This window comes from Seriola dumerili, unplaced genomic scaffold, assembly GCF_002260705.1.
Source record: "Seriola dumerili isolate Sdu_G_001 unplaced genomic scaffold, Sdu_1.0 BDQW01000242.1, whole genome shotgun sequence".
Classification (NCBI taxonomy): Eukaryota; Metazoa; Chordata; class Actinopteri; order Carangiformes; family Carangidae; genus Seriola; species Seriola dumerili.
This window is the reverse complement of record NW_019174497.1, coordinates 8,540,607-8,684,785: the sequence shown is the minus strand read 5'-3', so window position 1 is coordinate 8,684,785 and position 144,179 is coordinate 8,540,607. Positions and strand designations below refer to the sequence as shown.

At 40.3% G+C, this 144,179-nt stretch overlaps 6 protein-coding genes across 10 annotated transcripts; 3 read left to right on the top strand and 3 right to left on the bottom strand.

Annotated features, from left to right (window-relative positions):
- Positions 1-21,589: 21,589 nt before the first annotated feature.
- LOC111229670 (thyrotropin-releasing hormone receptor-like) lies at positions 21,590-38,463 on the bottom strand. The gene is made up of 5 exons (XM_022756090.1): positions 37,976-38,463; positions 35,539-35,671; positions 34,872-35,023; positions 33,261-33,384; positions 21,590-22,239 (listed from the first exon to the last, which is right to left on the bottom strand). The coding sequence occupies exons 1-5, from the start codon at positions 38,356-38,358 to the stop codon at positions 21,658-21,660; spliced, it is 1,374 nt and encodes a 457-aa protein (XP_022611811.1). The 5' UTR covers positions 38,359-38,463; the 3' UTR covers positions 21,590-21,657.
- An 11,626-nt stretch (positions 38,464-50,089) lies between these two features.
- zc3h18 (zinc finger CCCH-type containing 18) lies at positions 50,090-103,307 on the top strand. 5 transcript variants are annotated; one of them, XM_022756148.1, is made up of 20 exons: positions 50,090-50,220; positions 51,276-52,231; positions 58,386-58,470; positions 63,245-63,393; positions 63,634-63,729; positions 64,318-64,460; positions 65,197-65,226; positions 65,794-65,908; positions 66,921-67,192; positions 83,553-83,732; positions 84,942-85,067; positions 87,647-87,739; positions 87,905-88,183; positions 94,183-94,299; positions 96,013-96,021; positions 96,159-96,364; positions 96,532-96,746; positions 97,272-97,368; positions 100,305-100,401; positions 102,074-103,307. In XM_022756148.1, the coding sequence occupies exons 2-20, from the start codon at positions 51,287-51,289 to the stop codon at positions 102,300-102,302; spliced, it is 3,483 nt and encodes a 1,160-aa protein (XP_022611869.1). In that variant the 5' UTR covers positions 50,090-50,220; positions 51,276-51,286; the 3' UTR covers positions 102,303-103,307. The 5 variants fall into 5 exon arrangements, with proteins under 5 accessions (XP_022611869.1, XP_022611868.1, XP_022611867.1 ...); XM_022756147.1 differs by having other exon boundaries at positions 83,550-83,732; positions 97,275-97,368; XM_022756146.1 differs by having other exon boundaries at positions 83,550-83,732.
- An 8,256-nt stretch (positions 103,308-111,563) lies between these two features.
- LOC111229858 (interleukin-17F-like) lies at positions 111,564-115,210 on the top strand. Its single transcript, XM_022756344.1, has 3 exons — positions 111,564-111,724; positions 111,813-112,048; positions 114,363-115,210. Exons 1-3 carry the CDS (start codon positions 111,710-111,712, stop codon positions 114,607-114,609), a joined length of 498 nt encoding a protein of 165 aa, XP_022612065.1. The 5' UTR covers positions 111,564-111,709; the 3' UTR covers positions 114,610-115,210.
- Positions 115,211-116,634: 1,424 nt separating this feature from the next.
- Positions 116,635-125,902, bottom strand: utp4 (UTP4, small subunit processome component). The gene is made up of 17 exons (XM_022756330.1): positions 125,811-125,902; positions 125,459-125,622; positions 124,862-125,050; positions 124,632-124,716; positions 124,360-124,449; positions 123,962-124,173; positions 123,710-123,881; positions 122,564-122,655; positions 122,231-122,327; positions 121,984-122,048; positions 121,123-121,245; positions 120,859-121,015; positions 118,883-118,989; positions 118,677-118,772; positions 117,489-117,674; positions 117,096-117,206; positions 116,635-116,922 (listed from the first exon to the last, which is right to left on the bottom strand). The coding sequence occupies exons 2-17, from the start codon at positions 125,615-125,617 to the stop codon at positions 116,806-116,808; spliced, it is 2,058 nt and encodes a 685-aa protein (XP_022612051.1). The 5' UTR covers positions 125,618-125,622; positions 125,811-125,902; the 3' UTR covers positions 116,635-116,805.
- A 58-nt stretch (positions 125,903-125,960) lies between these two features.
- Positions 125,961-128,354, top strand: chtf8 (chromosome transmission fidelity factor 8). Its single transcript, XM_022756331.1, has 3 exons — positions 125,961-126,136; positions 126,870-126,993; positions 127,820-128,354. The coding sequence occupies exons 1-3, from the start codon at positions 126,117-126,119 to the stop codon at positions 128,093-128,095; spliced, it is 420 nt and encodes a 139-aa protein (XP_022612052.1). The 5' UTR covers positions 125,961-126,116; the 3' UTR covers positions 128,096-128,354.
- Positions 128,355-135,553: 7,199 nt separating this feature from the next.
- Positions 135,554-139,734, bottom strand: has3 (hyaluronan synthase 3). Its single transcript, XM_022756297.1, has 4 exons — positions 139,641-139,734; positions 138,983-139,533; positions 136,697-136,798; positions 135,554-136,593 (listed from the first exon to the last, which is right to left on the bottom strand). The coding sequence occupies exons 1-4, from the start codon at positions 139,732-139,734 to the stop codon at positions 135,664-135,666; spliced, it is 1,677 nt and encodes a 558-aa protein (XP_022612018.1). The 3' UTR covers positions 135,554-135,663.
- Between the last annotated feature and the right edge of the window lie 4,445 nt (positions 139,735-144,179).

Here is a 144,179-nt window from a genome sequence, read left to right as displayed (position 1 = left end):
GGCCTCATTGACAACACAAGAAGACTGGACAAGCTGGTCATAAAAGCTGGGTCTGTGCCCTGGCAGGAGTCTGGATTCAGTCAGGACTGTTGTGGAGAGATGCATGCAATGTAAGATGCAGAGAAGTGTAGACAATACCAACCACCCTCTCCACAACATCTGGACAATTGAATTTCCCCAAGGGGATGAAAAGTATCTATCTATCTATCTATCTATCTATCTATCTATCTATCTATCTATCTATCTATCTATCTATCATCACAATTGGATGTTATTAGCTCTCAGTGACATCACAATTGAATGTTGTAAGTAATTTTGACATCAATATTAAATGTGGTGAGTATATTTGTGCTGCTCCTTAAAGAGAGCTGTTTCAATGTTTGCCGTGTTGTTTGTTCAAGTAGACTTACTGTAGTTTCTCCTCACTGTAAAAGTCGATTCTGACATCAGTGTTGGATGTGGTAAATCCACTGTTACATCACAATTTTATTTTGGCAATTTTTTTTGACATCCCTGCTGTAATTGGTCAATCCTCTGTGATATCACAATTGGATGTAGTAAATTAATTTTGACATCACTATTGAATGTGTCGAGTATATTGTTACACCAATGTTGGATGTGGTCAGTCCTGTTTAACTACAGTTAGATACAGGACAGAATTGTTTTCTTTATTCATTGTCATGCAGGACAGGAAGGAACTACAGTCGACTAATCAGCCGCTCCCCTGCTATAGAAACATAGTAATTTTAGTTGTCAGAGCACAATGTGTCCAACGACAGCTTCACTTTTGCAGATGTGACAACCTTTTTTCAGTCTCTGTGGCCCAGTACAAGTCAGACACAGCACCCCTGGCATATGGTGTCCCACAGGGTTCTGTTCTGTGTCCTATGCTATTTTCACTTTATCTGCTGCCTCTAAGACGGATTATTAGCTGTTATAGTGGCATCTCCTACCACTTTTGTGCTGATGATATCCAGCTGTAGTGCTCCTTTAAACCTTATGAGAGAAATCAATTGTTCATCTTAAATGAATGTTTAAATGCCATAAAGACTTGGATGACTGACAACTGCCTTCAGCTAAATGGTAATGAGACAGAAGCCATTATAATTGGTCTGGAAAATGTAGCATTAAATATCCAGCAACATATGGGGTTGTTGAGTGGTTGTGTTCACCACAACCCCTAGAATTGTAGGTGTCAGTTTTGACCTGTCTCTGTCACCTGATAATCATTTGAACCATCTTACACGCTCATGTTTTTTCCATTTGAGGAACATCGCAAAACTAAGATCTGTGGAGACCATGGATGAGATGGAGATGATTATTCATGCTTTTATTTCTATTCATTTAGATATTGTAATGCTCTTTTTACCTGTCTGAACCAAACTTCTTTGAACCGCCTCCAAATTATCCACAATTCAGCTGCCTGGCTTTTAACCAGAAATAACAAGAGAACACACATCACACCAATTTCATCCTCTCTCCACTGGCTCCCCATCAAATTCAGCATCCATTTTAAAATACTGGTGCTCACCTTTAGAGCCTTGCATGGTCAAACACCCCAATACATTACTGACATCCTCGTCCCTTACTCAAAAACAGGGCTCTCGGGTCTACTGAGCAAAAATTACTGGCCCCCTGAACCTGCTATAAGACACCAAGGAGACTGTGCTGTTCAAGCCGTGGCACCCAAATTATAGAATGCTCTCCCCCTATTGCTGTGATCCATATACTCTTGTGATGTCTTCATGAACCAGCTGAAAACATTTTTATTCAGACAGGCTTTTGGTCAGTCTGTCTGAATGCATTTTTTTATCTAAAATTTTTACTTACTTATTTACTTACTTAAAAATCTGACACTTAAGGGTTCAATTCAGTCTCTGTCTAAAGGTCAGTTACGATAAATAAAATCTTACAGAATTTGATATATGTGACATACATCCCTCAGCACTGTATATAGGCTACACAGCCTATAGACTACAGTGAACAGTATAATCGAGGGTGAATTTCCCTCAGAGAAACATCAGAACAATGAAAAGTCCCCAACACTGATTATACAAATAACAGACAAATAACAGGTTTATTAAATGAAGATGGGATTAGCGTATCTCCATATAAGACTAGGATAAGGTCAAATTTTAAATCATGAATATTATGCTAATCTCGTTGTCTAACTATCCTCTGGGAATGATGATGAGTGATGAGCACTAAACGTAATTATAACATCACACAGATTATACAACAATATCAAACTGGTAAACCCATCTATAAATGCTAGATATACAAGGAAATTATAGAGATAATGTCTCAATCAACAGACCTTTTGAAATCATCACTGGTTCCACAGAGTCTAGTGTGTATATCCAATAGACTTCTCTAATATCTCCTCCTCTGTGAGACATTTTCACATGTTAAGTAGCTGTAACACATGAAGTATCTTCTGATTCATGGTTAACCTTCATATAGTGATGTAACAGCTTAACAGGTAACAGCTTAGTCTTCCTTCTTATGCCTGCCTCATGTTCTGCAATGCCTAACTTCAAAGTTCTTTTTGTTTGTCTACATAAACTCTGCCACATAGACATCAGTGCACATACATGACATTAGTGATATTGCAATTTCTGAAGCTATTATTTAAAATTTTTCTTACCAGCTCTAGGGTGAAAGAAGACTTTTCTGTTACTTGTGTCATCACATTGTACACTGTTACCACATTTATAATCGTCCAGAGGTAAATCAGGAAGTCAGGTGATCTGGGGTTTAGGGGGCAACATACACCCTACTACACCCTCCCTCTGACAGAGTGTTACCGTCACACACTAAGGGGGAGGGTATAAATACACCAGCATTGGGACCCAGCTCTGGGACACCCTCACCTTTCTCAGATGGAAACAGGAAATTTGTTGTTATCCAAAATATTTCAGGACATTGTAATTAAATCAATGTTTATCTGAAAGATAATCTTATACACTGCATTGACAAAGATGTAGGTGTCTGGGCAATGACACAGCACTCATTACATTCATGGCATAGTTAGCTTGTGAAAGGACAATTATTAATTGAATGAATAAGAACTCCAACCCATGCTTCTTTTTTGTTGAACATTTTTTTGTTTGCCATCTTAATCTGATTATATCGTCATCTGTCCTTTTTTCCCATAGTTCCTGAAATTATACAACACAGACATCATCATCATCAAAGTCAAGCAAAAATAAAACACATGTAGGCTACTGTTTTTTTCTGGCACGAAAATATCTCACCACGCAGAACTCACATTAGTAGCTATGTGGTATTTCATCCGTGCGGTTTGTGAGCCTGCATCAACGCAGGCTCAGTGTTGGAGGGCTTTATAACCCACTCACACTTAAGGATAATTGGTTTCGAATGACACTTAATGTGGCGGACCCTCCACATGAATGTGCAAACAGAGCGAGAGTGGGCAGGGAGGTGGGGGGGGGTTGTAGGGGCATTGGTGTGTTGGTCTTTTAGAACTAAAAAGTGGAGGCTGAGTCATAAAGTCTTGTAGTTTGCTTGTGGATTATAGGCCATGGAGAACATGAAGGATACAGGCTCACTTTAGGAGCTAATGGAGTCTCTCTTTGTGTTTAAAGCCTTTCACAAATGCTGCATAAATATGTCTCTCTTTATAACCTCTGATCTAGATCTTTGGCTTCGTTCATAATAACTATAACAATAACTGAATTTACATCTGATCAACGATATCAACGATATGTTGTGTTTCACTAGTTTCTAGTTTATATGTTTCATCTTTGTATATAGTGTAAGGACGCTATAGGTCAGATATGTACAGTAAATACAGCAGTGCAGGGCAAATATATACAGTATGGACAGTGTGTAAATCTGCTGTGTGTGTGTGTGTGTGTGTGTGTGTGTGTGTGTGTGTGCAGTATACGGTAGTGGTAAGTGAGTGGGAGCCAGCAGCCAGTGAGGCAGAGGCAGCTCTAATGCAGGAGACGGTCACAGAGCAAATGTCTGGAGAAAGGTGTGAGTGAGGAGGTCGGGGGTGGAGGGGGGGAAAGAAAAGTTCAGTCATTGTGGAGACGGGGGAGAAGGTGGGGGGGGGGGGGGGGGGGGTCTTATCGCTGTGATGCAGAGTTGAGCAAACTGACAGCTGATGGGAAAAAGCTGTTCCTGAGCCTGTTAGTCTCAGAACAGAGAGTCCTGTAGCGTCTCCCAGAGGGGAGGAGGACAATGCTGCAGACACCTCTTGCACAGGACAGCCTCAATGGAGGGAAGTTGGGGGGTTTGGGGGAAGTTTTCACCACCCTCTGCAGAGCTTTTGGGTCTGAGACAGAGCAGTTGCTGTAACCCACTGAGATGCAGCGGGTGAGAAACTGTGGTGAGACAAGTCTAGTCTAGGTGATAAATGGGAACACAGTGGCAGAATTACCAGAAAGAAAGCTTCTCTATGACACATGGCAATGTTGTGTTACACACATTATGTCACAAAGAAGCTCCGATCTTCTGAGGCTGTATTCTAATGTTCCGCCTTACTTATCTAAACATCTAAGCTCGTTTTCAGCTCACTCTGCTTGTGCGTTACAGGTGCATGTATGTTGTGTTCCCACCTATGTAGGCTCATATTAGCCACTGTCTTGATAATGCACCATGAAAATAACTGAAATACTAAGACCAGGTTTCTGTTGGTCAATCTTGCAATGACTTCTGTACATTTAAAAGTTACACATCTTAAGTGAGCAGCAGGAAGGCCGTCTAACTGCAGAGCTACATATTAATAGCATCAATGTTTATCTCTGATCCTCTGTGGCTTTATCCTCTAAGCCCTGTCTGCAAGCCAGTGATAGCACAGGGAGAGCAGAAATCAGGGACACTTCTCACACACATTTCTTTCCTCCTTCTGCTACCGCTGCTCTCCTGATGTTCAGATTGCTGCTCTCCTGATGTTCAGATTGGGTGGCTCTCATCTGCTCGGTAGTCGGCTGGCTGGTTGCTTGGTAATCTACAGCAGGTGATGGCAGGGCTCGCTTTTTTTCTGGAGATTTGTTTGGTTTGCTCACAAAACGGGGACGACCCCCGACTGTCACGACCATCACATCTTTTGATGGGAGCAGACAAAGGGGGCAAGAGGCGAGGAAGAGGAGAAATGATTTGTCTTTCTCTGGGGTTTGAAAGGGCTTTTTAAGACTGTTGAAAAATGCCCCCACTGTGATCAGCTGCTCCACCTCAGTAGCACCAAGTATAGCCCCTGTTGAGAACGTAATGTGGTGCTGTACGTCTCAAAGCAGTGCTGCATGTGGTGGGTGGTGTTAAGGTTCATCACTGTGCCTATCGCTGTGATAAGTGGCTTTCTGACTTTGATGGAAACAGTTACAATCAATCAAAGCAAAACGTAGTGAGAGATCCTGGTGTTGCTGTGCTGGGTGGGAAATTTTTTGGTTTGAAATCTGTCTTTCAAATTGCTCTATGCAATTTCATGTGGCTTCATATGGCAGAGGGACAACGCCAGATCTACCTTCCAGGAACAGACTTTTATTAGAGGCGGGTCTCTATGTCTAACCGTTGCTTTGATGTGTAGAATTCAGTCAGTCCACCACTTTGGTCCAGAAATATCTCAACAACTATCTGATGGACTAAAATGATTTGTTTTACAGATACAATTTTTACACTACTGCTGAAACATAGAAGCTTAACCCGATAAACAACCAGGAAGTTGAACGACAGCTGTTAATAAGTAAGTGTTCAAAAGCATATGTATTGTCTTTGTAAATTGAATATTCATGTTCTTCCAGGAGAGGAGGAATTTATCCTGCCACACACACAGCAGCGCGCAGTGTTCGCACTCCTGTACCATATATGATGCATATGAATTGTGCATGAATGATGCCACCACCTGTAATGTTGGAGAACCATTCGAGAAAGCGCTGAGTGTTAATCATTCATCTTCACACTGCATGTCTTATCTATAATACAGAACCTCCAGCTCCACTGTTCCACATGACGTGTGTCTCCTCGTCTTTTATTTGTGTCAACAGTGGGTGGTGTTTACCCCACATTATTTATGAGCTGAAGCACTCACTCAGGGATCAAGGTGTGAATACTGTACGTACAGTCGGCCTGTTCTCAGCTCTGATAGACTTGATATTATGACTGATACGATTTCATTATTCATAATTATAATGTTAGATTTTTCCATTTTTAAATTATTAATCTGATTCAACAAAAGTATCTTATACCATGTTATTATTCTTACACATTATTATCATTACTGACTCAATTTCTGTTTGTGAGTTGGTCGTGGAGGGACGTGTGATGGGATCCATGTGAAGATTCAAGTGATGCTTGAGGAGGTCATGAACCCAATAACAACTGTAGTAACAACTTTATTGTGAGACCAACACATTGTGGTCTTTTCAGAGAAGAAGAAGAGAGAAGAAAGAACATTTAATAGGATATGTATGAAAGGAAAACATATCAAAATAAAACATACATAGAACAGTATACACATACACATACAGTACACGCCAGAGGAGTTTGGTTTATAATCATGTGGTTTCCTTGATTCCATAGTTAGAAGACATACATTTCGTTCCACTGTTATGCGGATGACAGTCAAATGTATGTACCCCTGAAGCAGAAAGATGTGTACTCTGTCAGATCGTTACTGGAGTGTCTTAACGACATCAAAGCGTGGATGGCATTACGTTTTTTTTAATTTTAGTGACAAGAAAACTGAAGTAATGTTGTTTGGATCCGGTGTTACTCGTGACACACCTCCTGTCAACCTGGGTTCTTTGGCACCTTATTTCTGTCAAGGCAGGACTTTGAAAAAGGTGATACATGCCTTTATTACGACTCATTTGGACTGCTGCATTGCTCTCTATGTTGGGGTTAGCCAGGCTTCCCTCTCATGGTTCAAAATGCTGCTGCTCGCCTATAATTGGAGCACGCAAGCGAGAGCATATTTCCCCCCATTCTAGCCGCCCTCCATTGGCTCCCTGTGTGCTTTAGCATCAATTTCAAAATTCTTCTGTTTGCCTATAAATCTCTAAATGGTCTTGTTCCATCCTATCATTCTCTGACCTGCTTCAACCTTATGTGCCTTTGCGGCCTCTCAGGTCTGCTGATCAGCTGCTCTTAATGGCCCAGAAAACCAGGTTGAAACTCAGAGGGGATCGGGCATTTGCAGCTTTGGCTCCCAAACTCTGGAACAAGTTGCCTTCACATGTTAGGCCTCTTCACTGCCTGTTTTTAAATCTCTTCTTAAAACGCTGGATAACTGTTGTTGTTTTTACACATGTTTTATGTCTTTTTTGTATTTTATTGTTATTGCACAGCATTTGGTCAACATTGTTGTTTTTTAAAAAAAAAAGTGCTTTATAAATAAAATTGGATTGGATTGGATTTAATGTGAGGTACTCCAGCTGTTGTATAGAAGAGGGGTGGTTTTTTTTTTACCCACAATGTTCCTCTTCACATGACATACAGTGGGTCTACTTTGAAAATGCTTTCTAAAGTTCTATACTGTCATTGCAAGTGTCTTAAAAATGTAAGAGCTATACAAAATAAAACAAAAAGAGAAATAGCAGTGAGATACTTTTGTTATGCCCCAGTCTAGGGGGGCCTAGGACACAACATGAACCGGCCCCATCCTCCCCAAGTCCCAAGCAGCCACAACAAAGATCAGTTGAAATATAAGGAAAATGATTTATTTACATAAATTTCTTATGAACATATATAACATCAAGATTGAGTTTAGGCTTCAGGGTGGACTAAGGCCAACTTAATAAACATAATCTCCCTGTCTGGAAACAAACAATTAACCTAACCCGAGGAAAACAAATAACAACCAACTTACCTCCCTAACTAAATAAACAAGAAAAAACCAGAGAAACAAAACTGGCAGCCCACCCTTACTACTCAAGTAAAACAATGAACTACACCAAAACAGAATTCTGCAACGAGGTGGCCAGTTGGGAGAAGAGGAGAATGAGGTCTCAGCCGGTGGCCATCTTGGCTCTTTATATACCACCGGATCGGGGATGCAACCAATTACCAATCAGGACGCAGAGCCCTCCCACCAATGACGGCACGGCTGCGGCACACACCTATTTGCATACAAATAAAAAAAACAGAACACAGGGCACACACACACATACACAACAGAGCACCCACAACAATATGACCGCGGTCATAACACTTTTTTTTTAAAAGCACATAAATAAGGGATATGGAAATATTTTAGAACTTATAAACACTGTTATAAAAAGTCATACCTCCCGGAAATAAACCTTTAAGAAAAATCTCTCTCTTTTCCCTGAGTAAACTGACGTTATACCTCTTTGGACTTCTGTAGCCTACCTATATAAAAAATAAAGATGAAAAGTTTGTGATGTTTCATTTCACTGAAATGTCTTCCAACAGATCTAGTTACATGATTCCTCTTGATTGAGCTCTTACGTTCTGTGATACACTCTTTAACCACCGCCACTTCTCTCCAGTCTTCACCAGTTATTCAGTCTACCATGTCGTATCCATGTCAAGGCCGATCACCTCATAGTCTCGTAGTTCTTTGTAGTGTTTGTTTGTAGCAGTAGAGTTTCCCTGTGCTTCAGGTTTAGTGATTCCTGCCACATCCAGATCCATCTGGACCGGAACCGGCTCGGCACCTCGACTCCAACCACACTGACCAGCCAGCCCCATATTCAACCCCATCCTCTTGCCTGCCCTGCTCCACCCAATCAACCCTGCCCCACATCGCCTCTCTACCGTCAAGATCCTGGTGATAACAAACTCAAACGAATCTGTGTCTGCAATTTGGCTTCAAACTACTCTTATAACACCTTTGGTTCTTTCAAATGATATGGTGGTTTAAAGATGTGGGATTTCAGGAGCAGCAGTCTATGTGGGTTTTACACTTAAAATTGCCTTGAGAAGGTTGATTTGTGTCACGGCTCTTTGTCAGTCAGATCAAGTCAGTCCTCTTTGTAATGTCCTTCTCTCTCTCTTCTACTTTTGTTGCTGGGGTTTTGACCTGTTCAGACTTTTTTCCCCTGGAAGTTGATGATGTTTTGCCAGAAATTCCTATTCTGCTTCTGACCATGTGATGTTTAAAGATGTGTATATCTCAATAGAATAGAATCAGCTATTTAATCCTCAAATATAAAAGGTATAAACCACACTGCAAATGAAAATGAAAATGTTGTTTAGGTATTATTATTAGAAACATGTACTTAAAGTATCAAAACTTGAAATACATTATATTAATGGATTATTGTCACTAAAGCTTATAGGACGAACCTGACGACAACTAAAACCTACAAAGACTGGACGATCATGAAGATGGTTTCCACTGTGTAGCAGATTGTTTACTCTCTGACGGTCAGGAAACAGCATGGACCTTAAGACTAAGTATTTACAGCAGCTTCAGAAACTATCCACGACCCCGTCACTTTCTGCACATTTCATTGTATTGTAGATTTTATTTTTAATGGATAAAATTGTAATTTTTGTGCATTGGTCTACACGCAATATCCCATAATGATAAAGTTGGGTCCCATCATTCACACTGCAGGTCAGGGCAAAAACCAAGCAATCAAGTCCAAGGAGCTCTCTGTAGACCTCTGCAATGAAATTATGATGAGATATAGATCAGAACAAGAGTATGAAACCATTTCCCAGAAGTGACCTAACTGTGACATGGAAGAAGTTTGGATCAAACAGGGATCTGTCCTGTTACTGTTGCTTAGCAAAACTAAGTAACCAGACGAGTTGGTCCTTTGCTGAGAACCTGCTGGAAGGACGTCCATCTCAATAGCTCTACATCAGTCAGGCCTTTATGGTGGAGATAGAAGCCACTTGGAGTAAAATACATATGACAGCCTGGTTGGAGTTTGCCAAACAGCATTTAAAAGTCTGAGAGCAGGAGGAAAAAATATTCTCTGGTCAGATGAGACAAAAATTTAACTCCAAGCACTATGTCTGACATAGACCAGGCACTGCTCATCACCTGGATAACACCATCCCTACAGTGAGCATGGTGGTGGCAGCATCCTGCTGTGGAGGTGCTTCTCAGCAGCAGAGACAGGGAGACTGAGGTGACGGTTCACCTTTCAGCACGACAGTAACCTGAAGTACACAGCAAAGACAAAGCTGCAGTGGCTTTGGGGAAAGTTTCTGACTGTCCTTGAGAGTCCCAGTCAAAGCCCAGACTTAAACCCGATATAACATCTGTAGCGGGACCTGAAGAAGGCCGTTTACTGACACTTCTCATCCAGTCTGACCCCTCCAGCAAAGAGCAGAACATCTCTCCACAGGTTTGTGTGAGACTGGTATTACCCACGCCCAGGAGGATCAACTCTGTCATCAGAAATAAAGGCAGACATACAACATGTCTAATCTCACTAATGAAGGTTGTGCTGACTTTTGTCTTTTTTTTATAGCTAATGTGAATCTTTTTTTTATAGTTTAATTAGTCAAACATTTCTGTTTTTCAGATTAATTGGCTTCATTCTTCTCGGGCTTTGGCTAAAAACAAATAAGTGTATTAAAAGCAGGATTTGTAATTACTTCACATTTTAGTGATATTGGCTCGAGGTGGTGTCATCCAGGTGCTCAGTGTAATGTCAGTCAGGATGTTCTTCTTGTGTCAAATGATATTCAGACCTGAACATGAAACATGTTGTGCTGTCTGGGGCCCGTCTATGTCCTGGGTGTGTTGAACAGCTTTTGTGTGTGTGACATTGTTGTGTTTGAGGAAGAGGGTGCTTTGGTTTGGTCTGATGAAGGGGTTTGGGCTCTGACTGTGAACACATTGACAGAGAAGGGGTTCATGATCATAGGTCATATATGTGAGCAGTAAGTGAACCCTCCCACAGAGTCTCCTCCTACCTGACTGTTGACAGTGTTCAGACTGAGGCTTCTGCAGAGGTGTAAGAGCTCCTCCCCATTTCTGTCAATCTCTCTCTCTCTCTCGCTCAGGATGTACCATCTCAGTTACAGTGTGGATTGCAGTCTGGAGAGACGGGGTTTTCAGCCATGGCGAGAAGATAGACCGATAGCGACAATTGAGTTCCTTAGAGTAGGGCTAACAAACACACACACACACACACATTTGACACACAAACACAGAATTCATCTATTCCTTATCACAATCTCGCCTGTCACCCCACAGCATTTTATTTATATCTTTTTCTCTCTCTGTGCTTTTCAGTGGTGCCTTTGATGGCCTATCTCTCAGTCCAGAGGACAGAAACAGCCGTCACCACCAATGAAACCAGGAAGTCATTTTTAACACTGAGTTGTTTGTGTGGTGACCATGAAGCTCAACTGGCATCACAGTCAAGCCATCTTTTATTGTGAGAGTGATGTTTAAGACCATGGTCAGGCATCACCATCAGACAAATAACCCCCAATAGAAGTAGAAGTCAGTTACATATCTACTGGGCTTTTACTTGAGACAGTGAGTCTGGTCTTCTTTCTGTCCCAGACTTTGGTCCAGAGTGAGACAACTACTAAGCTACTGATAATTGTGATATTTAGTAACGATGTTAATGGTCCATCAAGTTGAAACTATATTGAGTAATTCCAGCAATGATGCCACAGTGGAAAGAACACATCCAATAGTGATGTCCGAGAGGACAGAAAAAATCCACTTGTGATGTTAAAAAGGACTGACTACATCCAACACTGATGTAACAATATACTCGCCACATCCAATTGTGATGTCACAGTATACTGACATAATGTTTGGTTTGGTTGTATTTTTATTTTGCACCATACAACACCACCTTTTCATACATCCACTCACTGACATTACTTAATTACTAACTACCCATTTCATACATTTAATGAATATGTTTGGCTTTCTCTTCTGTAAGTAAATATGATTTATTCTTCATTTGTATTTCCCTCCGCTTGTCATGGCCTAAGAGCCGGGTCGTGATACTTGTCACAATACGCTGAGAATTGATTGTGATGTCATAGACAACTGACTAATTCCAGCAGTGATGTTACAATGGAGTGACCATGTACAATTGTGATGTCACAATATGCTGACAAAATCTAATTGTGATGTCACAGATGACTGACTAATTCCAGCAGTGATATCACAGTGGACTAAACACATCCCATTGCGATCGACCAAATATAACTGTGATATCATAATGGACTTCCCACATTCAATTGTGATGTAACAATCAACTGAACAAATTTAACTGTCATATTGAAAAGGACTGACCACATCCAACAGAGATGTCCCAATATATTCACTGCATTCAATACTGACAAAATGTATTTGTGATCTCATAGAGGACTGGCCCATTCCAACAGTGATGTCACAGTGGACTGAACACAACCAATTGTTACATCAGAGACTGTGACATCACAAAATAGATGTAGTCAAAGGACTGGCCAAATATAATTGTGATGTCAAAATGGATTTGCCACATTCAAGTGTGATGTCACAATATACTGACAAGATCTAACTGTGATGCCACAATATACTGAAGAAATCCAATTTCAGTTTCAAAAATGGACTGACTAATTCCAGTAGTGACATCATAAAGGACTGAATACATCCAATTGTGATGTCAAAATTAATTTACTACATCTAACTGTGATGTCACAATGGACTGACAAACTGTAATTGTGATCTCACAGAGGACCGAGAAATTCCAGTAGTGATGTCAAAATGGACTGAACACATCTAATTGTGATGTCAGAGAGTAACTACATCCATTTGTGATGTTACAAAGGACAGACCACATCCAACTGTGGTGTTAATAAGAACTGACCACATCCACCTTGGATGCTATACTCACCACATCCAGTTGTGATGTCACAGGTAACCTTCAACTGAGATGTCCAAAAGGACTGACCACATCCAATTGTGATTGGCTACATCCACACTAATGCGTTTTTATTTTAAAACAGTGCAGTTTTTAAAAAACAACAATCTCCATCCATTTGACTGTTTTAGCTCTGTATCAGAAATAATGAAAACGCATGACACATGAGCATTAATGTACAGTGGGCATGCGTGTGCTGAAAGTAGTACGAATGAGAAACAGCAAAGAGAGTTGTAGCATTAAACTGCAGGATTTAACTGCTTTAACAGCCACTAGCAAAGACAACAAGGTTAGCAACACTTGTAATTTCTTGTTGCATTCACCACTGGTAGTCTTGACTGATAATACCCAATCAGGAGGTGAACGAGATTGTCTCCGTAATCGTTTCCAAAAGTCTCCTTTTCCGCCCGTGCAGACTACAGCTCGACTCCAGAGATTTCAGCGGTTCTTTCTGAAGCAGGGTCAGTATTGTCTCTGTCTCTGTTTAGGGACTTGACAGTAGTGTGGATGCCAGACGTAAACCTAGCAAAAGTGATTTATTTTAAAACCAGAACATATTAGTGTGGATGTAGCATCATATGGTAATGGAGTGATTGCCATGAAATTACTCAAGCACATTCGAACTCCCAAGAGGATAATCCTTTTTGATTTTAATGACCTAATGTGTTGTCACTTTTACCATGTCCCTAATACGATGACCACTGTCACAATTTAACATTGGGCTGGACCCAAATACAGCCAACACACGGGAGTGAGTGCAAAACTGTTTAATTAGCAAAATAACTTACAAATCAGGTGAAAACTCAAAATCAAAAATACAGTCAAACAGGATACAACAGGGGAACACAACAGGAAGCCGAAGCACTAGGTGATACAGGGGAACTTGAACAGAAGCAGAGGCCGAGGTAACACGAGGGACTCAAACTGCTAACACAGGGAACAATAACATGTAGCACTGGTGACATGGACAGACAAACTGACCAAGACAAACGGAAGGACAGAGACTAAATAGACACAAGGGATGCAAGGGTGATTGAACACAGGTGAAACACATCAGGATGGGGCAGACAATCAACAAGGAGGGAAACAGGACAAAGACAGGGAGTACAAACATCAAGAGACACACAAGGAAACAAACTACAAAATAAAAAAGGAAATGGCAAATGTCCAAACAAAATCTCAAACATAAAGTGTCCGCCATGGCAAATCATGACAGACCACTGCTCCACTGGCACACTTCAGCTACAGAATATGCGTGGGTGTGAATGTCAGATGTAGTTCTGTACACTAGAGCACAGACCAGAGCATCTGTCCCAAATTCAGAGCATATTGACACCAAACACGGGCAATGAATGACCCTCTTCACCTGGTTACATTTTCTTATGCTAATTTGTCCTTGTTGCTAATTCCAAAGGTCTAATCTAAATTGTAAATCCCATCACCACCTTGTTGAAAAACAAAAAGTTTGCTAGTAATTTACATGAATACTTAAAACATACTCTAATGAGGCAGCATGGCCTCAATAATTAACATGCAGAATAATTTTACATCTATCACACACTTCTTTTCTTCTTTTTACCCTAATATTGTGTTCAGAGACAACATGAGGGGTTACAGCAGAACAATAAGAGGAGAGGACAGTGTAGGGGAGACTGGGGATGGTTGCAACAAAGTCTTATTTCACTAATCAGAAACATGCTGGAGTGATGACACTCATACTGCACATGCTCAGTTAGACCCTGCTCCCACCAGGAAGACAAAAGACACATTTGACATCTGCTGCTGCATTGATTGAAAAAAAAAATGTTTTGAATGTATGAAAGTATTTTTATTCATGAGCTGTGTTTTTGTCAAACTGCCATGGCCTTTTGCGTGAATTCATGAAAACTTAGTTTGAATCATTGTTTTGTTGACTTCTAAGTGACATGGTTATTATGTGTCAAGGTCAGTGTGTCTAGAGCATGATGTTCTGTCATGGCTGATAGGGTGGGGGACTGTTGCAACAAGTTGTAACTGTTCCCAAACTAAGCAGCCAAATCAAAACAGACCACACAACAGTATTTTTCAACATTTCTACTTCACAATAGCCAATATACACGGCTATTTCAGTCCCACAGCACAACAGATATGAACAATAATTGCTCATTTTAACGCATAAGAGAACATCAACAAGTTTGTTTTTTTTTTCATTTTGGTCATCCCTCTCATGGCAATAAGCAATAAAATGGATAAATTGTGCCTATTTTGACTCAAGATAGGCCTCTGTTCTATGTAAAACAAAAGTCATCAACTGCTCTTTGATAAATATTATTAATACATAAGTAAGTAAAACTTTATTTATAGAGCACATTTCGAAACCTGGGATACAAATAATACTATAATATGATTCTATAAATAAATAATAATATAATATTATTGTAAAACAATACATGTTTTCACAGGACTGTGCTTATAGAGAAAGAAAATCAAAAGTTAATTTGTGGAATTTCATGAATCTGTGTTGCAACAGTCCCCAGGGTTGGGGTCAGTTGCAATGTCTGAATTGTTCCATTCCATCTTTAAATTGTATGGGTAATTAGCAGTTTAATAGTTTGGTTGGTCTTGTCCAGATAGTCCAAATAATAGAGAAATGAAAAAAGTGTTGAAACTGTCCCCAGTCTCCCCTGGTCTATATCAACGAATGTGATCTATGTGTTCAGATTTACATCCAAGTCATCAAGACTTGAAGAAAACAAACAACTGCAAACACAGAGCAGCCACTCCACATCTGGATTCTGTGACAAATTTGAAGATCATGCAAGCTTCTGAAAAACACATATGATGCCAGCAAGGAGTAAAATGTAAATGTGTAGAAATCAAATAAATGTGTTTTCTTACATACATTAAAGGGAAATGATGACAACAGTTCTGAACACATACTCAAACAAACCAATGGGAACAGGATGGACATCCAGTTTGCAGCATCTCTCTCTCAAATTAAATCGAAGGCAACTGGACTTGTATTTGTCTGTGGAAGACGTTTCGCCTCTTATCCAAGCGGCTTCATCAGTTCTTATGTATTGGTCTCTCTAGTCCGCACTAGTCTGACGTCAGACTACTACTACTGATGAAGCCGCTTGGATAAGAGGCGAAACGTCTTCCACAGACAAATACAAGTCCAGTTGCCTTCGATTTAATTTGAGAGAGAGATAACTATGACCTGGACGAATGAGAACATTCACAGTCAGTTTGCAGCATGTACACGTTTGACAAAGGTGATGAAAAAATCAAAGCCATGTTGACAGCTCAAGACTCGAATATTAAACTTCAGATTTCCAGGTATTAACATATAAATACCACTAAAATGTGGAACTTCAAATATTCATAATGCTGCTGTGACCCAACAAGTGGGAGAAAAATTATGTACAGTATATGTGTATCTACAGGGCTGATAAATAAACAGAGAGAGAATAAAGAAGAGGAAGAAAATAGCTCTCTAATATTTTGTTTTTGAAGTGTGCAACTGCTGCGCAAAATTATGAATAAAACATTCACATTCAAATTCAGCATTTTATTGCCACATCATGCGGCGTGACACTTGCTAGAATAATTATAACAAAATACATAATGTTCAAAACAAAAAACAAGTATCTCAGCAATGCAAAACACGAAGCGGGACAGTAACACAGAGGGTGCAGACGGTCATGTTTCTGCTCCAATACACATGGAGCAGCCACACACTTCTTTTCACCAGGAGAAAGCAGCAGCAGCAGCAGAGATCCCACCTCGTTCTGACAAACCAGCAAGAACTGCTAGAGCAGAGACTAAGCCGTGAGTTCTGTTTCTTCTGTGGGTCAACTCTTCTCATTCAGGTCCCATACACTGTGTGTTGTGAATCAACTTCACAAAAGTCGTAAACTCTCTTTCAGCAGGTGCTTCATCTGAAATACAACCAAGGAGGTGTGCCATGTTTTCAATGCAGCCAAATAAACCTTCTCACTGTGGCTGCTCCTTGATCAGGATGCCTCCAGGACGCTTTCCTTTGGAGGTATTCAGGGCGCAAAACTGGAGAGGTATATTTCTCACCTGGCCTGGGAATGCTTCGGGATTATGGAATACATTGCTGGGGAGAGGAACATCTGGACTACTTTGCTTGACCTGCTGCCATCCTAACCCTGGACAAGCAGCTATAGATATATACATAAATAATATCAAAACCTGGGTTTGATTTTGTGAAAAACATACAGTAAGGATGATCACATTAAGCATGTTTTCATATCATTAATTTCATGACTTTTTTTAATTACTATACTCAGAGAATCAGCAGACTGCTGCCTGATACACTAAGTACATAAACTCAGATCATCTTGTGAATTATGCTGTATCACAAGTGACAGTAGTGCTACTAGTAGTAACAGTTACACGCACAGCAGTGTGCCACTAGAATGAACAGCCTGTACAAAAACAGTTGTGACTGAGAGGTTCTTCAACAAATGCTTTTTTATTGACTTAAGAAAGCCACTACACTGTGCATGCATGAAACCACAGACCAGAGAACATGGCACATTTCATCGAACAATCAAACATCATCTTTCTGCAACAAAACAGATAAACACTTTTAAAATCCATTACATTTGAAAATTTGTGATTACTGCACATTTAATTCACAACAAACCAGCAGCTCTCCAGGGCTTAACAGTGACAGAATTAGATACACACACACACACACACACACTCACACATGCACACACACAGACTGGCATGTCCAGGGGTAGTTCTGTGATACTACTATCAGCCAATCCACACACTGCAATTAACCAAAAAGAAAACATATATTACACATTCGAAGTCATTTCAAAGTGCATAGTACAGAAGTATGTGGGTGAGTCACTGTTAACATGGTAGAATAATTAAATATTCTGCAGTAGCCACTGGGGACTTTATAAACCATAAAGAACATTTCACTTGGCTTTACTTGAATTACATTTTTTTTTTTATGTGAACCCTTCTGATAGCTAACTCACACACACACACACATATACAGTGTACATCAAAATAGTGAAAGAAAGATTTTACACCAATTTAACTGTCAACCATAATACATGTTACAAAGAAAATGTGCTTTTTAACTTAGAACATTATAATTAATTCATCACCACATGACATGCTCCACCATCATATAGCAAACAGCTGAAAAAGAACATTTAAACCATAGTACATTAATCATAGGCATGACACAAAGTTCTACAAAAGGAATGATGGGAAAAAGATGTTTGTAGATAAAGAGTTTGTCATCAAGGAGACAGCCAAAGCAATTCCACCTTAACAATCTATCATCACTTCAGGATGATGATACAGTTTTGTAAGACAAGAAAGCAGCTACTGTCCTTGTGTGAACTTTAGAGATGCACTAAGCGATGTATCAACTGATTATGTGTAATGGGAAAAGAGGTTTCTAGTAGTGATGGATTGACATCTTTCCCCTAAATTCTATAGAGAGTTTTTGGCGTATTTTGATTATTTTGGTTAACAAACCACAAACTCTCTTTCATCATCTGCCGGTTCCAGCAGGATAACTCTGAAAAAACCCACTCTTCACTACCAGCCCAGCACCAAACAAGACAAAAACAGTTAGCAACTAGATGCTTAACTTATTGGAGCATTTAGCAGCTAAAGAAATGTATGTAATACAGTATAATATATAATATGTCATTGTTGTGTTTACAGCTTTATAGCCCCAAAAATCATTTAAAGCAGCTTTAAATTTCAGCACAGCTAACATGCATGTATGTATTTAGGTAGCATGTTTTGAAAAAGCAAAAATATCCTGTAAATAAAGTAAACTTTTGGGAGCATAAAAACACAAATACATTTTGAGGTCTAATTATGCCAACAAGCATCCAGCAGGATAAGTTGTAGGCATGCAGTGTTTTTCAGAAATCCCAGAAAAAATAAACAAGTAAAAACAATCTAATCACTATCAGTAACTTAAATATCAATTACAGCACTGTGCATCATCACTTATAGTAACTATAACAAAAGAGGAAGGAACAAAAACAAGAAAATGTCGGCCACATTTGCATGCAGTTTGTTCTGTAAAGTTAGACTCTTGACACACTGCCAACTAGATAACATTAATGCATCCTCATACTGACTGGGTCTTATGGGAAAAACTATTTACACTCACTTTCTCACATTAAAGATAAAGCCAGGAATCTAATACCACTCAACACAGTGTATAAAATGGACATCTGTGCTAACATGCTAAGGTGTTAGCACGGTGGAGCCAAGACCCGGCTGCGACTCATGACGACTGGTGTCAGTGTTTTCATCAGTTAAAGGGTATGCTGACTTATGGGACAAGTTTATGGAGGCAATTAACTGCCAAAAAGATTTGAATCTATAACTGACTAAATACATCACTGTAAAATGTATAAATATAATACCACTGAATTATATATAAAAAATATAATAACACTGGAATATGGAAAACTCAAGTGCCAAATATGGTAATGCTGGATAGAACCAACATTTTTCAAGTTTTTTTTATTTTATTTTTTTATTTTGCATAACTTTAAAATGTCTCTTGAAATAAAAAATATTTCAGTGTTGTAAATTCAAAGGTATTTTCAACATTAAGAACAAACACAATTAGATATTTGATTTATTATTATAGGATTCAAATCTTTATAGTCAATTTTTGCTTCCATACAAGTTCCCCAAAACCTAGTGTACTCCTGCACAAAATACTGGTTTGATATATCAATGTACATCAATATATCAGTGTACTGGTCACACAGAACATACTGTATGTCCAGAACATGTTTAGCATACCTTAGCACAAATAGTGGAGGCAGAGAGATTTGCTCCAATATCAATCATATCAAAAACTGTCATTTTATACGTTTTTTTTTAAATAACATGTACAGAAATGTATGTATAAACAAACAGAAGTAGAAACATGCTACTGGATCCACAGAGATTAAATTAATATTCATCTTCTCCTTTGAACCAGGGTAAGCCAGAACCAACAATGCATGCACGGCTGCAACAACAATCATTTTTAATGTACAGTTTACTTCATGGCAGTATAAGCCATGAAATTAACTTGAGCTGTGGATTTCATCCCTGCCAAATGACTGCTAATGAGTTCTCTCACAGCTAGCTAAACAGAGAAGAGCACATTAATGGAAATGTCAGAAAAATTCACTGTTATAAACTGTACAGTATTTTACTCTTAACACACTGAACACTCTCATGTTGTCTTGTCGGTAAGAACAAGGGGTGACTGTATGGATAACCATCTCACAACAAGATGTCTTTGGTATGTTTATAAGCTGATGGGTCTCTCGTAGTACAATTACATTCCTGGCCAATGTAATGTCAATATTTTCTAAATACATTTAATGTTTTACCATTCTGACAACGATACAGTTCATAGTGAAACAGCTAATACTTTTTTTAGTCTGAAAATATCAAGCAAAAGTTTACAGATCCCAGGTTCAATCATATAAAGGAGCAAACAAACAGGAAAACACCATTCCGTCTCCATGACCTCCACACCATTAAAGCCGACTAGCTGCGTGTCAACAGGAGGTTGCCAGGTTAAATCAGCAGCGACGCCTTGGACTGTTTATGAGACTATGTACAGGATTGTGAAAACATGATCGGTGTGTACTACTAAATAATGACTCTGATTACTGATGTTTTTGGTATTAATGATATTAAACATGACGATAAGACTGATGTAATGGTTATAGTGATGATGATAATGATGATAAACCCCACCCTTGCCATACAGACTATTGGCAGAAGTTAGAATTTACAGATGTCTCCTAAACAACTCAAGTGCAGACTTTCGGTAGACACTACAATTTGCAGATGTTCCCTCAACGCCTCACATTCAGGCAATGGATAGACACTAACTACAGCACACATCATCAGGGGCCCACTTAGGGCGCTGTTGGGGCAACAGCAATGCAGTGTATAGGAGCTTTAAGGGAGTTTATAGTTGTCATTGTAAAATGTGCCTATATGAGGGGTTCCCTTTTCCACTTGGGGGGCCTCAGGCATTTGCCTAGTTTGCCTCTCCTGACGGTGAGCCTCTGATCATTCCCGTTCTCTCTGATCACTGTATATTGTAGATTTTCAAATGAAAGATAAATGTGAAAATATACAGGGTACAATATAATCCCCCTGTCTGGCCTTTAACACTGTTGAGTGAAACACAAAATCTTCTACAATGAATTATATTGACTTTTTGCTCATGTTTGAGTCTGTGCTTGTTATTGTACTAGAGAAAAAGAAAGTGCTTCTTAAAGCTGTTGTTACTCAGTTGACTGTATATGACTATATTAACTCATTAATTCAAAAGATCTCTTCCTTTTTATACACAAAAGTGTGTTATATCAATTTTCAGTGGAAGTCAATGGAGATATTGGATAGGGTAAATTAAAATTGCGTCATATGCCATCTTCTATAAAGCAATTTATTCAATATTTATCCTTAATTTCATAACTGACCTTCACTTGGTTACAGGTGAAACAAATTCTAGGAATTCATTATGGTTTTTTTGAACGGTAAACATAATGCACACACTATAAACACTTTCAAATGAAACATGTGCAGCCTCTCTTTTGTGGCCAAAGAAATAAAGTTTCCATACCACAGTGTGAATAATACCACTTACTCTTCATCTTTCATCTACTTGTGACCTCAGTGGTCACGGCAGAATCTAACACCTCTGAATCAGGAAATAAACGAAGGTCACAGGTTTCTTCTCTCTTTTCATTCTCTGCTTGAGTAATCCACATCTGTTGTGTGACCAAACAGCTCCTCATTGTTATTATTTTATTCACATTTTTTCCTGTTTTCCGTTTATTGTATGTGTGCCTGCAAATTTTACTGTGGTATTATTTGAGGAAGGTCGATCCAAGTCCTCATCAGCAGTTGCCAGCGTCTCAGCTGGATCCACACCAAAGCTGAAGGTAGCTAAACTGATGTCAGTGGGATGGTCGGCTTTCTTGCCGTTGACTATCTCCTGATGGCTGCTCCCATTCTGCTTTGTAGACGGATCAGTGGCAGTGTTCAGGATGGTCCTCCTTACATTCTCATTGGTTCCGTTGCTGTTGGCCTGGGAGGTCCGGGGGTCTCGCACGGTGCTGAAGCCGCTCTGGATCGTTGACAGTGTTCTCTGATGTGCCTCTTGCCGCTGGCAGCGGTAAAGGCCGCGAAACGCACAGCGGAACTTCTGAGACATGGCGTTGTATATGACAGGGTTTATGGCGCTGTTGGCATAGATGCATGTCCGACAAAACAGGAGGAACCAGGCGTCCAGATAAGGAGTGGACACGAACGAGTTAATCAAAACTAAAGTCCGGTAGGGCATCCACAGTAGAGCGAACAGGATCACCACGACTGCCAGCATCTTCGTCACCTGTGGGGAAGAGACACAGTCATTCAAATGTTGCTGAATTTTCCCTGGGGATAAATAAAGTCTCTATCTATCTATCTATCTATCTATCTATCTATCTATCTATCTATCTAAGTGGGAAGGGGCCCACGGTGCTGTTACCACTTGCAATCTCCATAGTCAAAGATTTTCAACCTCCACATTGGCTACACAGGCTTTGAACAGTAATTTTAATATTGACTTAATCAAACAGCTTCCTGACATGTAGCAAGAAAAGGGAACCAGGTAGTTTTCAGGAAATGCTGCACCAGACTAAGATGCTGGTGAGTAGGTGATGAAGAGGACGTTAATGTTGTTTCTCTTCTTCTTGGTTACATGCGAGCCATGTGATAAGATAAAATTCTTAATGTGAGTATCTTTTGATCATTTATGGAAAGAAAGTCTCCAAAACAGATTCACAGAACACAGACCTGATACAGTAACAACACGTTAGCAAACAACTGCATATTACCAAAGACACTGAGCAGGATAAACTCTCCAATAGTCACTCTCCTTGGTCAGTGGTTCTCAAACTTTTTCACATCAGTGACCCATAAACTGACATAAATTAGACCACAGACCCCCATCTGATGAGATTTTCGCTTTTAGATGTTTTATTACAGAAGGTGTTTGAAACCCATGAACAAAGCCGCACATTCTGTCATTGTGTTACTTATGGATTGAATTATATTGAAAATAAATGATTCCCCTGATTGCTGGGAATCCCCAGGAATCCCCTCAAGGACCCCCACTCTGAAAACCACTGCTTTAGGTTATGCTTTGGTCCACACCTGTGATCCATCCACAGAGACACAGTGCTAGCACGGCTAAAAGGTGTAACGATGTAAGAGAGGAACTCAAAAGCATACTGATAACTTTACTTTGTTAAAGACACTGTAGGTCTGTAGTCGGCAATGTGAAGTCAGATGTATCGAAGAATTGAAGAGAGCCAACACAGGCAGGCGGTGGTCAAAGGCAGTAGAAGGTCGCACCAGGTCACTGCACAAGCAGGCAGGACAGAAAGCTACAAGGTGAATTGAGCATCTGGAAAGGAGCTTACTGACTGATGTGGTGAGACTAACTGGTCGTGAGGAGCAGCGGTCACCATGACAAAGCTTTATATAGCTGAAGAACTGGGTGTGAATTCTCTCCTGGTTTGGCACTGCAAGTTTCACTCGTAGTTTACATGAAATATGTAGCTGCAAAAAACCTTGCAGATACAGTTTTACTAATCATTGTCAATCAAGTGTGTGAATATTTCTCAAAATTAAGACCAGGATTCCCATGTTTACTGTCATCTCCTCTGCTCCCAGCTATTTTTGGTCTTGGTTTAAGTGAAGAGAATAGACATGCTACATGTGGTTTCCAGAGCCCTTTGCAAATCACCGAGAGCAACCCAGCAGCTTTCACACGAAATGCAACGGTACAATGTATAATATAATGTATCAGAAAACAATTTCAAATATAGTGAAGAAGACTTAACAGCGATGGTCTTATGTGTTCATGATAATGTAATTATGATTTACTGATGTGAAAATCTCAGCCTTTGTAATTACATTAATTGGTGAAAACAAATTAATGATAAGCTGGGGTTTCGAAACAGCTTTGAAAATCACATTGATATTCATCCACAACAATCAACGCACCGTGCAGGAAAGCAAGTAGCTGAACGTTTGTGCCAAATCTCCACAGCCCCGTGCAACATGAGCTGATGCATGGATATAATTTCCCTGATTAGCTCTGATTGCTTCATGATTATTTGAATCATCATCAACACATCGGATGTTGCGTTAGAAATCACCAAAGAGACTGTGTGTGTGTGTGTGTGTATATGTGTGTGTGTGTGTGTGTGTGTGTGTGTGTGTGTGTGTGTGTGTGTGTGTGTGTGTGTTCATTTGACACCAATAAATAAGGTGTGTGCCCGAGTGCATGTTAATGGGGGTTAACTGAGGCTTCTTAGCTAAATGACTTAATTGATTAAGATCTGTCCTTTATTAGTCCCACAGTGAGAAAATTTGCAATTAGAGAGCAAATTTCACAAAGGTAAAGCACAGGTGCAAAGTAAAACCACACAAAGTCATCAATATTTTATTACTATTGCTGTGCCTGTCAGCCTGTCTGTGGCACATGCAGTTAAAAATGATGAACAGCAGCACTGGTTAATTGTTAGTAATTGTAATGGGTCTGTGATTTCAGACGATGGCGGAGCTTGTCAGTCATTTTCTGTTGCTGGCAGATTTTATCTCTGGTTTACCTTTTAGTGTTTCTAGCTCAATCGTTTTAAAATAAGAAGCCTGGAAATTCTCAGAAATATGAACTCGATGGCTACATGTATAATATTGTGGCAAAAGACTGAGGCTAAAGTTGTATGTGTCAGTCTCATCTCACAATCTGATAATCCATACTTACGGTGTTACTTTTGTCTGTGGAAACTACAACCAAAAACTCCTATTAATCAAAACTATTACAAAGAGCTACATGCGAAATGCAAATAAAGTGATTTGCATCTAAAAATCACTACTTATATTGTCTGTCTTTTGGTTTGCATTTCTTATTACCAGCCGCCACAGAGGCCATGGACTTGGTATGGTTTTCACCTGGTGTGTGTGTGTCTTCATGGCAAAATGTGGGACACCTACTGTAGCAGGACCTACCACAGAGGCAGGTGTTTATATGTCTGTCTGTCTGTGGACAGATTTGTCAACATGAAAGCGTCACCACTGTGCAAGATACAGACATGAAACCTTACAGGTGTGTAGTTGAGATCAAAGTGAAGACTGAGTTCAAAGAGCATGTGGTCTGAGCAAGGACTCCTGAAGTGGGGGGGGGTAGGAAGTAGGGAAGGCGCCATCACTGTATCCCAGATTCAATCATTCTCATCCACTCAAACATATTGGATAAAACTAGAGACTAGCTTGTGATGGGATCACAGCAGCTGCAATGCCCGTCAACATGTTGATATTCAGTAGTCATTACTACATTATTACATGAGCAATAAAAGACAAACTGAGAAACACAAAGAAAAAATGAGATGCAAATGAAAAACTGTCTCACAAACCAAAAACAAAAACTCCTCCAACCTGAACAACCACACAGATCATTTTTTCAACCCTCTGATACGACCCAGAAATAACGCCCCCCCCACGGTGGCAGGTGTACCAGACCTCAGTTGTCACGGTTAATAAACACTCAGTCTGTACCAAGAGTGGTGCACCTGCCTTCGCCGACACAGTTACTGAAATAACGGTCATGGGCGAGGTTAGGTATGGGAAAAGATTGTGATTTGGGTTAAAATAAGTACCTCAACTTTAGACAGTTTGTGTTGTCATGGTTACAACACAAACTGCTGGATTCACATGCCGCTCTCCTGTGTCATATTCATCCATCCACCACAATCTCCTCCTGGCGTGGACTTTGTCTCTCCTCATACTACGTCACCGCACTTTTCCCTTTGCTCCTGTCATAATTATTACGACCAATAAATGTTGCCTAGCAACAAAATGTAACCATGGGTCATAATAAGCTGTTGCACAGATGATCTAACAGTCTCACCAAAAATGTTCGCTGGTTTCAATTCCACATCTCTTTGTGTTTTAATTAAAAGATAAAAGTAACCCCATGCAACAGCTCTTTTCTTGAATTGAAAGTGAACAATACAAGACATGGATTTTCACTTTCAACATTCTAAAAGAAAATGGGGACAGCTTCACTGTGCTGTGACACCTCTGCTGAAGCGTGGCTGCCTGTCGCTCAGCTGCCCCTGTTTTCCACAGCACAGCAGAAAAAAAAAATTGAAAATAAAGTCTGGCAGGTTGATACTAGGTATCATGCACATGCCTCCTCTCAGCAGAATGCTGTTTGAGATAAGGGTTTGTGTCCATGCCTTAAGCTGTGAGCCGCTGACAGCAAGCTCAGCAGGTAGATTAAAAAAAAAAGTTAAATCTGTGCACAACAAAGCGTTTAATTGAACACAAACGAGGCGGGGAGGAGAGCTTTCTAATTATCTCTGCACTGCGATAATGAAACAGAAAGTATCAGGGTGACATTCTGAATATGCATATTATGGCTGTATTATGTGGTGGCAGGATACTTGACTCCAGCATTACAAACAGAAATGTGTCTTTTGTTGGTTTTTTTGTGCTTTTTTCTTTTTGCCAATAACAGCTTCCTCCCACACTACAACGTCCCTGAATCCTCTGCCCACTGTGCTAAAGAATTAGCATTTAGCCTCTGATGCTATTGACTCGCCTGGGGCAACAATGACCAAGCTTCCCTCTTCCTCACCATGCACTTGAGGAGATCACAGACATGAAGAAACTCTCAGAGATTAAAACTATACAGTAATCTCACACCACACTGTATTAATCTCCAATCATAAAAGTGCCATTCTTTGGCATACACAAGTTTATCAAACTGCTATCAGATTAAGTTGGCCTATCAAATGATGAATGAAATAGCATGAAGTGCCTATTGAAGAACTGAGAGAGTGAAATCATCTGCAGTATTAAACACACTTCAATGTAAATCCCAAATCACATTATGCAAATCTTTTGCTCCTAGATGGGGCCCCTTGAACACATGAGATTACGATCTTCTCTCTGCTCTCGCATTGAGGGTTCAGTCTCACAGTGTTCATGCAGAGACACACACACAGTGACACAGAAAATGCTAAAGCTTGTAGGTCTGCATGAGAAACACTCAAGATCTATTAAAAACCTCCTCCAATGAAAATCCAATTTATAACCTTGTTAATATCCATATGACGTTTTCATATCATACAGGACATGTGGTGACTGAGTGTTTCCACCTTGAACTGCAGTGAACCAATGACAGTCTCATAAACACAGATTCAGACAGCCAGGGTTTCATATGTCACAAACATAAGGAACCAATCCTGTCAACTTGTGGGGACGGGGGGCGGGGCTACATAAATCTTAAACCTTGTCAGTAAAGAGAGAGAGAGAGGGTTAGCATTAGCACAACCACTAACACTGTGTCAGCCACTGCCAGTTACAAGCTAACAAACAACATAAACAAATAAAAGATGCTAACTGCGCTAACCGTTCTGATCCGTCTGCTAGTCTCTGGTTCTGGTCTCAACAGACTCCTCAACTGAGTCTGGGTCTGACTGAGGCTCAAACATGTGGCTGAGTCTCTCTGATGTTTCCTCCTCTAACCATCTTGATACTCTCTGCTCTTTCACCTGTCCACCTGGAGCAAGCAGGTGGTGGGCGGGGCACAAGGCCTGACCTAGAATCTCTCAATGAGGAAGTAAACGTAGATTTGCTTCCAGCCCCAGTTTTGCAATTTTTTTTTCACTTTTTATGTGGAAAAACATGTTAAACAAAGTAAAGTATTTTACATAGTTCAAAACATGTCTGGAGAGGAAGTTTAAATGATTATTGTCTGTTATTTGAACAACCTCTGTTGCTGACCTCTAGAAACTGTAGACACAATTCAACATCCAGCGGTCCATAAGTAAAATGCCCATTCATTTTCAACACAGACATTGTTATAGATGACTAGCAGTTAAAACAATAGCTTTGATGGGCATAAAATGCTCCCATCTTATTCATAATTACAAAAATGAGCAACTGTGTTACAAAATATTTGGCTCTTGTAAGCCTATTAAAAAATCTTAAAGCTGCACAAATTATTTTTGTATTAACAATGGAAAAAATGAGTAAATGTGTGAATGGAGAACTACTGATGTAGTTCCCTTCAGGTATACAGAAAGTTTTAACTTCACTCAGCTTACTGTTTTAGTTTTAAAACCTCAACAATGATGTGACCTGAAGCTGATAAAAGCAGTGAGAAATTCAGAGTCATCTTAATATGTTTGTATCGAAAAGACAATTGTAATTTTTCAATTCACCCAGTTAGCAGAAGAAAAGCGTTTGTGTGTGTGTGTGTGTGTGTGTGTGTGTGTGTGGAATGGTAGCAACTGTTTTCGGTGTGGGGAAGAGGGGAAACCGCAGCAGTGTGGGGTTGAAGATTATTTGATTGAAGTTGGTGGGACACCAGAAACCAAGAAAATCCGACATTGCAGTGCAGGGTCTTTTATAGGGAAAGGTTGGGAAACAGATCCAGAGAAGCCTCTGACCAACGCACAGACATGCTCGCCCTCCCGTGGCAGCGTCAGTGTTCAAATCCGGTCTGGGCCCGTTGTCCCTGGTGATTGGAGGCCACATGCCTAATTGTCTTGCTTTTGCGACAATTTCCTAAATACACATCATTTGTTACTAAGTAACTACTACAATGAATAAACATCTGATATCCTGATGTCCATGAGACCAAACATCACAGATTTATATAAAGGTGTAGATATTGGTTTAATATAAATATAGAACTTGCCCATTTAATCAATAATAAAAGTTATAGAAATGGTATTGTAGCTTTTTAAGAGCAAAGATGTTTCTGTATTTGGAGAAGAGTAGAGGAGAGAGGTAATCAGGAGGAGGGGTGGTTTGAAACCTCCAGGAGGAAGCGCCCCTCGGCTGCGTGTCTGTTGAGTTATGTGTTCAGTCACATATTATGGGACAGTTCCAACATTGGTCTAACAGTGATGTTGGATTCCTTTGCTTTTGGTCCCATTTTGAAGAATACAGTTCGCCACTCTTCTGTATGAAGTTGCATGTAGATTAAAGGAATAGTTCCAGAGGTGAAACGGCGGTCAGCGCAGGGCAGCAGCTCCCCTGCTGCTGGAGGAGGCTGTGTAATGTCAAACATGGCCATTCAGGGTCATTAGCAGACGCTGGTTAATCCGATCCCATCTCCTGCCTCCTCCAAGGGGCCTTAATTGTCTTGAACGTACGCACCAGGTCCTGTTTGATGTCTGGTCCGAGCAGCCAATCGTCTCGTGACTGATTTACAGCTGTGGTAAAGAAAATAATCCCTGATGACTGACATGGGGGTTTAACCTTCCGGCTGTAGCATGGAAGACACCACACCTCAGGCATATCTGAATGTAACTCTGATGTTCAGACCAGTTACATTCACTCTTGTATATGTAACAAAGTTGTGTTTTTGTGTACTTGTATTTTTTACAATCACTCATTTCACTCTTACTGAAGTATTTTTCTTTGCTATATTTAAAGTCAAAATCATTACTGGGTAAAAACAAAAGTCACATGATTAAGTTATGATGAACCGTGTGAGAGGTCTGCACCGCCTTTCTGCTGTTTCTGATGATCCCTGAAGAGACTGCAGCTCATCCAGCTCAGTGTTTATATTTCACAGTGAGAATGAACAAGCAAAGAAGGTGGATGTAGAGCAGGTTGTGGACTCACAGACTCACACGGTGACGTTCAGTGTGTGCGAAAATGACTGATGGTTGTAACTCACTGTACTGAGGAGAGCATCCACAACTACTGTGTTGCCTATGGCAACGTAGCGTTTTATTTCTGTCAGCTGCAGCTGCCGTGGAGTTTATGTTGTTTATTCATCTCCACCTTTTCTGCTGCTTTATTCTGCTGTTATTTCTATAGGAAGTAGCAGCTGTTTGATTTATGTAGCTTCATATTGCTACATGGACACCCACTGTGGTGTTGTAATTATCAGTTGTATGCACAGGCTGCAAAGTGCCTGACTGGGATTTATTGGTTGCTTTTGTGTGGGTCTCACCTGGGAACAGCGGATATGTATTGAAATAGCATTGCATATACACCTGGTAGCATAAAGATGTTCTTTAATTGAAGTGTTTTAAACATCATTATCACCATGTAATATTTGTTACTCCTCCCCTGCCTCCTTTTAAAAATGTAAGCTACATTCAATGTTCAGCTACGGGTTGATTTAGGTTGTGTGGTATGTTTGATTCATTGTTATTGTGTATAAGTGTATAACTTAAGTATTAAGTGTATTGATGTGTATGTTCAGGACACAGTGCTGAATGTCACTGATTATTCTGAGTCAATTTCTTGCTAAGCTCCGGCCTTTGCAAAGTTTTTTGATTTATGGAGGCCATGTTTTTTGACCGATCTTGCCCATTTAATAGAATTGTTTATCTCAGGCTCACAAGACTATAAATTAAATTTAGTGTCAATTGAGTCAGAATCCAAAAAGTCTATGTCACATTACTGTTTTTCACATTATACAAGTTCCAAAAATCCATCATGGTGATGTTTATTGTCAAAGAGCCTTTTTTGTAGAATTCATTGAGATGTATATTTGTGCCAAATTTCAAGTCATATAGACTCATGATGTGAGGGTTGGTCGGCCTTTCATAGTTTTTACTTCTTTGGCTGCTAATTATAGCGCCACCATCAGGCTGATTGGAATTCTTGGAATTTCTTGTGAAGGGTTAGCATTTGCACATACTTTCTAGTTATGGTGTCAAGTTTCATATCTCTACTTTGCTCCAGCTCACAACTGAGAAACAGCATAAGATGGCAGATATTGATGAAAACACCACACCAACATTCATCAATCAATATGCCAATATGCAGATTTTGGTTAATACTTGTGCCCAGAGCATGGGCACCAACACTGGTGGAGTTCTGTCCACCAGTATTTTCAGGTACACGTTTTTGGTATTTGTGGCGCCCCCTATGGGCCAGGCTAAAAATATTCCCAAACAGAGACTGAACTTATTTACCAAGATTTATGATGATTGAATGGTTAATGAATTATGGACAACTTCCTGCTAAGTCCCACCATTTACAAATCTAATTGATTGATGGTGGCCATGTTTTTTTGACGGATTTTGCGTATTTATAACAGAATTACACCAAATTTGGCATTGATAGTAAAAAAACATGAAGAAAGCCAAAGATTTCAGAAGGAATGTTTTTCAGCCTGACGTTTTGGCTTCCAAGTCGATACTATAACCACTCAAAAGGTAGAAATACAATTGCAAACTCATATCACAAAAAACATTACAGCGGATGAAGTATGTGACCACTTTTTTTTTCTATCTGTACATTTGGCCTTTCTAATGTCCTGTTGAAATATCACCATGTTCCTGCAGGACAGGAAAGTGGTCACCTCTCTGTATTTAAAATTACACAGGACAGAAATATTACCATGTGGGGAAGTAATGGCTGGTTTTAATTAACAAATTAACTGGTGCAATACTAGTGATCAACAAATCACAAATCATCAATGAGTAATTTAAGGTTGGTTATTTTGTGCCATGAAGTAGTTAAAATCATACATATTTCCCCTTTAACTTACTGGGCTTGCCGCTGCCTCAGAGGGAGACATGTAAGACTATTTCACCACTGGGGGAAATGTTGGTTTTGTGAGACGTCTCTCAACAAACACAGGGGTGGAGATGCAGAGATTCTGAGATTCAAGAGTGAGGAAAGATTTTCTGTGGCTGTTATCCAAAAAGGGTAAAGTGGTTGTCAGCCACAGACAGCATGCAAGGAATTATCTGTAGTGTTAATGGTGCATCATGACCATCGTGTTGGTTGGTCTCACTGAATAACATGTGCTTGGTGTATGGGTTTTGCATGGAATGAATTGCAGATTCCTGTTCACAAAAAAATCCTTGTAGACAACAGCTCATTGGAACCATTTGAAATCGTCAAATGTATTCTGCCACTTCTATAACCTAGTCAGTGACATAAAACTAAAGTAATTATAGACTTACATGTTTCCCCCCTCAGTGTTTAATTAAATCTATTTATTTAACAGACTAAAGGTCCAGGTAGAAAACATTGTATGCCCATGTCACCAGAACAGAGGGATACACGATACACTGAGGATGCCGATGTGAAGTTACAAAAATTGTTGGACACAGCTCCACGACTCCACACTCAGACAGGGAGTTCCATCCGACAAGCACTTCATTTGAAACATACTGAGGAACTTGGGGGTCGGTAGCAAAGCTTAAAGTGATCGTTTGAGTTATTTGACGTGAGGTTGCGGGAGGTACTTGTGAGGTGTTAAGGAAAACTAACGTACTAATGTACGCACAAGTGCACCTACGCTTAGCTCTGTCGGACTCGAACAGCTTAATCTGCAGAGTAATACATTGTGCGCTGTAGGTGCGGCAGTTCAGCATTGAGAGAATGTAGTTCCAAAGGAGAAGGCTGTTTGACGGCAGATAAAGAGGTGAAAATATTCAAAATGAAGCACACACTCCAACTGATATTAGCATTTTTTTTCTGTGGGTATTTTTTAAGTGGCTAAAACATATTTTTTTGTAGATGGCCCCCTCCAAAGCAGCTCATCACTCAGCTTCTGTGCCAGTGCTCGTCTATATTTCTCCGCTATAGATAAGTACCTCACACAACCTTGTGTCAGATAACCTGAACTCTCCCTTTAAGACCTGTTTAGTTTTCTTTTACGGTGATTCAGTTATAACTTTAAGTTGGAAGAAATACAGTAAAATGATTGGCCAATCTCTTTTCTTATTGTTCAAATATGTCATTATTTTTAGGCAAACATGTTGAAAACCCTCTGACATTCAGAGACAGATACTTCATATGCTTTTGCAGAGAACAGAAATCTCTGTTCAAATGCAATACAACTTTTGAAAGAACAAAATGTGGACACAAAGTAGTCCCCTCTGGACTAAAAAGAGCTTTGTCATAGTACTCCTGAGTGGATAAGGGCTTATGAAACTAGATGCTTTCAAGACTAAATAACCTGACAGAATGTGTTCTACATCCATGAGCACAGAAAAACCTCCATACAACCCGAGAGAGAGAGAGAGAGAGAGAGAGAGAGCAGGATAGAGGGGCTTTCTCAGCAAGAAGGCTCTTTGACTGCTCAGCCTGAGGGAAAGAAGCCATAACCGCCTCAATTGCCTTCAGGACCTCATAACAGTCGGGACAAAGAGCCAGCAAGAGGGCACTTTTCTGACGCTGTTAGGGGGGAATCATGGCCTATATATTTTCAGAGGATCACATACACAGCCACAGATGAGACCAGGGTCAAATGTGACCAAAGCTATCTCGGAGCAATTACTTGACAGATAAGACTAGATGTTACGACGAGAAAGGAGAGTGCAGAAGGAGTTAATGCGAGAGGGGGTAAATGTGGGATGAGGCACAGACCTGTTTCCTGGAGGAGAGCGCGCTCTTTGGCCGGCCCTGGCGACCCCCCTTCCCTGCTTCAGAGGGTTCCCGGCAACTCCGCCGCAGCGTGGTGGCGCTGGTGTCAGGGTGGTTGGGCAGAGGGCTGGAGAGACACAAGCAGCGTGTTAGCGCATTCATCCCACAGAGGAGTGACATGGCATTAATTGGTTGCTAGGTTTGGTTTCTTAGTTGATTGGGTTAATGTATTAGTGCTAACATGTGCTGTTGGGTTTCCTCATTAGGCTCAAAATCCAGCAAAAGGCTCAGCTGGTCGGGGCTTCTCAGTGCCAAATACAAACCTTTAGATTAAACCTGCTATTCATATTTTATGTCAGTGCTGGATGTCTTTGGACTTCACCTTTATTTGTCAGGAGATTTGTCGTCCGAACAAGCAGACATTGTTTTTCTCCCAGCATTTAATACTGTCAGGGTGAAGGACCTCCTGAAACAACCTGTTTGAAAAGCACTTCTATGACAGAAAATCAAACCACAGGCTGTCAAAAACACCTTCAACAACATCCATTATGTCTTTTTTTCCACTGTGCATACATGTTGAGGCATACACTAGTAAAGTGCGTCATCACAGCTGCATTTCTGTAAAACGATAACATACAGCAGCTCTAAAAGAGTATTAACTCTTTTTTTTGCATCTGGGGGCTGCAAGAACAAGCTGCAAAATTATTAAGACACATTATAAAGTTGTTGTGATAAAAGTGCTAGCAAACAATTGCTATTTACACATCCAGACACAGCAACATTAGCATTCATTTTGAGTTGTGTTTGTGTCCACCTAATGAATGCTAACCCGATACAAGCTCTGTTTTGTTCTCCAAATTCCCCTTAGCAATATATCTGGCTCTTTAGCTGCTAAATGCTGCACTGTGTTCATCAGGTTATAGCTACTTCTGTCTGTTCTGCTGTTTGGTCGTGGGCAGGTGGCAGGCAGAGATTTTTCACTGACAACAGCTGCCTGCTGCAGGTGGAAATGAAGCAGATCAGGGCAGTGAGTCTGAACCAGAACAGGAGACTTGTGGGAAATGAAACCTAAACAATAAGCTGAAAGATGCTACAGCTCTCTGTGGGTTCAGCACAAGTAATTCCTTTCATCATATACTTAGTCATTTGACACATTGGCAATATAAAAATACTGATCAGTGAAATTTAACAAATTAATTAACAATTACCAAAACAAACAATTATAAATGTGAGAATTAATTTAATTGAATTTAATTTAATAGTCATTAATCTTGTATCTGTGTCTGCCCGACAACCATCACAACACAATGAAATCAACTAAAATGCTGAGTTTGGAAAGGTTAGAGGACCTTTGCTGTCACAATAATCAACACATGATTAAAGGTCCATATTTTACACTTTCCCTGTCTGTTGATCCATAAGAAGATGTATTTGTGATTTTTAAGAACCAAAAACCATCTCAGTGTAGTTTTACATCTCCTCTCGCACAGAGGAAGAGTACTCCTCACGATGGATAAACTGATCTTCATCTGTAAAATGGAAGGAATTACTCTTATTAGTATATTAACTAATATATTAATCCCTCAGTATGGTTTGAAAGACCCTCTGCAGTACCTGAGGTAGAGGATTCGTGCTATCAGGCCATACAGCACGATGGCGAGGAGCAGCGGGATGACGTAGAAAATGGCGAAGTCGATGAGGTAGATGGGCAGGTAGAGCTCCCGTTTCACTTTGTATCCACACTGCACATGTCCGTCCTGGCCGACCTGAATATCACACAGTTATCACAGATAACGCGTTAATAAAACCGGCGAGTGGCGCACAGACTGGCTCTGGGCTGAGATCCACATAATCATCTATTGCATCTAAACATAATAATACTACTCTGAGAAATGGCACAGGGCTCTTAAAAAGCTCTACACATTCCCCTGCAGTTGAACCAGCATTTACACAAAAGAGGTCTTGGTAATCTCAAATGTTTCATTCCCCTGTTCATGACTCATGCACTTATTGAAACACTATGCGGCACCTGTAAAGGGTACTATTGTATTTATTGTTTTTTTTTAGCATAGCCTACAAGTGTGTTCACATAACAAATTAGCCATCTAATAAACATACATAGAAAACTTTAATCTGTACCCCTCACTCTCATTCTGTGAATTTTTACTTATCCTCTACCTTATTTTTGAATCAGTAACTGAAGATTACTGTGATCGGGCCCACATCCAGTTAAATCAGTAACACACAAACTGTTATGGAAAGCACAGTATATTTCTCTAACCTGAATGTCCACCAGGAAGAACCACAGCATGCAGTAGACACAGGTGAAGATCCAAACCCCAGCGATGATCCGTTTGGCCCTGGACACTGTGCACACTGTCTTAGCCTTCATTGGATGGCAGATCGCTATGTACCTGTAGGCGAAGAGGAAATGGAGGGTTCAAACACAAGTAACTAACCGTGGGTGTCAATATCTTTACTGTCAACAATCTATCAGTAACAACCTAAACAACTGTACATAATCTAGGTTGTTTGTCCCTACCTTCAACATACAATCCGTAATTTGTTGTCATGGTAACAATGATAAACACAGGTTGGAAGTTGTGGGATGGTCACGGTTTGGTTAGGATTAGGAAAGGGTCGTGGTTTGGGTTAAAAGTACTTCCTTTAGGTTACAGAACTTTCATTGTCATGGTTACAGTAATAAACCCACGATTAAAGATCCCATATTTGGCTGTTGTGTTGACTGTTTGCCAAACAATAAGATATATTTGCGGTTTTAAGAACCAAAAACTATCCCAATGTAGTTTTATATCTCCTCTCTCAAGCTTCTCTCTGGAGCTCGAGTAACAACAGGTCAGTGAGCCAATCAGAAGAGAGGAGGCTCTGAGCCTCTCTTCTGATTGAATATAGCAGATTTCAGGTAAACACTCAGAGAAACCAAATCCTGCAAGGTTGGATGGCGGTTCCAGGTGGGCGGGGCTTGGGGCATGGCTGAGGGCAGTGACTGTTTTGTTGTGACATCACAAAGTTACAGAAGTCCTGACGGCTGGTTTTAAGGCTCAGTTTCTGAATACAGGCTGTGTGCATTTCTCTGTGGACTGAGGCTTTGATACTTTCACAGTGTTAATATAGAACCTAGACCTGCTTTATAATCAAACAACACATGGACATCTACCTTTAGACCTTTAAGGGGACCTTTAAGGTTGTGGAACAGTTATGGGTAAAAGAACCAATGTTGACTGTCGGTTTGAAAAGGAAAACCAACCGTGAAGGCCTCCTTACATACACTTTTTTCGCTGTACATACTTAGTCACCCAACTTTCTCCTCGCTCCCGTGATAATTACCACAGTCATGCCACCTAGCAATTAAACTTAACTATGGGTTATAAAAAGCTGCTTGCTCAGACTACCTATGGGGTCGTTTTTTTTTTACAGGATGACAGTGTCATTGGTGAGGAGATACCGATTATTACTATGGTTGTACCAGTTTATTTTGTTGCATAGAAAGAAGAAAAATAGACTGATATGTGAAGATCTCCTCATAGCCTAAATATAAGTTAATAGTTTATTTACCTATTTTTTATGAATTAGAAATTATGATCAAGATATTAAATGTATTACATTGATGTTAGAAGACAGAACTGCTGCTGCAGTCATGTATGTCTGATGACTTTCCGTTCAGACTTGTGCCGTGTTGACAGTGATACAGAAATGTTATATGGTCCAACCTAGTAAGATTGCTGTTGTGATGCTTATGCGAAGGTTATTTCAGCGCTTATTTAGACATCTGCCATCAGATTTACATGAACAGGTGCCTGTCTGAAAGCAGATGTAGGATAAATATCCTTCTATCTTGAATCATAAACAGAAAGGTCAAAGATGCTCTAAGGATTTTTTATGAAACATTTTTGAACAGTGTCCAGTCACTTTAGACTTTTGGGTGAAAGACGTTTCAAAATAAAGGGAATTATGTGCAAGAATGTAAAGGCCCATATAATTCTTTCTGCTTCCACTTATAACTTCCATTATTGTCAAACATTTTCCAAGATGCATTCAAATATTTCAATTTTCTTGTCAGATTTGTCTGCCTTTCACACAGCCACTGGTTTCCATGGATTTCATACAGCGTGAAAGGTTCTGTAGTTTTACGACCTCCTGAGGCAGGCAGTTGTTTTATAATCTAGTATAGTGACTCTTCAAATCAATCTTCACTTCAAATCAATCTTCACTTTCAGCCTTACTGCCTTACAACACAGACTTTGTTGATCTGTAACAATGTCACACTCCTTCCTCCTTTGCTCCTGCAGTTTTACAGCCACTAGACGGTTTGAACTTGTGTCGTTTTATGGCATTTGCTGAATCAACTGATGCTGTTGTTCTTCCTGGGGGAACAGTCTCTGAGGTCACAGATGGGGCTGTATACAGTATACTGTCTATCCCCACTTCTAAATGTTTTTTGACCAAAAACACCGGTATAGTCCTTAAACATCAACTGTCACCAATGTTTTACAAGTGTTTCTTTAAAAAGATTTTTCCGATCAAACTAAGCTGAGATCATTGGCTTGGATCAGATGCGGTTACTGGTGCTCCCCACATTGTTAAGAGCATGAAGTTAAACTCTTGTTGTGTGTAACATGCAAATAATAACTCACAATAGTACAAGCAAGCACAAGCTGTTCTGTGAACGGTGTCAGTTGGTCGTTGCTCATCCTCACCTCTCCACAGTGAAGGCAGTGATGGAGCAGGAGGATACGTTGATGCCCAGGTACTGAAGGTAGGTGATCCCCAGGCAGCCGGCATGGCCAAAAACCCACGTGCCCGTCAGACTGTCCGACACGTTGGGCAGCCCCGCTGCCACGAGCACCGTCAGGTCGGCTATGGCCAGGCTGACGAGGTAACAGTTGGTGGGTGTCCTCATGTGGCGCGTGGTTAGGACCACGAGGACCACCATGACGTTGCCCACGATGCCCACGCCGCACACCAGCAGGACCAGGAACACTGACACGGTCTTGTACTCCAGCAACTCGGAGACGGGGACGCTGGAACTCAGAGAGATGTTGGTCGGGGTGTCGATTCTGGAGCTCACGTTGTTGGTCATATCTGCTAACGGCTGGCTTCTTTATCCTCCAAGTGTTTGTTAATGAAAGGTTCAGTTCATTTCATTAAAACTAAGTGATGCGGGGCATGACACTCAAATGTTGCCATGCTTCTTCTTCTTCATTTAGAGCATTAACTCTTATATAAATTTACTAATTTAAAAGAGTGACGAAGAAGGACATGTTGGACAAAATTATCCCAGGTCTTCCAGACACCTCTCAGGCCTCAATTCAGTCACCTAGAAATAGAAAATGAGTTCAATTAATTGAACAAATGGGAAATTGAACTCACATTAATCCTTCATGTCAGTGTCAAACACACACATTAACACATACGCAGAATTTCTCTCTGTGATGTGTTTACATGCACAGTATCCTGATTATGTTTTGTGCATGTAAACAGCTTATCCTGGTTTTCAGAAACCTGGATACACTGCCTCTGATAGAGACCAGGATACTGTGTCATGTAAACACCTTATCCAGGTTTCTGAACCATCTCAGCGGTGAGACATCGAGATACTGATATGATCACGTATACAGGCAAACGAATAACCAGGTTTTTCATGTTCTATGTAAACATCATATCCCGAATATAATCAACATCAGGATACTGATGCATATGTAAACACACTCTGTGACTCCCTCAGGTCTCTGCAGTTCTGGCAAGAATCCATTGATACACGCTGTTTGGAAGCAAAAGTGCTCATGCAAACAGATAAACAAAGGAGGGGTGGGGGGAGTGGGGGTGAAAGAACAATGCAAGCTGGTGGTTTTCGAATGGCACTGAGGCTTAGCTGCCTGTACATTTCGCACTGTAACTGCTCAAATCACTTACGGAGAAGATCAGCTGTGAGTTAATTTTTTTCTGGAAATTTTTTTTTTGTCTTGTGTACAAAGTTGACATTTTGTCTTCAGGGTGCAATCAGAGAAAAGCTCACAGAGTGTCCTAACTGTTCCACCTGTGGTGCTGAACGGACTGAAATCTTATATTTCTTAGTGTGTCAAAGTTTGGCTCGATGAGGTCGCTCAAGGAAAGGGCAGCAGACCATTCTCTGTGTCACTATATTATAGACATATTGCCATTAGATTTGAAGATACCCTGCATGACTCAAATACACTGTTCTTCTGTCATTGATCCAGTGACACTCATCTGTTGACAGCTGACTTAAGGCAATACTGCAGTTTTTAGATGAAATTTGTTTTTCACTCACGTCACATGACAGAGGGAACATCGTCTCACACTAGGACCGGACGTGATGGACCAAAGATCATGTCTCGGTAGTGGGGTGGGCTAAATGTTCAGTTTAAGTCAAAGCCACATGTAAGAATTTGTATTAAAACAGACTGTGGTCAAAATAAAGTGCAAAGACCGAGTTTCCTTCCCTGTTTTAAAATACATAGCTGCAAAACATTAATGAAAAATAATGTAAAACAGCCTATATTAAATAAAAATATGATTATGTCTAAGGATATACAGAAAGCCAATTACAGTTATTCCTCTTCTGATTAACAAAACACACAGCTGTCCAGATAATAATAAAACCATAAACAGAACTGCTCATCTGATCTGTTAGATGTGAACCATCTCCAATAACTGACCCACTGTTTTTTTTTTTTTACAAACCAGGTCTTCAGTGTTTCACACAGGTTGAGAATTTACTTCTGGTGTGTTGATGGTGTGCTGAGTGACAGAGACTTAAACAACCCTAAACGCCTCACATGCAGACTATTGGCAGATGCTACAATTTACCATTGTTCCCTAAATGCCTCATATAAAGACTACCACTAGCTAGGCGTGTGGCCTGTGTATGGAAAACAGTGGGTCTTCTTCGGAGAGATGTGAACACTGGCACGGTTTCACAGAAGAAACGGGTTATGTAACACAACTGCAAACTATATATCAATGTCAATCAATATTAATAAACGGTATTGTCTCATCCTATATCTTGCTTGAAAACATATCGATATACCTTAAAAAGTTGATATACCACTCAGCCCTGTCTCACACCACCTGGTTCTGCCCTTCACTAACTCAGCATAATTTGACTGGCACTCAAAGGCAGTGTTGTACATGAACTGATGAAATTATCACAGCTCTTGCAAGAGTTAATTCTGGTTAACTCTGAGTGACCTCTGATTAAATTCAGGTTAACTCTGGTTAACGCTTTCGAAGAGCTGTGTTTTACGGCAGCACCTGATATGCGCCCGGCGTGGCAAGTGCTGGCAATTCAGCAGCAATTCGAAGGGAATCGGGTACCACGGTCACCAGCAGTGACTCTGGATGTGTGTCAGACCCACAGCTAGCGGCCACTGGCGGGAATCCAGCTGTTTAATTAAAACAAAGCTCTGTGTAATTCTATAGCAGTGTTCAGCAAATTGGGGCGAGGCAGTGATAGGGGGTTGGGGGTGGATGGATGGAGGGGGTTCCACTGAAAAAGAATCAGAGCAGCTCATTTAAGAAAAACAGAAGAAATGAATGTGTGCTAGTTCATTTGTGTAAGTTGAACTCTGTGCCCATGTTCTTGTGAAGTGTGAACAACATATAAAAGATCCTTCCCTTTGGAAGCTGGACTCACAATCCACTCTGTGCTTCTCTTTCACCATACAACAACACTCTCCGATGCTAGAGGGACGACTGTCGCCAGAAGACTCACTGTGGGTGGCTGATGGAAAGACTCGAGTTCTTGAGAACCAACGTTGTCTACCTTGACAAGGCTGGGGGAGGATGAGTAACTAACCAAGCTAGTCTCTCATATCCCTCGTCTGAAATCGAATGCACAGTGCTTGTAGGCACTCTGTACAACTGGCAGCCCTTTAATGCTATGTTCGGTTCTCACATATCTTTGAGCTAACTGAAGCTAATATGAGGCTTCAACAGTCAGAGTTAGACAAATCAGACAAGTATCTTCTGAAGTTGGTGATTTTTGTACAAAATCCCCTTTTTGTGTAAAATCCCTCCATCGCAGCAGTGAAGCACTGTCCAGGAAAACAAAAGCAGTGTATGTTGCAAAGAAAAAAAAAAAAAAGATTGTGATGTCGGACAATACCTTATTAATCTGTCTAACTCAGACTGCTGAAGCCTCATATTAATTTTAACTGAACGACAGAAAACATTCTGTGCAGATCCACTGGAACTGCATGAGAGAGAACTCTGTTCAAGTGCATATTTGTGACAATACTAAGAATCATCCTTCACTGACCATGATTATTCATATAGCCTAGATGCTGTTCTGAGCATAAACATTGGAACGCACCAATGGGTGAAATACACTGTTCAGCTTTAAATAACACAAACATAAAAAAGCTTTATTTTTATGGGGATGTCATGAAGCCCTGTCCCCTCTTCCCCTGTAGGTCTGCAGACCTCAGACTGAGAGCCAGACCTGAAACCGTGCCTGGTGAAGCTTTAATAAGATCCACTGGGGATAGGCATTAATAAGCAATATTCAAATAAGCAAATTAGGTGCTGCCAAGTGTCCGGGTGTAACAAATAACTCCTAATACTGCACTCAAGGTGTAAACACACTGAATGAATGCATTAAGATCACTTTAACATAATATCCTCACAATAATGCACTTATGATGCCTCCTAGTGCATTTCTGGTAAAGTTACAGCCACATTCCTAAAATCCTGAATAAAGTCATTTCATCTGTCTGCTTGAAACTGCTTGAAACGATTTGGAGGTTGTTAGAGGACAAAGTGTTTCTTCAGCTACAAGGTCCTGAGGTTTGTTTTCAGGTTTCACAGTCTGCTGAAAGCTGATTAACCGGTGAGCAGGAGGCCTACTGTGAAACTCATCTCGCAGCCCGAGCACACACACACACACACACACACACACACACACGCTGGACCTCCCCTCCTGAGGGCTGCCTCTAATAAATTGAGGTGGACATAAAATGAAAAGTAATTTAGTTCTACTATTCTGTGATAAATCAAAGCGCATCCACTCTCCATTCCATTACACGTCCACCGCTCTGTGGAGCTGATCCAGCGAGCTCGGCTGGGTGAGGTGCCTCGGGAGCATCGGCTGGTCGGAGGGTTTCTTGCTGTGCTGCAGTTTTATATGCACAGGTCTATTCAACATGAGATATCAATAAAGTGGGAGAGGCAACTTATCAATTTAAGATCGAGTGTATTTCCAAACATGTCCAACTACTGAAGGAATAAATCAACATTTTGGAACATGTGCTTTTTCACTTAACAATATCCACCTACCGGCAGCTCTTGCAAAGTCATTAACACATTATCCTATTTGTTAAAATCATACAGAAACCCTTATAACCACAACCTGTCATTCATACACTTGTGTGATAAGCATATTTTTAAAGGTGCTCCTCCACAGCTGGACAGAGTCAAGGTAGCTGTTCCCCCCTGTTTCTAGTCTTTATGCTAAGCTAGCATTACCATCTCCTGGCTGTCAGTTAGAGTGGTATCAATCTGTGTTTCACTGAACTGTGGACAGGGTACGTCAAGACTACACCAGGAGCTGATCTAACTCGGTCTGGACTAAACGCTGGATCAAAGCTTTACAACACAAATGTCACATGAGGAGATGTTTGGCGGACATAAACTACAGTAAGTCTGACTTATTTGCACAATAGAGATCATTTCTAGGCATAAAGTAAAGCAATTATTAACCACCTTTCATAAATAGTTGCAAGTCACCAAACACTTTAGGGTGCTACTTCTTAAACACACAGGACATCTGGGAGAGGCTGCGAGCTGAGACTGCCTAACGTTTGCCTGCATGGCTTTTTTTCTCTGATAACAGACATTCAGGAGGTTTTTAACAGCCGCCGAATTCTCCACAGAGGTGTCCTCCTCTCCATAACAAATAGACCAGGGGATTAAAACCAGTAAAAACACTGAATAAAGCCGTTTCCTGATAAAAATCTGTGATTCTCTGAAGCTGTTCAACAGACACAGTATGTCTTGGGAGGGGCTAGGAGCTGAGCTACCACTAACGTTTGCCCGGCTTGTTTTAGATAAGATTTTTAAGATCCAGACGTCAGATAACTAAAATCCTTCATCCCGTTAAAATATATAGTTGAAAATGACCAAGGTGTATAAAATGTATCTGAGAAACATGGTTTAAAACTGGATACAAGTCAATTTTGAGCTTCCACAACGTTGACCCATGCACATACGGGATATGATGTCATCAACAGGCAACCAAATGAAACGTACCGTTACCATGATTAAAATCGAGGATTTCTCTGGTTTGAAAATTGCTGACAACATTTGGAATAATGTAAGTATACAACTTAATAAAAAATATATTATATAGGCCTAGTTGTTTTTAGACATTTTAATATGGAAAAGTTACACATTCTAGCTTTAAAGGCCACAAATTCAGGCTCACTTTGGCTCAGATACAGACCATCAACCCCAAATGACAACCATGTCTACGATCCCTCTTCTCTGCTGTCTAAGTTTAAGGTGGTCATTCGGCTGATGGACTAGTTTCCTCCCTCTCCTTGCTTTAGTTCTCAGTAGCATTTATTAAATTCAGTCCTCCTTAAAATTAAAAATAAGACAGATTGTCATTGATAGGCTCCACTATTTCCTCAGCTGGAATCTGACCCAGTCTTTTCTCTCTGGACACAATGATAACAGATATATGGCATCTGATTAAACCTGCTAAAGGCAGCACACTGGCGATCACCACACAAGCAGAATAAATGTTGGTTGAGAAAGAGAATGGGTAACCTGTAGTTAGTAGTTCAAAATGAACTTGCCTTTGAGCAAGGCACCAACATTACAGTACTACAACACTCCACAGCTCAGTGGCCATTAATAAATGACTGTGTGGCATCAGACATCACCTCAGTGTGTGATCGGTGACGCACTATGAATTTGAGTGAATGGAACAGCATGGAGCTTTGCTGACAGCCTCGATTTATGAGCTACAAGATAACTGTCAAAAAGAGGATCAGCTTGATATTAGTCAGGATGGAAAAACTGACCTTTGAGTTTGAGGATTAAAGGAAATGTTTGAACAGAAAATGGGGAAAGTGGATAATTAACATGACAAGATGTCAACAAGTGACTTAGATGGTCAAATATGAAGAGTGCAATAAGAATAGATACTGTGTGTCCCCCATGACAAATACTACTTATTTCTGATATTTGTGCTAATGTAACATTGTATTATTTCCTGATCTGAAATTATCTGATTTTAAAGTCATGTCAAATTTCATGTCATTTCTTTCTCCCTTTTTTTATTCCTGTCATACTTTGTCACACAGTGAATGACTGGATTATGGCGTGGTTAACGTAGAAAATAAAAATAATTTACCTGGTGCGTCTTTTCATGTCAGCTTCTTCCAGAGCCTTCCTCAAGCCTTCATCTCTCTTCACAAAATAAAATGCTTTATTTTCTTCCTCTGTGTTTGTGTGTGTGTATGTGTGTGTGTGTCTGTGTGTGTGTATGTGTGTGTGTGTCTGTGTGTGTGTGTGTGTGTGTGTGTGTGTGTGTGTATGTGTGTGTTGTCATGTCAGTCGCTGGTTACAGTCAGGTCGGCAGCATAGCCATGCTCTAACTGTTGTCTACACTCCAGACAGCACAGTGCCTCGCTCCTACTCACTGAGCTCCGTCACAACCCCACACACTCACATAGGAAGCAGCATCTGTGCCTTCAAAATAAAAGCGAAATACAATATACAGAAAAGGTCTGACCATTTAATTCTGGGATGGAAAAAATTTGCTAAAAATAGACAAAAATAACACAAATTAAATAATTCAAAAATTGGGAAAATTGACATATGTATTATATGTGTTATTATTGCATCAACTCTCACTAATGGAGCAAGATCATACAGTGATTTGGATTTTTATAGACATAAATTAAAGCAAAATGTTATGGACTTCTGTTCCCTGAGGGACCTTAGCAAGTTGACTCCCTTAAAAAACCCTGTCAACACTCCATCCAAACCAATGTGACAGGCACGTATAGCTGTCATTCCTCCACTAGCTGCTGGAGGAACTACAAAACACATAATAAAGAACATTACACTACTGACATCACTGCTCAAAAGCCATCTACATGGATAATTTACAGGCGAATAGATCACTAGTGGATGGTGCCCTCACACTTCATTGTAATCATTGAGGTTATTGCCATCATATTTGTGGCCACACCCAAACGTTGGACCTCTCAACAGGTAACATGCAGAGACCACAGGAAGAATCGCCTCTTATTCTGCCTGAGAGAGGAGGTTTTTGCAAGCAGGAAGCTGCCAACGTCTGTATGCCATCAGACTGATTATGGCTGCTTACCACTACTTCATCAGGGCCACCAGGATAAAGGACAGACCCTGCCGACAGTGCTCTTCTGGTATGGACCATCCCCAGACAGATGGGACAGGCTTCATGCTGGTCCTTGTCTTGCAAAGAAAATCCACACTCCTGATTAAATGGGTGGATAGAAGACTTTTTCTTGGCTTGTTTATTAGCCTTGGTGCCTGTTTACGGTTATTCTGTTAGGGAAGCTAAATGTGAACTCACCAACATAATTAAAGCTCTCAGAACAATGGGACACATAAACCAGGTAGGCGACAGGTGAGTCACTGACTGAGCTGATTTCAAGCCTGTTCAATGCTAATGAAACATAGAGCCAACAATCTGTAGCAGGCTAACTAAAGGTGAGGTGCTCTTTGCCAGGTGAGGAGCTTAAGAACTGAGGGATTGAGTAAAGGGGGGGCCTCACATAGCTGAGTGATGACAGGTGATTTGCCTTTAAGATGTGAATAGAGGTGTCTTCAGTCAGGCCACATGTATGGTTTCCCATACTAGATGTGATGTACCAAATGAACTGACTCAAGGGGAACCAAAAATGTCAAGTCTCAAGCTCGATAGTTTTAATTTGAAATTTGTAAGAGGAAGTCATTTGTTGTTTGCACGCTAGCTTGATAATTGATCTTCAGTGCGCCTCCCGGACGTGGCTGCCTCTTGTGTGCTCTAGTCCCTCTCTCCTGTTCAGGGTCCGGGTTTCAGGTTAATTTACAACAAGAACAATATGAGAGGTCAATGCAAAATGAGAATTACTTTCATTCAACATTTATTTACACAGTAAGTTGATAGTAATGATAATATGCAGCCATAACTGAAATCCTGGTCATTATAGACCCCAACCCAGACTGTCCAAAATATCACTGAACTCAAAATCAAAACTGTACACACCAAAATTATTTGCATGTCCACTTGCATCAGCCTGGCAACTCTTGTGACAACACAACTGATGACTTATTTGCACATTGGCCACTCTGGGTTACCTGCTGTTTGCATTTTCTCTGTGTGATGGTCTGTGTTTCCTGCCATGATATTGGAAAATATGAGGGAATAAATGTGAGAATATAACTTATTTGGAAGGATTGCTTATCATTTATAATTTTAAGTATTTTATTAGGAACACCTGTAAATCTGCTCATTCATGCAGTTAATCAGTCAGCCAATCATGTGGCAGCAGTGCAGTGCATAAAATCCTGCAGATACAGGTGAGGAGCTTCAGTTCATGTTCACATCAAACATCTGGATGAGGAAAAATGTGACTGCGACATGATTGTTGGTGTCAGACGCTGGTTTGAGTTTTTCTGCAGCTGCTGATCTCCACGACAGTCTCGAGAGTTTTTACTCTGAATGGAGCCAGAAACAAAAAGCTTCCAGTGAGCAGCAGCTCTGTGGAGGAAACACCTTGTTGGTGAGAGAGGTCAGAGGAGAATGGTCAGACCTGTTGGAGCTGACAGAAAGACTACGGTCACTCAGATAACCACTCTTTACAACTGTGGTGAACAGAAAAGCTTCAGAGTGAACAACACCTCCAACCTACAACAGCAGAAGGTTCCACTTCCTGTCACCAAGAACAGAAACCTGAGGCTGCAGTGGACACAGACTCACCAACACTTGAAGACTGGAGAAACACAGCCTGGTCTGATGAATGTGGATTAAATAAAGTTAATTAAAGTATGTTTGACTTGGTCAAAAAAATACACTATATCAAAATACTCAACTTATACTACAACTTCACATGAAAATGAAATTCCTTCAACATAGAATTTCATGTTCATTCACTGTTGTACACACACACACACACACACACACACACACACACACACACACACACACACACATACACACAACAGTCTATCAAGCTGTCACTGCTGCCATCTAGTGACTCCTACTTTTCCATTCACCATCTATTTTGCCTCATTCATACTGTTACGTTTCGAAAAGGCAAAGACAAGGACACCTACTGTATATACATAGTTTAAATCCATTTTCTTAGATCATGGCTTTTAAAAATAAATTACAAATTTTAGCCCTGGATAATTAAAGTGTCTAGCTTAATGTTAATGATTGATACTTAAATATGTAATGTGTTACTTAATTATAATATCTATTGTATTTGCCTTTTCTTTTATGTTGGAAGTATTCTTCATCTACCACAATAAATTATGTCCTTCCACCTATGTGTCCTCTTTTGTCACATTCACTGTACCGTATCTCTCTCTCTTCCTCTCTCAATTATGCACTCGCATACATACACACACACACACACAACACAACACACACACACACAACCACAATGACACACACACACACACACACACACACACACTATTTAAAACTGAAAAAAGAGTTGACGTAATAGAAGTTGAAAATAAAAACTTTAATGACATCTCTAATTTTCACAGCTTATCTTTTTTTTTATCATCTTGTTAATCTGTGACTGTGACTTCTCCTCCTGGGACATTCTCAGTCTATGACCTCAGGAGCAGTTCTGAGTAAGTGGTGACAGAGAAATAAATGATTGCATCACTAGGCCTTCGCAAAACAGAGGGGTTATAACAAGTTCATTATGATTGCTAATCTTCCCAGAAATATTTCAAATCCTGACATAGTTTGGGTCTGAAACAGGAAAGTTTCGTCAAATGTGTGTTTTTTTTTCTGCTTAGCAATACTAAATACAGTTTTTTTGGGGAAAACAATTACAAGCTGTGAAAAATACGGTTGATGTATGTTTTTAGTATTGCTGTTATTTGATTCAGATGTGAGATTATTTTTCTGATTCTTCCTATTTCTGTCAAAACATGTATATCTGGATGTCTCACTTGATATGAAACCAGACCTCCTCTCTGCATCTTAGGCAGCAATGTCATACCATGTCCCTCTGTGGCCAGTTTTCAGTAGGCCTACCACTAAAACTAGACTAAAATGTTTGTGGTTTTCTTCCACTGAGATAAGGCTAAAATGAATTTAATCAACCGAAAACCTAAAACAGTCAAAAAACTGACTGCACGGACGGATGGACTGACAAAACATTGGCCACTATCATGAAAGACCACTGTTTGTTTTAAACCGATGGCCGAGTCAACTTTGTGTCTCTTTACCTTATGACCACAGTTATTCTATAACCTTAACCATGTGGTTATTATTGTAACCACGATGACGAAAGTCCTCTAACCTTAACAAAGTACTCTTATTATTTTAACCCAAATCATGATCTGTCCCAAAACATAACCAAACCTTTACCACAGCATTGTCTCATCATGCACATTGTAGGGGAGCTAATTTAGGAAACAGTCCTATGGGTCACATCATGGGTGGGGACAAATGACCTATATGGTTGTTTAGGTTGGAGGACTGTTACACATTACCCTGAATGAGTGATTTGCATAAGTCATCAGTAGCCTACAGTTAGATGTTATAACCAAGGACAAGAGTGTATGAGAAACAACTCAACTCAACACTCAAACCTATGGTACATCCTGAAGTAATTCATAATTATCAATTCAATTATCAATTCAATTCAATTATCATAACCTGTGCTACAAAAGGGTCAAGACAGGTCACTGACTGAAAAGTTGTTAATGTTTGTGGATATTTGGTTTGTCATTAAGGTAGTCTTTAGGAAATACTTTATTTTAGGGAAACTGAAATTGGTTGTTTATAGAAGAACAAGGATGTGTACCAGCAGATAGTCTTGGCCCTATTTTCGTGAACCCGCAAATGCACCCAGCAGCAGGCCTGTCCAGCACAGACTTGTCAATCACACTTTGGTAATTTCATGGCCAGACTTGACTGATGCACCTGCGACACACTTGGAAACCAGGTGGGATCAGAAAGAATACATTATCATAAATTAATCTGTAGGTTGGCGTCTTAGACGCTGTGAAAATCATGGCCTGTCACATTCACTTTGGTATCCTTTAGGACGCTCCATAACATGATGCACTGACAGTTTGGGAATATATATATATATATATATATATATATATATGTCAATATACATCTGAGAGAGAGAGAGAGAGAGAGAGAGAGAGAGTGAGTGAGTGAGTGAGTGAGTGAGTGGGCATGTTGTTACATTTCATTAGACTTTTAATATAGTCTACATTACAGACTGGATATGAGGTGTATTTTTTAGTCTGATCACTGTCAATTCATTTTTAAGGCAGTTTGTGGACCTAGATTTTTTTTCACAGTCCAGTCAGGTACAGTTTTGTTGAATAGAAATCACCAGTGCCGGTCCAATTGTAAATAGTCCCCCTGTCCCCAGAATATGGACTTCTGAGTTCAACTAGTCAAGTTCTAACAACGAAGTGCGGGAGTCTGAACTGATCTGAACCGTGCAAACGGTCCGAACTAGTTCTCCTGGCCACCCCGCCTCCTCCCCTCAGATTGTCGTATGTTGATGACGTAGAGGTAATGGCCGCTCTCGCTGTGCCGTGCGGGGTGTTTTATTTTCTCTAGAACAGCGACTCAATTAAATGTTTAATATCTATTGTAGACTGTAAAAACAATATCAGCGGGAGAGGGGGTTCTTAACGAAGCAGCGCCGTGTTTAAACAGCTCCGCGTCGGCAAGGTGAATGAAATGTGTGGTATTCAGGAGCTAGCAGAGTGTAGCTCCGCTTTTAGCTTAGCTTCAGGGAAGGCTGCATTGTTAATTGAGAGACAGGCTAGTGTGCTACACTGCCCGCTAATTGCTAAAGCGCCAGTTTCCGGCTAGTTATGCCCTTCATCTAACCGGTTTATTTGTTTCTATTCGTTAAGAAAGATTTGCCGATAAGTGAGGTATGTGCTCGTCGGTTAGAGAGATCTCGTCGCGTTGCTTAGTTATGGGCCTTGTTGCCAACTAGCGCGACCCAGCCATTAGGAGTATTACCGGTGATGTTACGCTGCAGCTGAACTTATGTAATACTCTAGTTGTGTACATGCAAGTAGGTATACCACAAAATCCTTAAGACACATTTGCAGTTCATGAAGTTTTTAGCTCAAACCGCTGGCAGTCGGTAGCTAGCTTGGCGTAAGCTAAGGTTTTTGAATTAGCTGCACCGGAAGCTAATAAAACAGACGCTGCTGTCAGTTATAAATTATAAACACACTGATGAGTGTTATTCTGATATAAAGTTTCATTAAAATTTAACAGAGCAATAATTTTCTCCACTTAGCCAGGTTTTTAGCAAGCTAACCAGGTATTCTTTGCTCAGGCTAAGTTAAAGTATTTAGAGTTCGTTGTGATTCAGTTTCTGTATTGATAAGCCCAATGTATATTGTGCTATATTATGTGTCAATATTAAGTTCTATTTGAAGGTTTTCCATATATAGTTAAGTGTGAGTAAACATTCTTGAACACAGTCACTGAAGGGTAGTTAGTTTGTTATCTCCCTTTATAATTATCCATCCAGATAAACTGTGGGATATGGTTGTTTGCAGTTGGAAACAAAGTTTTATTAGGATATTTTCTTGACTTGTATTCTGCCTTTGATTAGAGACTTCTTTAATGGTCAGTTAATACTCTGAAATCCTATTCTTCCTGGTATATAACCTGGCTGATATGTAGAGATGTTAAATTGACAGATTTTCAATTAAATTTTTAGACTGTTTTTTAACAGACTACTGTTTTTCTGTTTACACCAGAATATTCTCTAATGGATTCTCCTGAAAGCCCTACCCAGTCCCCTCAGTCTCCCGAGGAGGAGGAGAAGGGCCTGTCTGACTGTGAGCTGCTGGATTCTTCTGATGAAGAGGAGGACAGGGTCATTTCAGGCAGTGAGATCATCCGTGAAGAGGAAAATGGAGGGCTGGTGGATGAGGACGAAGAGGAAGAGGTGATGATGAGCCGAGGAAGAACTTTGAACTTAGAGGAGGAGATAGAAGGAGAGGATGAGGTGGTCCCTGACTTTATCTCTGATGAGGAGCCTGGAGGGATCGGGCAGGAGGATGAGACCATTATGCTGATGGAGGGGGATGACGATGGTCCGCAGGGGGGCCAGTTGGATGGGGTGGAGGAGAAGGAAGAAGAAGAGGAAGAGGATAGAGTCATTGACACCCCACAATCTCCAGACTCAGAGCCAGAACAGGTCAAGAGCTTCACTGATGAAGACAATGGAGAAGATAGGGAGCAAGGATACAGTGTCAGTGGCTACAGAAAGGGTGCCTCAGCAGAGCCTGATCCAGTTGAGGTGGATGATGAGGAGGACAAAAGCAAGGCAGAGGAGGAAGAGGAGGATGAAAGGATAAGAGTTGAGGAAGCAGAGAGAAGAAGAGCTGCCGTGAAGGAGATGAAGGACGACTCCGCATCCGTTTCCCGGGAGCTGGATGAGCATGAACTGGATTATGATGAGGAGGTCCCAGAGGAGCCCAGCATCCCTCCACACGAGGAAGAGGAAGATGAAGAAGATGCAGAAGAAGAGGAGAGTGAGGACAAGAGCATTAAGAAGAAGGAGAAGAAACCAATCCTCCCTCCATCTCCCAGAAACAATGAATCTAAGAGAACAGACGATTCCAAAGGGCCCGAGAGGATGGGCAGAGATTCCTTCAGAGACAAGAAGAAGGATGAGGATGATGGAGAGATTGATGAAGGAGAGATTGATGTAAGTGATCATTGCTACATGTTAATCAGTGTGAGGTGATTGGCTGGGTGCAGGTGAATAGAAAAATGCCTTGCATAATCAGAAGTGTGGAAGTTACATGTAGACTGTAATTATGGCTGGACAATAGAGATGTCCCAAGCAGAATGTAGGGGTCTGTATCGGGGTTGATTGTGTTTTGATCATCTCAGCCAGCAAATGTTGAAGCACTGCTCTCCTGCAGCTTACAGTGAATTTCATCCTTAAATGCAAGTGAAAATTAGAGTGTGTGAATGTGAAAAAAATATTTGAGCACACTGGTGTGAGTGACTCTGAATTATGACATCCAGGTTGGCAAAATAACTTAATGATTTGCTAAGCTTTGAATCGCTGTTTCTCATTAGCAAAGAGCAGTGTCTAAAATATTCAGGTAGCAGCGTTCACTGCCACTTTCACAGGTTGAAACAAATGTTGCTGGCAGCAGGTCATGTTTGCTAAATTCCATGAATAACTTGATGACTTGGCTGTTGTCTAGTTTGTGTGCAGCCATAGATCATTTGTCAGGGAAGACACTACACAGTGTAACACTGTTCAGGTGTTTCTATAGTTCCCCTAAACCAAACAGAGTAATCAAGCTGATTATATCAATTTCAGGATTCATAATCTCCCAGTCAACCTTCCTTTCATATCATATCAACAATGTGACCTTATGAATTAATATTTTTTTAATAATATTTTTGAACCTAGACTTTTGGTATTTGGATGAGGCTTGTGAAAAATGAGATGTTACAAAGTAAGTAGGCTACATTTATTATTTCAACGTGTCGGATGCATATCTTCTTTTTCAGTGTTAATCAGTATCAGTATCAGATTGGACTCCGTATCAGCAGTGACCACTTATTATAGGACTCGGATCAGGGCCAAAAACTTAATTGGTAAATTCCTGCTGGAAAATATTTCCAAATTTCTGTGATTATAATTTTGGCCGATACGAGGTACACAGCACGTCCAGAATTTTGATACACTGGGATTGACTTGTTGCTATGATATTTGACTTATGTATGCAGTGCACTCAAGCAGTATATTGAACCTTAATACTTCTACTTAATACCGTCCGAAATGCGTCTATAGTATTGAAAGTTTGCATTGACTGTCCATTCAGATTTATGATCTTGTTTACCTGTTTTTATGCTGTCCTGTTTTATGCTAAGATTTTTCAGATTTTTGACTGTTTTCATTAGGAAAAACTGTCAGACAGCTGCTCGTGTTTAGACACTTTTTCTTTTCTTTTTTGCGTCAACTGGTCATAAAATCTTATCTGGTCCTCATCAAAGTCACAAGTATAGACAAACACAATGTGCTTAAGCGCCAACACCAGTATTTGTAATCCTAAGTGTCTTTTTTATTTATTTTTTCAATATGGACAAAAGTAATACAATTACAATACAACACAATCTGTGTGTAATTAGTTAAATTAGATTGGGTTTGTTTATAATCAACTTAGACAAAAAATCTGACCATATTTTAAAACGATTTTATGCATAAATACTGTTATTCAAATATTTTTATTGATTTTCACATTATACACTCACAGTAGAACTCAATACCCCAGACAAGAGGGAAAGCAAAATAAATAAATAAAAAACTGAAATAAAATACAAATAACAATAATGCTATATTAATATATATATTAATATTGATAGTAATAATGATAATTGAAAATAAATGAAAAATCAAGAAAATAAAACAGATATGTTACTCAGTATCAACAAAGTAGTCATACATACACGCATACATGTATATACACACATAACTGCATATACAGAGTAATATATAAACACAAAAACAAAAAAAAAGGGGGGGGGGTGGCTACACTATGTTAAGGGGAGTTCATCTTCAAAGTACGATAGAAATGGTTGCCAGACTTTATAATATCTATGGGTAGTGCCCCGGGCAGTGTATTTAAGTTGTTCAAGTTTGAGGTGGAACATCACGTCCTTCACCCAACGCCTATGAGAGGGGGGCATGACCTTCTTCCAACTAAGGAGTATCAGACGTCGAGCTAGCAGAGTGGAGAATGCTATAGCCTCAGCCTGGTGCCTAGATATTGGTGTCTCCTGAGGGACGACCCCAAATAATGCAGTCAATGGGTTGGGATTGATTACTTTATTAAACATGTATGAAAATGTATCAAATATATTTGTCCAAAATAGATCTAGTTTCGGGCAAAACCAAAACATATGACTGAGGCTAGCTGGGTCTTGCCTGCATCTGACGCAAGTTGGGTCTAAGCCAGGGTAGAGTTTGGCTAGCTTACTTGCAGATAAATGTAGCCTGTGCAGAACCTTAAATTGCAGCAGCCCATGTCGAAAACACATTGAGGAAGAGTGTACCAATGTAATTGCTGCCTGCCAGTTTACATCTGACATGATGGTTCCTAATTCTTCCTCCCACTGCCTTGCCAAACGGTTAAGTGATACGACGGCAACCCTCTGGATATTACCATACAACACAGACACCAGACCTCTGTCAACTGGATCCATGGTCAGACATTCATCTATCCATGTACTCTAAGGGGTTGTCAAAGAGAAGTGTTTTATAACATAACTCCGCACCTGTAGATATCTAAAGAAATGTGACTGAGGGATGCTGAAGTCTGTCTTTAGCTGTTCAAAGGAAATGAGGTGCCCTTCCTTAAAAAGGTCCATCACACATTTAATCCCTCTCCTATGCCACAATTGAAAAGATGGATCTGTGAGAGATGGGGCAAAATTGATGTTCGCTAGAATAGGGGAAGTGACAAGAGCTTGTTTATGCTTAAAATTAATCCTAAACTGCGACCATCTTCAGGCAGCCAGAAATTATTGGGTTGTTCGTCATGCTGTTAATTTAAAAGGGCTCACTTACTTTTTCTTGCCACTGTAACTTTGGCTTATTTTGTTTAATGAACCAAAGGGTAAAGTTTTGTAGAAAATCATACACCCTGTGGTCACTGTATTAGATACACCTTTCTAATACCTCCTTTTGTTTCCGGATCAGCTTGAAGTCTTGGTGGTTGGTACATTCCTTACAGATTCTGGTCCATGTTGGCATGACAGCATCATGCAATTGCTTCATGATCCCAGTCCACCACATCTCAGAGGTGTTGTACTTGACTGAGATCTGGTGACTGGGAAGGCGACAGGATTAAACTGTGCTCATTGGCATGTTTGTGGAACCAGCTTGAGGTAGTGGGCACTTTGTGACATGGTGGATTATCCTGCTGAAAATTAGAAGATGTGTAGATTGTGTCAATAAAGAACACACTTGGTCAATAGCAGTGGTCGGGTTTCGGCTGTGCCATATAAATCATACTCAGGGGCCTAATGTGTGCCATGAATATATTTCCCACATCATTACACCATCACCCTGAACTGTTGACACAAGACATGATGGATTCAGTCTGACCTTACCATCTGCATCTGTTAACAGGAGTTAAACCTTCTGTTGCTGTTCTCCATGTGCTTCAAGGTTTGATGTGTTGCAGATTCAAAGACACTCTTCTGCATTGCACAGTTGTAATGTGTGGTCATTTGAGTTGGGTAGTCTTTGTTTTCTGTTTTGTTGGTTTTTGTGAGCAGTTCTGGTTTGTTGTCACTGACCATTGTTCCCTAGGTTAGAAAAACCAACCAACCAATCTGAGCTTTGATGGATTACAGCTCATGACGAGTCACCAGAGCCAGGAAAATGTCTATATTCATGAAAGATAGTGACAGAAAAATGGCAACAACCATTGATAAGGTTGTCACAGCTGTTAAGGTTGTCTTAAGTTGACATACCGATAATAACATGAACATTAACTGCTGAAAGTGATAAGCCATCTGCTTTCCTCTTAAGTCACCCTGCATTACACTGTATGTGAGGTCCTAAACCCTGAGACACTATAACCAGTGGCTGTACTATGTCATTACACACCAAACAAACATATCAGAATATGTCTGATATAACATGTCTGATTGACTGATTAAGTGTTGCTTTCATCAAATGGATTTTCAAAAAATTTTCACAACAAATGAAAGTTTGCTTAAAGCACAATTAAACAACAATTATTAAAATAGAACAAATAACCTTTGGCTGGTTGATCTATCGAAAATAATTCAATGAATTAAAATTTAAATTTTTGTCTGTGTAAAATCTCTAAATTGTGAAAATTAAGTTATTACAGTGCACACATAAAAGTAACTTTCTGTCAAAAAGTAATGTTGATTAATAACTATCTTGAGTTAAAACAGTCCTGCTAACTGTGATGTGAGTAGTTACACTATATGTGTAACTGCTGCAGGTTACAGGACTGTTTTGACTGCAGTTGGCAAGCTGACTATCTCATAATGAAATTGATGATGACGTTTCGAAGAGGGACAGACTGACAGAACACTGCGTATTGATCTGAGCTCATGGTCTGTGTTTGTTGATGAGGGATCATTGATCGTTAGAAGAGTTGGACTGCTGGGAGGTGTCTAAACAGTCTATCTTCTGGGTAGCTAACTAGCCAGCTGTCTGCAGATATCATCAGGGGCAGATGGTGAGTTACTGTGTGGACTTACTGTCATGTCTGTTTGATCTAATATTCTTCTTATACTTGGTTGAAATATCTGATACTGACAGGCCATAGCTGTAGGGGATAACATGTATTTTTTTGAAGAAGAATAATGGTGACAATAGGTCCTTTATAATTCTGTCTTTCACCTGATGTACTAGAACTAGATCTGATATTTCAACCCTGCATTTTGCAGGAAAGAATGATTTAAAACTGTGAACTGACCCCAAGCATGAAAAAGAAATATAGATTGAACCAAGCTTAGAGTAACTGCCACAATTAACTTTAAGTAGGATGTTACAATTATCCTTGGTTTGTCAAAAAACATTTCTGAAACTTGTGTCTTCTGGTGTAGGGCCACTACACCAGAAGGGCCACTGTGTCCGTAGCATATTTATAACAGTACTGTTGGTTTTGCCTCAGACCTTTAGAAACCAAGATAAATACAAACCAATGACTTATGGAAATGGTTGTTGTCAACTCCATCATCTTTGGTTACTTCCGATTTTTTCACACTCTGGATTAGGGATGGGCAATTGAAGACATTTCCTTATTCAATCATTGGAAAAATTAACGATCAATTATTGATTCATTACTAAAATTTTTTTTTTTTTTAATTAAAAAATGCCTGTGGCAGAAAATACTAAAGAAAGCCTCTTTTTCCTCATTGAAATTAAATTGCGCCCCGGCTGGTTGCTGCCACGTAGTGAAATTCATTGCATTGCTTCAAGACACACTACACAACACAACCTCGTTGATACACACGTTAGATCGATCAGATTCCACATGATCAACAAAATTCTTAACGATCAATTATCAATCATCGACAAATCCTGCCCACCTCTACTCTGGATTCAACCATCATCCCACAGCTTGCTTCCTGGTCATCCTGCTGTCCTCTACATTTTGCAATAAACACACTGAATGCAGTGTGGCCATTGGCCACTAGGCAGGACTAACACCTCTTAATATTCAAATGCAGCTGACTGCCTGTTTTTGCCGTTGATGTTTAGGGTCAGTGATATCAATCATCTGTCAATGATAGCAGTCAGTGCAGGAACTCTGAAGCAGCTGTGCAGGGCGAGACATGGTGAAAAAGCTTTAATAACAATATAATGGTTAGGACAGCGTTCTGTAGCTATGTTTTAATCCTCAGCTTTGAGACACAAATAGACTCACCCATTGATTCACTGAAGCAGGCACAAACCAAGTTGATTTAAAAGTAATTTTTATGTTTATGCCTCAATTAAAACATGTTTTCACTGGGTGATAAATAGTGTGATTAAATAAGCAGATTTTCCTTCAGTAAATCTGAGGCAAGGAGCTGTTATAATAATCAGTATAAACCCATTCTTCATTGCACTCTTTAGCTTATACTCCTTAAATTACATATTCATCAGTTCTATGGCTCACCTTGATCCCCTGGGAAATCCCCGCAATCAAGTAGTAAATATAGTTCTGGAAAATGTGTGTGTGTGAAATACAAATAAGGTGCTCTTCAAATGTTTAATCTTTCACATGATTACTAGGTAGGACACCTACGATTTGTCTTATTTTTCAGTAAGATGCTTTAGAGTGACATGATTTTCCTTGTGTGGGCAGGATGATGACCTGGAGGAGGGGGAGGTCAAAGATCCCTCAGACAGGAAGATCAGACCACGTCCCATCTGCAGGTTCTTCATCAAAGGTAAGTGGAAGAGATCAGGTCCTACTCCAGAACTAGACCCATATAACAGCATGGCTGATATTATTAGCTGCTTAAAACATATGACAGGTATACAGGTGCATCTCAAAAAATTAGAATATCATGGAAAAGTTAATTTATTTCAGTAATTCAAGTCAAAAAGTGAAACTCATATAGATTCATGATATACAGAGTGAAATATTTCAAGCCTTTATTTCTTTTAATTTTGATGATTATGGCTTACAGCTAATGAAAACCCAAAATTCAGTATCTCAGAAAATTTGAATATTACATAAGACCAATAAAAAAAGAGGATTTTTAATACAGTTGGCCTACTGAAAAGTATGTTCATGTATATGCACTCAATACTTGGTCGGGGCTCCTTTTAGATGAATTACTGCATCAATGCGGCGTGGCATGGAGGCGATCAGCCTGTGGCACTGCTGAGGTGTTATGGAAGCCCAGGTTTCTTTGATAGCGGCCTTCAGCTCATCTGCATTGTTGAGTCTGATGTCTCTCATCTTCCTCTTGACAATACCTCATAGATTCTCTATGGGGTTCAGGTCAGGTGAGTTTGCTGGCCAATCAAGCACAGTGATACCATGGTCATTAAACTAGGTATTGGTACTTTTGGCAGTGTGCCAAGTCCTGCTGGAAAATGAAATCAGCATCTCCATAAAGCTTGTCAGCAAAAGGAAACATGAAGTGCTCTAAAAATTTCCTGGTAGACGGCTGCGTTGACTTTGGACTTGATAAAACACAGTGGACCAACACCAGCAGATGACAGGGCTCCCTAAATCATCACTGACTGTGGAAACTTCACACTGGACTTCAAGCAACTTGGATTCTGTGCCTCTCCATTCTTCCTCCAGACTCTCGGACCTTGATTTCCAAATGAAATGCAAAATTTACTTTCATCTGAAAAGAGGACTTTGGACCACTGAGCAACAGTCCGGTCCTTTTTCTCCTTAGCCCAGGTAAGACGCTTCTGAGTAATGCAACAGTTGTAGCCCATGTCCTGACGCACCTGCACTGACTCTAACCTCAGTCCATTCCATGTGAATCTCCCCCAAATTCTTGAATGGCCTTTCCTTCACAATCCTCAAGGCTGCGGTTATCCCTGTTGCTTGTGCACCTTTTTCTACCACACTTTTTCCTTCCACTCAACTTTCTATGAATATGCTTGGATACAGCACTCTGAACAGCCAGGTTCTTTAGCAATGACTTTTTGTGGCTTACCCTCCTTGTGGAGGGTGTCAATGACTGTCTCCTGGACAACTGTCAAGTCAGCAGCCTTCCCCATGATTGTGTAGTCTACTGAACCAGACTGAGAGACCATTTAAAGGCTCAGGAAACCTTTGCAGGTGTTTTGAGTTAATTAGCTGATTAGACTGTGACACTGTGAGTCTACAATATTGAACTTTTTCACAATATTCTGATTTTCTGAGGTACTCAATTTTGGGTTTTCATTAGCTGTAAGCCATAATCATCAAAATTAAAAGAAATAAACGCTTGAAATATTTCCCTCTGTGTATAATGAATCTATATAATATGCGAGTTTCACTTTTTGAATTGAATTACTGAAATAAATTAACTTTTCCATGATATTCTAATTTATTGAGATGCACCTGTATTGGTAGCTGTAAGAAAAAGAACCCTATGGAATTATCTGGTTTTCTGCATCAATGAGTCAAAAATGTGATCTGATCTGATCTTCACGTAAATCATAAGGATGGATAAACAATGTGCTCAAGCTAGTACAACACAAACAATTCTAATTAAAATTAAATAATTCTAATCCTCCATGTCTTTATTGAACACAACCATTAAAACATTCACAGTGCTGGTGGAAAAAGTAAGTGGACCCTTGGTTGAATCTTCTTTGGCAGCAATAACCTCAAACCAGCTCTTCATTAGCTGCTGATCAGACCTGCACAGAGCTGCTTCAACTCAGACGTTCTCAGGATGTCTGATGTGAGCATCTCTTGAGGTTATTTTCTGTCAGATTATAAAGTCTGTGCTCTGACTGGGCCACTCCAAAAGGTGGATTTACTGTTTGAGGTCATTCTACAGTAGATTTACTTTGATGCTACAGCAGACACCCTGACATTATCATGTAAGAGACCTTGATAAACTTTGGAATTCATTCCCCCCTTAATGATGTTGAGCTCTCCAGGCCCCAACCCTCCACTGTACTTCACCTTTGGGGTGGTATTCCCATGGTTGTATGCAGTGTCCTATTTACATCATACATAGTGCTGCATGTTCTTCCCAAAAAAAATCTGCCTTAGTTTCATGAGTCCACAAAAGTTTTCCCAGCAGCACTGTAGAATGTCATGGTGCTCTTTGGCAAACTTAAGGCATGCAGTGTGGGTTCCTCCGTGGTGTCCTGCCATGGACGCCCACTTCTAGAGAGAGTAGCCCCCGAACTAAATCATCTCAATTTATAAACCTCTTGCATAACCATGCACTGATGAATATATTAAGTCTTTGAAATCACTTTGTAACCCTTTCAGCTTTATGCAGATCAATAGTTCTTGATCCTAAATCTTCTGAGATATTTTTGGCAAGGTTTGGTTCAGATCAGCAAATGCTCCTTGTGAATATCAAAATCAAAATGTAACGCCATGTTTGATAACTCCTTACTCCAATTAGATTTTGATGATGTCATTAGCCGAAGAGTTCACATACTTTTTCCAACCTACAACCAGAGCAATACAAAGATTAGTGTGTTATTAGGTAAAATTGATTGTGTTTCTGATCTGATCATATATTAAGATAAGTACATGAATGCAGGTAATTCCAAAGGGTTCACTTACTTTTTCTTACCACTATACATGAGCTGATGAGTAACAAGAAATTACTGTGCCACATTGGTAAAGGTATGTCTCAGGTCATTTAGGAAAAGATTAGTCATTACATAGTTTGTCCACCAGGGAGCACTGACAAGCATTTAAACAGTAAAATATCCTGCTTAGTGCACATCTGGGTCAGAAATCGGAAATAACTGTGTTTAAGGGATCCATGTGGAAAACATTTGATATTAAAACTATGTTTCTTCCATTAAAGTGGGGAACCATTGGAATAAAAGCTTTTACAATTGTTGCTGAACTAGAGACTGACTGTTGTCTGTTCATACAATAGTCTTTTTTGTCATAAACTTGGATCTGTTCTGATCTGAATGTAATATCTTAATAAACAAAATTCTCTATTGTGGTTTTTTTTTATCTCTGACATGTTTTAGGAAATCAGTTTTAGAATTTGTATTTGTACATTAACAGATGAGGATGAAGCCACCACAGGCAGATAGATTCTGTTTCTGAGGCAAGCTCACGAAAGATAAACGTAAAGATAACAGACTTTGACCTTTGTTAAGTTTTGATACAAAAACACAAAGACTACTGTAAAGTAGGGGTGGGCGAAAGGATCATATCACGATTTTTTAAAAATAAAATCACGATTTCGATTTTATCACGATCTTAAATTGGAAAAAGAAAAACAGACAATTTAGACCAAAGAACCTTTCTTAACAGATTTTATTTCAAATAGTCGCAGTTTTGCCTGCATGTGCAAAAAACGTAAAGTTTAAGGTAAACAACAACAACATTCTAATAAAGCGCACTCTTGCAAAAGTAGTAACAGAAAGTAAAATATCAATCAAAGACATTACTGACAGTCATTTAAACAGGATTTATTTCTCAAAACACTAAATAGCTTATTGAAACGCAAAAATATAAACTAAAGTGACTGTGGTTATCTCTTTTAGTGCAACAGTTGCTAGTGCTTTAGTGCTTCCTCTTCAGGTGATTAAACAGGTTCGTCGTGTTACCACCCGACGTGCGAACGGTTTCTGTGCAAACTTTGCAAATTACATTTGCTTGCGCTTGATCAGTTGCGGAAAATCCAAAACAATTCCATATAATGGAGGTGGAATTTTTTTTAGCGACCGACTCCGTTTGGCTTTCAGCCATCGCTCTCCATGTGCTACCGCTACACACACAAACAAGGAGGCGGGTAGGAAAGTGCGTCACTGCCCGTAATTCGCTATGATTGGTCGGTCAGGTTGACGACGTCAATACGTCTGGTGCGTCGGTGCATCAGCATAGAACTGCAATTTATAGAATGTGCCCTAGACGATCCCACGATCTCTGCATTTTGAAAGATCGTCTTCACGTTGTAATCCTTCACGATCTAATATTGTCATATCGCCCACCCCTACTGTAAAGTGATGTGTCAGGGAACGAGCTGTTAACACTTGTTATGCAGGTTGTTCTACAGCAGGGGGAGTTGTCATACTTAACATTGATCCAGTTTATTTTACCTGCTGCCTTCAGTAAAGCATGTCCTCAATAATAAACAAGGCACTTAAAATATAGACTGAAAATGATTTTAAATCAGTTTTCAGTCATGAGGAAATATAAAGGTTCACTATTGTTCATTTTGTTACCAATCTGTAAGTGATAAATAGACAATCAGGATATTAATTTCTATATTGGTCCAATATATTTTTCACTGCTGGTATTCTGTCAGGTGTGGAATTGCTTCTTAAAAGTGATTTGAAACTGGGTTTTTACTACGATTACAAATCCAGATAAAGAATACATATTGATTGATGATTTAGGATATCTCATGTTGTCTCAAAAGACCATATTGTTTCATCCATAACAGAAACTATATTTACAGTCAAAGTTGGCTTTTTCAATGTTCTTAAGCAACATCTTAAGCAATGTTTTTTTTCTCACTCTGGGTAACATACTGTTTGCTGTTTCTTATCCAGGAAATTGTACTTGGGGTATGAACTGTAGGTTCATCCACCCCGGAGTCAATGACAAAGGTAACTATTCCCTCATCAGTAAACCAGACCTCTTCTCACCTAATGGAGGGCCTCCTGGAGGACCACATCCACTCATACCCAATAATCCCTGGGTACGTCTCTCTCCCACCACTCTGCATAAAAACTGTGTATTTCATCTGTATGTTTTTGAAGAGATTGTGCACAGATTTCTGTTACACTGCTGTAGTATGTAAATACTCATAAATCATAAAGATAAAAAAAATGGATTAGAGTTCAAATGCTCAGGAACTGGATCTATGTGACTGGGCCTCTCTGTGTGAGCATGTTTGCTAATGTAGACAAACCAACAAATTAATTTGCCACTGTTTTAGGCTGCGCCTGCAGTGGAGGAGCTCCCTCCCCCTCCTCCTCCAGTGGAGCCTCCTGTGGAGAGTGCCTGGGAGAGAGGTCTGAGGCATGCCAAAGAGGTAAGTGCATCCACTGCCTCTCATGGAAACAGCAGTTCCATTTGGTTGTGTGTGTAAACTAACTGTCACGTAGGGCTGTTTGTTTAATGACGCTGTGGATCGAACGGAAGAGCTTTTTATTGCACCCCTAGTTTACTAGTTCTACAGTTTGTAAAATTTTATCTTTGTAATTGATAAGTATTTTTAAAGCACATTTTATGAGGCAAATGTGTTTTGATCTTTCTTATCGCACAATATTTTCTGTGAAAAAAACTTTCTTTTAGTGATGCCAACAAGCAGTTTTTCACCTGTTTGTCCAAAGCTGCAACTGCCACAATAAAATACAACTCAGTTGATAGTTTATTAGATACATTTAGCTAAAACTAATGCAGTTTTAACAAAAAGCCCTGCAATAAATCATCCGTCATGAAGGTTCAGTTTTTATTGAAATTGATTTACAGACATATTGATTAAACTGTGATCATTTTGGAGGATGTAGTGTGTGGAGCTGTTCAGCTGCATTGGCTTGTACAGGTATAGTTCCTTTTTGCTGCTATTTGGAGCCACCAGGGAGAAGTTACCCACTGCAGGTTGTTCTGTGCCCCATAGGTGCTGAAGAAGGCCACCATCCGTAAGGAGCAGGAGCCGGACTTTGAGGAGAAGCGTTTCAACGTGACCATTGGAGAGGATGAGAGAGAATTTGACAAAGAGAACGACTTTTTCAGAGAACGCAGCTACCGCATCATTAGAGAGTACGACTTGCTCATATTGATTCATCAGCTGAAACCAATCATATCATAGATGCAAAGCACATAGAACTGCTCCAGAATCTTGCAGGAGTAATTAGATCTGTGTCTAATCTTTAATGAAACCATTTTCCCTGCCGTTACCACTGCACGGGCTAAAATGTGATTCTCTTTTTTTCTTTTTCTGTCTCTCTCACAGACACCCTCCTTAGTCACAGGTTTCATGACGTAAATTAGAACAAGACCAACCACATCAAGTTCAACCTACAACAATATAATCAGGGATCTTTTATTAATAATGTGTGTAGCAACAAACATCGGGGTTGTCAGTACCTCCAGCTCTGAAGTACAAGCTGTGTGCAAAGCCTTTTCTCTCTGTTTCTTAAAGTAAATCAAAATATAACTTTTCTTAGTCAAACAATCACATCAGACTCTTCACAATTGAAGTGAAGTTTGGCGAGATGACACACTACAGATTAAGTCCAACACATGTCAAATACATGTATTGTACCGAGATGAACATTATAGTGATATAATATAACATAATAGTAAATAAATAATGGAGCTAAAGAAAGACTCCTCCCAAGATTTGACCCTAGGTGACCTACCCTGTCACGCTTTTCAACCACCTCGGTCACGGCTTTCAGTGAACCTGAAAGATGCAGTTAGTCAATCCAGTTTCTGTATCTATTATTGTCATTATCATATTATCATTGATAGTAATATGTTTTTCTTTTTTCAGTGAAATGGACTTCAGAGATCCAATCTATGGGTAAGTGTTGTATAAAGACCAAAACACAAAACAGCCGAACATGTCAAAACAGCCAGTCCTATTTTCTTCTATGTAAAGCCCCTATACTGATGGCAGTGGCGGCGTCGAGGCACGCAACGCCCCATGACACATTGAAAAGACACTTTTCTTTTCCAGAGAATGTGACTCATTACAAAGACAACAAAGTCGACACATGAATTTGAGTCGACGTCTCCAGTTGTCTGCGGCACCATTGTGTTTTTAGCTTAACTTAGACGGCCTTAAGAAAACAACTCATGTCAGTTTTGTGTAACTTATTAGAACTGAAATCATATCGAGGCCTCGATACATGCAGACACACCAGAGTTATAATGCTTGGTTTATGTAAAACATCAAAAACTGCATGTTTTGATAAGCAGGTGTAATTGGATATGTAATGTGTGTGCCAAAATTTGAAATGTTTTTTTTTTTCTCATTCTGGAAAATCTCATGTCTTATGCAAATTTGTAAAAATGCTACTTTGCACAAATGTGTGTAGTAACCTTTGTTGGGTATCATTCAATTTCTCAAATGTGTTTCCCTGTGCAGTGACCCATATAACGATCCATACTATGACTATGAAATGGAGGCCCTTTGGCGAGGTGGCCAGTATGAAAACTTCAGAGTGCAGTACACAGAAGCTCCTCTTCCTTACCACTACAGTGTGAGTACCTTCCATACGCTGCTCGAAGTGAGAAGTGATCGGGGCAACCAAATATTCGAGTGGTTAGGGCGCATACCATGTGGGCGCATATGCCCTGAGCAGTGAGTCTCCGGTTCGACTCCTGGCTGGCTGGACTGCTGCATGTCATTCCCCTGTTCTCCGTGCTCACCTTTCCTGTCTTCACTCTTGACTTCATAACTCTTGACATCATCTTCACTGTCCTATCAAATAAAGGCACATAAATGCCCAAAAACTATGAAAAGAAAAAACCCCAAAACAATGCAAAAGTGTCTTTGTGTTAAAGCGGAAGTGCATTGGATGGCACAACGCCACAAGAACAGTCTCATATTTTTCTTGTTGTTAACATGTAAGTTTAATTTCTCAAGAAAGCTTTAACATAGGCAGCATCCATGTAGATCAAAGAGCAACTGAAATAATACCTTTGGTGATATTCTCCATTAACTTCCATGAACCCAAACCAACACTGATAACACCATAATAACAATCCTGATCCTCTTCCTCTGTGCCAGAACTCTATTGATGTGCAGAGACTATTAAACACATCATTGAGCCAGGCTGCAGGTTGCACTGGCTGATGTATATCCTAATTCCCAGATACCTCATCCTCACCCTCATCCAGAAATAATCACTGCAGCACCAAATGTAGCAAAAAATAGTCCTCAGTAAATTCGCTGTTTCTTTTCAAAATTAACTTTTCAAACGTCGCCTTTTTTTCTTTTTTCTTTTTTTTAACAAAATTAAATTAGTCTGTGAGTCTTTCTTTTAGAAATGAAACTATATATTTGTGAGTTGGAGACATCAGTAGAATGAATGAGTGCAGCAGACAGGGCATGGAAGCCAAAAAGTATTGTGAGATGGTCAAACAAATTGTTGGTTTTGGTCTTTTGATGACATTTATTCACAACTCAGAGTAATGGCAGTTGGTTTTCTGTGTGAGTGCCATTAAATAGCACGTTTTCAGTCAGATAACTGTGCACGTCCATCTCGACAGGAGCGCGAACGCGACCGCGACCCTCAGGAGCGGCATCGGGACAGAGAAAGGGAGCGGGATCACCGTGAGAGGGAGCGCCGGCAGAGAGAGAGGGAGAGGGAAAGAGAGCGGGAACGCGAGAAGGAGCGAATGCGACGGAAAGAAGAGTGGGAGAGGGACCGGATGAAGCGGGATGAGAAGGAGAGGCCGAGGATGCGTCCGCCTCGAGACGCCAGGGAGAAGAAAGACGAGGACAAACTGAAACCACGCTCTCCCCTCAGCTTGCCACCCAAGTAAGTCAAGTTTCAGCTGGCTCTGGGTTGATTGTTTTATTTGGGAGAAATTTTTTTATGTTATGTTTTGATACACCAGAAAGGCAGGCATGCAAATAGAGGTAGAAAATGGTTTCAGTAGAACTTCCTTGAATTGTAATGAAATAGTGGAGTTTCTCTTTGCCCAGGATATAGGCCCTGACATTTAAAACGTCAGAGAAATGATAAAGGGTTTTATACCACGTCATGTTCTTTCCAAGCACAGAGCAACAGTAAATAAGGCCATCGGAAAGGTAAACTCCCCCAATGTGTTTGTAATAATCCACTACAGCATCAGGGGTTGGATGTGTTGGAACTGCCATATTCCAGTGTCCGTCACTCTCCTGCTTCATTCCATTGTGTGCTGTTTGCAATGTGCTGCACAGGGTCACCTCTGTTGTTCAGCTTTACAAAGAGGAGGTGGTTCTTCCGTAACCACCTGAAATCACCTCTCATAGCATCTTTGGCCAGGTCATTGGTAGCAATCTTTTGGAAACCTATGTGCTTTTTGCACACTTTATTGTATTGTAGATAGGGATGTCACGATAACAGAAATTTAGTAGTCGATACCAAATACCAGTGAAATTCCACGATTCTCGATATCTATTTCGATACCACGGTAAAAAACAAAAAAAAAACACAATAAATTCCATGTTCTTTCTCTTTCACTCGAATACGAATAAAAAAAACTAAAAACGAAGAACAGTGGCATGTAGCCTTCAAGAATTTAAAATAAACAGTACTGTGCTAAAATATAAACAATCAACTTTTTTTCAACTTCTGGTTTGGAAAGTGTGAAGGCACCGTTTACAAACGGGCTTTTGCGGGTCTATAATCAAACCCTCACCATCCGCTTCGAAAGCAAAATATTTCCATACAAAATAAATTAGGGGTGGGCGATATGGCAAAAATATCATATCACGATTTTTTAAAACTAAAATCACGGTTTCGATTTTATCACGATTTAAATTGGAAAAAGAAAAACAGACAATTTAGACCAAAGAACCTTTCTTAACAGATTTTATTTCAAATAGTCGCAGTTTTGCCTGCATGTGCAAACAACGTAAAGTTTAAGGTAAACAACAACAACAGTCTGGTTCGTCGTGTTACCACCCGACGTGCGAACGGTTTCTGTGCAAACTTTGCAAATTACATTTGCTTGCGCTTGATCAGTTGCGGAAAATCCAAACCAATTCCATATAATGGAGGTGGAATTTTTTTTAGCGACCGACTCCGTTTGGCTTTCAGCCATCGCTCTCCATGTGCTACCGCTACACACACAAACAAGGAGGCGGGTAGGAAAGTGCGTCACTGCCCGTAATTCGCTATGATTGGTCGGTCAGGTTGACGACGTCAATACGTCCGGTGCGTCGGTGCATCAGCATAGAACTGCAATTTATAGACAGTGCCCTAGACGATCCCATGATCTCTGCAGTTTGAGAGATCGTCTTCACATTGTAATCCTTCACGATCTAATATCGTCATATCGCCCACCCCTAAAATAAATATATATATATTTCTTTCGACGAGCCAAGGTGCTGCAGCTCTTCCATTTGCTATTGCGGCTAGACTGCAGCTTGGTCGTGGACGTTCCTCATCCTCCCTCGGGCAGAGGCAGAGCATTTGCCGGAGAAACTGTGCTTAAATGTGTTCCGAGTCACTCAAATGTTGCCAGTGATGCAATAATCAGTGTTAATGTTCTTTACATGTTTCTGGTAGATTACTGTCACTTTTGAGGTAAGACACTTTTGCACCATGAGATAAGTTGCTCATACAGCTAATGACATCCTGCTTGTGAGCAATGAGACCTGATATGCAAGCGGGTGTGACGAGCACTCATACATCTTCCTCCCTCAATAGGATGTCAATCTTCTGTTACTTCCTAAGAGGGTGACTATCAATCTTGTCACGTGTACCATGAAAAAACATCCCGTTTTTTGCCACGTGGTATCGACTTGGTACCGAAGTATTGGTTCTGGTGACGACCCTAGTCGTAGATTTGATGAAAACATGTTTTTAGTAGGGATGCTGCGCTCACAATTTTTTGCCACTGAAACAGATCATCTGAGTTAGATCGGATGATCATGGTCAATACCGATCATTTTTGCCATGCATTGCCAGTCTCATACACTTTAAATTGCACACAGCTGACATGTTGTTTTGTTTTGTTGGCCTGTCGTGTATTGAACAAGGTTGGAAGCGGAACTACACTACACATCACACAGTGCTTCTCTCAGCCGCAGGCACCAAAGTATGAACCTCAGGTGATCGATTTTCAGGTGATAGTATTTTTCATGAAAATCATCCGATAATAATCGACGGCTGATCAGTCAGGGCATCTCTAGTTTTTAAAAATATTTTGCATTTTTTACAGTAGTATTCAGACTCTCCTGTGGTCAGGTACATCCTCCTTGACTGGAGTTCATCTGTGGCAAATAGAATTCTTTGCAGTAAATCCAACCTTCATGAAGGTTATGATGTTCAATTGTTCTCTGTGCAGTTATGTTGACAGACTATATCTGCCACCCTACACTGGTATTTGAGTCAAATTCATTTGCAAAAAAAAAGAAAACACACAAAAGACAAAGTTAATGGTTGGTAGATTAGATGTTAGTCGTTAGTGGCAGCCCTAAGGATGAATTCGACTGATATTTTTTTCAAAATTTCTATAGATATCACAATAATATGGTTATTGTGAATTCTTTTGACCATAATAATTGTGCGATGAAACAGTGTCACAAACACAAATATGAATATGAGCGATATGATAAAAGTTGTGTTAAACATTTTTATAGAGACTTGCCATAATGTTTGATTACTTGACCTCATAGGAATGAGATATGCAAGAATGGGGAACTTAAACAATACGGGGAAGCATTTTAAAGTTGCACTTCCTCGTCTTGTCATGTTTTTGTTTGACTGCTCGTCAGCTGATGAAATGTTTGCTGCACACAATGATTACCATGTGGCATCTCCTGCTAACAAACATCATGTCATCTTCATATAGAATTAATATTTTTTTAATATCTTTTAATTTGGGGTATAAACTGTGTAAAGATACCAGTTCTTGTACAGCAAAGAGAATCCAGTGTGATTTCTAAAGTCCAATATTTAGTGTCAGTCAGTCAAACATATGCTGTTACTTACTTACTACTAACCCTACTAAGCCAGCTAATTTAAAAAAATTGTTTGCATAAATAATGAAGAAAGGAAAACAGAAAATGTTTGGTGAGAAGAACCATCAGTTAAAACAGAAGCAACACCAGAAAAAATACAACCAATCATAATCTGTGAATATGAAGCATATACAGGACAGAGACAGAAAATATTTTTTGTATGTCATAACATAAGATGTGTACCCCTATTTACAGTGCCTATATAAAGTCATCATACCTTGTGAAAATCTTTACCTTTTGCCAGATTACACCCTGGAAATTAAAATTAAAAAAGTCTTAACTTTTTTTAGCTGTATGTACAAGTTATAACCCTCATAATCAAAGTGAAAATAACATCTTAAAAATTCTGGACAATGTATTAAAAATTAATTGGTGAAATTAATTTTTCTAACACTGATATTCTACTTTTGCTTTTCTTAATATTTTTCAATATTGATGCTGTGTAGGAAAATTAGTGAACAAATCTGGAACATTTTTTTCATAAATTGGGTTTTGATTTCAACTTGTACAACAAATATAGCAACTATTTTAAATGGGTATGTATAGGCACTGTATTTGAATTGCATTACGTGTGTTTGATGTAACCCAAGTGTGAGAAACCTGCATATCCTACTAAAACACACCATAACCACACACACAGTCTTAGATTACTGCTATAAAGAAGGGGCACAGAGCACAGACGATGGAAGAGGTACTCAGATTCTTTAGAGTACTACAAAGTCGAAACACTGAACTGAAAGTAAAAGTCCTGCATTCTCAAGTATTATTAGTAGTATTTACATCTGTTACATTATTGCATTACTTTTACAGATGCATTAATGTGTCAGTTAAATATCATCATTCTGTCATCATTGTATCTTTTTGGCTGGACCGCAACAGCGGGGTCAGCCCTATAATTGCAAATGTGACTGACTGACTGACTGATGGTACTTTTACCACTTCTCAGCCGAGCCACAGTCTACCGAGCTGCTCTGGTTTCCCGGCTGCTCAGGAACTGCAGGGGAGTGTTGGGAGCACAGCTAAACATCTAACACACCGAGCAGAGAGAGCAGGAGGGAGGGAGGGAGGGAGAGAGAGAGAGAGAGAAGTCATCTATAACACGGCTTTGTACTAACGTCTATGACCAATTCTGCAAACAGAGAGTTAGACATAAAGACCTGCCTCTAATAAAAGTCTGGAGTTCTGGAGTTGAAAGTAAATAAAAGCTAAATTATTGTGAATCCCAGACAGAGGCTGTGAGCTGTGTGAAAGACAAAAAAAGAATTATAGCCTGGCTTTAGGCGTGCTTCCTGGTAGCTCACTTGTAAAGCGTTGTGTGTGCGTGGTCTCTCTCTCCAATTTCTTTGTCTCTCTTTCTCACTATGACTGTAATAAAGGCAAAAGCCTGAAAAAATAGCTTAAAATAGATAAGATAAGATAGTCTTTGTATTTCTTTTCGATTGGGGGAAATAAGTATTCAACACATCAACAATTTTTTAATTCAACATATTTCCATTGTACCTTTTCACATAAGATTTTGACCAGACATTGGTGTTACCTCAATAAAACTGCACAACTAAAGAAATTGTAACATTCCAATCCATAAAAAAGTTATGTGCAATAAAGTGGAATGACACAGGAAAAAAGTATTGAAACACAGAAAGAAAAATCACTAAACCAGCTTATTCCACTAATAAGTTTTCCCACCAGTGCTAATTAGAATCAGCTGGGTTAGCGCATGTTTGAAAAAGGGTTTCCCACCTCTGAATGCAAGCAAACAAATCATTTGTCACCAAGCTTTCCTGCAAGAAACATCTCATCATGAGTAGAGGCAAAGAGCTCTCCCAAAACCTTCACAGCAAGATTGTTGAGCAGCATAGTAATGGCACTGGTTGCAGACAGAATTCTCAACTCCTAAATGTTCCTATAAGCACCATTGGGGCCATTATCAGCAAGTGGAGTGAACATCATTCGACCATCAACTGGCCACTCACAGGAGCTCCTCGCAAAATTTCTGACCGGGCAGTCAGAAAGTTAGTCAGAAGAGAAGCCCAAGAGCCGAGGACCACTCCAGCAGAGCTCCAGAAAGACCTGGAAGCAGCGGGTACAGTTGGCGCAAAGAAAACAAAAAGCAATGCACTCCACCGCCATGGTCTCAAGTTTGCTACAGAAAATTTGGAGAAGGCTGGAGATTACTGGGAGAATGAAGTCTGGTCAGATGAGACAAAAATTTTGTTATTCAGCAACAATACAATGCAGCAGGTTTGGAGGAGAAATGGCTCTGCATATAATCCTAAAAATACCATACCTACAGTTACCTACAAGTTTGGAGGTGGAAGCATCATAGTATGGGGCTGTGGAATCCAAATTATCGAAGGTAAGACGGAGCCATGTACTGGGATATTCTTTATAAGAATCTGTTGCCATCCACCAGGATGATGAGGATGAGACATGGGTGGATCTTCCAGCAGGACAACGATTCAAAACATACTGCAAAGGAGATTCTCAATTGGTTCAAGAGGAAGAAAATAAAGGTTTTGGACTGGCTTAGTCAGTTGCCAGACTTAAATCAAATAGAAAATTTGTGGAAGGAACTGAAGATCAAGATTCACCAGCAGGAAAGCGTTATGAAGCTGTCATTGGAAACAAGGGCTTCTCCAGTAAGTATTAAATAAATTTCAGTTAGCGTCTTAAATACTTTTTTCCTGTGTCATTCCACTTTATTGCACATAACTTTAATATAGTACTCCATAACTGGAGTGTTACAATTTCTTTTGTTGTGTAGTTTTATTCATTTAATACCACTGTCTAGTCTGTCTAGTCTTAATGCTGTAGCTTGTCCAGAGGGAGCTCTAGCTACTTGTATATTGTTGGATACGTATATAACTCTAACACTGCATTATATTTTGTATGTAAATCGTTATTTTGCAAAGTAACTACTAACTACAGCTTCATAAAAAAAGTAATGGAGTAAGAAGAACTTTATTTTCAAGAGTACGGGCATAATATAGCATTAAGAAATGCTAAAGTATAATCTAAGTACCTAAGTGTAGTAACGTATTGTATAAATATATATTTCTCATCACTAGTAGGCAACGCACCATCACCACATTGGCAGGTAGTTGATAGAGCAAATAGTTTCAAGTTGCCATGGCTGATACACAAACATAACATTTGGTTAGTCAGTTTTCTATTGATACTGCCACCATTTGTTTTCGTAAAGTTAATCTTCAAAAGAAAATGTCCGTTTTCCATTGTTAACACCCTCCGTCTCGTCACTGTCTTGTTGCCAAAAGCAACAGACTAACTGTCCACAAAACTCGCTGCATAAAAGAAATTGGCTGACTGATGGCCAGTTGTTTCGCTTAGTAGCACATTGTTATTATCACGCAGGCATGGTGTGCTACTTGCCAGTAAAAGCAGCAAGACATCAATAAAACAAACCTTACCACAGCCAGAATCTCCTTCAAAATTCCCAGGTGTCTACATGTCAAGACATGCTTTAAGTAAACACCACCACAACAACAATGCATTCTAGACATACCGCTGTCCTGACCAATACAGGAGCAGTAGTTCGCTTATTGGCAAATTTTAAATTTTTCTGCCGCTTTCGAGTTTCAATCTCTTAATATAGAAAAGCATACATGAAAAATTTATATCAGTCCTAAAGCTCTTTGTTTTTACATGCAGTTTTGACATTTCAGTCATTGGCTTATCTTCTCCATACACTGATGTGTTTCTGTTGGCATATCAACCACTATGAGTTGAGAATTGCAACTTAGAATATCCTTATCATCGTGCCTGTCCAGCTCTTATCACTTTAACATGAACAAATTGCCTAATTGGACTCGTCATCGAGGATAGATGTGGCAAGATAAAATAAAAATAAAAGCCACAGGAATAAATGAGTGCTTTGTTCTCTTTATACAATTTAAAACAAGCTTGTACTGAAAAACAGTTTCATAAAAGAATTGCTCCAGACAGTTTTGAACATTTTGAATGTAGATCATACTTTTTACTTAAAGATATAAATGCATGATTTTCCTAAAAAAACAAAAACAAAACAAAACAAAAAAAAAAACGTATATACTCGTACAAAAGTATCCTCTCAGAGTGTGGTGGTGTATTTATCAGCAGAGACACCCCCTGCTCTCTCCCTGTATTTCCTTATCTCCTCCTCATGTGTGTCTTTACTCTATCAAAATGTAGAGACCTCGTGTACAAAGGTTGTGAATGCACAAAAATGTTGCATAGACCATCTTTCATGTTCAAGGTCAGATGTATCAAGAGTGAAATGAACGTAAGAATTTGGGTTTGCGTTTGTGTTACGGTGAGGATACATATGGAGTTCGGCATTGCCTGTCCCCCTACAAGTGCTGACCACACTGGGTTTCACGTCGAAAGGGGCATTTCAGGAAGGAACAGGCAGACCAGTCTGCACTATGCCAGTCGTACTTGAGCCGCATCATGCCAGCTGTACTGGACGGGATCATCCATATGTTATCCACCTATATAAAGTTCCCAAACGATGTGGTTGACCAGGCTGATATTACGCGCATACACCCTGAAATATATCAGTCTTTAGAGCGTCCTTACTCCTCAATTGTTTGAGCTAGAGACTTGCTGTTTTTTCCTGTTCAATTAGAGAATCTGAAATTTCCGACAAGCTAGTCTGTGTGAGTCATTTGCTTCCGCCAAAAAACTAATGCGTAATATTGGAAATGATTTGGATAGTCTCACCTTTTGCCTCCACCTGCTTCCATCTGAGTGTTGAAAAACAGTGCATGGTGGATGTAAATAATGTGTGAAATAAACAAAATACTGATAAACATTTTTACTCATTTCAATCAAGACAAAGTGCATATAGGTCAAGAAAAAATAATTCTGGTGCAGGACATGTCAGGACTCCACATTAACAGCCTCCGCCACACCCCCACTTCATTTGTTACCTGTTATTATTAATGCCAGTCATGTTGACAAAATAAACAACAGAAAAAAATAAAAGAACATGTATGCATATACTGTACATATATACTTGTGAAATAAATAAACATTCAAGAATTCATTCATGGTATATTGTGCCTATCTAAGAAATGAACTACTGTACAAGTGAAAATGATATACAAGCATATACTGTATAACTTATACCTTATCTTGCAACATTAGTACAGGTTAATATGTACGTGCATCATCTTAATTCATATGCATCCTTCTGTGCATATACACCCGAGCACACATGCATGCACACACATATACACAACTAAATGCCAACAATTAGGAATAATTACCCTTCATTTCCCTCCTTAGTGAGTGATCTACACCCCTCAATTGACATAAAGGAGATGGAACAAACTTAAGCTGGTGTCTAATTATAGGTGTTAAATAACTTCTATGCTGAAATCTTAGGTCAATGGTTTGGTGGTTAGGATTTTTTGAAGCTCAGGTAATATTCCTCCAGATGGTTCTCTTCTTTGCCGACTTACTGCATGGTTTTGCCATTTTTCCTGATCCTGGAGAGAAGTGTAGCCCAGGCATTTATACTCATTAGCAGCGTCCATGTGCACTCAATTCTAAGACAGTTGGGATTTACAAAGAAAATATGAATATTTATTATTATATTATATATATATTAGGGTTGGGCGATATGGCAAAAATATCATATCACGATTTTTTAAAAATAAAATCACGATTTCGATTTTATCACGATCTTAAATTGGAAAAAGAAAAACAGACAATTTAGACCAAAGAACCTTTCTTAACAGATTTTATTTCAAATAGTCGCAGTTTTGCCTGCATGTGCAAACAACGTAAAGTTTAAGGTAAACAACAACAACATTCTGGTTCATCGTGTTACCACCCGACGTGCGAACGGTTTCTGTGCAAACTTTGCAAATTACATTTGCTTGCGCTTGATCAGTTGCGGAAAATCCAAACCAATTCCATATAATGGAGGTGGAATTTTTTTTAGCGACCGACTCCGTTTGGCTTTCAGCCATCGCTCTCCATGTGCCTCCGCTACACACACAAACAAGGAGGCGGGTAGGAAAGTGCGTCACTGCCCGTAATTCGCTATGATTGGTCGGTCAGGTTGACGACGTCAATACGTCTGGTGCGTCGGTGCATCAGCATAGAACTGCAATTTATAGAATGTGCCCTAGACGATCCCACGATCTCTGCAGTTTGAAAGATCGTCTTCACATTGTAATTCTTCACGATCTAATATCGTCATATCGCCCACCCCTAATATATATTATATTATTATTCTGAATATTTTGGTGTGCATACATTTTTCCAGCTTTGTGCGTATGCCATGTTTCAACATGAATTCTAGGCTTTGTACATGAGGCCCCAGGTTACATGGCTGTCTCTGACTCTCTCCTCTGCTCTGTCTGTGTCATGGATGTATAAAGAGCTGCAGGTCTTTGTTTCTGTTTGAACAAGGCTGAGCTACGTGCATGCACACACACTATTAGACAATAACATGATGATTCACTGCTTTGTGTTCATTAACACCACTCCCTCTCCTCATTCACTCTCTACCTCTCTCGATCACCTCTCTCTCCGTCTCGCTCATTGAGCCAGGGAGGAGGTGCCATTTTTGAATGTTGGGTTTCCAAACAGCAACCAACACATCCTGCATAGTGTACCTTTTAATAGTACAGAAAATGTTAGTATGTTCATTATACACTGTATGGATCTAACACTTCATCTGGCTGTCAGTCAGTGTGTTATAATAATGTATAAAATACTCAGTAATGGTTTGGACCATGAAATAGTACATTGTCATTATAATCATTTGAGAAAATTGAGGTTATGGATGAAATAATCCAGCATATTGGCAGGGCTTGACAGTTAGTGTTTCACTTGCATTTGCAGGTACCCCCTCAAGGACACCACTTTTTTCTGTCTAAATAGACTGAATAGACTCTTAGAACTAAGAAGAACTACTTCATTATCGAGGTGTTCATACCATTTATACAGTTTAGAGCAGTTTAAAGTAGAAATAACGCAACATAATTATTGAATAGAGTTTAAAGCAGAAATGATTAAAAACCTGTTATACTTTTTGTATTCAAGTAAATTAAATCATTTTGCTTGATAATATATATTCGTATTATTAAGGAAAGAAAAACACATTATTTGATCAGTTTTCATTGATTTGCAAAAATTGCGCACAATGGGCTCTAACAGCCAGAAATATTAAATGGATAGATATAATGTTGTAAATGGTATAGTAAATTCTTTGACAGGCGACAAATTTAGATAGTTATTGTATATATCTAATCATAACCCAAACCTAGCTTTGCAAAGTTCTTCTTGTATTGTTGAACCGAAAGTCCCCAAAATGCAAATTATGCACCAACATTATCTTGTTTGCTGAGCCCTCTTCAAGTGCTTTGGTTTAATATTTAATTTTTACTCTCACAATAGGCAAGGAAATCAATACTTAGTTACTATTTAAAGGCATTCCTCTGGTGTAGCAAGCTGTGTCATAAAATATTCCTCTTATTGCATTACACAATACCACAGTACAGGCAGTCAGTCATCTGTCAAGCTTTATCTATTGAAAAGCAGTTGTCCGTACTTCCCACCGGTTTTGTCACAAATTTCCATTGCTTTGCTTTTGGTCATGGTCTCTGGTTTTGAAATTTTGAAACTTGACCATGTTTTTCTTGTCTGCCCTGGAGGTACCAAGACTGATGATGACGCGACTGTCAAAAAATAGGTGCCAACACCCATGTTTTGCTATTGTGTTCAAGTGATGTGAAGATCTTAAGCAATATTACCTGCCAGAGGTAGAGTGGAAAACTTCCAGTTTAAGGATGAGTTAATCTACCCGTGATCTACATGCATTCATGGTTAAGGAGAACTGGTTGATTCTTGCTGCACGCACTATTTGGAAAATGTGGAAATACATCCCTAGTCAAAATTTGGTTGTCAAAGCGACTCACTCTATGCTTTTCAGAACATCTGGGAAGATGAATAAAAACTGATGTTAAAATTATGTAAACGTCACCTTTAATACACTCGTTAGTACACTCCTAAAGACTTGGTACTCTCGCACTCTGATCCTCTCCTCCACCGGCACCTTTCACTTGAGAACTAGTCCTGCTTTCAGTCCTGACACATTAATGTATCTCATCAGTAACATGAATTCACTTTTTTTTCCCCATATTAAGAGAACTAATGATGTCTGCACTCTGCACTGTTTCACCTGTCCTCGCGATTCTCCTCCTCGCAGCTCTTTCGCGAAAAAAAAGCGAGACATTTCTGCAAAAAAAAAACATACACGCTGGGATGTAACGTTAATTTAGGGAAACTTTTCAAGAAGCTGGGTGTGCTTGGATGTTAAAGACATAATATTCGTCTCTAGGGTTGCCACCTTTTATGTGAAAAAAGGAGGCAACTGGTTTGGTTTTACTTGACATTACATTATTCACAGCACTTTGAAGACATGACATGAACGAAAACAAGTACTAGAATCATTTTATTTTCAAATATAGGACGATCTCGTACTATATGGGGTGGGTGGCAACCCTATTCACCTGTTTGAAAAGCCGCAAAATCAGGTTCCCGCCATCCTCAGGCAGCAAATCCAGCGTGTTCGTATTCTTCTTCTTTGGCAATTCCGGATGGCTCTGCCTGATGCACAGATTACGATACAGCACCACTACATTGCTGTAGTGGCGTACAGCCGCAATTGCAGTTACAAATGTCAAATCCACCAAGTACTGAGAAAACAAATACTAAAATTTTGTGGGCAGGCAGGTGTGGCATGAAATTTAACGGAGGTGGTCGCCTCCCAATTCTCTATACAGGAAAAACCTTGTTTGTTTGTTTTTGTCTGAATTTGCTTAAACCCCCATCAGTCTGCAAACATCCTCTTTCCTTCTGTTGTGTTCTGTGGGAATTGGTTTATTTGTGCCACTTCCCTTTTTTTTTTTGATGGCTTCCTCAAAATAAATATTTTGTCAATAATATATATCTAAGAGCTAAAAATAGCCCCCATTGTTGTTGTGGTTCTATTTTTAGCTCAGTGAACAGCGGCAGCGTGACTTGTTTGCTCTTGCATCACACCTGCGGAATTTCTCATTCACAGGAGGATGTGTACCTTTTATGCACTTGCATTGTGTATGTACTCACTAAAGGATGTTTATTCACGTTTCCATTTTTAGATTTATGTTTGATCCTTACAGTTTGAGCAGCACATTGTTCAAAGGCAGTTTCTATTGTAATATTACATCAAAGCATTCTTCTTCTTCTCCTTTGCTCTCACCAGGCAGTAACGGATACAGAGATAGAACACCTTTAAGCATTCATTCAAAGGTTCCGGGACACAGGACCGTTTACACTGGGAATATCCACTCATCATGTTAATTTCCTCAACAAATATTTAGATACACGCGTAAAGATAAACCTAAATCTTATTTTGCAGAAATAAACAGTATCCAATCGTCCATTGCAAATAAAGTCCCACATACAGTGGGCCATAAAGACCACTTTCCCATAAACGTCTGTGATGGATGATGTCATAAGGTTATTACTGTGAATCCTTTGCTTTAGGGTCGACTGAAATAATGATACCATGATTTAAGATAGAGCTAAGATTGAAACTGTCTGTTAATCAGTTGATAGAAATTTAATTGATTTTGATAATTGTTAATACGATAAATAGTTTGTCTTTTCTTTTTTTTCATTTTACAACTAGTTCCAAATAATTTGAAGTTGTGACCTTGTGCTCTGGGGAGCCCAATATTTCTTGTTATTTTATAAACCAAACAATTCATCGCTAGATTTAGAAAATAATTGGCTGATTAAGTGATAATACAAAATCATTTACTTTTTTCAATTTCATTAATCCATTTCACAGAGCCAAACCAATGACTTGTGAAAGCAGGAAGTTACCAGGGGCATGTGTGACGACCCCAATCCAGAGCTAGGACCAAACCCAAAACCTCTGAAGCCTCTGTTCATCTGAGTTACCGCAGCCTTCCTGTGAACCAGTAAAACCAGCTTGAATCAGTCATGTCATGCTCCACTGTCCTCTCTTACAAACAAGGCGTTTCTGCTCACTCTGACCAGTTTTCTGACATGTTTTGACCAGTATGAGCTCACCATCTGGATGTGTGAATGCACTTATGCTGTCAAAACAGCAGGCGTGAGTATGTAAATACGCGACCTGAGACACAGCATTGGTGATACAGGTCCATATGAGATAAGACCCGTATTCTTGATGTTTGGAAAATTCAATAGGACGATGACGACCATGTGACCACAACAGTAGTTATCACTTGATGATTTTGCAGAAGATTGATTAATAAAGTATATCAGAGATACATTAATATTGCGAAATATGTGAAAGTACATTTACTGTGATAGGGCTTTGTATCCACATCACCCATTCCTGCTTTGGAGTTCTAATGTTGGAAAAACACCTCAGATATCTTCCAATATGTTGAGCATCATCACACAAAACCTGTGGAAAACTGCAAGCTGGAAAATTCCCAAAGCATCTGGTGGCTTTATAGATGAAGGTCAACTACTTGCTTCTACCAAGTCGCACATTGAACTGAAGTGATGGTTTTTTTTTTTGACTGAGCAATCTTTTTGGAAGCAGCAAACGTGCATATTTTGAATTTTATGGAATAATGGTGAAACAAATGCTGGATAAGAGCCATTCACTATGTAGACAGTGTCATGTAAAGATAAAAAAAAAAAAAAATCCTTGATAAGGCTAACATGTAAAATTGCATCACACCTCCAGCCACAATAGGAGAAAAAACAAGCTGATGTTGATGCCAAACAGAAAAACCTCAAGTGTTCTTTCTCATGTGAAGTATTCACAGTAAGTTTATTTTGAGTGTAAAATAAATAATAGTTTCAGTTGCAGGTGGTGCTCGCTGAGAGAAGATAATAACACTATCAATATATAAAACAAAAATATATGTTCAAATAACAAATATGATTTTTATTGACTATATGACTTTTATTTTATTCACAGGAAGTAAATACACTGCATTCAGAAGTTATTCAGACGCCTTCACTTTTTGTCTTGTTGCAGTCTTATGCTAAAATCATTTGAATTAATTTCTCTCTCTCATCAGTCTGCAGTCAATACCCCATAATGATAAAGCCAAAACAGAATTTAAGAAACTGAAATATCACATTATCCTTTACTCAGTACTTAGTCAGAGTACCTGTGGCAGTGATTATAGCCTCGAGGTGATGAGCAGTGCCTGGCTTCCTCCAGACATGACACTCAGAACTGAGGTCAGACAGTTCAGTCTTGGTTTCATCAGACAAGAGAAGCTGTTTCTCAGAGTTTGAGAGAGGAGCACTTTAATGTGTCTTTCACTGAGGAGAGGCTTCCATCTGGCCACTCTATCATAAAGCCCAGATCAGTGGAGTGCTGCAGAATTTAAATGATTTCGCTGCAACATAACAAAATGTGAAAATACTTTCTGAATGCACTGGAAGAAACAAAAACCAGTGGCAATTATAAAATTCTATTATAGAAGAGTGGAAATAAATAGGTTTTCAGTCTTGATTTTTCTGACAGTTCTTCGATAATTATCCAGTGGAGTGAGGACATAATTTGCATTACGTTCACATTTTGTGGTTCTAGTAAAGACTTGTAGCAGCTGCATTTAAGACCAGTTGGAGTTTTTTTTATTTTTATTCCATGGAGTGGAAGACCAGAGAGCATGTTACAGAAATCCAGTCTAGATAAAAAATTTCTGCATCTGACTGTTAGAAAGAAATGGGTGAACTTGGGCAATATGACAGAGGTGGAACAAAGCAGCATTAATGATGTTATTGATGTTAACTATTGAATTTAAAGTAAAACTGCTACCATCAAAATTTTGGTGTGGATCTGGTTAAATGTGCGAATCCAGGGATTTTATGACATTTTTGTTAATTTCTCAGGAAATAATGTTTGGATCTTGACCAGACATATTTATGGTGTTGTCATCTATAAGTTTCTACAGCTTGGTGCAGATCAAGATAATAATCCAGATATGGTGGAGAGTTGTACTTAATATTGATATTAAGTAACAGTAGCATCAGTATTTTAGTCAACATACAACTAATAAAATTACACAATAACATCAGTGGTTACGACTTTGCAATGAGATGATGCTGATTTCATCATTTCACACCGTGCGTAATGAAACCACAAGACATAGGTCTCTGCTTGAGAATGAAGACGTGTGTAGGCTTGTCTGGCTTTGATGGTGGTCATTCTAGTTATTGAAATATTGTAATCATGGCACCACCCATGAAATTAAGAGCCACTAAGAAATTCCCTGCTGAAATATTCATCATTAATATGTTTGAGTTTCGGCGTAGTTTCACCTCAGCCATTCTTTCAGATAATAAGTTAAATCGGACATCACTTATGAGGAAATTATGTCATTGCAGCTCCATATATGTTCATCAAGATTAAGTTTCAGTGAAGCAAGTTGATGAGTCAAATACTACTCTGTCACTCTGACACAGCCTGTAAACACAGTGAGAGCGTCTTTATCTGCCAAGCTGTCCCTCCATTGTGTGAAAATACTGGTATGGCAAGGGGGGACACCCTGGATAGGTCACCAGTCAATCACAGGGCTAGCATATAGAGACAAACAAGCATTCACGCTCACATCCACACCTACGGGCAATTTAGAGTCGCCAATTAATCTGTGTATTTTTGGATTATGGGAGGACGCTGGCGGAAACCCGCACAGGCACGGTGTAGAACATGCAAACTCCACACAGAAAAGGCCCGGGCTGAACTTCAGCGATTCACCAACATTTCTGATTTCCAATATATGGATGAATTTGTCCACATGTCCTCTGTGTGATGTGTGAGGGAGAATGTTTACTCGACTGGGCCTACATTTTGGCGTAGCATATACATCTTAGTTTATCAGGGTTTGTTTAAGCGTAGACGTAACATAAGCGTTTTAATAAATGAGAGCAAAAGAAGAACAAGAAAGAAGAAAAACAGGAACAGCAAAAACAATGGGCCTACCGACACAAAAAAAAAAGTGACAAAGGATCTTATAAAGTGTTTGCAATATTTAAAACAGCACAAAGATGCTCAGGTATCAATTTTACCTAAATGAGTAGATATAAGAATGATTTTTACACTGCCACTTGTCACAACAAGCCATTAATCATCTTTTCACTCTTCCCAGCAGGCCGATGGAGCCTCCCTCAAAGAAGGAGGTTGTTCCTTTAATGAGGCGACCAGATGAGTGGAAGGACCCATGGCGTCGGTCCAAATCGCCAAGGAGACGTCCTGGGTTGGGCTCTCCACCACGAGGCCGCCGGAGACATCGGCCCTCAGGCTCCTCCGTCTCTCTGTCCAATTCCTCCAGGTAGGAACTCCTCCTTCAAGTTCTGATTCCCTGTGCCATCCTGACGGCGAAAAATGACTCATGTTTTCAAAAACAAGCAGTATTCACATTATCCTGATGATTAACTCTCTGTGGTCACATTTAACTAATTTATAAGACACACAAAATACATTGGGATGCATAACATTAGATGGAAACAGAAGTATAGTTTGTTGACAAGAGAACTCCACCACAGCTATAATTATATAATCCTTTGTAGATGGAAGAACTCTATGCTCACTCTATTGTAAATTTATTGTAAATCCAGCAAATTGGAAACGGTCTAGACATTCTATTGTATTGTTACTTGAATAATTTAATAATAAAATGAGTAAATACAGAGTTGTTTTATTCCCCACAGGACTGCGTCACTTGTGGTTGAGAGTTGGAAGAAATTTTTGCAATAGATTTTTGCATCTAAAAAAGAAATGAAACCATGAAGGGTTTTTTTTTTTATTTTTTTATAATTGATGCTAAATTAGTAGCCACCTGAGTTTCGGTCATAAATCGGATTTGAAACTAGAGTGAGATGAAAGATAAGAATAAAGTTTCTGTACAGTGATATTTATACAGCATAAAGAACAACAATCACAGCCTTGCCTCTTGATACTAGTACTCATGGTGCTGCTCCAACCTCATTTAAAGAATCTGACAAGAGTCCGTGTCACTTTAAGAACTAGACTGTGGCATTCTCATCGTGGGTGTTTCCAAGGAGCTATTTGTTCAGTTTTCCTATTGCTAACATAGCTAACATTAGCGTTAACAGCTGTTTACTTACCGGTCTAGAAGAAACGTTGAGTTCTTGTACTGCGTCCTGTCCTGGTTTCTCTCCATGCCATGGAGGTGAGGGAGAGAGAGGAAGAGGGGTGAGAGGTCAGTTGGCTGGATGCAGGGGAAGGGAATCTTAGCCTTCATACCCACTACATTTGTGACACAGTTTTCCATTTATGTGTGATGACAGACAGAAGACATTAGAAAGCTCATTATTCAACTGTTTCCACAGACTGTGTAGTACCTCTTCTGACAAGTAAACTGATTTGTACCCCGGTCATTAATCTACATTATTGATATATACATATTGGATCCTCTTTCATAGAAATATTATATCCCTCTCCTGGTCCAGACGTCTTTGGTTGGTTTTCATTTGCCATTCATTAATCTTACGTACGTGTGTTTGTGTGTGTTTTGCAGGTCTTCATCTCGCTCTTCATCCTACACAGGCTCCGGGTCGTCTCGTTCTCGCAGCCGCTCCTCTTCGTTCAGCTCCTACTCCAGCCACTCCTCCCAGCGCAGCTCCTTCAGTGGCAGCCGCTCCAGGTACACAAACCGTGTGTGTCTGTGTGCATCTCCATACACCTAGCTGTTGAATTTGCATCACTGCAAATAAATACAGTTATATAGTCTTTCCTCTACCTCCCTTCAATCTGAGGACATGTTTATACAGTCTGTTCAGTTCTTCTTCTGAACAGTATCAAACATGTTTTTAGCCACTACAAAGCTGTTTCTACCTCCTGTGGGAAACATACGTACATTGTGAAAGCTAGAAGTTAAATGATCTGTTTTAACAGGAAAGGTTATTATACGTCCTCTTAACAACCTCCTCAGTGATATAGGGAGTAGTGCTCTACAGGTTTTGGAAATAATTGCATTTAATCTTTAATGGCATTATGCGAGTAAGCACCGACTAGTTTGACAGTTTGGAATATTTGCTGCTTCGGTTTCTTGACAAAAAGTTCACCGAGAAGATTGAGTTTAATGGAGGCTAAATACTGGAACTTTTTCTTAGCATTAAGTCTGCAAGAAACTATCACATTAATTCTACAATTGTCCTTTATCCACCAGAACTGCAGAGAGAACCATCTCTTTGTTTGAAACAGGCACATATGAGAGACAGGCATGATACAAGTATATTTTATCATATTTTAGTATGAAGCTTCCCTGCTTCCCAACCTCCTCATCTAATTATTGGTAATAACACAAATATACAGCGGCCCAGACGGGGCAACACAATGCAGAAGTCACAACACAAATACAAAAGCAACAACATGAATGCAAATTAAGCCACAACGGAAGTTAAGACACAATGGAGCAGAGCAACGGTCCGTCTGTACTAATACTATAACAATAAATATGAAAATGAAAACAGTATGACAAAAGTACATAAATATGAAAATATAAATAGGTTGAAAAACATTTCTCATTTGTGAAAGCTTAGCGACATTAATCAGTTACCTAGCAACAATGTTTTGCTTAGTTGTCAAACTGCTTCAGAAACTTTCCAGGTCAAAATAATACCATCAACCTAGAGTGCCGTGGTAGCCAAGTGGTTAGAGTGCATAGTATTTTCTGAGCAGTGACTCTGTGGTTTGACTCCCGGCCGGCCGGACTTCTTGCTGCATGTCTTTCCTCTTCTCTCTGTCCCTGTATTTCCTTTCTACACTGTCCTGTCAAATAAAAGCATAAAATGCCTGACCTGGAACAATTTGGGATTTGGGTATTTTATGCTTTTATTTGACAGGACAGGCTTTTGCATTCGTATTGTAGCTTTTGGTTTGTGTTGACCCATCTGGGCCACTGTACAAACAAGAGTATTTTCAAATTTTCAAAACTATTTCATAAAGTTACTCTCAATAAAACCCCACACTTGCTGCAGAAGTTTCATTATCAGTAACTTAACAGAACATGAAAAACTACATACAAGTTGAAATGATTGGACACAGTCAGTGAATGTAAGCTGTGTTTGTGTGGCATAGAAACACAGAGCAACAGCGGTGGTGTGACTTGTCTCATGACATGACTGTGTTGCACTGATGGAATCAGTGCTGTGGAACTAGACATTGTACTGAATCTACCATGTTCTTGTAGAGCAGGTAATTACTACTCCTCAGTGTTTTTGACCCGCCTTTATCAGCAGCTGGCCTTTATTTGTTAGTGTAATGCTGATAATAATAAAGCCTAATAATACTATGTCTGATTATTTTGACATTGATTGTTCAGCTACAGTATGTTATATGTAAACGGAAGGACACGTAAATAACGTTCACATTAACTGACATAAAAACAAATCTGCCACACTGTCACTGTGTAAATGTTACCTGGGAATTTGACAACAAAGCCAAACAATGGTTTCAACCTGCTGAACTATGAGAAGCTGATATGACAGGGTTATTTATGGAAAAAGAAAAAATTGTTGTTACTGAAAGCGAGTAGTTCAGGCGAAGGTCCGCGCCGGGTAAGTGCTAGAGGCAGAATAGAAATGTCATCAATGCGCCCACTCGCTCGTTCACATGTCAGCTCAGTCAGACATTACACGCACTTTGTACTGGGAGCTGGCAGGGTAAAGTCCATTTAACATCCGGTCCCACTGATTCAGACATTTGCATTCTCACATACAGCTCTTCCGGGTAATGTCTACATAAGTTCAGGGTTGCAATGTATGAAAACAACTATATGAGGTGAACATAGTGGCGCATTCAGCAGCTAAAGAGCCAGATATTTCTCTAATGAGATGGTAGAAGGCAAAAACTGGGCTAAAAGAAAGTGAATATTGGATGTGGAAATAAGCAGCTCTTTGCTAACAAAACAGTTATGCACTTATTTAGATTTCACATGAACTTCAATGATGATAACATCATTTCTGAGATCTGTAATCATAGAGTCTTGGAAATACACTTTGAAGAAAACAAAATCTACCTGCAAAAACATTCAACTGGACAGTTTTTTCAGGCAGCATTTACTTTGCTTACACTTGAAACACATCGAAGCACAATTCTTGAACTTTTCTGAATGACACAAAGCAACATTATAAAACCATAGAATACTTGTGTGATGTGATCTAATCTTAAAATTAAACTGCATGATGACACTTTCATGACAACTTTACTGTTGATTTCTAGGTCTCGGTCATTCTCCACATCTCCCTCTTCGAGCCCAACGGCACTGAGGAATGCAAAGAACAAACCAGAACTTTCTCCTATGTTAGCTAAAGGGTAAATCTTAATCACTTGCACCAGTTTAAATCATCAATCAATTATCCAGCATCATATTGCATCATGCCTGTTTACTGATTATTATTTATTGATCATTAGCTAGAGCATTCTTTCTGTCACTGTCTACACGCTTGAAAAACAATGAGTGTCTTTTCCCTCTCTAAGAGTACCGCTGAAGCCGGGTGCCATGCCTCCCCCACGCAGGGACAAGCCTCCCATGAAGAAAGCTCCCAGTCCTCCTCCACCTGGTGGACCGCAGGGCAGGCCTTCCAAACCCATGCTAGAGGGAGGGAAGCCTCCCACCAATCCCCGGGAGGCTGGAGGCGCGGGTGGCGGGGCTAGTGGTAGTGGAGCGGGAAGACCCCCGCCACCACGAGAACCTGGAAAGCCTCCCAACCCGAGGGAGGGAAGGCGGAAAGAACGACAGCAGCATCCTCCTCGGAGGTAGGTGTCTCACCTTCAAGCTCCTGGTTCATTTTGTGGCAATAGGACTAGTGCTGTTAAAAAAAAAACTCATAATGCATTGATACATACATTTTGTATTATCCGCTACTAGGTCAGACTTCACTGAAAATTTTATTTCAGATTAGATTTTTGCAGTGCCCTTTTTACTTATTCGACTTCTTCATCTTCCGTAACGAAATTTTGGCACGTAACCAGTCATGCCGCTTTGAGAAAACCCAGACAATATATACATATATATCGATACATGCAGCTTGATCGGGAATGGTGTGCTATGACTTTTCTTAGTGATTTGAGTAACAATGGCGACGTTAATGGAGATAAAAGGCAAAAAAAATTCTCATAGAGAATGAATGGGGAGACGACCAAACCCACACCTCTTTGGAGCTCTACCGCTGCATCAGAAATGGTGGAACAATAAACAGGACACAAGACTTGAGACTCTTATGGGTTAAATTGATATTTTGAGGACTATTACGATTTTCACAAAATTAAATAAACACAGTTTACGTTTTGGGTAATTTTTAGAAACCAAAAAACAGAGTTAAGGGGACTTTGTAAACTGCGATAAAAGCTCAAGTGTAAACTGTTAGGATCCAATTTTTGAACACAACTTTAATCTTAAAGGCTGATTAGGGAGACGGAGGGGGTTGTGTATGTGTATGATTGTGTACACACACATACATTGAAAGACAAACTCCATCACCACCATATGGATATTAACTGTATAAGTGTCTCAACTAGGGCTGGGCAATAAAACGATAGCAATAATTAAATTTTTAAATTAAATAATTTACCTCGATAGAAACATAAAAAATGTTCGATAAATGTTCGATATTATTAATGCTTATAGCACACCCACAAATGAATCATGAACGGCCAATCATGTCGCAGGAATAGAGGTCTGCATTGCACAAGTTAGGATGCACGGTGAGAGGTGTAAATACAGGCCAGCACGTGATATTATTTTCAGACGCACGCAGAGGATGACGGGCTGTTTCATCACTTGAAACAATATCAGCTGTTCGAACACACAGAAAGTAAGAAATTACAGGGCCAAACGAGTGTTAACGCACCCTCGACGAGCCCCAGGCCTGTACCCTGTGCAAATCTTCTTTTTATTTTTTTATTTATTTTGCAGCTGATCATGTTTCATGTGTGTTGTATCACACCGCAGAACTTAATTTTCTATTCACTTTGTTGAGTAAAAAGGACTGAAAATGATTTTGATTTTAATCAGGCATATTTTATCAAATTCTGAATGTTTGTACCTCAGAGTTTTTAATGTTCTGCTGTTTGGCACGTGTTTGTCATGTTCTGACTAAACAGAACAGTTTAAAACTACAATTGACTGTCTGATTCTTCAACTTTCACCTCAACTGCCATTCATACAGGCACAAGACTCTGTAAGAGGCCACTTCCATAGGTCACCTGGAGAGGCGTTAATATGATGAACGTTGACACTGCTTCTTGGTTGAATTTGCGCTCGGTTTTTTGGTCATAGGTTCAAATGTGCACATGAATGGTTGTTTGTCTTTATATGTCAGCCCTTTGATAGACTGGTGACCTGTCCAGCGTGAACCCGGCCCTCACGCGATGTCAGTCTCATGCCAAGTGTAAAAAGTACAACTGGAGAAAAGAAGGGAAGCAGTAGGACCAGTGTTTATGAATCAGTCTTCAAATTTTACATTTAAAAGAAATATTGACATAATTGGATACAAGCTATTTAACCAGTTGATCTGGTTGTTTTGTTTGTTTTGTTAGAAGCATATTTTGCATCATTTTCTTTTTATAGACCAGTGTGGGGATGGGTGTCGTTAAGATTTTAATGGTACTACTACTTTTATCGATGCTGCTTACCGATCCGGTACTTAAACAGCACTCTTATCAGTGCTTTTTGTTATTTTGTAAGGAAAAAAAAATTAAGAACAGAATTAACATTGCTTTATTTTTTCATATGTACTCAATTAACATTCTTGAGTAGCAAACTTCAACAGCACTGAATCAATCACTATTATAGACTGATTTTGTAATAATGGAAATGTAATACACAGTGATTTACTACAGGACTTTTCCTTTGACAGTATTTCTGCTGTGCAGTAGTTTGACCGGCAGCCCGCTCATCAGTAAACCCTGAGTTTCACTGGAAATTTCCGCCCTTGCGTAAAAAAAAAACACACATTTGAAAGTTTATTTCTCTCCATTGTTGGAGAGAGATCGAGAGGAAATCTATTTTCCTAATTTCTCCAGCACCGAGAGTATAACCGATAACATCAAAGCTTATCGATGCTACGGCCTTTGAAAATGTAGCCGCAGAGCCCGTTTAATACCGGGTTTCGGTACCCATCCCGACCATTGTGTACTGTGTATACATGTTTTTTGTTTCTATCTAAATTAGCCCTAAAAAAAATGCTTTTTTATCTACACAAAATAAGATTATTTGCTCATCTTTTGGGTTTCGGGTGTGTACATTTGAGTGGGAGAATGTGGCCTGCCTCTGGTTTGTTTACCCAGTTTGTATTTGCAAGAAAATATGCCAACAGTGGATGAAGTAATAAAATTGCATCAGGCAGAGCAAATGTGTTTCCAAACACATTTACATAATTGTGAGTTTGTGTGTGGCACGAGTGATACTGCAGGTGTATCCCCCAGCTGTGCTTTTAGTTGGAAAGACCATTGGTATTGTGTGTGTGGGCGAGGTAGTGGGTGGATGGCTTGAGGAAACACTCCACTGAGTCGGTGAGTTTTGTGCAAATTGTTTGTGTGCATGTGTGTGTGTGTGTGTGTGACAGAGAGCAACATCAGCCAGAGAGGAAGGACAGTTAAAGGGCAGGGAATAACAGTGAGAGTTTGTGAGACTCCTTTCATCTGTGTGTGTAGGTGTAAGTGTGGGCAGCATGGAAAATATCCAGGAAAACCAGTTCCAACACCTGTTTATTCTGTTGGTAAACTACTTTCTCAGACTCTAGATTAGATACTAGATACTACCTGGGGGCAGCAGGATGGAGTAACATTTTGATTATGTTTGAGGAGATAGCTGCAGTGTCTTTGTTTGTTGTTCCATTAAGACGTGGAATGACCATGGCCAAGCACTCCCATACTTAAGTTGGGTGTGTGGCTGCGTGCTGGTTGGCTAGTCAATAGCGTGGTTAAAGAATGATAAAGATGTAAGGACAGGTGTCCCGTGTGGTGCAATAAAATTAAAATGCCAGGCAAGTACACTTTGTACATTCACACAGTACTGAGAGCAGATCAGTCTAATGAGCCAAACCAAAAGCACACACAGTGAAGATGGTATAGGCATTATTCATGTGTCACAATTAGAAAACCACAAGCATAACTAAATGATTCGATTTAGTTCCTTCAGTCTCAATATCTTAAACAGTGGTACGCGTGACTTGAACACTTGAATAGAACTGAGCCATTGTTGACATTACTTACACCTGTGCTTTTTCTTATAAGGACAAGTTAAAATATCAGCTGTTAAAAAAAAAAAGTTCTTCTCCAACGTAGCCTCATCTGACGTTAAAATAAGCCAAATTGTGAGTGTCTGTATTAATGTCCCAGTACTGTGACAGATTAAAATACAAAGTCTGACACTGGAAATGTAGAGGATGAAATTTGCTGTTGGTTTCTGTCTTCTGTAATAAAGATATGATGCAGGAGTAAAAGCAACCAGAAAATAAACTATGTTCATGCTCTACTCACATATTATAAAACTCATCAGATTTGAAATGTGGATCGTGTCAGAATCGTGTAAACAGATATGAACAACCAGGTGTCTCTAAGTTCCCTGCAGAAGTCATATCCCAAATACGATATGATCAAAACCAGGATATGTTTTATAAAGGGATACTGGAGCGCCTGTAAACTTACTCACTGACCTGATAGGAAGGCCTGTCATTGTAACACGGTGTTGATATGAAAAGACCATTCAGTTTGTTGTTTTGTCTCTCTCAAACCTCGGTATATCATGTTGGGGAGCACTTTCTGTCATGACCAATCACAGACATTTCCCACTATTAAGTTTTATTTGGCCGCAGTTTCAGCCTTCCATGTGGGTTATGTTGAAATGCCATTTGGCCAGCATTCCCTGATAAGGAGGTTTATGGAGGCAGCCCACGTGGCTCTGGCCTGCATGTAAACCCACAGTTGACCACTGTTTATAGCCAGTCTCAGGTTTCCTTTTGAGCAATTGGAGTAGGGCTGTGTATTGGTAAGGATCTGGTGATACAATATGTATCATGATACATGTAACATCCAACATCATAGCATCATGCCACATCAAAACTACTGTTTGTGCTGTCTGAGCAAAGGAGTTATTATTACAATTCTTATTAATGCTACATCATTAAAAAAAAATAATAAAGTGCTTACAGGATCCTGTGGTGTATTCACCATATTACTGAAGCCTTCATTCTCCCTCTCCAACACTGACAGGGCGCTCTTCTTTCAGTGTTTCCTACAGGTTGAGAATTTACTTGCAAGTGGCCAATATGCAGGCAGAGACTCGTGCATTTTCAAGGGGGAGAGTGTAACTCATGTTAGTGTCTGTGGCTACAATTTACAGATGTCCCTAAAACGCCTCACATGCATACTTTAAATGGTGACAGTTTTAGCTAACTGACTCCATTATACTTCCTGTTTGCATCCTGAAAACATGGGAATTGTAGTTCCATAAATTACAGCATAATTATTTCCCCAAATCAAAGTAAGACAAAGTCTCCATGAACTATGGTTATTTCACATGGGGTTGTGTGAGGTACTTATTTATAGTCAGTGTATTGCCTGCAGTAGATCTGGATCGGTGTGCTCTCAGTTTGGAGAAAAAGACACAAATACTGACTCAGAAGCTGAGTGATGAGCTGCTGTGGACGCGGTCAGCAGATGAGATGGGGACTGAAGTTTGCGACTCAGACTCAAGTCGCAATAAAGTCGCACAGCGACTTGAGACTTGACTTGAACTCTAGATTTGGGACTCGTGAAGTCTTAATTTTTTATTTTTTGGCGCATTAACATGATGAAATGTCTGGTGTGCGGGACGTCATTTCCTCATAGGGCTCATAGGGCTCACAGGTGGTGTGTGTGGTGATCAGACCAGTGGAGCAGACTACACGACACACTGTGGTTCTGTGTAGCCGTCATCTCCCTCACGTCTGTCTCCAAGAGAACTACCTTCGGCTCAGGTTCAGTTCGGTCTCGCGTTTATATCTTTATCATTGTTTAAACTGAGGCAGCAGTGGACTGCATCCAGACATCCAGAAAAATCCAGATGCTTCAAATAGTTGTGCATCCACCAGCAGTAACTGCAGACAACAGACAGGAGGAGCAGAGCAGCAGAGTGGGTTCAGACCACAGCTCCCAGTACAGCTCCCTGTGAGTCCAGTTTTATATAATAGGCAGCAAGCAGAGGACAACAGGAAGAGTTTATTTGGAGGTATACTGTTAAATGGCTTTATTTTCTGCTCTTGCTTCATCAGAAATTCTAAGTAATTAAAGTCTTGAAAGTATTTGATCAGCTCACAATTACAGAATTTTACTACAGAAAGATCCAGTGAAGGAGAAAAACTACTATAATGAAGAGAGGTCTGGTGTTGTATTTACTGCTGCACTGTCCAGTCTGAACTCTAATCTCTAAAGCTATTAATTTATACAGAGGAAAAAGATCCACAGTTTAATGTGCTGGTTGTTCTTTCTGATATGTTGTTCTCCTCTGTTTGCTACGTGATTCTCCTCTGTTTGTTACCTTGTGGCAGCAGCAGGGAACAGAATGCTTAATACAGCCATAAGAGACTTGACTTGACTTGTTTTAGCCACTTAAAAATGCCCACCAAGAATCATTTGATACCTTGCATTTCTTTGGTTTTGAGTTTGTATTGTTTTTTAATAAGCTTATATAATTGCTGAACAAGGAGCTGGTTAGTTCACACAACCTGCTTGGTTCTCAACTTTGTTCTCAGTTCTTTCCCTCTTTCTTCCAGGCGAACTGTGAGTGGGAGTGTCAGTGGAACTGGTAGCAGTTATACTGGTTCTAGCTCCAGATCCAGATCCTCGTCCAACTCCCTCTCACGCTCGCGCTCTGGATCCAGAAAATCCAGGTACTTGCCCATGTGAAGATCTTCATTGTCATCACAACTGCAGTATTTAATATAATAGGCTACTCTTACACACAGAGTTGTTCTACGTATGTCTTGAAAATTGAGTGTTTTTTTTGATTGACATTACTATGGCACGTTAACAATAACTGGAGATAGAGCATGTTGGCTCATAATGTAACTTTAAATGAACACATACATGCAGGTGATGATGACAATCTTTAGAGTTGTCTGCAATTTCACTTATTGGTGGACGATCTGATGATTTATATCATGGACGATCTTACTTTGCGTATGACCTACTTTTCAGATGAATTTTACAGATCGCGACATTAAAAGTTTCTATATTTAGATATTTAATTTTACACGTTCAGTCACTGCTAACCAGCCCATTGTTAACTGTTAAACAGCTAGCCCGCTAACTGTAGCTGGAGAAAAGAAGTCTTTATTCTGCTCTGCATCCTTGGTGGGCTTGGCATGGAGCTACATTTAGCAGTTTTCCACCTGAGCAGACCAAGAACCACTGTCACCAACTGCAGTCCAAGACAGTGGAGTTACAGTTCGTCTTTGGGACAAGAGACCTATCAGCAGGCAGGACAGCCTGAGCTGGGACCAACCAGGGCTAGCTGCGTAGTCAGTGTGTTACCTGCAGTAGATTCAGATCAGCGCGCTGCCAGTTAGGAGAGGCGGCCAGGATCCACTAGCAGAACGATGTGTCGCTGTGCACAGGGCCAGCAGAAGAAAAAAAAACACCCACCGAAACAATCCAATATCCGTTTGGGTGTATGCTCCATGTAGAATAGAATATTAGAACTACCATGTTCCTATGCACAAGCGCACCTATGGAGTGCAGTGTAATATGTCGCAGGTCTCGGTAGGTGCGCTCGTGCGTCGGAATACGGTAGTTCAGCGGTTGAAAAAATGTCGTGCCAAAAGAAAGTGCTGTCTTGAGGGGAAGATGAACCGCTGAAAATATTCTACACGAATATTCTACATTTAAACGGATATCGGACTGTTTCAGTGGGTGTTTTTTTTAATTAACGAACTTTCCCTTTAACAGAAGACACCATTGTGGGCAAAGAGTAGTGGCGAGCTGACAAACATCCGAAAGAAACGTCTAAGTAGCGGAAAGATACAAATCACAACTTCCAGTCAGGACTTTCACAATAAAATAGGAGAGGAAACAGAATGCACATCACAATTAACGTTGTGAATTGTGATTCTACTCTAAAGATTGTCTTATGATCTTTTTGCCATATTACCAAGGTTAAGAATTCTGTGCACACAGTTTATAAGCTGTGGTGTCGGATTCATTGTCACTACCCTCAGATCTGTAAACACTGCATTTGAATAGATGCACTCAAATGACTTTGTTTGGAAGTAAAAAGCATATTAAATACAGTGTTACACTGTGAAAGTGGCATAACACCCAATGGAATGTGCGTGCTGTAAATTTTAGTGAAGTTCTACCTGTAGAATGTAGAAAAGCGATGTTTGAACTTTCTCAAAAACCACTCATCCAAAAACTTTCACAGTCCACATTGCATTTCCTTGGTCCTTAGCAATATGCCGCCAAGTTTGAAGTCAGTCAGATGAGCAGTTGTCAAGGAAAACATTTATATATTTCCATTTATAGTTAGATGCAGCCTAACGTGGTTTCATTTTCTGTTCTTCTCTTTCTCTTCTTCATGTGATGTCTGTTTGGAAACCATCCAGGAAATCCAGGTGATGATACTTATTATTCTGTGTGTGTGTGGGTGTGTGTTGTGTATACACAGCGATCAGTCAGAAGCACTGTTGGTATCTTCCCCATGTGACTGAGAATCAGCACCTCACAGTCAAGCTGTCATCTTTTGCCACAGATCGCTGAGTGTGAGCAGCGTGTCGTCGGTGTCATCAGCGTCGTCCAGCAGCAGCTCTGTGCGTAGCGCAGACTCGGATGACATGTACGCTGACCTTGCCAGCCCGGTGTCCTCAGCTAGCTCCCGCTCGCCGACACCAAATCACCCCCGCAAGGAGCGAGGAGCTGTGCGGGACCGGCCTCCACATGGAAGAGACAAGAACAGGGGTTAGTATGGGACACAGTCCCTGTACAGCAGGCACACAGGACACATGACACAGACTGATACACAACAGCATCACATACAAACTATAAACTCTCATGTAGAAGCTGGAATTCAAATAATGGCCAAGTCTCAGTTAATCGGTTCCCATGTTTCCCTGTCCTCATCACAGAGAGACCATCAAAGAAAGATGAACCCTTCAGGGAGGATCGCAGGAAGATCGACCCATCAGGTGCCCCACCTAGAGGAGGCAACCCTGTGCCCAGATCGGGACCTGGTAGCAGGGGTGGCCACCCTGTACATCCCCCACCTGGTGCCATGGGCCCCCCTGGAAGCTACGGAGGTTCAGGATCCCACAAAGACATCAAACTCACCCTCCTCAACAAGGTTACTGTTGCTCTTCATCTCATTTTTTAAGGCTCTGTTCACCCAAATCACGAAAACTGTATTTCCTCACCTACCAGTAGAAGTAGAAGAATTGAGCAAACCACATAACCACATGTTAATTAGTGAGTTTTAGATGTGCTGGTAAGTGGCTTTTGTTGCCTTTGTCAGAGCCAGACTGGCTGTTTCCCCTGTTTCTACTCTGTATGCTTGTTTTACTAAGTATTTGACTCACACTTCTCACTTCATGTTTAGTGTAAAATCATGAACGTGATCAATGTTCTCTTCGCTCTATTAGAAATAATGCTAATTTTCATATTTGCCAAAATGCCAAACTATTCTTTTAAATTCTATTCTCTTAAAGTTTCCCTCCACTCAGCCAATGCAATTCCATACTTGCATGAAACAATGTGCACAGCTCCTCTAAAAAGCAGTGGGTAAACCTACATCCTGATTACTTGAAGCAGAAATTCTAATTGTGTGGATGATTTTTTTTTATTTTTTTTTTTTTATTTAATTCTATATAAGCAGGGAGATAAAGGCAACAGGAAGAGATACCTGCCTTCAGACAAAGACAGGCCAGGTTCTCCCGCCAGCAAGAGGATGGCCATGTCTCCAGACAGAGGTGAGAAACTGCTGACTAACAGCACACAAACTTTTTCTCACACATACGCACATACACACACACACAGACACCAGAGCTAGACCAGTATATGGGAATGTTACTGCGTCTTGTCCATCTCTGACGTGATGGATTTAATGCAGTTTGCATAGTTACAGTATCTGTGGGAAACCTTTAACCTGAATTAATTCTGATGTGACATTTTGGACATATTCCACAGACTTACAACTGGAAAAGGTTTATTGGTATGCCAATAAACCATGTGGTACTGGCATTTGTGAATATTTTGGTAACATTTATCCATGATAATTTTTGTTCACGCTGAAAACGTTGTTTGATTAATCAGTCAGTCAACAGAAAATCACTCTGCAAGGTGTAATCATTGCTATATCATTTTATTTTATCAGTTCAATATGTCAAACATCAGCTGGTTTCAGCTCCTTAAGTTTGACAGCTTGTTTTTTTCACTATAAATTAAATACCATATTAGTTTTATTGTCATTTATTTATTTAACTTTTTATTGACTGAACAAATCTGAATAAATCTTTTTTAGATTCATTGATAATGAAAGTAATTAGTTGCATCTCCAGCAAAAATATTCAGATAATGTTTCCTGAATTATTAACAAAGATGATGTCCATGATGATGCATCTGACTTGTGTATGTGTCACAAGAAAAGAGATTGCCTTCAGTTTCATCCTGTAATAAACATTTTTATCAGCTCCCTGAAACAGACAATGGGGATGATCTTAAACCCACTATCCTCCTGCTTTCTCCACCATGACAATCTGTGGTGAAGGTGAAGTGTTAATCCTGCTATGAAGAGGAAGTGTTGGTCATCAGCCCACATTAGAAAAAAGTCAATTGTGTTTCCATACTTACACACATGTAACAGCTCTTATCAGGGTAAATGATTTTAGAATGACCTGTTAAAGCCAACGCTGTGACCATTTTATAACTGTTGGAAATGTTTGTACAGTCCGTTATCTGGTCCAGTTTTCCCCCACCTGAACGGTCAACATTTGTTTTTCAGTAGGGCTAATATGATTAAAAAAAATCATATTGAGATTATTTTCACAGATATTGAAATTGCAATAAGTCACAATTTCAGTAGGCATGGTAATTTTTGCATTCAATTTTCACTGGAAAAAAAAGTCTCCACCAATCCAGCTTGTTCCCTTACGAATGGAGAATATGATTCGAAGGCTGGGGGCATCTCTTTAATGCTACATTTATTATCGTATGTCATGACACAGTTTACCTTTTATTAAGTAATTATTGGATAGGTGTTGGATATTGCACTTGACTATATTGCTGTTTCAATTGTATTTTGTTTAATTGTTCAGCCCTAGTTTCCTGGCAACAAAGTTGATATGATATAATGTGGGTCCTCCCACAAGAGTAACCTCATTATTATTTAATTGTTACATTCCTGATCTCTGGTTATTCAACAACACAATGTGTGTAATTAAAGTTATGCTGATGACACACCTGTATCTTTAGCTATATTCATTAAGCAGCAAATGAACAGAGACATGATATTCCAGCGTCCTTCATCATACCACCTGTTCAACAAGCTTTAAACATGTAGAAAAGTTTTTTACACGAGCGCAGTGCGCTAACATTAAGCTAATAGTGAACTGTTATAAACAAGCTAAAAGGAAAACTTTCTGTGTGGAGACTGCAGCTTCATTTGCCACAAACTTTTGTAACAGCTACCAGTTACAGTTACCTGTAGCAGAGAGATGACCGATAGTGACCTTTGTCTATGTTCTTCATTCAGCTTCACTGAGAAAAACTGTATATGCACACTTCAATATTTGTTTATTTATTGTAAGTCACATCGTCATCACAAATCTTCCTCATATCATGCAGGCCTAGTTCCCAGCAGGAGCACCAGCACAGAAGCTGAATCATGAGCTGCTGTGGATGGGCTCAGCAGAAAAACCTATTTTAGCCAAATGCCCACAGAAAAAACTAATATCAGTTTAAGTGAACACTATATTTTGAATATTCCTAACACTTTATCTGCTGTCAAACAGCCCTTTGGAACTACATTTTTCAACTGTTGAACTACCATATTCCTACGCACAAGCGCACCTACACTAAGCTCTGTCTGACTCAAACAGCTGATCTGCGTAATAATACAGTAGTTTAGGTGTTCCCAAAATGTGCTTTTTCCCTAAATGCCCTTTTTCAAAGGGCTGTTTGACACCAGATAAAGTTTTGAAAATATTCAAAACAAAGTGAACTATTAAACTGATATTAGTTTTTTCTTTGGGTATTTTTAAGTGGATAAAATACATTTTTGTGGCTGACCCCATCCACAGCAGCTCATCACTCAGCTTCTCCTGCTGCTTCTCCAAACTATGATGGCGCTGATCTGAATCTACTGTAGCTAATACACTGACTGTAGATAAGTACATCACACAACCTGACGTCAAATAACCCGAACTATCACTTTAATGTCTTTGATTTAAATCAGACAAAGTTGAAATGTAAAAATGTCCCTCTTACTGCTGAAATCATGCTGTATAGAAACCCAGCTGTTCAGCACTGCTGAGCTTTTCAGCCTCATTGTTTTGATTTCAGGTTCCACACATTCACTGTTTGGTTCAGTTGTACCACGTTATGAACCACTGTGTGTAGCTCGATTCACAAGCAGACAAACATGCCACAGAGGTCTCTATGGTTTCATTACTTCTTGTTCCGTTTCGGATTTGAAAGTACTGTGTTGTTGTTAAATACCAATGTCCATTCTGTCATTTAATTTCTGTCACAAGCCCACATCCCTATTTAAGTGGAAGTTGAGACATTTTATGAAAACTTAAACAGCTTTTAAGAGAGACTTACACTCACAGAACCACAGTAATGTGGGTTGAATGAACTAACACTTCAGTCCTAACAGCCTCATTAACTCTCACACTGGTGTTTTCAGGCCGTGATAAAAGGATACCTGGCCGACCCCCACTCTCCCCTCGAATGGATCGGCCCAGAGGCCAAGGGCCGCGACCCTTGCCCCCCCACGGAGACAGGTTGGTGCAAATGTCTGCTTGTAATTGCTGTATGACTGTGATATTCATCGTTTAACACTGTATCACACAACAACAGAAGTCAACAGTCGTAAAAATGGGTATTCAGCTGGAAGTGTGGAAATTCTGAAGTCAACTTTTCTTTGTGACGTATGGCCCTTATCACCGGCAGCGATCATGTTGACTCAGGCCAGACATGGCAGGGATTTCAGATCATGAAGTTTTTTCTGACCACAAGTGCTTTGCCAAAATGAGGATGTCACAGAGGTGGAAGCACATCGGTATTACACTATCTCTGCACGTGTCATTCACTGGCTCTCGAGCAAAATCCCCAATATGCAACAGGTGCTCTGTGACAGGGCTCAGAAAGTGTTCAAATATCAAGTACAGAGGATAAACAAAATATGAACAATTGAAATGACTCATCTTTAGTTATTTGGATGCTGTGATATTGGCAGCAATGGTCATCCCCCAGGTCAGGAGTTTCAGTTAATGTTCATCAAACATCAGAATGAGGAAAAAATGGGATCTCAGTGACTTTGACCGTGACATGATTGTTGGTGTCAGACAGCTGGTTTGAGTTTTTACAGATAACCACTTTTTACAACTGAGGTGAGCAGAAAAGAATTTTAGAAAGTAGAACATGTCCAACCTTGAGGTGGATGGACTACAACAGCAGAAGACCACGTCAGGTTCCACTTCCTGTCACCAAGAACCTAGTCTGATGGATGTGGATTTGTGCTGAGGCAGCAGATGGTCGGGTCAGAATCTGAATCCATGGACCAACCTGCCTTGTGTCAACAGTCCAGGCTGCTGTTGGTGTGATGGTGGGGGGAATATTTTCTCGATGCACATTGGGTCTTAAAGGGATAGTTCAGTTTATTTGACGTGGGGTTGCGTGAGGTGCTCATGAATAGTCCCAGTCAGGAAACCTGACCAGGAGCACCTGGCAGAGTGGCATTGCGATGCGTTGCTATGCACGGGGGCCACAAGAAAAAACATTTTTTGAAGACTTTTAAAAACATCCACCGGCAAAATCCAATATCTTTTTAAATGTACACTTCATGTAGAATATTTTCAGCGCTTTATCTTCCCATGAAAGCAGCACTTTCTTTTGGCACTACATTTTTCCACCGCTGAACTACCTACACACAAGCGCACCTACGGACTGCACTGACCATCTGTGAGCCAAATGCAACGTGACTTGAGTTGCAGCTTCCCCATTTGTTGTTGCTCTTTCATAATGAATTAGTGTAAGCACTTTTCTTTAGGGTTTTTTTGTACAGCCTTCAGTGTTCGGAGTGAGCCTAACAGGTGAGCCACCAGGGCGGGTGAGCCACCAGGGCGCCACAGGGTCCCCCATTTTATTACGTTTTATTTTATATTTATTATTTTATTTCCCCGATTTTGGCTGGGGACCCCCAGGAACCCCGTCAAGGACTCCTGGGGGTCCTGGGGGACCCCACTTTGAGAACCACTGCCTTAAATGATGTAAGTACTGAATACAGGTAATACAATAAGAAGACGAACACTCTCGTCCCCACAGCTGATGATTACAGCAGCTCATTCTTTTTGTTGCTGCTTTCATACTGGGGGGGATTTTCTCTTTTTCTTCTTCATGTCACACTATCAGCTTGTAGCAACTGACCAGAGTACTCTTATTTGTTTTTCTCAGAAAACGTCCTCTGTCACCAGCCCCCAAGTCATCTGGGAAAGCCCCAACGGCGCCATCAGGCAAGCCAGCCACCCCCGGCTCTGCTTCAGCGGCCGGTGCAGGCTCCAGCTCAGGGTCAGGCTCCAACAAACCCAGCAACACACTGTCCCGCCGTGAGGAGCTGCTGAAACAGCTGAAGGCTGTGGAAGACGCCATCGCTCGGAAGCGAGCAAAGATCCCCGCCAAATAGAAGGAAGCCCGCTCCTCGCCTGTTTACCTGCCTCCTGAGCTGGGACAACAGTGAGGGTCATGGGACGGAGCGTTTTTCCCCCTGCTGTCAGTGGATGTGTAAAAATGTTGTATGGTTCATGCTGCCACAAAAAACATCTTCTGCTTGTTTGCCTTCAGAGAGGTTTGGCTCTGCTTCATTCTAGAGCGTCGTTCACTCCCATATGCCTGACTTTTGCTCCCCTTAAAAGTCCTTGAATGTCTGGCTGCAGTTTACCTCATCAGCGAGAAACAGGAGGGAACACGTGGGTATTTGGTGAGGGGGGGACGTCTCAGGAATGGAGTGTACTCTGTGTAGACTTCACGGAAACAGAAGCGTAGTGAGGTGCACTTTGATCTCTGTTCCTCCAGTGAAAAGGAAGCATCTTCCTCATGTGGTGTGATGAAAAGCAGATTTATACACATTGATTCTACTACTTCTGTCTGTCTTACTCTGCCCCCCTTTTATTGTCTTGTTCTCTCACATCTTTGCTTTAGTTTCCTCTGTGTGGAGTGGTGTGACTGTTGAGTCAGCTCTACAGGGTACTGACGGCCGACAGGGCTTCACAACATTTCTTTGTATAAATCCACAAGTTCTTGAGCATCCGTATTCGGCCCCTGTAAGCAATCATGAGCCCATGCTTTGTTCACAGTGGGCCCCTCTTTAACCAATGACTCATCTGCATTCTGTGTTTTAGGGCAGTGTTCACTGTCTCACCTTGTACAATAATAGCCAGTCATCACATTCTTTTAACCGTATGATTATAGACAATAGTGATGTGAAATATTGCTTCTTCTTTTTTTTCTTTTTTTTTTTTAAATCTGCAGCATTTTGTTTTTCTTCTTAGCTCTTCTCAAGTGATAAACCAATGTTTTATTTGTGTCACATTTTTAGTTGGAGGAGTATGAGAGGTGGAACGGGGACATTTAGAGACAAGATATGTCTTGCTTTTGTGACAACAGCCTTCTAAATAAACTATTTTGATAAAGAGAAGGTCGGTCGCCTGTTTTTTTTTTTGTTTTTTTTCAGGTCACAATTACACACACGCTGGAGGGATTATATCTCTCGGCTGGCCTTGGAACGCCTCGGGATTCTCCCGGAGGAGCTGGTGGAAGTGGCTGGGGAGAGGGCCGTCTGGACCTCTTTGCTGAGGCTGATGCCCCCGCGACCTGGATCCGGATAAGCAGGAGACGACGACGACGACGAACAATTACACACAATTCAGACGCCACAGTGTTGAACATAAAGATACCTAGAATCACCACCTCATGGTTGTTTCCTCCACCAACCAGCCAAACTGCAGGAAATATGGTCACAGTCTCTCCTTCCTGAGTTACAGTGTTAAACAATGGCCAGAAGTGTTTTTGCAGAACATTATATTATATGATGTCACAGTGAAGTTGACCTTTGGATATAAAGTGTAATCACTTCATTTGATCCTTATAGACATTTGTGTTAAACTGTGTCATAATTTGTTTATGAATTTGTGAGTTATGGGCACAATTATGTTTTGTGCCGTCATAGTGACCTTTGACCTTTGACCACCAAAATCTAATCAGTTCATCTCTGAGTCCAAGTGAATGTTTGTGCCACATCTGAAGAAGCGGACATACTGACAACTCTGGCACTGGAGGCATAATACCACTGTCACTCAGGGCTTGAATCTCTTGTGGACAGTTGATGGTATTGAACCTTTTCTCAAAGCATTGCTTTAGCATGCTACAGTGTTGTGAAATGTCTGTACCATTCGACTTCCATCTGTCCGTCTTCTAGCTGTTGCACTCCTGTCTCAGCAGCTTTGTACCTGATCAGGTCAGAACTATGAACCTGTGATCTTTAATCAGGCCCCGCCTCCAGGTCAAATTTCACTTAGTTTATGACATGACCTGCAAAACTAAAGACATTCCCCAAAAGTTAGCATGCTAACACACTGAACGCAGATTGTGAGCATGTTAAATTATTGTACTTGGCCAGCATGCTTGAGTACGGAAGCTGAGAAAGGCCATACTCAGAAATATTTTTTTTTCTCTTTTTATCTCAAGATAACAGAGGTCACTATCCCAGATAACAAAATAATTATCCCATTATCCAGACAAAGCTTGTTTTCTCATTAAAACTACTTGTTGGGGCGTCACGTAGCACAATGGGTTACGAAGGCGCCCCATAAATAGAGGCCACAGTCCTCGCTGCAGCTGGCCCCCGGTTCAACTCCCGCTTTGGACGGCCCTTTCCTGCATGTAATTTCCCCTCTCTCTGTCTCCCCATTTCCTGTCTCTCTACTGTCCTGTCCATTAAAAGCACAAAAAGCCCAAAAAAAAATAATAATAATTACTCGGTTAATCAGAGGTCAGATGTACCAAGTCAGTATGCAGATGGCAACTTGTGGAGCTGTAAACTGAAAATGTCAGGACAACATATTGATCAACACATCAGAGAATATTTCAATCAGGGCAGAAATCACACTGTGTCTTTGCATACAAGATCATTTTCAAATCAGTCCTCGTCAGCTAATGAGTTACTAAGGACTGCTGCTAAACGAGGAGCGATACTGCGACTTAGTGTGTGAGGTTCAGTCCTGATGATATCTCGTTGTCTCGCTATAATGAGCTTTGTTATGTTGTGATAACGGGTTAGAAGAATATTTGCATGTATGGCCTTTCTCAGCTTCCGTACTTTAGTGTTCTCACTGTTGCAGCTGACACCTGTAAAGCATCTGTTTCTCAAACAGTGGCTTTTCATGTACTTATGTGTCTGAGCCTTAAACTTTTTTTCTTGTCCTGGTCAGATCCAGTTTCCTTCTCAGCACAGTCGTGGATTCATTGGAAGTGTTCGGTTTCTTGGCAGTCTGACATGTGGAACCTTCATTTAGACGTGTGTTTCTGGAGAAAGTTATTTTTGTTTGGGCCATTAAATCAAGAATTAAACTTGTGCTGGGAGTACCAGCATCTTGTAACCTAAGGAAAGACAAGTTACCTAGTTTACTGAACAGACCAGAGTTAGTATAAAGGTGTCTCTTGAGTATGAGATAAAGGGAGGAGGTGAGTGAGCGGTCAAGGCTCAGTCATCTGGAGTGGAGGAACAAATGAATATGTACATGAGGTATTCTCTGGAGGCATTGAGTTTTGCATTTAGGAATTCTCAGAGTTCCATCTGAACTGTGTGACCTTTATCAGAAACAGAAATTTGCTTAGTTTTTCATAACATGGACAGTAACATAACTGCATGGTGGAATAGGGAACCACAGCACTAACATGCAAAGTTTCAGCCAGGTCAAGTGAAGATTAAGAATGAACATGCCCACTCAGGTAATAAATACTCACTAATATATGATGATATATATCATTTGCATGTGGTAATACGAGTTGAACACATTTACGGTAACCCAGAGATGCAAAACTAAACAAAACAAATTAAAAGTCACTGATGTTTGACAGATAAAAGTGTCTCTTTATTAGATTTATGATATTAATTTCAACAGGATCTGCCCAAACAGTGGATTCACTCAGGGATGTAAATTCATGCAGTGCTTTTGTGTGGAGTTCAACTTTAACCAAACTGTCCTGACATTTGAGGTAATGGAGAACTGGAGTGTCCACAGCGCAGGAAGCTGTCATTTTATAAAAACCCTGCTCTGCTGGAGTAAAAGTACATTATATTTCATGAAAACTGGTAATTGTAAATAATGTGTTTTAGTTTTTAGTTTTAGGAAAAAGTATCAGTACAATAATGTAAAAATACTCAATTTCAGGTAAGAGTCATTCATTCAATATCACTTAAGTACAAATACTTGAGTATTATTGGCAAAAGTACTTAGCGTAATCCAGTGGTTCCTAGTCTAGGGGTCCGGCCCCCTCTAAAGAGTCACCAGATAAATCCGAGCGGTTGTGGAATGATTTTTTTTTAGGGGTTATGCCACTTATTTTCATTCCTTTTCAGACTTTTCTCTGTTTTTGTGTTTTATGTGAGGGATCACCAGCCATATTTTATGTAACAAACCTCATTCCAGATGTTGAATTTGTGATGTAGGATTTTGGTTAGTTTTGATAAGTTAAAGCAACTTAACATCCTGCTAACTGACTTAGATCTGTTAAATAGTTTAAGTGAAACAACAACAACACAAACTGACCTAAGTGGAAGAATCCTCTCTCCTATTTCACCAACATGTTCCAGCACAGGGCCTTAATCAGTGAAGTGGTGATCACATCACAAATGTACAAGTTACGTCAGTGACAAGTATCAAATTGTTTTGTGTAATTAACTTCCAGACTTTCACAATAACCCCTTGATAACTCATACACAGGACTATCGTCACAGCTTTGTCAACATCTGTTGCATTTCCTGCCTCAGAATGAAGTGTTTAAACTCACCCACAATCCACAGAGTTACAGTACATAAGCCAGGGATGGTGTGACATCACTCCAGCACGTGCCACAAAACTGAAAGTAAAGCTTTCAAATAAGCTGATAATTCACACTGGATCTGAATGTGTCCCAAATCAGATCAGTGTGATATTACATTAGCTGTAATGACTCAGAACGTGACCTCCAGTGGCCAGGACAAGAGTCAGTATCTCAGCCAGTCTGAGGCCATGGTTCTCAGCCAGGTAACAGTGGCCTGCTTCCTGCAGTACAGTGTACAATGGCATTAAATATTAGAAAATGTGCTCTTACTTTTCTGACATTTCTCCAGACAGACACTCTGAATGGGGAAAATCTAGCAGCTGAACTACAATACACAGAAGACTAGAATGAAACTGACATTGACGTGATCCTTAAATGTGGTTTTCATATTCTGATAAACATATACAAAAAGGGATTATCTCGCAATAAGTCTTCATTGTTTGTTTCTAAACAACAGTCTCCGTCTTAGAGACTATCAGGAACATCGCACTAACACTGTCTAGTTCCTCTTTGCTCTCAAACAGCCTCAGTCACTGAAGTTCCCTGAACTCAATGTCATGTTCATGAAACCAGTCTGTGACATGGAGCATTATCCTGCTGGAAGTAGACATTAGCAGATGGTACTGTGGCCATGAAGGGATGAACATAGTCAACAACAATACTCAGACACACTGTGATACTCAGACCATTATTGATTGGTGAGAAAAGAAAACACTCCCCACACATTACAACACCAGCAGCCTGGTCTGTTGACACAAGGCAGGTTGGGTCCATGAATTTATGCTGTTGATGCCAAATTTCATCAGACCAGGCTGACCTGTATCTGCTGGATTCTATGCATTACACTGCTGCCACATGATTGGCTGATTGGATAACAGCTTGAATACTCAGGTGTTCCTAATAAAGTGCTTGGTGAGTGTAGCTTTCATGTTTTGTGGAGCGAGACATGCACATCAGAGCTTCTTTATTCTTCTGACTAGTAATATCCCGTTGGCTCAACTGTCTTTTGCTGCCAGATACAGTTTCCCAGAAGTCCTTGCTCTGTGTATAAACACACAGAAACTGGTGTTTACATGTGCAGAGGCTGAATGCACTGCAAGGGGACTGGCCAGTGGAAAGTTAACAGTGAATGCCCCTTACACACTGATAACAGGACATTCCCCTCTCTTAACAGACAAAAATGTCCCACTGCACACACACACACACACACACACAGGCAGTTTTCTTTCTTGTAGAAAATTAACTTCACCTACAAACACATTTAATACAACCGTGACACACAGGAACTGCTGTATCTTTTTTTTCTTTCATGGTTCTGTGACCGTGAGCTCCCTTCATTTCTCACCAGCTGAAGTAGCCTCACACTCATACAAACAAGTGCAAGAGGCCAAGTGTTATTGAAAGAGAAGTGTCTGCTACTTAGTTAAACTTCATCACTTTGGACTTTAAATGTTTGTCTGTTTTCTTAATTTAAGAAAAAACTATAAGAAAAGTGTAATATGACAGGTCACAGTGATGAACCCACAGGGATTTATCTACTCTGTTTTAGCATCTTGCAGCTCATGTTTTTGGTTTTATGATCCACACATTCTCTCACATGCTCACCAGCCTTGTTTCCAGCAGCTGTGATTACCCACAGTACATTGTACCTCTACCTCTTCAGTGAATCCACATTTTCAAATCAATTTTAAGGGAGCTATTTTTAAGCTTGCTATTGCTACATAGCTAGCGTTAGCATTAACAGCTGTTTACTTACCAGTGTGGAAGAAACATGCGTTCAGCATCAAACTTCATTCATTTACTCACCAACAGCTGTCAGCCGAGGTGGAAAGTAACGTCAGTGTCGACTCGTCTCCATCACATCTTTTCTTCTACTCAAGTTAGCATGCTAATCAGCTAGCCCTGGCCCATCTCGTCACTTTCCGATAGCGACTCACTGTAGCCTCCGATCTGCCGTGAAGACATAGCGCTGCTGAGGGGACGTATTATAACCTCTTGTCTTGTGAATGGAACAATGGCTGAAGCTCTTGACATGCAACAATCACCACCACCCACTCCTGGCAAGAAACCATGTTTGGCGGCAGAGAAAAGTTACAAATATTAGTTTACAAACTCTGCTGCCTGTTCTATTTCCAACAGTGCACAAGCAGTGCATTGCAATAAGTTAAGTTTGGACTCTCATTTACTTCCTATTTTCTTAAGTAGGCTACTGTATGTAATTATTTATTTATTTATTTATGTGATATTTATTTATTTATTAATGTAGTTGGCCTGCGTGAAAAGTGAAAATATTGGGAGTGAATGACTGTGTTTGACTGTTTTTTTCAATCTGTTTAACATTGTCTTCCATCTCAACATCAGAAACTCGAAGAAGAAAACACTACGCAGCTGAAGCTGACCAATCACACTTCCCATGTTTCCATGTGGTTTCTCCACAGCTGCTGTAGCCTAAAGGTGTAGTTACATTTTTGGGACTAGATATGAAGCCTATGTAGGTAGCTGCCTTTTATTTGCAATTGCAATCACCAAGTCTCCTTGTGTTATTCCTTAAATCCTGTGGGGATTAAAGAGTCTTTGTTAAGCTATAATGTCATTATGTCATGTGTATTTAGTGTGACAAACTCTCCTCTGTTAGAAGCTCTGTTTTAAATCCATAGTGACACATGAACAGACTGATTTGGCAAAATTATTCAATGGATCTATAAAAACATTTATTAGTGCCACGGGTGCTCACCCCGAGGCATCTATTAATATTCCTTCGGGTTTATTATTATTCTTCCGCCAAATTTTGGCGCGTAACTCGTCCCGCAGCTTTGAGAAAACCCCGGTAATATATACATCAAAACGTGCGTCTTGATCCCGAAAGAGGTGCTATGACTTTTGGTGTTAAAATTCCAATTTTTCCCAAAGTTATTCCCAAAATACTGGGAATAAATAATGCATTAGGAATGCATTGGAATTTTCTTTAAAAACCCACAAAATTTCACCTTTTTTCTACAAAATTTCACCTTTTTTCTGAGTCACCCAGCTCTCTCATACCTGCACGTAGAAATGTGATTCAAACTATAAAACGGAGGAAAACTTCTGCTCTCTCAAAAACACTTGAACTGTTTTTACATAACATGTAAACTTTTCAAACTATGAGCACTCAAAGGAGGAGTGCAAATCACTTTTTCTTCAAAGTTAGAGTGACAGCGTCAGTTGGCTAGAGTGCGTGAAGCAGTAAAAAATAACCTTTATTTTTATTTTTAACTCGAGCTCACAGCCAAACCGTAAAAAGGAGACAAATAATTCTTTCTCAAAATGTAGACATAGTTGTTGGGATTCAGTTGGGATTCAGTCCTGTATTCAAGCAAGTTGTGTTACCAGACACGGCTCCACTGACCTGGAATTTCTCATCCTCAAGTTTCTCAATTTTACGCAACTCTCTGGGAAGTGAGACGAAAAGTTTTTACATATTTATAGATTTAATTTATCTAAAAAAGGCTATGTAAAACATACCGTACATATAAAAGACACTTTGTATTCTTTTTTACACTTATCATTATTATTATTATTTCTGAGAGTTCTGAAACATGAAGTATAAGCAAATAAAGATTAATTTTGTTCTGAAATAAATACACAAATGAATAGTACACATAAAGTTTGAAATAAACAGGTAACGGGTGAGTGAAGTGAAGACATGAATGTACAAACACATAAATTACAATATTTGTCTCAGTCAAATAAGTGTATTAAAATACTGTATGTACCAATATAATTTCAAAAACATGATTTACATGATTGATTCCAGGGAGATTTACTTTACTTAAACCATTACATGCCTAACCCTTAACCCTAAAAAAACAACATACAGCCTCTTCATAAATAGCAATAATAGTTTCAGTCAGTTTCAGAACACGCCCATTTTTCCATCTGTTATTTAAATTGACATAATTCAATGTCTCTGTGTTTCTGAAATTAAATCACAAAACAAATGAAAAAAAAAACTGAGATTTTAAAAACAAGGAAACATTGAATCATGTTCAGTTTTCACTCATCCAGCAGCTAAATTCACTTGTGGCTTCTTTCTACTATTAAAATGAAACATTATTCAGGGGGTTGGTCCCAACACTGTTGCAGAAGTTCCCACAGATTTTTTTTTGCACTTGCAGGTTTCTTTGCTCTCACCTTCAGTCCAGTTCACCCCATACCAGCTCACACCAGCCTCTGGTTCTGTTCTTCTAATGTTTTATGTCATTATCTTCAAGCCCTGACTAACCAGTCTGTTCTCCTCTGTAACTGGTCTGTTTTTCTCCATTCTTACTATACCTGCAGTACAGTATTGTCCTAGTCAGCAACAGCATCATCAACCTGTAGGATATTTTTTGCATGAACTACCTTCATTTACTTCTACTGCTTTTTTTCTTTTTTACTTTGGGCAGTTTATCACTTACTTTGTACCATTCAAGGTTCTTCACTGGACTTGAGCTGATATCAATAAAACCTGGAAAAATGGAGGTGTTGTAGAACCAGTGGTGTATGAAAGACTAAACTGAACTAGAAGACTAAACTGATGTAAATAGGCTATCAATAGACATAACAGTAGCCTACACAGTCACTTACACAGTGAATCTAAAGGGTGCGTTCTCTTCAGCAGCAGTTTCAACACACTGTCTGACAACATCTTCCTTGTGTGTGTGTGTTTGTGTGTGTGTGTTTGTATGTGTGTGTGTGTGTGTGTGTGTGTGTGTAGAAAAGTCCTGGGCTGAGCTGTCAGCATACCTATGACATCACATGAATACCCCTCACACCTACCTCTGGCAGGCCACTTTCACCTCACGAAAGAGGAAGTCCAGGAAACTAATTGCCCTCTCCATTTCCTCATGTTTTCCCAGGTAGGCTGCACCAGCTGACAATAAATAGGCTGCACGGTGAGCATGATTAAAGCAAAGCGGATCCCCTTGTTGACAGTCAGTCAGTCAGAGGAGACAGAGAAACAGAGACCGGATGGACATGAAGCAGGTGAGTAAGACACAGTCAGGAACAGGACAGCTGCTCGCGCCGGTCTTTGCTCCCCCATCACTTCAGCTGCGTCTGTGTGCCTCCACAGGTTGTCACCTTTTTACTTTTCCTCGTGCCCGTGTGGGCCTGCAAGATGCACAAGTGCTACGAGGACCACGAGCTGAGCGATGCGGCGAATAGGAAGCTGATGAGCCACTACCCGCAGCCTCCGGAGCCCTTGAGTGCCGCGGCAGCCGACACGCCTTCCTCTTGTCCCCTGGCGCTTTACGAGCAGCAGCTGCCTCAGCACATCAGCGACAGATCCGTGTCCCCATGGAGATACGTGTAAGTACCACACTGGGAATAAAAACAAAAAAGAAAGAAAACACTAATTTAAAACTTTTAAGATACAAGGATGGAATCAGTGACTTTAAAAGGTTAACCCGCTTAATTGGGTCATTAATTAAATCTAATACATGATTGAATGGATTTAACTGCCAAACATCTGAAAATATAAAAATGGCCAGACATGGTGATACGTGTTTGTTACTTACCAGATGTGAAGAGAGAGAGAGAGAGAGAGAGAGAGAGAGAGAGAGAGAGGAGAGAACTAAGAGAACTATTTCGGGAGAGAGACCGTTAACAACTATATATACTGTTGTATTCAAGCACTGTCAGTCTGGTTTTTATAATGATAATAATAATAATTTTGTATTTTGATAGGTATTAAAATAGGAATTGTAAAAAATGATTTATAAATTAACTTTTAATCCATCGATAAATACTTAATAAAAACTAAATAAAGATTTTAAAATGGATTAAATGTATTAATTCGTGAATAATTTATAGAATCTGAAAAACAATTTGAATGGATAAGAACAGCAGCAGTGGTCGCAGCATAAATTAACATGTTATTTAAATTCTATTATAAAGTTTTCAAATATTTTATCATTTGAAAACTTTATAATAGAATTTAAATTACATCAGGTTAAAATAATGGAAACACTGTTATAAAGTGAAAACCAATCCATCCTGAATGTTGGCATTCGAAGCAGAGGTGCAGCCAAAAAAATCAGACATCACTCAGCGCTATGGCTTTGGCTCAGTGATTAAATGACGGCAGGTGAGTATGTGCACCTCCGGTCTCATAATCATCAGGCTGCATTGTGTAGAGTTCATAACATGTGTCAACGTAACAACATCCGCGCTCGTGGGCACCACGCCCGCTCCAGGAAAGGGAAAGTCCCGTCTGCATCCAGTGACTGCATCAGTGTTGGCACATACCCGTCGGGAAAGACGCGGATTGCTTCACAAAAGTGCCAATACCTCTAATCTGTGGTTGGAGAACGTGTTTCCTGTTTACTTGCTGTCGGCCTCTCTGAAGTCCCAGTGACGCGCCAAACTCCTCCTCCGACCTCCTGCTCGCTGTGGAGGACCGGGAGTGCCACAGGAAAAGTAATAAAGCATTTTAATAGGCATTAAAGGAATTGTAAAAAGAATTTATGAATGAATTTTTAATCCATCAATAAATACTTCAGATTAAAAAAACAGCATAAAATTCTGATTACATAAACCATTTAGGAATAAATGTATTCATTCATGAACAAATTTGAAAAATAATTTGAAAAGGCAGTAAAAAATGGGAATAAATAACTAAGTAATCGATTAGCTTAGTCATTTAGCTTCTCCTTTTAGCCTGTCTGTGACACTCTGGGCCGTCAGTGTTGGTAAAACCCACTGGTTAGCTCTCCAACCAATCAGTGAGCTCGTAACATCCCGTGGCCATTTAGGATTGTATAGCATTGCTTATAAATTCTTTTTACAATTCCTATTTTTAATGCCTATTAAAACATGAAATTAAGGAAATGCTTAATTACTTTTCCTTGGTCCTTCATAGTTCTCATCTTTAGCAACTCAGTTTGGAATTTAATTGTATTTAATTGTAAGAAAATCTAAAAGTTTTGCAAACTTTGTGATTCAATTTTTTTGATTGGATTCTTGCCACTGATCATAAGCAAGATCAGTGGCTGGTTTAACCTTTTTTGGGGTCACTGAAAAAAAGAAACATGTTGTGCATTGTGTCCCCTGAAAATCTCAGTGTCATCTAACATGACACAGCAGCAGCAGCACACTATAAATAGAAGTTGTATTACCAACCAGAATGATCGTGTGCTGCCAGACTGCAGGTTTGCTGTGTGTCAGTTTGTAGTGGGTTAATTAAACACAGACACATTGTCATGTACAGAGCAGCAGTGATGGACTATAACTAAAGGTACTTGTTGCTTTAAACATATGTTCCACTACACTTCAGAGGAGAATACTGTACTTTTTATTCTATCACCCTTATTGACTAGTTATTAATCAAAATGAGATGATTATGTTTATAAACTATGAACACATGGTTAAATATTAAACCAGTGAGTCTAATCTTCTTTGGTTTGTTGGGGTCACATTTCAGATCGTCTATGTTGATGTTAGAAGTTCCTCTAAAGCCCTGGTTCCATTTAAGTAACTGGTTTCAAGGGTTTAAACAAAAGAGCAAAAGTTAAAAAGGAAGATTACATTGTGCATTGATTTATTTTATTTGTTGATGTAAAAAAAAAAATCTGCATAAGTTTATTATGATGTCACAACTGTGGGTCTTCCTGTTCCTCTCCAGACTCGTGACTAAGAAGGATCACTTTCCCTCCACCTATGCCGAGGCTCAGTGCCTGTGCTCAGGATGCATCCTGATCCGCGACAAGGCTCCGCCACAGATGAGCGACAACTACAACTCAGTCCCCATAAAGCAGAGCAGGGTGTTTCTCAAGAAGGAGCTCTGCTGTGACGAAGACAAATACTACCTGAAGCCAGTCACTGTGGAGGTAACTGTGGGCTGCACCTGCGTCAGAGTCAAGAGCTCATAGAGGGGACCCGGCGAGACCTGCTGGCACAGTGGCACTCTACAGCTCTTTTGTGTTTGTTTTTAAATTCAATAAGTTCTCTGGGAAGTGTAACTCTGGGGTGTCGTGTCCTCCAGTGTGTGATCAGTGAGCACACGTCGTCAGTGGACTGTTGGGTCAGAGACCATGGTGCAACATGCTCTCTGATGGGAGTTTAAGGGATCATTTAGCAGCCTGTGTTTATGGGCCTATTTATTGTCATAATGACAGCATCATAATTGATGCATCTATCATTTGTGTTTTGTAGGTCTGTGTAGACCCTGTTCGCTCTTTATTGACTTGTTTACACCTATGCATAATGCAGCTAATGTAAACTGGGTATTTTACAATGTACTTGTTTTCATACTGATGGCTTTGTCATCGAGGAAAATGGCTATTGTATAGTTCTGTAGAGTAATATTTAAGTGCTAATAATATGTGAATAATTATCTATTTATTTGGTTTGTTTTGCCTATGAAATGTTTGAATGAGTGAAGGGTTTAAATGCTCATGAGTGGATGAAGACTATTTATTTATGTATCTTGTAGGTTTCGTCCCAGTGGGACTTTATTAGTCTAATAAAGACTTCAGAGTTAAGCTTCTTTGAAGCCAAATAAAGAAATGGATGTTAAAGAAAACATGTCTTCTGTGTGTTTTTATTCTCAAAGCTTTTATTGGAATGTGCAAGAAAGGTCCAGGAGCCTCAGTATCACAATGTCAATGGGTTTTTGGTAATTTGATTATGTAAAGTGTGTTTAGGTTGGCAGCTGCTCTGGGAAGTGTGACTGTGGGGTATTCAGGATTTGTAGGTTCCTGGTCTAGTTGTACAGACCTGCAGGTTTTCATGTCGATGGGTGTTGTGAGGGAAATTCTGATTCTAAGCTCAGTATTCCTGATTGCTTGAGGTTCGAAAAGGGTCAGCCTGAACTCTGTTGGTCAGCCTGACACTGATACTAAGCTCTGTTTTCTGGAGGAGACGTGAGTTCCTGCAGATACTGAGGGAGTTAAGACAGCAGAGCACGACCTTGGATGTCCAGCAACAACTGGTTGGCATTCTATGACTTGCACCTGGGCGAGCGTAAATCAGTTGTGTTGTTTATGGTTAATGAACCAATAGACTGATCACACATCCCTCACTCCCCATTCCTTTGAGATATTATACCAAATATGGAGAACAGACTATCTTTGGCATTCTTTAGGGCTACTTAAAGGAAAGACACAGGGACTCTTGTTAGAATTGAGGTGACATCATGCATATTTGCTTGTATTGATGATTCCTCCGTTCTCCTTGGCTGAGCTCAATAAACATCTTCAGCATAAGACATCCAGGGCTCCAGGGGTCTTCCTTCTCTGAAAGTCTCAACCATCGACAAGATAGATTTTCTCCCTAACAGGTGTTAGTTTCAGTTTATTTGACATTATGAGGACATCGAATCACACACGATAAAGAAAATGACACGGATAACATGGTAAAATCCAAGGTCTCTATTTTAATGACCCAAAGCGCATGGTCTACAGCATAAGTGCATTTAGGGTGTGTCCATGTCACTTTTGCTATTTTAACAGAGAAAAAAGTCACTTCTCTAGGAGCATGGTTCAAAAGGTAATTAGTCTCTTAATTATTCATGGGAGTGTTTTGGGGCGTAGCATCTAATAAACCAATCACAGTGCATCTCCCAAAGAAAGCCAGGTGCGCTGCACCTTGGTGTATCGCTATTATAACAGCACAGTGTTTCAGTTAGATTCAATTTGCAGTCAGTTCATTATATATTGTGACTAACCAGTGAGACCAGTCCTGACTAAAAAAAAGGAGTCATTTGTATCTGAAAATGACTTCATACATGTTCACCCTAAAAACTCTTGACCCAGCTAACTGAATAAGTCTGTACTTTTGCAGGTCATTTGCAACAAACTCACTCCCACATAGGAAGAACAGGAGCATGTCCATTAATGCAGTGTAATGAAGTTCTATTCACTGGTGTGAGAGCAGAAAACAGCAAACACTTCTCAGTCAAACGAGACAGTAAATTCTATTTATTACTTTATCAAAAGTTTTTTACAAAGTGGCCACACATTTTGGAAGTCAGTGTTAAAGTGAGTTGACACGTCGAGGTAATGATCCTTTCCTCTGGTATGAACATCGGGGCTGAGACGCCCTCAGAGCAACCTGCTTCAGTTCATTTATGTGGCAAACTTCTTCTGCCTGACTGGTGCAGGCAGCTGAGACATGATGTCCAGCAGGGGGCGCTCCACCACAACCAGAGAGTGGTCCTCCAATAAACTCACACACATGAGGTGCTGTGGCACAGATCAAGAGAACAGAAAACATCAGTGAGATGAAGGGAAATTATAGACTTAAATATAGACTTAACAGTCTCCTGCACCGTTTATGCTGTTTTCAGTTGATACCGGCTTAGAAGCAGCGCACCAATTGAAGTAAAGCTCCACTGTGCTCAGTGTGATGATTGTACCTGGAAATTCTTGCAGATCTTAAAAGCGTGGCTGTGTCTAATTCTCTCTGGCTCGGGAACACTCTTCAGTGTCATCTGATTGTAGAGCAGAGTCTTTGCTTCAGGGAGGGGCTGCATGTGGAAACACAGAGACACAAATACAGCTACAGTGTAGAACACCTTTGTGATGTGGTACAACAGGAGATTGGCAGCATGAATGTGCAGCTGACAAATCAGCAGAAATGATGTGATGCAGTCATGTCAACATGGAGCAGAGAGTCAGAGGAAAGTTTCAACGTCTTGTTTAATCCACGACATGAAGAACTGAGGCTGTTTGAGAGCACAGAGAGGAACTACCCAGTGTTAGTGTGGTGTTCCTAATGAAGTGCTCAGTGAGTGTGAATGCTCACATACCAGACTCTGGTCGATGATGCAGAACATGAACATGTCATGCAGAATGATGTGAGCAGGGTCTCTGGGATTGAAGGTGATGTGGGTGACGGGTGTGTCCCTCTCCAGCCACAGGGAATGCAGGCCTCGTTTCTGCAGCTTCCGACTCCACTCTGTGTACTCCTTCTTCACCAGAGAGTATTCAAAGATCTGCAACACACACACACACACACAGTAATGAGATCTGTAGAATGCGTCTGTCTCATTATCTTTGAGAAACTTTATGTTGTGTATGTCTTTTACTGTTGCAGCAGAGCAGGCAGTTCATTATTATTATCATTATCATAACAATCACTATTATTAAAGATCCTCTATAATATAAGATGAAGCATTACAAGCAGCAATGGTAAACACTTCCTGTCTCTTAAGTGGGCGTGGTCATGATTGTTTGTTGTACAAGATGATATCAGTCTAATACTGTGTTTTCCTGCCAAAAACAGTTCAATAATAATAACAATAATAGTATTAGTATGCAAAGAAATAAAAGTTTTAACTCTAACTCATGGTTGCACATATAGATCCCTCTAAACTTCTGTGGTTGGAAAGCGTCGGCAGCTCTACTGCAGCAGTGAAACCAGAACCGACAGAGAGAAGAGATCTGTGCTGAGAGATCTCATGAGAGTTTGTTACTGAGACAGACACAGGTTTCTAATAAAATTAATTTCCTCCTTATCTGTCTGAAATCACATTTGCAACCTATCCACCAAGGGCTTGGGAGTGCAATCTCCTCCCAACCTGGTCCTTGTTCTCCAGCATGTGCCAGAGTGCTGGTTTTTGTTGTTTTTTGTTTCTTATTATAGGTATCGGGTTGGAGATCGCCAGTAGTTCAGTTATTGGTTTTTGTGTTGGTTTGGTAGTTTAGAGGGGAGTCGCCGAGTGCTACAGCACATGGCGCGGCTGGCTCAGCAGCCTACCCTTCTTTTGTTCTTTTTGGCCAGGATCTCCACCCCTCCTCTGACTCCTCTAGTTTTGTTGAGGAGATTACACTTTTGCTATGTTTAAAATAAATGCATTCTTGATTTGGCATCTTTGTCTGGTGTCCTTTTATATGTTCCGATCTCCAGTTTGAGCCTGTAGTTCTGGTTATAGAGAGGCCATAACAATCATTATAAGATAACATGAAGTTGGACAAAACCTGATGCGGTGGTTTACCTGCTGGTCGGCGTGTACCACAACGAGGTTGCTGGTCACTGGGTGGATGGCGATGGCAGTGGGACAGGAGCTGTACACTGGAACTGTACAATGAAGCTGCAAACAGAGACATTAGATGTTTACTGTTAATGGGTTACATTTGAACTGTAGCCAAAACCACAAGAAATGACAAAGACTACAGGAGGAAAATCAGCGTTCAAACAAACCTTGTGTTTGTCAAGGTTGTAGACATGGATCTCACAGCCTGTGTTTGCTGTAGCGAGCCACTTGCCATCATCACTGGCAAACAGCAGGTGGACTGGCTGTCTGGAGCCTGGACGTCAAACACAGACACACTGGTTATACACTGTACAGATAGAAAGCTGTTTAGTGGTGTGTGTGTATATGTATGTGTGTGTGTCTGTGTTGTAACTTTAGACTTTTAGTCAGTGTCATTGGTAGTTTGCCATTTTGGTCAGACTCATTATGCTTTTACAGAAATGCAATACTCATACCTGTTTGGGAAAATCTCTTGGACATTAGTGAAATCATCATCATTAAAGGTCTTAAAAACCCACAGGTATGTACGTAGGTATGGTTTGTCTGACTAGATCCTTGTGAGTGTCTCAGCCTAATCAAACCAAAGTGCTTCCATTAAAAGAACATTTGATTTCTCACGGTATCAAAACTCATCTTAACACCTCATTTTAATGTCACAAAGTCCCTTCACCAGTTCACAAAACACATTCCTCCTCACAGATCTACAGGCTGCTGCTCCAATGCTTCATCACCTCTCCCCCTCCTGTACACACTGGACATGTGTCAGCCATATTAATGCTTAGATATACATCCTGTGGTCATCCAGAATTCATGGATCCTGGTTTATTACTATACAGTGACCTTTGTTTCTACAGACTTGACAGTCAAAGCACATCAGATGGGCTCAAATGGCTTGAGCAGCGTGTCCCCAGTCTTACTCCCAGCTGGCCGGAACACTGTTGATATTTTTAAAAGCAAGCTCTTTTACTGGTTCATCCTTTTATTCTATGATTTTATATATATATAGTATGATTAATACTCTTTTAATTAATACTACTTTTAATTCTGGTTTTACTCACTTCCAAACATTTCCTTTCTTTTAGCATTTTATTATTTTATCTTCATCTTTATTTGATTTTTAATATCCTACCTTAACACAGGTCCTCTGCTTAAGTATTTTATTATTTTAACTTAATCACTCTATCGTTATCTTTGCTTTCCAGTCTTCAGTGTTTCCTTAGCGACAATTTATGAGACTCATGACAGTGTTTCCTCACTTCCTGTTATCTTATTTTTTTTTTTTATTGTTTTTGTTTATTACTTTTCATCATTTATTGTTCTGTGTGTAAATGGGTATGTGTATACGTATAAAGTCTTATTGATTGAGTGATTTGCTGCATGTAATTTCCCTACTTTGTTCCTGAATTTCATGTCTGTCTCTACTGATTCCATCTAAAAAAAAAAGGCATCATATGATCAAAAAATAAAAGATCATTCTTGACTGTCAGTGTGGAGGGGTTCAGAAAGCCTGTTCCAAGTTGGCAAAATACCCCAATTAATTAAAATCTGTGGCCTACAAATCTCTTATTGAGCATGATAAAATGAGCAATTTATTTATTTATATGATACTGACAGAGAGGAATTAATATTATTTTCACTGTTTGTTTGTTTTTACTTAAGTCTCCGTGTTCTCTGCAGCTGCAGCACACATACACACACACACGCCCCAGTCAGGACACAGTTAGTCACAGAGCAGTAACTAAACATGTGGTCAAAGCTCTTCAACCCCTCAGCACAGCAGAATCTCTGGTTTATGTTTCTCTCACTGTCGGTGTCATGCTTGACTGGTAATGGGTCCCTAAATCATATAATCACTATTAATTGTCAAATGAATTGTATTATTATCATAGTTAGAATACGCTAGATTCTTAAATATCAAAGTTGAAGTCTGTTTTGTTATTGTACTGAGTGAAATAGATGTCTTTCCCCATCAAACACACTACAAGATTCAGCATTCAAAAGGATTTGAATCCAATAAGCTGATTCGTAACTGGGTTCTGATTCTATAAAATGTCATCCAACCCCATCCCTAAATGTGCTGCTCACGGTTCTACAGTGTTCCAGAAAATCCCATGAGCACTGAGGAACCTGGACCCTGATTTACCTGGCTTGGGTTTGAGGGTATGAAGGTATTTGCAGTCCGTCTGGCTGAGGGCAACCACGATGACTGAAGACTGGCTGGAGGAAGCAAAGAGTTTGGAGGAGTCAGAGGAGAAGCAGAGCTGCTGGGCCGAACGAAGGTCCTTGGGGAGTTTGGAAACCTGGAAGGAAGAGAAAGGAGACAGAGGGGTGAGCTTCATGATCCTCATTCATTACCTATAGACAGTCTGTATGTAGGGAGCAGCAGGATCAGTGTTGAGGAGCCCACCTTGGTGATGCTGATGTTGTTGTTGCTGTACTGCACTCTGTAGAGACGGACACTGGAGACAGTTGTGTACGCTATCCAGCCTCCACATGGAGACAAAGCACTGCAGCAGATATGATCCTCTCCCTGCAGAAATCAGCACACAGTCGGCTTTTTGTTTCAATATTCTCTAAAGTCAAAGATAAAATAAACAGGCACAAAACAGCCAAAGGCAACAATGTCATGTGACATTAATATGGACCTTCTTGAGAACTGCAGATCTACAAATAATGTTGAATTTCACAATAATAATAATAGAGACCAAAGTCTTAAATTAAGTGAAAAAATAACCTATGCTGTTAAGGTTAAAGAAAGATTATGTGCACAAAAACAAATACTACATGGTTAAGGTTTGGTAAAAGCTGCAGTAACTGATTATAGCCACTTGGGGGCAGGAGAACAAGCTGAGAACATAATGTTGACATGTTATCAAAGTACAAAGTTGTTATGATGAATGTGTTAGCAGACAGCTGACACACAGTAATATTACCATTCAGTTGGGGTCGTGTTTTTGTCAACATTTACTTTCTTTTTAGCTCTGGTTCGCTCTGTTTAGCAACCTCTAGCTCTTTAGTTAAATACTCCACTGTTTTCAATCAACCAACCAAGTACAAAGTTAAGACAAGTTATGTTGACTTCCACTATGGCTATCACAGTAAACATTACACAAATACACACCACCTTTTCAGAATAAAAGCCTTGATATCACTGAAAATAATAGCCAGTTATTTTCTAACACGGATGGTTACAGCAGAGTTAAGCTTCCACTGACATCAGGTTTCTATAATGTAAAACAAAGACAGACACGACACATTGAGTGCACACCTTCCGCTTCAGATGGATCAGCTTCTCTGGTTTCCTCTTCACAGGGAGACTGTCACCAGGCTTCCCTGTTAACACACAGTACGAACTAGCACAATTATTTCACTGTAACAACTGTTCAGTCAGATAGAGTTCCCTTTTAACAAATGCTTTTCCTGTTTATGTAGTTTTCACCATCACTTTTACTGCTTGCAATGTTCTGCATTATACTATGTCTTTGTGGGCGTGTGTGTGTGTGTGTTTTCTTCACCATGTCCTTCGCTCTCCCCTAATCTCCACAGCTCTAAATGTTCAGGGAACTGGAAGAGCAGCAGTCCTGCTTTCTTTGCACAACACACCAGACTTCTCTATATGGAAGACAGACAAGTAGTTAACATGTTACCATGAGTCATGATCTACTTACAGGTGTTCTCATGTACATATTAAATCATTTTAAACTATTTAAAAAACAAAAAATTACATTACGTCTTACATTTATTTGCGGTTAGTACAAAACATGACACAAAGAATAAGATTAAAGCCCTTTTCAAATATTCCTCTTGAACTCTAATAATAATTTGTTGATATGTTGAAATGTACTCACATGTGGGAAAGCTATTTTGCGTAGTGATGACTCTTGGGTGTTCTTCTCCACTTTGTCCAACAGGGGTCGCACTACCAGCTGAGTGTCCATACCTGAGCACAAAGATCAAAACAGCATCTTCACCTTCAACTTGTCATATAACAAGATTACATTTAAGATGACTGTATAATATATTACACAGTACATGTTTCAACATTTTGGACTAAAAGCAGGCATCTATTATAACATACAGGGTGTCTGAATTAATAAGTGAAATAAGTGCTTCTACATATTTGATTAACTGAGGTATTGTTGCATGACATTGGATTACATCATTGCAAAAGTTGAGCCAGGTTCAACTTTTCTGCTGAAACCCTATTGTGGTCTTGTTGAAATGAATCAGAAGGACCTGATTTTGCACACAGTGCTTTTGTTGGTCAGAACGCAGCCTTAGAATCTATAGTCATGGCTTGATGAAGAACAAACCCAAACAGCTCCGACATGTACATAAAGCAGTTGCTGCTGACAATAGTGTAAACAAGCATTCTGTGAAGCTGTACTCAATGCTAACGCTAGCATGGCAATATGTTAACAATAATACCAACATGCTGATGTTTAGCAGGTGTAACATTTATCAAGTTCACCATCTCAGTTTAGTATGGTGGTATGCTAATGATTGCTAAAAAAAATAAAAAATTTGACCAGATGATTCAGCAATAGAGTTATGGGATCAGTTATCAGAGTATCATGTCACAGTTATTACAATTCATCCTGAGGGGAACGTGAACATTTGTACCAATTTGTACGGCAACCCATCCAATAGTATGGGTAGCGATATTTCATTCTGGAACAGACTGAAAAACTAAACCGAATGACAAAAAACTAAAATATGGGCTAATTTAATGATATTCAGGAATGTCACTTCTTAATAGTTGAACTGGCCATCAAAAATTCTATGGCTATGAACTTTAATTCAGAATTCATGTATATACGTGATCGTATGAGCAGTTGTTGAGAAAATTGAAATACAGACAGAAATTTCTCCATTTATAGTTAGATAAACATACAGTATATTTCCATTTACTTGAATGGAGAAGTGGTCTCAGACTTTTGGGTCCCACTGTGTATATATATCAATAAAAAACCAACAGCAGATTTCACACTGACCTCCAGAAACCACAGCAGTCTCAGTGTGGGCAAGTGCCCTCACATCATGTGAATGGTTTTTAAAAGTCCTAGTTCGGACCCACTCCTTATCCTGCTGGCCCACAGTGGAGGAGAGGAACTGGAATTGGATGACGGTGCCTTCTGATGTCCCAGCTATGAGACTGCTCTCATCCTGTTGAATATTTAGAAAGTTTAACATCACTAATAGGGTTGTGTACCTTAAGCTGCTTAGAAGTTGTGTAATGTGTTTACCGGTGAAACAGAAAGAGCCAGAACATCCCACTTTGTAACTAGGTGAGTTCTGATCAGAGTTCCTGTGAATCCGTCCCAGATCTGGACCTTTCCTGCAGAATCACCGCTAATGATGGTGTGGTCAGACAGGAAGGCAACGCTCCAAACCACCACCTCTTTACTCTTGGATGATCCAACACCTCTCTCCACCAGTAGTCTGTGTGTGGCGTGGCCTGAAATCAGCAAAAGCAAAAGCAGAAACTGAAACGTCACAATTATATCGTTGGGGGATATTTAGAGAATACATGGAGTTTATGGTTAACAGACACCACATTCACCTTCTGAGGTATAATTTGAATATTTTTACCGATCGTTGGCTCTGTGATAAATCACCTCATACTTGAGTTCTGTCTGCTTACCTGTCTCAGCATCAAAGATTCTGATCATGTCCATCATACCAGCAGCAATCAGTGTGCCAGAGGGATGCCAGGACAGAGATATAATACGACCTTGAGGAGCAGATATTGGACACTGGTCAAGTCAAATAATAAGTGCGTTGCAGGACACATAATTGCAATTAAATATAATATGCACATAGTTGTGGTAAGTAACTACAAGCACAGGTGTAGATTTATGAATATTACTGTCAGCTGAAAAGCAAAAATACCACTGAATGAGCTTGTTCTCTTACCTTTCTGCCTGTCAAGGTTTCTTTGAAACTGAATCCTCTCCTCCAGTATTTCAAACATCTTCACTGTCCCATCCTCACAACCGACCTGACACACAAAACATTCACTCAATTAACAATCAGGGCTAGACGAGGCTCAATACTTCAATTCTAACATAGGAAACATCACCTTCCTGGATAAATTTGCGCACGGGGTGCAGAGTGAATATAATATCAGGAATGTCTTGACTGACCGCTAGCATTGTTCCCTGGTTGTTGCTACTAATGGTCCAGGTTGGTCCTCCATAGGCCACCACAGTGTACTTGGGCCTCAGGTTCTCCAAGTCATATTCTGTGATCTCTCCATTCAAACCAGCACTGAAGAGCCGCTGGTTCACCCAACACAGAGCCTCAACAGCCCTGCTGTCCTGTCCTGGTATCACCTGGGCATCAAAATCAAAACAAGTCTGGAGGTTATTCCTGCACATCTTACCTCTTGCTGTAAGTCTCTGCCTTCAAGCCACAAACCCAGCTCTTATAGGAGGACACTGCTATGCAAACCTCCACTGACAAATAAAGCAGTTTAGTGTTTCTCCGCTTATCTTCAGAAGTGTGTGGAAAGGAGAATGACACTAGAGTTTTTAAAAGTAGAAATATAGAGCAGTCTTTAAAAAGGCATACATGTAACACAGTTAAAATGTTGTTAGTTTTAATGTTCACCGTTCTTATAACTTTATTGATCAAAGTGCTGCCAGTTAGTTGTTACTACAAAGCACCGACTAGAGCAGAAGACTGTAGACACACAGGTGGACCATGTGAGGAGGTTATCTGGACTTCCTCTGAGTTGTTACCTTTTCTTGAAAGTAATTGTCAGCGAAGTTGAAGATCTCCACAGCTCCATCAGCCCGGGCTACGGCCAGCCGCTCGGACCGGCTGCTAAACGCTATGGCTCGGATAGCACTGGGCATGTAGTCGAAGAACCGAACACGGTGAACCTTAAACTCACCCATTTTCACTAGGAAGAAAACACAAACAGGCAGGTTAGCAAAGGTGGGACTGGCGACAGCGTGGACAGCCTGTAAACATGCTGTCCGTTAGCTCAATCTAAACCTCTTAAACACCTTAAACACACGGACTGCAGAGTGTTTGTTTAACAACTCATTAAGTAAAACAGTATTCATTATCACTATAAAACATATTTACCCTTTGTTTTCTCCACAGTCGCTAAACTTTCTTCGCTAGCAAATTCACAGAGTAGAAAACATCAGGAGCCACGTTGAGGACCTTTGAACCGGTACCGATTCACGCAGCACGCTGCGGAAATGCGTCATCACTCTGATACAGCTGGCGGGAAATAGTATTGAAACGTGAACACTGACTAAGTTGTGGTGGTCGTTGTTGTTAAAGCTGCTGTGTTGGGACTGACTTTAAGTAAATGGATTGATAAATTATCTTTTTTGTTTTGTTAATGTTAATGTTACACGACGGTCTTCGCTGACTGACGGCACAATGGTTCAAATAGTCGTAAGGTAAGAATGGTGAACTAACTGCACTTAAGCTCACTGTTACCTGGTACATTTGTATTTCCAGCTACGTCAGTTTTTCGGAGGACGCCTCCAGTATCATGTAACAGAACAGTCCAGAATAAACGTTACTGAGGGATAATGTACAGCTTCGAGGGGTCATGGGTGTATGGTCGGGGTCCTGCATCACCCTCAAGGATTAATTTCCCTTTAATGACCTGTTCGGTGTACATTATTCCTCACATTACACGCTTACTTACTAAAGAAATGAAATTGATGATTTTATTGCGTCCGCTGAAGAAATAGTCCGTTAGATTCTACGGCTGGAACTGCGTCTATAGCAGTCTTACTATTTGAACAGATGCATAAAATGACCGCATCACCTTATTGAGGTATTCCGCAGCGTAACTGTCAAAGCCTGTTGACATTTTCTTCTCTTTAACCACTGCCATTGCTCACACCCTTTTCCGTTTGATGTTAATTTAATGTCTGTCTTTTTCAATTTTGTGTATTTCTCTGTCATCTAGCTATTAACCTTTACTCTCTCTTGCTTTTTCTGCGCTGTTTTCTTTTTCTCTTTTTCTGTTATTTGCTGACAACAGTTCAGCAATTACATGACTGGAAGGATACTGGGGCGAACTAGTTTTGACATTGCAGCATTGTGGGATTTTGTAATTGAGTCTTTGTAGGTATTTTAGTTGGTGTTTGTGCGTGTGTGCGTGTGTGCGTGCTCCTTCAGAGGCAGTGTGGATGGCAGCAGTCCTCCAGAATGGCTGCTGGTGGAGCTGCAGGGAGAGATGATGTCCAGACACAACTCTGGTCTGGCAGGAAATGTGATGGGAGACCTGCTCTACACCAAAGAGGTAAACAAAAGACTGCAAAGCAAAAGATGCTGTGGCCAAACCAAAAACAGCTATTTTTGCTTTTTGACAGAACCCAGGCTGTACTCTTAAGTGTCTTTGCAGAAATAATGTGCATGTAAAGCAACAATAGCAAAGGTAGTTTAGTGTCTGTCAGGAATAGGACTAGGCTTTGGCTAATCATGTATCAGTAATATCAAATATTGCTATATTCTCCAACACATGTGATATTTTTCACAATATAAAAAATAAATATCATCATATATCATGCAAGTCATCTAAAAAATCTAAAGTCACTGTCCTGGCTTCACAGAGTACAGGTACTTTATCTGTATCTAAATGCACCATTTTCTCACCTGTAGTTAATTAGAGGAGATTTAATTTCTCATCAGTTCCTTCGTCTGTATTATCATGTGTTCCTGGGAATCTCCCCATTTCTATAGTAAACATGCACTTTTGCACTTATGCAGTTGGCATATGACACTTTAATTGATGTTTTTAATTAAATGGAGTGTATGTACATTTTTACTCCTTTTTGTTTCTTATACCCCATCTCATAACATAAGGAGCTTGTGGTTTCAATCGATTAGTAGAACAACAGAAAATTAATCGGTTCATTTTTTCATTTGTCATTTTTGCTTCCAGCGTCTCAGTTGTGAGGATTTGCCACATGTCTCTTTCTTACATGATAGTAAACTCAGTATATTGAGGTTTTGGACTGTGCATCAGACAAAACAAGCAATTTAAAAATGTCATTTTGATGGACAACTTTTCAATATTTTCCAACATGTCTTCCCTGAGTCTCTGTTTTTCTTCCTCCTTCCACCAGGGGGTGCCAGTGCTGATTGTAGGACATCACATTCTGTATGGCAAGCAGGTCAAACTGGAGAAACAATTTGCTGTCCTCACCAAGCAGTCCGACCATTTGCAGGACACCCTGAGCAATCATGATGCTAACAGTGATGATGCCACACAGGTACCCATGGAAACGGACCAGCATGGGGCCACCTCCAAGTCTTACTACGTGTCTGCCCTGATCAAACGGAAGCTGATCTTTAAGACTCGCCCCAAACCCATCATTACTAATGTACCTAAGAAGGTGTAGTGGGACATGTTTCCTCACAGGGTCAGAGGTTGTGTCTGACAATAACAGACTGATCCTGCTCACCTTTACAGCTTTACAGTACTGGACTCAATATACTTCAGTTTCTGTCAACATTTAAGCTGTAGTGATTCCAACAAGAGACTTTAATGAGGCTCCTCAAGTATTAATGAATGTTGTGTTGTTCTCCTGAGATTCTTACAGATACTGCTCCATGACATGTAAATGCTGTTTCAAAGACAAAAATCACATTCTTAACAAATTACTGAATCATTTTAAGTCTTTTTTTTTTTTTTTTTGTGAAAAAAATTAATATGTAGTGTAAAATTATCTCCACTTGGCATCTAGACACATGTCTGTGTAACTTAATATGAACCAAGAATTGAAGTTTAGAGAAAAGGTTTCATAGTATGTGGAAATACATTGCAGGTGTTGTTTAGAGTTGAAAAGGCTTGTAAAATGTGTTAATTTTCATTTCATATTCAGCGTTTGTCCATATTTTCTGGAGATGTCCCACTGATATTCTCTCAGAGTTAATCACCAAATGGAGTCTGTACAGCCTCAGTGACAGCACTCATTTTTCTGTTGCAAAACATAATATTGGCACCTGACTAAAATGTTAAGTGTTGCCTATATGGTCACAATCCTGTTGATGTTATGATAAAGTAAAGAAGGGCTTTACTTACACAGCACACAGTTGCATTAAGAATAAAAAGGCAACTACAGAAAGACTGAACAGCTAAGATTAGTTTGGTAATTAATAATATGGCCATTTATTTAAATTTATAACAAAAAGAGAGTTTTTCACTCCACCAGGCATTCTCTGATAGTTCAGCAAATTTGTATTAAGCTCCATTAAAAGGGACTCCTGCACTTTACTGTCACAGTTTCATACAATTGAAGACAAAATTCAAGATTGAAGCAGCTGAGGCTGAGATAACCTGAGGCCCTAGTCCGTCTCATACCTCCCATAATGAAACTCGATGGCGTCTTTCATCAGACTCCCTGCCTGGTAAACGCTTGCATTTTTCAGACTTCATGATCCAGTCTGTAAGTCAGTATTTCAGGACTTGCTCTTCTCAACAGTTTAGGATTAGACAAAAAATTGCTTGGAGATGGTTGTGGAATGTTAAATGAAATTGCACTCCATGAATGCACATGGCCAAACCTGCAGGAATCCACGTTCACCCTCACAAATGAGACACTATTGAACTGATTTGCTCAACCAACAAGTGAGTCCCTCCTCACAGGGATCTGCTCACACCAATCTGCAATGTTTTGATGGTGGATGAGTAAACGTTTCAGTGGGCAGGATGAAGGTGGTTCTGCCGCCTCCCAACAACACTGTCAATGTGCTTAATATACTGCAGCATGGTAAAGAGACAAACAGGGATACACATCAAGAAAGCTGCAGTGTGGACCACCCTCCCTCTGACTCTTACTGAGGTTTGGACCAACACTTGACTACTAATGGAGTCCTGTAATAATCCCATCCTGCCACTAAACAATATCATCATATTCATACTCAATAAATGTCAAATGTTGTGGCAGAAAAGAATTTTAAAGTGAATACTGACTTAATGTGTTGCCAGAGTATTCACTGTGTGTGTGTGTGTGTGTGTATATATGTGTGTGTTTTTGTTTGGTGGAGGCGGTTCCCATGTTGAGGTGTAACCCCAGCAGTAAAAAGCCATCCTCTTAGAGCATAATGACTGAATGGACTGATTCATTCAGCTGCTCTAAAGCTTCTTACCCCTTTCCTCAGCATTCAGACACCTCCCACACACACACTCACTAAAGCATGCTGGCAACATGTTTACAAAGTCATACCTAGAAGAACCATGTTGTTACAGGAAAAGCTCAGTCATTTTAATTAGTGACTGACATTTCTCACATAACTTCAATAGTGAAACAGGTCTTGGTGTGTATTCATTCTGCAGAGTGGTGTGGAGTGAAATTCAGTGAAATAATGTAGCTTTTCATTCAGATCAAATCAGACCATGTTCATAGATGTGGGCAGTGATTCAGTGGCACTGTTGACATATAAACTATTGAAGTTTAAAGCCAATCCAACAGCTCCCAGAAGTGCAATGTTGATTATACATTGGAATAAAAATGTGTTTGATAGAACAAATAACACACCTGGTATACCATAGTTATTTGTAGCAGCATTAAACGAATGCTTTGCTTACAGTAGAGCAAACAAGCAGCTGTCATTGGCATCAACGTATATTTAAAGAATCTGTCGCTGCGGTCATTCAAACACCAACTTTTCCATCTCAGCCAGCCATAAGAACAAATTTGCAATATATATATAGATATATCTATATCTATATATATATATCTATATATATATAATCTCTGGTGTTTCCACTCAGGCATGGCACTACATGGCCTGAAAATCAATAGGATGTTTAACCTCAGGACCATGAATATCTACAGCAAGTTTCATGAAAATCAGGCCATTGGTTTTCAACATACAATACCTTGTGATGGACCAAACTGAGGAGCAAGTGGAAACTTTAGCTGGATGGTGGAGCTCAATGAACCTACAGGAGGTCAGCATGAGAAATCATCCTCTAGAGAAAAGTATACCCACACCAAATGTCATGAAAACCCTGTCACCAGCAGCTGAGATCGCCTGCTCCAGACCAAAGCGTAGGACAGAATGACCTTGATGCCAGCAGGATGTAAGGTTGGATTAACTGGTGCATCTGGCGACCTAGTCGTTCAGACACATACAGTTATAGCCAAACATATTGGTACACCTGCACTTCATTCAGAAAATTGTTGCAATCACAAATGCGTCGATATTCATGTTTATTTCTTTGTTTGCATTGAAACAACCCAAAAGAGCAGAGGAGAAAAAGTGATATCTGAAATCATTCTACAAAGAACTCCAGAAAGGGACCGGACATTATTGGCACCTTTTTAAAATTGTAAGTGATAATTGGATTGGAACACACTGAGTATGGAGAAAAGAAAGAAGAGCAAAGAACTGTGAAGGGATTTAAGACCCAAAATTGTGGGAAACAATGGAAGATCTCAAGGCTCCAAGTCTATCTTCAGAGATCCAGTGTGTGCAACGTCCTTAAGAAGTTTACAGCCCATGGCACTGACCTCCCTGGATGTGGACAGAAGTGAAAAATTGATTGCAACAAATTATTGTTTGAATGATGGGAAAAGCACCTCAATCAACTTCCAAACATATTCAAGCATTATGGCATTATCCATCACCATCTAAATCAAACAGGAAACTATGGTAGGAGACCCAGAAGGACCCCACTGTTGACTCAGAGGCATGAAAATGCCAGACTGGAGTTTGCCAAATTACCTGAGGAAGCCAAAATCCTTCTGTGAGAACATCTTGTGGGCAGATGAGACCAAAATAGTACTTTTTGGTCAAGCATATCATAGCACCATTTACAGAAACTGAAATGAGGCCTTCAAAGAAAAGAACACAGTCCCTGTGGTCAAACATGGGGGAGGTTCACAGATATTTTAGGGTTGCTTTGCTGCTTCTGGCACCATTGCCTTAACTGTGTGCATGGCATCATGAAATCTGAGGGTTACCATAGAATTTTGGAGCTCAATGTAAGGCCCAGTGTGTCCATCAGAGGTCATGGGTCCTCCAGCGGGACAATGACCCCAAGCATGCTTCCAAGAGCACCCAGAAATGGTTTAAGACAAAGCGGAGAGTTCTGACGTGGCCAGCAAAGAGTCCAGATCTAAACCCCATAGAACAGAAGGGGAAATCTCAAAACAGCAGCTGGGAGAAGGCACCCTGCAAACCTGGGAGACCTAGAGCAGTTGGTCCAACATTCTAGTAGAGGTTGTCCATGGTTACAGGAAGCGATTGATTTCAGTTATTGTTTCCAAAGGTTTGCTACCAAATATTGAGTTGAGGGTGTCAATAATGTCCTGTCCATTTCTGGAGTTCTGATTGGGGTGATATCAGATTTTTTTCTCCAATGCAAACAAAAGATAAACATGTTTAAGTGATAGTTCAGGTTATTTGATGTGGGGTTGTGTGAGGTACTTATCTATAGTCAGTGAATTACCTGCAATAGATTTGGAGCAGCTCTCAGTTTAGAGAAGCAGCAGGAGAAGCTGAGAGATGAGCTACTGTGGGCGGGGACAACAAAAAACATATTGTAGCCCACAGAAAAAAGCTGATATCACTTTAAATGTCCGCTTTATTTTGAATATATCCACCGCTTTATCTGCTGTCAAATAGCCCTTTCCTTTTGAACTGCTTTTTTTCAACAATTGACTTCACCGTATTACTACGCACAAGCACAGCTACACTTGGCTCTCTCTGACTTCATCGGTCCGATCTGCGGAGTAATACAGTGTGCATAGTTTTACGATAATTTAATGGTTTACAAACTGTAGTTCCAAAGGAAAGTGCTCTTTGACGACAGATAAAAGGTGATAAACAGATAAGGAGGAAATCTTTCAAAATAAAGCGGCATTTAAACAGATTTTTTTAGTGGCTGCACATTTCCAGCTCAAGTTGCTTCTCTAAAGTGGCAGCATTCTGATCTGAAACTACTGCAGGTAATACAGTGACTATGGATAAGTACCCCACACAACCTCACATCAAATAACCTGAACAATCACTTTAATACCAAAGCATTTGTAATTGTATTCTGGGGTAAGTGCAGGCGTGTCATGACTGTACATGTAGCCTATCATATAATTGCAATGACCCTGGTCTGATTCCAGCTGGGGACATTTGTTGCATGTCATTCCTCTTTCTCTCTCCATTACATCTCTATTGTAACTGTTGAATGGAGGAAAAATACAAGAAACAAAAGTTGGGTAATCCTCTGCCAACATGAAAACACAAGGATCATTTTCAGTTTGATGTTAAAGTGTTGTTTTGCTCTTGAAAGGCCTCGTGCTCCTGTAGTTTTCTTGAGTCAGATTTAAAACAAACATGGTAAATATATCCCTTACAAACTGCCCTCTACTACACCCTCCAGTATAAAAAGAAAACAGCATCATATGTCCACTAAAATAAACCCCCCAGACAGTCTCTAATCTCTGGGCCTTTCTCTGTAGTTGGCCTGGTGTCTCCTCTCATTCAAGCCTCTCACTTATCTGAGGCTGGACTCTTCAGCATCTTAGCAACAGAGACTGATCCAAAGCCAAGTGAACTGATCAGAGTTGAGCAGCTGCTACTGCTCCACAGTTACCTGTTTACTTCCACTGACACAAGGGAGATTATAACAGAAGGTCTTAGGCCTTTTAATGTTAAAACACTGATGCTCTGGTCTAATTAATGCTTGAAAATGTATTTCTCTTCTTTTTTTTTTTTAAGCGAACAGCGAACATAGTTCATCGCAGTGAACAAAAGATATAATCGGGATATTATAAGGGCATGGGGGGAAAATGTCAGTGCTGTCATTTAAATCATGGAGACATTCTCTATTTGGTATGAATGGGAAGATTGTGCCCAAAACAGGAAGCATTTTTAATGACTTAGGAAAGTTCCAGCATCCTGTGATGCCCAGAGAGAGAAACAATCAAGAAGGAAGATTTCCTGCATCGCTGCGTGACCATCAGACAGAGACAGCCCATAAACACAATGTCTCTTTAATGTATGTGTCCTTGTTGAACTTTCAAGTTTAAACTCATACAGCCCGCTCAAAGTAAAACCACATGAACATAACTTAAATGGCACAAAGAGGAAATGTCCACCGCTGTCAGTGTAGATACAGATATTGCTGATGGTGTCATACTTGACAGGTGGACGGATCTGAGATCATATGACATTTGAAAACAATAAAGAAACAGTGAAAGCAAAGCCCTCACTTCAGAGAAATCTCTTTGGTTTTCAGTCTTTACTCTGCTGTTGATGGGATGAATAAACAAAGTCTAACACCTCATGTAAAACGACACAAATGTCCAGTTAAGAGAATAGAGTCCAGTAGTAAAACTTTACTGTTACACAAACATAATTTGGCACCTTCACAATATGTAAAAGTCACCTTGTAAAAAACCTCTGAATGAAACCACTGTAAGCTGAGAATTGGACCACGATGTACAACGATAAGTTTACTCATTTGACACTGCTCAACAGCACCAAAGATACAACTGCATGTCACATGTTGAGATATGTTAGATTGTCTGGTCTGGTAGATCACAGCTGCTTCACAAAATACAGCTGGAGCAGATGATTGTGCTGTTCATGGCTGATGAGAGAGCTGGTTCCACACCGCTGCATCCAGCTGCGAGACGTGGGCTCAAGAGAACTTCTCATACTCTCTTTAGAGTACTTCCTTAAAACTGGTACGTCTCAGAACGTACACTTAAAGGATCGCTTTGGAGTTCTAAGGTCCATCTGAATACACTACTCACATGACTATACCGTATGTATGTTGCTGTAATGATTGCTCCTGTCCGTACTGTCTCTGTAGCAACGCCTTCCCTCTGCGACTGCACTTTTCAGTATCCTTTAGCTGGGGCTCACGAAGTGGAAACACAAAGAGGGATTTTTTTTTTTTTACAGGGAAATACTCTCAGTGTGCTGAAGCTTCATATTCAGTGGTGATTTGTAACACATTACTTAGTATTTTCACTAGCAAGTAATGTAAAAGGGTTATAATTTGACAATCAGTAACTATATCAGAGTTATTAATCCCAGCAAAGCTCTGTTACTTTGACGTTTGGGGGTAAGCTTGTTCGCTGCCTTACCGAGAGTTTGATGGAAGGTACTCCAGGTCTTTCTATTATTTTCCCTTCAGTCAGTTTTTCCCTCGTCTCTGTACTTTTATAAAATATATTCATAAAGCACCAATATCAGCACATTTTTACGCTCAGGTTGACACGTTTTCAACTTGTGCCGACAAATTCACATCTGTTGGTTTATGCCAAGCCGGGTCTTTAATTTGATTCTGTCGGCAGCTTCACTACATACAATTCCTTTACGTTTCTGTCTGAACACCATCCAGATGAGCTCCAGTGTCTAAATCCGTCTGAGGTTCACTTCCTGTCTGAAAAAGGGGTGCGTTGACTAATCTGAGAAAACTACCTTGCTATTTTGTTGATTGTTTTTTTTTTTATAATAGAAGCTCAGTTCCGTTACATTTGATCCCATCTCATCTTTATTAAAATGAAGAACACGAAAACTGACCAACCAGTAACTAAGACCTTTATCTCTCTTACTCGCACCCTCCTGTCAGTTTAACAGCTAACCTGTACCCACAAACTACCTAATGTTCTTCTGAGCACGTCACTATCACATCAGTGTATGAACACTTGATAACCTGGGTCAGTTCGGTTTGGTTTGGTTTTTCAATATGAAGCACCATTGAGAATGATATAAATGGGGAAGCTGTATGGATCCAGTCATCTCTGAGTCTTCCCCAACTGGATTCACTTCCTGCTGCTCAGATTGCAGATTCACACCTTTTTTTTTTTTAGCACCAGTGATGAAGATGTGAATGTGTTCCTGGTTCACAGCTCATCACTCTAGCAGTGCACAGGGTCAACAGAGACCGTGCTAGAGTCATACTGCAGTGAAATGTGGCGCGAATGTCCTACCAGTCTCCCTGGTAACAGGTTTATGCCTCCGCATATGGCAGGTGATACTGCTCCTCCCTCTTGTTACACCGTTTGGCTATGATTGCAAGGTAGAGCACCAGCAGAATGAGCCAGTAGCAGGCGTAGAGTATTGTCCCTGTTATCAACAAGGCTTTCTCTGTCTCACTGAACGGCTCCTGTGTTTCACAGTAGACCGTATACACCACACCTCCGAGCAGCACCATCGCCCACACTGTGACGGGCACGGCGCCAATCAGGTTGACGACGATCTTCCTGCGGCCCGAAGTTCCCCATCCAGCCTTGTTGATGGTGAGCAAGGCAAATATTTTGGCAGGGAGCAAGCTGGACATGTAGATCAGAGAGTAGAGCGACATGAAGATCATGACCAAGCTGCCACGCAGGAAACAGGCGTACGTTGCCTTCACCATCCCGACCAGCTGCACGGTCAATAGAAAGAGCAGGATGTTCCACAGCCTTCCACGGTAGAAGAGATGGATGACGGTGGCAACCAAGAAGAAGGGGAAGAAGCCGGTGACCACAGACTCGTAGGTCATCCAGAGGCTGTGCTTGTGGAACCACAGGGCGTTGTAGAGCCACTCACGGAAGTAGGACTTGCTCCATCTAGTCTGCTGGTTGAGCCAACGCAGATACTGGGTTGGCGTCTCAGTCTGGCACTGCGATCGCGCCGTGAATTTCGTCTTGTAGCCGAAGCTGAGCACCCGATTGGTGAGGTGGCGGTCATCGCCAAAGCTGCACTTGGAGCCCAGGAAGGTCTGGTGGTACCAGGGCTCCAGGAAGCGCTGGAGCAAGGAGTTCCTGTACATCCCCAGGGGGCCACTGATACACTGGACACATCCAAAGTAGGACTGGCAGGCTCGCTCAATGTTGAACGCCATCCAGTAGCGCACACTGCTCAGGAAGGAGATCCACGAGTCGTACTTGTTGAGGATCTGGAGGATGGAGAAAGTCAAGAAAGGAAGAAAATGAAACTTCCCCAAGACGCTTCAGTCAACCTTCATTACACTTTCCACGACTGATGGTATTATATTTCACCTGTACGTCTCCACCGACTCCTCCCACCATCGGATCTTCCTCAAGGATCTTCAGCATTTCGATGGTACATGCTGGATCCAGAACTGTGTCTGAGTCACACACCTGAAAAAGACACACACACACACACGCACACACACACACACGCACATGCACACATACACACACAAGGTGTAATAATGCTGAGGGTCACACACACAGACACTGCCACTTACAGGCACTGCTGAGATGAAGGTTGCAGGTGTTGCAGAGCACTGAGTGGTATTAATGCTAAAATCCATGAGAGAAATGAGAGGCTGCTGACGGAGATCCCAGCTGGTTGATTGTGACTATGCAGCACCAGGTGAGCTGTGGACATGACCTTTGACCCAAAGCAAGGGTACAGAGGGTGCCATGCAACCGCTGGCTATAAAGAGTGGTCCATCATTTTGGAATGCAAGCAGTTAACTCTTTATATTAGGGGTCCGATGTTGATTTTCAGTTGACTTGGTTGACTGTTCATTTAAAATATAGTTTTCAGATTTCCTGTTTGGTTTAAATTTAGTCTTAAAATTTCTTTTAAGGTTTGTCTGCTCAAACACATACATCCATAGAGACACATTTATTGTGTGGTACTGTGCTTATAGCACAATTTAAGCAACCAAATTGAAAGCTGCTGGTATTTGTACCACACACAAAAGTTTTACGTAGGAACAGTTTCCTCTTTAAAATCTATTTAATTCAGAGGCATGTGGACGTCTGTATGCACCAGCACAGAGGCGAGGCAGATATCAAATCAGCATGCAGATGAATATAAATTTGTCTCCCTGAAGACTTTGTGTAATGTGATTATTTCTGGCTATAACTACACACACTCAGCCAACCCACACTCAGTTTTAGTGCAGGGCGTTCTGCCAATATCATCCGTTAGCCATGCAAATGACTGGGGATTGTAATCCTGGTCTGTCTGGTGTCTGTCAGTCAGTCCACCACTTTGGTCCAAACTGAAATATCTAATAAATATAACAAGTGGATGGATCATAATGACATTTTGTACAAACATTCATAGGCCCCAGAAGACCCTCTGACTTTCTCATCTAGCACTGACGGCCAGTCAAAGTTTTCACTTCTCCTGTGAAAAATATCAACGTCTAGTTGGTGGATTGACACAAACTGGTGGAGACATGCAGACGAAATGAGTGGAGAAACAGGATGACGATGGCTCCGTCCACAGGACACCAGGGGTCACTGATGGTTTGATGACTGTAAAAATGAAAAGTGAATCATATGCTGTGGCCTTCACAGTCACCTGATCTCAAAAACAATCCGACACCTATGGGAAACTTTGCATCGACACGTTAGACAACACGCTGCACCACCATCATCAAAACACCCAGTGAGGTCAATATGTTTTGGAAGAATGGTGTTCATCCTCCAGTAGAGGTCAGAGACTTGCAGCATCAATGTCAAGGAGCAGTGAAGCTCTGCCGGCTTGTAGTGGCCCAACACCTGGCTGAGGCACTTAATGTTGGTTTTTTCATTTATTTTGTAAATTTGTCACCTGTCTGTACACTACATGGTGATGATTTATCCCACTGACATCCCCTGACTTTTCCTCAAGGGACCACCATTAGGTTGACATGTTTGATAGTAAATGAAATGTCCTGACAACTGTTGGATGAATTGCCATGAAATTTGGTTCGGACATTATTGCTCCCCACAGGATGATTTGTCACAACTTATTATATTCCTTTACTTTGGCGTCATAAACTGAGATGCACATGGAGTAAACAGGTTACTCAGAGCCCTGACCCAAAAACCCCAAAAATTGGCTATCAAAGCTTGCAGTGTTGAATTTAAGCAGTTGGTACCATATACTTATATATGTCAAGCCTTAACACACAGCAAGCAAAGCAAAACAAACAGGATACACCAGTAACAGAGGAGGAAGATATTAGAATCCAAGCGAGACAAGCGATTCGACTTATAAGAACAGAAATTTGAAACACTTATGATCTCACAACAAGCATAAAATCAGAGACTGGAACTTTTGGAAGACAAAGCATCTGATCATGAGGACTGTAGTGAGGTTTTGAAACGATGAAAAGGTGTAAGGACAGAGTCTAAATGAAGGTTGATGTTCAACAAAGTAATCAAGTTAATGGGGAAACCGGCTTTCCTTTAAAGTCTCAAGCAGAAGAGTTAACTGTAGTGACATCATCAGCTCAGATCTTCATGTGTAAAACTTTAAACTCAGACATTTTATCACGCGGACATTCATGCAAACTCTTTTCTGTCCGTGGCTCTTACCTGCACATAGTCCACACTGTCCCCCAGTGCTTTAAAGGCAGTGTACATCACCTCTCTTTTCCCTCCCCACTCCTGCATGACGCAGGAGTAGCGACAGCCTCTGACCAGCCGAGCAACTCGTGCTGCCTCCTCCATGTGCACTGTGCTTCTGCCTCCACCTCCAACACCACCTCCTCCGCTCCCATCACTGTGGTAGTTTCCCTTCCACACCAGACTGCCGGCCTGGTCAGCGCCCCCCATCACCTCCTGGAAAATGTCCATCATGTAACGGTCCTCCGGCCGGTTCCCATCCACCACCAGCACCACCTTCAGGCCAGGGAAGGAGATTCGACGGATGCTGCGCAAGCACTTCCTCAGGTAGTCCGGGTCCTCCTGGTAGGCGGCGATGCAGAGGGCCACGGAGCGACGGAGGTGCTGGGGCCGGGCAGGGCTCCTCATGCGCCGATGCTCCAGGAAGGCGAAAAGGCTCTGAAGGAAGAGGTGGAGGGAGAGGAAGGCACCATAGAGGCCGAAGGACAGGTGGTGCTGTTCGGTGTGGATGAACTGGTAGCCTTTATAACGAAGAAACACAGTGGAGAAAGTATAAAACAACATGACCATCACTTGTTTTGACACATGTACTTGCTTCTTTATGTCTGTATGAAATTCACAAGTTAACCTGTGACATAGGCCAGCAGGATGGTGAAGAGGACCACTGCAGCAAAGAGGGTGGTCACCACGATGTTCAGCGTATTCCTGCAGCGAGAGGGCATCTGAGGGTGAAGGAGGAGGTGAGGGAGCGGAGACCCCGACAAGATGTCAAGGTGAGAATCAGAAAGTAAGAGGGGTCGGGTTCAGGGGACGGATAGAAGGAGGTCAAAGAGTTTATGTGACAGAGGGTGAACGTGCAGGGAGAGGGAGAAGACACAAGGTAGGAAAGAGAAAAAAATACATTACAAGTGGGTTAACTGTGTTTATATTGGCTGCCACTTCAGTACCACACATGGGAGGAGCCTGAGCATGTTAGTCAGAACAGGGGAGGGGCAGTTTCAGCAGTATGTGGGGTGGCTGTGGCTCAGGAGGTAGAAATTGGTTCAATTTCCTGCTCCCCTAGTCTGCAAGTGTGTGGGGCAAGATACTGAACCCTGAAATACCCTGATGTGTCAGTGTGTGAATAGGAGTGTGTGCTAGCAAAGTGCTATAAATGAATGTGTGTGTGTGTGAACGGGTGAATGTGACTTCCACTATTCCAAAGTGCTTTGAGTGGTCTGTAAGACTTTGCAGATAGCAAAATAAATCTGGCCCATACTCGGGCCACATGCTTGTTTTCTTTTGGCCCAGTGTACTATTATAATCATAATTATAATTATAATTATATTATATATTATAAAGAGAAGGTCTAGACCTGCTCTGTTTGAAAAGTGCCTTGAGATAACCTCTGTTGTGAATTGGCGCTTTACAAATAAAAATGGACTTGACTTTACAATGCGCCTGGTTCCATGGCCCAAATCTGGCCCATATACATCATGATTGTCAGATGCTGCTTCCACATCTGGACCAATTCTGGCGCACACACAGGAAATCAGTGAAGGATAACAGTCGAAATCTGCCCAGATGACATGTGGAAGTATAAGGGCCAGACTCGGGCCGAGGCCCCAGGTATACTGTATGTTGGGCCAGAAGTTTCATTTTGTTTTCTGGGTAAAAAACAGCTACATACATGCAGTCGCAGTCCTTTACCATATTTGAAATGTGAGCCGCTGTCAACACACCAGCATCAGTCTCTGTTGTCATGGAGAAACGGCGCCAGAAGCAACAGAGGAGATACTAAGATACTGGTTTACAGCTGCTGCTGCTACTATAACTAGTACTAGTCAACTACTACTGCAATTAGAAGCACTAGTGATAAATCCTCTAATAGTAATATTACTTGTATTATTGCTGTAATTTCTGCTGCTGCTACTTTTAGGAAGAAGAAATAATATCACTGCATCTAATATCACAACTAGAACCATTACCACTGCTGCCTCAGTCCACCACAGCTATGCAAACACAGTGTAGAGAATAACATGATGTCAAACACTATCAAAGAGTATTTGACTCCGATTTTATGGATATCCAATCACGTTAAGTGAAAGAACTTACAGTCGAACACTTCCTGAACATCTGTTCCCCTCTCCTTCATCTTCCTCCCTCACCCCTCCTCCCTTCAGCCCCTCTGGCATTCCCTTCTTCCCTCTGGGTTAATAGCTCTAAATAAAGGCCAGCTAGGATTTGGCCAGTGCTCAGGACCTGTTGAACAGAGGAACAATCCTGCCCTTTCATTCATGAAATTACCCCCCCCCCTGCCCTCACCTGGTCAGGCCCACGCAGGAGAGACAGACTCATATTTATATTGTTACACTCAGCTCAGCTCAGCTCTGTGGGACCCACCGGCACAGACAGAGTTATCTGCCTCTCTGGGTGGATGTACAAGTTTACATCCTGGCACTGAATCACTCTCCAGGAGAAACTGTCTGCGATATTCAGGTCCTGACAGACAAGGGAATTTTTGTAAATAGAGATTCTTGGAACACACACAAAACATTTTTTTTCTCAACCATTGTTTTCATGTTTCATCACATCAGGTTCTTTAGGATAATCTCAAAACCAGAACTTTCCACCGAAACCTCTGTTCTCTCCTTTCCTGCTTTGTATTTATTTTCCTGGAACTGACTCCTGCTTGACTATTCTGGTCATACTGGCATCATGTTTATCCTGTAGTTGCATTCAGGTTCCTCCTGGATAAGAGCATCACTTAAAACAATGAAAAATCCCACACATAAAGTAATAACATTCTAGTCAAATTGTCTGTTTTTATTTACCGAGGTTTTAAAATACAACTTCAAACTTTACTACAAGGGAGGTGACAGGGATTTTGTTTGTGTTGCTCAAAACATTAAACATTTGTATTTGAAACAAGAAATATCTCTGGGACTCTGGGTAATCTACACAACACACTGTCAACAGTAGGGACTATTTCTTTGATAGAAAGGGTGACACAAGGTCATATATCACACTGTATATGTCCTTATGGGATATGAGTATGGATCCCATATTTCCCGCTGAGGGTCACAGACAAAGGAGCTTCTGCTCTGTATGTGATCTGTGGTGGATTATAGCAGCATGCTGAGGCAGTGTGGCCTGAATGCCCCGAGGCCACAGGCCAGATAACAAGCGGAACAGTAACTGTTGACTGTTTGATTAGAGGGCCACAGTCACCAGAAGGGGCTGTTGGCATGTTGGGAGCTGGGATTAGTCCGAGACTTCTCGGGGGGGGGGGGGGGGGGGGGGGGGGGGGGACGTGTGCAATTAGCCCCAAGGTTACTCCTGCTGTGTTACACTGACTGTAACACAGTAGCAACTTGGTATTTTAGGGAATGACTGAAATGAAAAATGAAAAACATTATATGCAAAGTTTACATTTTTGCATTTTATAGGTTTTCAGCATTTCTTTCCACTGAACAGTAAAATGAAACAGAATTCAGTGAATAATAGATCATTCTGTCTGCAGCCACAAGTCAGCCCGTCTCTGAGTTTAGGAAGGATGTCCATCCATCCATTAGCTACACCGCTTATCTGGAGCTAATCCCAGCTGACACTGGGCGAGAGGTGAGGAACACCCTGGACCAGTCTATCACAGAGCAGACATACAGAGACACACACAATGCAGGTAGCGTTGCCAGTTAACCTGCGTGTCTCTGGACTGTGAGAGGAGGCCGGAGTGCCCAGAGACCACCCACCACAGCCACGAGGAGAACGTCTGCCTCTGTAAAGGATGTTTTCTCTATTACCTCTGTTAAAGTGGGATTAACACCAACATCTAGAGACTAGTTTCTACTTGAACAGAAGTCCAGAGAAACTGAGCTCCATCAAAAATCTTAAAATCTTCAGTATGAACTCAGTCACTCTGGCGAAAAGTTAAATGTCTGGGGTAAACGTGGTGAAAATGACATCTGACAACTGACAACTGTTCTTCACAGAACCAGAGGTATCCTGACACCTGAGGCTGTGGCTTGACATTTTACCCACATACTGTATCCTGAGTGATTTTGTGGTGATGCTGGACTTGATTTATTGATCCTGTGTACATGTGGTCCAGGTCTATGTTCAAAGCCAGATTAGGATCCATGTTTAGAAGCTAGACGTTGTCCAGGACAACCAGATCATTACAAATGATCTAGGATGAAGACGTTTTCCAACAAGCTGCAATAGGTAAAGAAGCAGGTAAAATATATGAAAGGTAAAGAAAAGTTATTTCAAAGCTAATCAACATTCCCAGGTAAAAACACATCAGCCAGATCAGTAATAATATTCCCAGGTGTATCCCAGGAGAGACAGTGCCACGTGGGATGAGGTTTCTGACTGAATGTGCTGGGAGTTCAGGTGAGGAGGTGGGGGTGTTACCGAATGATGGTTTGGCCTTGGCACAGGGACTTTTACCTAGCTGAGGGAGAAGAAGAAGTGAGGGGAGGGGGGTAGGTTTGGAAAAGAGTGTTAGGTAGAGCAAGAGGAAGTTAGGAAGGGAAGGTATTTAGGAAACAGGACATAAAGGAGACAAAGATAAAATGCTGGACAGTAACATGTGCTCAGTACTTCCTTATATGTTGCCACTACTTTACAATAAAGCATTTGCCCAATAAACCATGAAATATGTCAAAGGTCAAGAGGCGGATCTGCTCTGGGGGTAGGAATCATTTTAGAGATGCCACTGGCTCAGAGCCCGTCAGACAAATGACTGAGCCTGAGGACGGTCGGGACAACATGGATGTCCTACATTTCAAAATCAGTCCATGACTAAAAATATTTTTAGGCCTGAACTCTTTGCTCTGGATCTGCTTTTCTTTTGTTGCTTGTGTCACTATTGGATCATTTCACCAAAGGACTGCAGGTGAACATTAGCCAGCTGGCTAACACTGCTGCATTTACACAAATGTGGGTTAATGTGCTTTGTCTTTATAAGTAATTAAATGACAGTGAAATGAGATTGTAGAATTTTCTACCTTTGTGTTGTGACACTAGGTTTTTAAACCCGCATCAATTTGTTTTGGGCCACTTGAAGGCAGCTGGGTATTTTCCACTCTGTATGATAATATCACATTTACAGTAAATTATGGATATTATATTATCAGCCAATGTTTTTGGAGTGAAAATATACTGTATGGTGTGTCATTTTGCA

What these genes read in the sequence shown, in the direction of transcription:
- LOC111229670 (XM_022756090.1), bottom strand. Translation starts at nt 38,358, where the DNA reads ATGACCAACAACGTGAGCTCCAGAATCGACACCCCGACCAACATCTCT. An exon ending in TCTTCCTGGTGGACATTCAG is followed by an intron (nt 35,024 to 35,538) that starts GTTAGAGAAATA and finishes TGTGATATTCAG; the next exon opens with GTCGGCCAGGACGGACATGT. An exon ending in CGCTCTCCTCCAGGAAACAG is followed by an intron (nt 22,240 to 33,260) that starts GTCTGTGCCTCA and finishes TCTTCCCCACAG; the next exon opens with GTGACGAAGATGCTGGCAGT.
- zc3h18 (XM_022756146.1), top strand. Translation starts at nt 51,287, where the DNA reads ATGGATTCTCCTGAAAGCCCTACCCAGTCCCCTCAGTCTCCCGAGGAG. An exon ending in AGCTACCGCATCATTAGAGA is followed by an intron (nt 64,461 to 65,196) that starts GTACGACTTGCT and finishes TTCTTTTTTCAG; the next exon opens with TGAAATGGACTTCAGAGATC. An exon ending in TGGAAGAGACAAGAACAGGG is followed by an intron (nt 96,365 to 96,531) that starts GTTAGTATGGGA and finishes TCCTCATCACAG; the next exon opens with AGAGACCATCAAAGAAAGAT.
- LOC111229858 (XM_022756344.1), top strand. An exon ending in GTGTCCCCATGGAGATACGT is followed by an intron (nt 112,049 to 114,362) that starts GTAAGTACCACA and finishes GTTCCTCTCCAG; the next exon opens with ACTCGTGACTAAGAAGGATC.
- utp4 (XM_022756330.1), bottom strand. Translation starts at nt 125,617, where the DNA reads ATGGGTGAGTTTAAGGTTCACCGTGTTCGGTTCTTCGACTACATGCCC. An exon ending in GACTGCTGTGGTTTCTGGAG is followed by an intron (nt 122,656 to 123,709) that starts GTCAGTGTGAAA and finishes CTTTGTGCTCAG; the next exon opens with GTATGGACACTCAGCTGGTA. An exon ending in TGGTACACGCCGACCAGCAG is followed by an intron (nt 117,675 to 118,676) that starts GTAAACCACCGC and finishes TGTGTGTTGCAG; the next exon opens with ATCTTTGAATACTCTCTGGT.
- chtf8 (XM_022756331.1), top strand. Translation starts at nt 126,117, where the DNA reads ATGGTTCAAATAGTCGTAAG. An exon ending in ATGGTTCAAATAGTCGTAAG is followed by an intron (nt 126,137 to 126,869) that starts GTAAGAATGGTG and finishes GTGCTCCTTCAG; the next exon opens with AGGCAGTGTGGATGGCAGCA. An exon ending in ACCTGCTCTACACCAAAGAG is followed by an intron (nt 126,994 to 127,819) that starts GTAAACAAAAGA and finishes TCCTTCCACCAG; the next exon opens with GGGGTGCCAGTGCTGATTGT.
- has3 (XM_022756297.1), bottom strand. Translation starts at nt 139,734, where the DNA reads ATGCCCTCTCGCTGCAGGAATACGCTGAACATCGTGGTGACCACCCTC. An exon ending in ACAGTGTGGACTATGTGCAG is followed by an intron (nt 136,799 to 138,982) that starts GTAAGAGCCACG and finishes TGTCTTTTTCAG; the next exon opens with GTGTGTGACTCAGACACAGT. An exon ending in GAGTCGGTGGAGACGTACAG is followed by an intron (nt 136,594 to 136,696) that starts GTGAAATATAAT and finishes TCCATCCTCCAG; the next exon opens with ATCCTCAACAAGTACGACTC.